Below are 144,179 nucleotides of genomic sequence, written 5' to 3'. Positions count from 1 at the left end.
AAGTATGGTGTGGTCCTGCGGACAAAGCTTCAAATAATATTTTCTTTGTATGTAAATCGTATTACTACGAATGTCTTGTAAAAGAATTGGGTATAACGGAGCACTCAGGTAATCCCACGTATACAAAGACATATCATTTGACAAGGATGAGATTTTAGCAAATCATAAGTCCTTCATGGCTTCAATAAACATTACATTGAAGACCAAATCGGAGGACTTATCTTGTTTGTATTGGATACCAAAACTTCATAAAATTCCGTACAAACAACGGTATATTGCTGGCTCATCTTCATGTTCTACTAAAGAATTGTCCATTAGATTGTCTAAGATTCTGTCCGCAGTGAAAGAGGGTCTTCAGAAATACTGTGAAACTGTTTACTCGCGTAGTGGTATTAACCATATGTGGATTCTTAAAAAATTCTAAAGAACTTCTAGACAATTTTAAATCTCGGTCTTTTTCTGAAATAAGTTCCATCAAAACTTTTGATTTTTCAACCCTGTATACCACCATTCCCCATGTAAAATTGAAAAATCGCTTAAAATAAATTATCCACAATGCCTTTCAACATAAAAATGGTAGCATACGCTATAAATTTATTACTTTGGGATTTCATAAGGCATATTTCGTTAATAGTGACAAACAAAAAGGTAAAATATGCTACACAGAAGAACAAGTGGTCAGTATGCTGGAGTTTCTTATCGACAACATATTTGTTGAGTTTGGAAGTAGACTTTTCCAACAAATTGTCGGCATTCCTATGGGAACAAACTGTGCGCCTCTTCTTGCCGACCTCTTCTTATTTTCATATGAATCGGAGTTCCTCCAGACACTTGTCAAACACAAGAGGATCAAAGAAGCCAGATTATTTAATTTCACTTTCAGATATATTGATGATGTTCTTTCCATAAACAATCCGAACTTTTCTGATTAGGTTCCATTCATATATCCCCCAGAACTAGAGATTAACAGACACCGCTTCCTCCGCCTCATTTTTAGACTTATATCTCGAATTTGACTTACACAGTCATCTCAGTACCAGAATCTATGACAAACGAGATGATTTTAATTTTGAAATTATAACTTTCCCCCACCTTAGTAGCAACATACCAACTTCACCTGCATATGGGATATATATTTCCCAACTTATTCGATATTCAAAAGCTTGCAGCTCCTACTCAGACTTTGTTAAACGTCATCAGTGTCTGAGTGGAAAGTTGATGAACCAGGGGTATGTCAAAGAACGTCTCGTCCTTTTTCTAAAAAAAGTTCATCGGAAGGTACCAAGACCTTGTTGATAAATATTCCGTATCAACTTCAAAAATAATACACGATGGTCTTGATGTATAGATTCTGCGTAGTGATGTTGTTTATCATCTTAAAAACATGTTTTACTGTTCTTTCATTTGTCTTTGTTCTATTATTAATATTACTTTTACTGTTGAATAGTTTTATGTGATATCCGTTTGACGTGGCTCGGTACTTAAACATCTCGTCAATGTGTGTGTATTGGCTTTCATTTTTTTGGTGGTTTGTTTTGTATATGCGACTCTTTGTATTTCTTTTGTTCTTATTACGTGACTCTGTACTTTAAAAGATCCCGTCAGTATTATTTTGGTCTAGTATATGTCATTATGATATAGTTCTTTTATGAATTACTATATACGTTGAACCACAAACGTCAAAATCATTCAATCGCGTAGTGGAATTAACTATTTTTGGATTCTCATAAATTCTACCTATAACTTTTGGACTAGTTTAAATCTCGGTCTATTTCTGTAATTTGTTTTTACATACTTTTGAATTTTTAACTCTGTATGCTTACATTGCCAATGTAAATTTTAAAACTGTTTGTATGCACATTGAACGACAAATGTATGTGACGTATACAAATTTTATGACGTCAGACACTCAAGTCAATCCATCTGGTCGTAGATAGATGTTTTTGTGTTCTGTTAAATTGTCCCTTTTAAAATTGTTATCGATGATGACTGATGTACCCATATTTTGACTATTTTATTAATTGTGACTGTTTATTTAACGCATCATGTAAATATAACGGAATTTGATGAGACTGTTATTAAAGAGAGAGGGTTGGCGCTATAGAACCAGGTTAAATGCACCATTTTCTACATTTGAAAATGCCTGTACCAAGTCAGGAATATGACAGTTCTTGTCTATTCGTTTTGATGCGTTTTGTTATTTGATTTTGCCATGTGATTATGGACTTGTCGTATTGATTTTCCTCTGAGTTCAGTATTTTTGTGATTTTATTTTTTTCTAATAGTTATCAAAGGTACCAGAATTGTAGTTTAATACGCCAGACCCGCGTTTTGTATTCATAAGATTCATCGGTGACACTCGATTCCAAAAAAGTTTTTAAAAAGACCAAATAAAGTACAAAGTTGAAGAGAAATGATGATCAAAATTACTAAATGATTTGTTAAATACAGCTAAGGTAATCTATTTATGAGGTAGAAAATCCTTAGAATTTAAAATATTTAAAAGTTTTGTAACAATTTATAAATATGACCGTATCCAACAGTTCTGTATATTTTCAACTTTCCAACCCTCATCGGTGAGTCACTGGACATTGTTATTCATTGCTTAGAATACAGTGACCAATACTATGGTTAAAACACGTTAGACATTAATTATAATTAGTCGATCTTCTAACACTTTTGATTTTGGACAGTTTGGTACTGGAACACTTAAACTGTTGTATATTTAGTCACAATGATTTTATATTGTATCAGAATATTTTGATGAAGTGCTATAAGTGAGATAATTACCAAAAATCATGTCAGCATTAGCTTCCCGCGAAAATAAATACTAGCTTGTGTACAGTATTAAGAAAGCTGTTTGTGAAAACCCTTAAAACCGTAAATCATATGTAAAAAAAACATGATTGATGAAGTAACACAAAAAATGATGCCAGTGTCAATAACATGAAATAGAATAAAATAGAACTGGTAACCTGCGTTTCTGATAATAGTAACTGAGTTATATTCGAAAATTCTTTAACAATATTAGTCGGATTAGGGCCATGATTATTCCAGCTTGCTTTTGCTGAATTATTTTGACTTGCCTTAGTTGAACATTCGTCTAATATGTATGCTATGACGATAACTATTCGTCTTAGTTATATTCCTTTCCATCTTATAATTGTTAGGATTTGTATTTGTATACAATCTTTAAATTTGTAATGGATAATATTCCATATGCCGCAGTGTTTTCCATTCGCCATTTAAGCCGGGTGTGCCGACCACCTTCTTTTCAAAGCCGACCACCTTTCCATTTCAGGAGGTGGTCGGCTTTTTTTTTCAAATTCCGGATTTTTTTTTCGGTTCCGCACCGTAAAATTTTAAATACTAATCGCGCCTTGAAGTTTGTTTTTCAATGACAAAAATGGCGGATCGTCAAATTTCAATGTTTTCTTTTATTAATCGGGAGAATGGAAAGGCAGATGACGATGGTTCTAAGGAAAATTCTAAGCCATATAATTCATCTAAAACGGATAGTTGAATTGAAATTGTTGAAATTAAAAAAAAAAAGTATCAAAACAACAGAAAAGGCCTACAGGCGATCGCGAAGATAAACAGGTTGGGAACAATCTCAAAATGGGGGATTCCCTAAAATTAGGGACTGTCCATCAGGCAATGGGTCATATAACTGTTTAAGAAAAGATAAAGAAAAACTTAGATTTATTATCTTAAAAGGGGGAAATCGTTTTATTTGATACAACTTTTCTAAAAGATTGTCCATAACACAGGCACTTGTTTCTATCCATTGGAAGACCCACTATCAACGTCTCTTTGAATGTACCCCTCTTGAAAGAGATAGTCATTACATTGAGAGGTTACCCCTCATCTGTTTCTCTTTAAATGTACCCCTCATAAAAGGGATAGTCATTACATTGAAAGATTACCCCTCATATGAGGGTCGGTGATAAATATGAACAGGACTTTAAAATGTATAATCGTCATAGAAGGATAATACTGTTCTGTGTGCCAAAAATACCGCACTAAAGCGAGGAACAGGACAGAAACTTGGTTGGATAGGCCATGCTTTAGCAGACTTCGTAGGAAGAGGGAGTCCTGCCAAAGCCATTATGATCTGCTATTCGAGATGCACAAAACTAATTTGTCAAATCCTTTAATGAAAGGCTATCAGTGATAGCAGAAGAATGGTTCAATTCCATTAAATGTGAATACAATTCTTATCCTTCTATTTGTGACGCCAACCCACAGTAAAAATCAACCCGGTTGAAAATATTAAAAAAAAATCAACCGGTTGCAAGTGTTTTTTTCCAAACACCCACCTTACCTTAGTGAAAAAAGGAGAACACTAATTTATAGTAAATATCATATCAATAATTTCTGTATTATATACGGTATTTATATAAAAAATTATTTTTAAATTAATGACAAAGAAAAAAATATCATGACTCCATATTATGGAGTCATGATATTTTTTTCTTTGTCATTAATTTAAAAATATTTTTTTATATAAATACCGTATATAATACAGAAATTATTGATATGATATTTAAATTGTACATTAAATCATAAATATACCACGATACCTAATACATTTATGTATAGGACGATATCTTATACATTTATGTATAGGACGTATATTGTCATGTATAATTATTTCTTGACAGTCCATGTGTCTAATGAACTTAATGAAAAACCCTGCTATTCCAGGGTACGCATTGGAATAATTTTACTTTCGTTTTGTTCGAATTTTATTATTGACTGTTAACTAAGAATAGCCATGCAAATTGCGAAACTTTTCATGTCTATTGATAACACAACATTCAAGATCAATAAGCATAGCAATTGTGTCGTCTATTGATATTATATAGACCAGTTGCAGTTTATGCACAATTCATATATGATATATATAAATGTGTGCACTGAGATGGAACATTACAATTCATGATTTGGAAGTAGGAATAAGGACCGACCGAATATGTATTGAAGGTGGGTGGCGTTAATGTATTCTGCAATATACCACTTCTCATGACATTGTTATACTGGGGTCTTTATCGATAATGCTGTTTTCATTTGTTCTTAAAGGGAAACCAGAGTACAAAACGGGTTTGGAGGTTAACGGTTATGCCTTGGCGTACATATAGTTTTTTTTTAAATGACTCACCACCCTGCATTACTAATATACGATTAAATGTAGAAAATTCACTTATTATCATTTTCAGTATATAAGTCTCCATGTACTATCTTGAATACTACGTTGAATACTACCTTAAACACTTGGAATGAACAAAATATTTGAATAAGTCCCAAAGCCACTTTGAAAACAGAGAAAAATTGTTGGAAAATTCCATCTGTTCTTCTCGATGTCCTGTCGGTATATATATTAGAGAAGAACATCCTTTTAAGTACCTTACTTTGTCTAAATAGATTTTAACTAAAATTAAACCCTTTTTTGTTTTGTTTTCAAGATGGAATAAACTAAATGTTTTTAAATAAAGTTAGAGCTACGAAGATATAATATATCACTTGTTGAAAAAAAAAATCATTTGGTATATTTCAGATTGTGCATCGCTTTTGAAATGACAGAACAGGGAGCTAACAAGCCTGATGAGACTATCGATTTCAGCTCGATTAAACCAATTACATTACCTATTGATAAAGAATACCACATATTTATAGCGTATAAGACTGGAGATCCAGACAGTGGAGTCGCGTTGCAGATAGTCGAACTGTTAGAGAGTAAAGGGTACAAATGTTGTCTCCACGAAGGAGATTTCCTAGCTGGAAATTCTTTACTGAGGACTATTGCCCAAACTATTAAACTTTCTATTAAGGTTGTATTCTTGTTGTCAGAAAGCTCTTCTGCATGTGAAATGTGGAAATATCAACTGGATGTGGCAGAAACATTTCATATTGAAACAAAAGGATATAAGCCAATCATCATCAAGCTTGATCAATGCTACTTATCCGATACGTTGACAAAATATTCATACCTTTCAGCAGATAAACCTATAGAAGAATGGATTGGGAGACTAGCAAAAGCAATTAATGATGAAACTGGTAAATAGTTTTATAAATAATTTGTCGATTGTGTAAAGTTTTCTTTTAAGCTTTTTTTATGTTGAATTTCGTATCATACGATACCTACAAGGTTCTAACATCTATCAAGTAAGCTGACATCTTTTATTTTGTAAAATGTCCAAAATGTATTCAATCATATATTCAAGTATTGAAGTCATATTCATCAAAACAGTGACAATCATTTGAATATGTTGAACTGTTCAGATATTGCTCAATTTCCAAAATTTTGACAGACTTCTGAATTATTTTAATTCCAAAAGAAAGATTTCAATTTAATTGAAATACTTTTTCCATACTTGAGAGAATATGCTAAGAGAAATTTACATTTTAGCATACATGTTAATTTAAAAGAATCAGACAAACCTACACAATAGAAAATAATAATACACTAGCAATGTGTAAAAATATCTAAACGATAACTTTGATGCAGAAACTTGCTGTATTATTTTAAATTTTATCAGGTTAAATCCATTCATTAATTACAGTGTATTCGATATATAACTTGAACTTATCATATGTTTTTATCAAACAATTTATCTTTATATTTCAGATTACCTTATTAGCAGCCGAAGGAACATTAAGTTCGTTGCAGTTCCATGCATCGATTACAATCGTGATAAAGACCACAGAATTGACACATGTCGATACCCACACATATGTGCACAGTACATAATCAATGATGACATATGTGATGGGAGTTGTGACAAAAATCACAACTTGATTGACGATCAGTCAAGGGAAATTCTCGTTGACCTTGGATTCATTACTGAAGGCAATTATGATTCTATTCTTGAAACATACAGGCAGAAATGTAAAGACAAGATGGCGGGTATGGCGAACGCTGTTGTAACTGGTTATTGCTGTTATTATAATTACAAGGGATGTTTGCTTGGTGATTTTCACTGTCCATTTACACACATATGTAAAGACTGGTTTCTTGGTACATGTTTGAAGCGGAAATGTACACGGTCTCATGATATTTTGAACAATCACACGCAACGTTTGCTTGAAATTTTTGACATTGATACTACACAAGACCCGGATGTCGTTTTAAACACATATCGTGCCAAGTATCCTCAAAAAACGTTTATACCGATTTCCACGTCTATATTTACAAACAGGGTTTTGACGGAAAACTGGCTGTCTGTGATTGTATGTGTTCTTATATCTGCTGGACTCATTGCAATTGTCGTTAAGAAAAGGTAAAATGTTTGTCCTCTACGAAATTGGCTTTCAAAGAGACACATTTTTATTATGCTTTTATGAACAATTATGTTATCAAAAATAAAACGTAATGAAAGGATTATTCGATTCAAAAATTGTTTAATCAGACAAAATAAGTACGAATTCTACAATGTATAACATGTTAGGGATAAAATATACAACAATTATATTTCAAAACAATAAACAGAACTGTAATTAGTGTGTCGGATATCCAAATTAAAACTATATTTGATTTATCATGTGTTCATGTCTTTAATTTACATAATCTGCGCCTTCTTTGGGTAATACTTTTGGCAGGTTTGATTTAGTAGAAGTATGGAGCAGGTTATCAGTTATTAGTTATTTTTTCATCCTATTCGATTTTATAGCTTGAATAAAGGTTCCTATTTCAATTTGTGAATGTGAATAAAGAATCTATTTTATGTACATTTCCACATGCAAAATCAGCATAAAAGTTCACTGTGGTATAGACATATGGTTAAAATACTGTTTTTATGTTTATAAACTTTTATTTCATTAAAACTAGAAAAACTAAACAGCTCGCGTTGGAAGAATTGATTATTAGAACTAAATTATCAAATTGATCCCGCCTTGAATTATCATGAAATATTTTCTATTAGGCGTAAAACAAACAGGGACCAACCGATGAATCATACAGTATAATTACTCAGAGCAAGTTTAATGATAGAAATAACTTATAATAAAAAAAAGAATAGTTAGATTATGGGAACACGCTGATACGTTCATGAAAAGAAAGTTTTCAAAAATTAAGAAATTAAAATCAAAGCTATACAATCTTTATTCATACAGCGTTGGTCACATCGCTATAATGGCAACATTTGTTATCCTAGCAATTCGGGTTGTAATTACAACAATTAGAACATATCCGTCATCATTCGTACATTTTCAGATGCACGACTCCAACTTTACCATATAAACTCTTGATTTAATAGTTTCCTTGTTAGCAACATCTCTATCAAGAGAAACATGATAGAAAACGCAAGATTCGGAATATCTTATTAACGATTTAAATGTTGCTGCATAGCAATGCGAAGTTCAAAACTGGATAGAAATTGTTTTAATAAAATCTGTTCTAAACTTAACATTATTGTTTAATTCTTAATGTAAGTCAATATAAGAAGCAGTTTTTCCGCATCTGTTGTTTCTTTTATTACAAATTCGATTCCAAACCTATAAATATTGATTTCGACATAACCTGTTGATAATTCTGATTTGGAATGCAATACTAATTGCCAAGCGAGGGGCAGCCTTTTATTCCAAAGAAAAGAGTACATCTACTCATGCAAATTATCATTTTTGCAAAGTTTCATTAAGTTTGGAGCATTTGGAAATTTTGGAATTTTTTTTTGCTATTTCCATGGTTACGGTGGCCATTTGGAAATCCCAACCTCAAAATGCAACTCTGCCCATGCCAGTTACCATTTCTGTAAAGTTTCATCAAGTTTGCAACATTTTATTTTTTTTGACCGTTTTGCCTTGTTTCCAAAGTCATATAATTCTACGAACAAGATATTTGCATCTACTTTGTACATATAATTTTTTACTTTTGTAAACGATAGAATGGTTAAATGTTTTATATTATTGTTAGATGAAAGAGAATTACATTGCATGTACTGTACATGCAATGTAATTCTCTTTCATATAACAATACTACTCCTACAGTAGGTTTTTTCACATCAACTCTGAAATAGATTGCTTAGATTGCAGATAATATTGGAATTATAAATTTCGAAGCAGGCAGCTAGCAGTCTGGTTTTATGGTGAAGTTTCCAATTAGGTTTAATTTTCTGCAAACATTGTTGATATTACACGGAATTTCCTCCAGCAATATTGTAACGGATAAATATGTCAATTACGCTGGTGTTGAAAAGCCATAACTAAAACATGTCGAGGGCATAACAGCATTAGTACTTAAAAAAACGACACAAAAAAACGTTGGAAGTTAACTTTGGAGAAGCCTATATTCAAAATCTAGAAACGAATGCTTTATTGCTTTGTGGCAGTTCGAATTCTATTTTTGCATTTTTTGCGGGAATTCTATGATAAGGCTTTTTTTAGGCGGAATATCGGAATGATTCCTTTCCTCTCCTTACCAATCCCTACCCCCAATTAAAAGTACTCGCTACTGTATGAGTAGTGCTTCAACAAGACCAATGTCAAAGACTTTTACTCAATCCCTGCATGGTAACATCAATCCAAGGTCATTCCAAAATCTGTAATTCATTATTGCACTGTCATTGCCATGATATAGAGGGGAAAATGTATTTTTGTCACTGAATATTTTTATAACTACAATCGTAATAACTAAAGCATGGTTGACTATTATTTAAAGTTTTTTGTACACTGTCGCACTCTGACAGAGATCAGAAATCTACTTATTCAATACAGTTGAAAGCTATTATACTGCAATCAGCTAGTTTACTGTACAGATAAAGCTATACGTATAAACGTTAGCTTTATACGTCAATGACCCCAACTGACCTATAAGCCCCGCCTCCTTATTGTATTTCATCAACATGAACGTCACGTCACGACCATGACAACGTAAAGTAATAATGGTCAAACTTTTTTCAATTTAAACTTTTATGTCTTCAAATTGGTTATTTATATATCATGTTTATCAAATGTTATTAATTAAGTTCATTTTCCCTTTCTAATTCCTTAATACGCCAATGTCTTACCACCTGGACTACGCTCATAGGGAAATACCCCAAAATGGTACCTTAAGAGGGAAATTCCAAACACTTTTTTTAACAATTTTTGTTACATGTTTTTTTCATTTTTCATTTTTTTTTCGATTTCAGTATAAAAACAATATACGTATAGTGTCTTGAAATATGAAATTTATTTGTATTCGGCACGAAACGGGAAAATGCTCGGTAGAACCTCGCATTATCCCGTTTCTAAGCCTCATACAAATAAATTTCATATTTCAAGACACTATACGTATATTGTCTAAGTATACAATCATCTACACACAGTTATATATACAAACAGATTGGCATAAAATGAGTGAGACGTAAGCTCAAAGTCGTTGTGGATTTATCGTAAAGAAGAGATAGTTTCATTTTCGGTTTCATTTTCGGTTTCATTTTCTGAAAATTTACACCATAATACATAGTGGTGGAATATCTATAAATAGATATACAAATCGGTTACAGATATGACTGTACTTGATTTATCTTTATAGATTTAGATAATGTTTATTCTAATTATTGACTGTGTGTATTATAAGGTATGTACTGTTTCAATTTTATATGTATATTCTAAACGCCTTTTGGTTTCTTAAGAAACAATAGTCAATGATTAAAACATCAAGCAGTGCACATATGTTGCTAATGTCATGTGATAAACTGTACACATTTCAACAATGCATCATTGGTGAGTATTTACATTTCGTGCTACATTCTTGTTACATATTCATATGACAATGTTTTATCAGTATCGATGATGTATATTCTGATGGAGGCTTCCTGATAACCGGAAGCTGACTGACCAAGTGTAATTTGGTGGCAAAATTGATATAATCAATGTATCCATAAATAGATATAATTAGATAAACGCCAAAGGTAAGGTTGTGATATCTTCTTTACTTTGTATTTGCAAAAGTTTTCATTAAACGTAAAATGAAAGTTAAAAGTCGTTAAACTTTTACAAATTTTGTTTGTGATGGAGAGTTGTCTCTTTGGCAATCATCCAGTCTTTTTATTTGTACAATGACAACAGATTTGCAAAAGTTTATTGTATGGAAACCTTTTGATGATGACGTTGAGCTCTATGGAAATGGGTGTGGCTTTTTGGAAATTTACATAACTTTTTAGAAATACAATGATAATCCATGTAAACATGCTAAGAAGTTTCAGGTAAATGAGGGATCTTCATTGAAAATTGTCAAGAGTTTAACTATCTTTATATGCATTGTAAATTGTATAAAAATTACATGAATGTCATAAATACTTTTAACATCGCTCGCCAGAGAAACGTTATCAATATTTCAATTTAATAGTCTTCTTTTACTCGAGTAAATTTTTGGATTTTAAAAAGGTCAACTACATGAGAACAGTGAATAGGTTTTATTCTTTACACAAAGAAACACAACAAGGAGTATGGGTAATGTAGCTTCTTGTTTAGGTTAATATAAAAAAAACTACTTTATGTTTCTGCAAACATGCTGATAGGGCAAACAGGTAGGCTAACATTTTTTTAAAAACTGTCACTAGTTTAGATATTTGGAAACAGTCTGATTTTAATGAGTCTAGTTCAAAACTGCCAAAACAATCGTTCTGATCAGCACCTAAGTTTTGGGTAGACAGGATTACCAGATACAGTTTGTTTGGGTCTCTTACAGGAGTGCGGTAAACTATATAGTTTATGAGTCGGGCTGTATATTATTTTCTTTGGAAATCATATTATATTTTGAAACGATCAACATATATCTATTTTAGTTATATATTAAAATTAAATAAGTGTCGACCATTATTATATGGTACACAATCTTTTCAACAGTACAGACGAAGATAATCGATTACAAAAATGTTATATATATACCGTTCACATGTTTGTCAAACTGTAAGAAGTCATGAACGTAGACCGAAATCATTTTAGAAGTTGCCTCATGTTCATGTGTCTCTTTTGAAAATTCGATGCTGCTGAAATATCCTAAGTAGTCTGTTTTAAATCAATGTCTCTATAACTTGATTCGGGAAAATAAGAACTTAACAAATATGTAATGTGTCGACACTTATGTTATTCATAATATAAATTTGAAAATGAGTTATTTTCTTTTTCAGTAGATTGTCAGAATGACTGAAGAAAATGAGAATGTGAACTATAGCGACAACTTTGATACACCAGAAGAAATAATTGATTTCTTCTCAATAGATCCGATTACTTTACCTATAGATAAAGAATTTCATATTTTTATATCGTACAAGACTGTTGAACCTGATCGTTCAATTGCACTGAAGATAGACAGAATGCTACGAAAACAAGGTTTCAAATGCTGCCTCCATGAGAGGGACTTCCTTCCTGGAGATTTGATTGTAAATAATATTGTCCAAAATATTGAACGATCGGTTAAAGTTGTGTTTCTGCTATCAGAAGAGTCCAGAGCTAGTGAATGGTGCCAGTTTGAGTTAAATGTCACAGAGACTATACACATCCAAGAAAGGGGATACAAACCAATCATTGTAAAGCTCGATGAGTGTGACCTTCCCGATACAATGAAAAGATATACGTACCTGCCGGCAGCTAGTCCTCCGGAAAAATGGATTGGTCGATTGTCAAAAGCAATTAATGATCAAACAGGTAAACTAATGTTAAATCTTGAATGACACATTTCAAACAAAATAAACAAAGACCAGACGCAATGACAAATTTTAACAAAAGTTACAAGACACATTCTTTCTTGTAGAAATGATTAAAAGAATATATTTGAACACAAATCAATGATATATTTGTTATTTGGTTAATATAAAACCACATTTACACATCTACATGATCTAGGACTGCGAACATATGGCAGTTGTTGTCGAATAGTTCGTTTCTATATATGTAGCATTGCCGGTTTTTTTTGTTGTTGTTGCACTTGATTGCTTCTATTGTCCTGATGTTTTCTTCTTATAGTTAATGACTTTCATTCGATTTTAATTTTTTACCCTGATTTGTTTTCTCTCAATCGAATTATGACTTTTGAGCAGCGTCAGCCTTAATTTTCCTACAGAACCCCCGGTCTTTTTATGATATTCGTATTTTTGTGTAGGGTTTTGTTTACTTTTTTTTCACTTGCTCCGATATTTTTTCCCATTGTCTTTTTTATTGGTTAATGTTTTAAAAGCCTTGAATCGTCTATTGTCTTAGTTATTCCCTAATTTCTAACTTTATTGCCATTTCTATGCATTAATACATAGCATGGTGCTACAACACAAATGCATGATCATTTATCTTTTTGTTTACGAAGTTTCAAATGTCTTCAAAACCGTTTGATATCCTTTGAAGAAATAGTTCTGTGATATCCATTCGTACATTCGTTGATTAATTAATGAATAAAAATATTTAGATATTTTTACTATACAATTTTGTCTCCTTCTTTTTTTCAGACCATCTAATTACAAATAGAAGGAGCATAAAGTTTGTTGCAGTACCATGCATTGATTATAATCGCAACAAGGAACACTCGATAGAAAAGTGTAGATATCCACATGTCTGCGTAAAATATATTGTAAGTGATGAGCCATGCGACGGAAGTTGCGGTAAGAACCACAATTTAGTTACAGATCAGTCACGTGAGATACTTGTTGATCTTGGGTTCGAAACTGATGGAAATCTTGATGCCCTTCTTAAGATGTATAGACAGAAGTGTAAAGAGAAACTTGCTGCGATGCCAAACAACACAGTTACTGGTCCGTGTTGTTACTATAATAAAAAAGGATGCTTGTTGGGTGACTTCCATTGCCCGTTTACACACATATGTAAGGATTGGTTCGTTGGCAAATGCGGAAATAAACAATGCAGATTTTCGCATGATATATTAAACGACCACACAAAAAGGTTGCTAGAAATATTTGAAATCGATACAGATCAAGAAGAAGACATTATTCTTGACTCATACCGTGCAAAGTATCCACATAAAAAGTTCATACAATTACCAACCCAAATATCAAAAACAACTTTCCTAAAAGACAACTGGTTACCACTTTTTGGAGGAGTTTTAACTGTTGTAGGAGTTACTGCATTTGTTGTTAAAAAGATATAATTGTAAATAGGTACTCTTCGAAAAATTATTCTTTTTACTCATCTTTTTCTATAATCTTTCATTTTCTAAATCAATATACCTTGTTGTTCTAGTAAGCTATTTATCTCGATAGATATAGTTAAGTCTAAGGCGAAAACTGGAACCCGGTAAACGTTATACATTAGTAGTATTATTATGTATTCGTTCAATGTTCAAGAATTCTTTTTTATTTATTTTAACTGTAATTGTTGGATAATCATAATATTTAAGCTCTGATTTCTTGTCTGTATCTTGTGTAGCTATTATAATGTCTATTTTGTTTCATCATTTGGATTTTAAAATGTTTTGACCTCGAATATCAATCGAGATACATTTATTGTACTAGGGTCGTTTTGACTTACAGTGTTGTTTTATTCATAACAATAATAACTGTTTCTTTACATCTGTTATTTGATCTTTACTTTATATAATCCAATGAATTGAACTTTGTAATGATTACGATAGCATTTAAGACTAAACGGCTATCTTTGTAAATATTTATCTTATATATGTTGTGAAATACGTTGACTAAAGAATCAAAAAGAACTAAAACAGATTTCATATTCCAGCTGGGAAATATTTCTAAACTTTTTAGAATTGTAACTTTCTTATGGTAGTTTTCCATTTGAATATGTTATGGAAAAATGTGTATCATCTTTTGTTATTTCTTGTTTTTAAACTTAAACTTAAACTAAAAAGCTACCACAAATTCATTAAAAGAGCTATCTGTATTGTTCTACAGTGTCAAATTATAATAATGAACCTTGAAATTTGATTTAAGTATATTGTATTGTGTGCAATAAGTAAAGTGACCAAAATACTAAACTCTTGGAAAATTCAAAACGGAAAGTTCCTAATCAACTTACAAAATCAAAAGCTCAAACATGTCAAACGAATGGACAACGAATGGATAACGACTGTCATATAACTTAGAACATGCATTGTCGTATATAGAAAATGGTTGATTAAACCTGGTTTCATATCTAGCTAAACATATAAATTGTTTGACGGCTTTATCATTTGATCCTTATAGACCCTTGTGCGCTTTTGTGCTAACCTCAATACAAGCCAACTGCTATAATAAAATCTGTGCTACATCTGCAGTAAAACAAAACTGTAATATAGGTATCATGTGATTATGAAGTGTTTCCTTCTAAATGGTGTTGTCTACTGGTGATCGGCAGAACCATTTTATAGGAAGTTTGATATTCAAAATAGAATGAATTGCGGTGACAATTCTCACAATACAAAGAAACCCGATGGAGCTGGCATTTCAAAGTTGTTCATATTACAATGCTCCAAATTATTGTATGCCTCGTCAGACAATGCTTTATATATTACCTATCTAGTTACCATCTTGAACAATTTCAACCACCCTTTCGGTATAGATTTCTTTTGGGAATTGTTAAAAATGTCGTGATTTTAAAGGTCCTGGGGATAAATAACACACTTGGAAATCCTACATATACACTAAGTTCGCTCACGAAGCAGGAGATCCTTGAAAACCACAAATCGGTTCTAATCTTTTTTGGGGTTAATCCAAAAAATGAAGACCAGGATCGTCCATCCTTAAATTGGATTCATAAGCTTCACAAAAATCCTTATAAGGAAAGGTGTACTGCAGGTCCTTTCAAGTGTTCCACTAAATCCCTTTCTAAAGTTCTTACTGCCATACTCACTGTAGTCAAAGAATGACTTCAGAAATATCCCGAAACGGCATATTCAAGAAGTGGTGTTAATCAGATTTGGATACTGAAAAATTGAAAAGAGTTGTTGGTCAATTTACAATCTCAATCATTATAACATTGTACCAACATTAAAACCTTTGATTTTTCAACTCTTTATACCACTATTCCACACACTAAACTTTAAGCTCGACTGAAAGAACTCGTCAGCTTATGTTTCTTTAACAAAAAGGGCACTAGACGTTTTAAATATTTAATTTTGGGCTCGAATTCAGCTTACTTTGTGAAAAATCATACAGAATCAAGCAAAAAATACACCAAAGAGGATATCACTGCCATGCTGGACTTTTTAATTGACAACATCATTGTTGAATTTAGAGGTTTGGTCTTCCAACAGACTATTGGAATCTAAATGGGTATTAATTGCGCTCCTCTACTTGCAGATTTGTTTTATATTCTTATGAAGCAGAATTTATCCAAGGGTTTGTATAGAAAAGAGAAAAGAAATTAGCCCAGTCTTTCAATTTAATTTCACCTTTATGTATATTGATGATGTACTGTCTCTTGATAATAAAAGATTCAGTGATCACTTACATTTAATATATCCAAGTGAACTTGAAATAAAAGATACTACCGACACAGATAAATCTGCTTCATATTTAGACCTTTTTCCGAAATTACTACTGATGGTAGGTTGAATACCAAAACATATGACAAACGCGATGATTTTAATTTTCCTATAGTGAACTTTTCATTTCTGTGTAGCAACATCCCAGCATATGGAGTGTATTCGTCTCAATTGATACGTTACTCTAGAGCTAGTTTAAAAAATGTTGATTTTGTTGAACGAGGATTACTCAGTCGCTATCGTGAGCTGATTGGTCATTATGACAAAAGTGTGTCAGAAAGCATATCTGATATTCTTCCTCAGTCATAAGAACCTTCCATCATTACCGAGCTGAACAAAGAAATAACACGACGGTGCCGTATACTGTGCAGGAAATGCTTACCATTCCGAAGCACCTGGTTTCACAACCGATTTTTAATGGAGTTCGCGATTGTGTTGTTTCTTAATTGTTATTGTTGGTTTTAATTGCCTTTGGTTTAGTGAGTCTTTGTTTACTACTTGGTTTGATTTTTATTATCTTGGCGAGAATGGAGTATGGATGTTACTTACTATTTCAATTCTGATTCATAGCAAGTAAAAAGAGATGGAAGAAATGGAATGAAAAGACATTGATGTCTATTGCAAGATGTCGTCCTGCCATGTTTTATACTACTGAACGATCCGTCTTAAATGCCTGCAGCTAATTTATGTATGAGGTCCTTTAAATTAATTAATCCAGCTGAAACGTCTTGTTTTGCTGTTGTGAAAACGGTATTATGCATCTGTTTAATCATCTTTCAATGAATGGAATTTCATTACGATATTTGATTGGCTTCAGCATAGTCACACTATTTAAAAAAAACACATAAATCTGCATAGGTTTTCAAAATACATTTAACAGCTTTTGATGTGCTGTTGATTAAGCCTATGGTTTCCATGCGGATCGACACCTTTTAAGCAATTTTGAGCGTTCCTGTAACTTTTCTTATATTGGATTGAAATTCCTCTGATAGTGTCCACTTAAAGATCGTTTGAGATGGTTTGGTCAGCTCGTAAATAAATTACCAAAATAGTTTAAATGCTTCACAAAGATTTGGAAATTATAACAATTTAGTATATTGGAAGGAATGTTTTACGACACATTAAGGAGAGGACATGAAGTGCAAATTAAGATTTATAAAAAAAAAAAGCAAGAACCCGATTGATGACAGTTAAACTTTACTGGCTGTATTGCTTTATTGCATCGAATACTTTAAAATAAATAAGCAATGACAGGTATTGATAAATATGTTTACAAGAAGATTTTGTATATATTTGCTGACATTTGCAACATTTTGTTGTTTATCATATCTAGTTTAAGGTCAATCGTAATGAAACGATAAAGATATGTGTATTAGGCAATAAAATCACAATGTTTCATCATTTATATTTGACTCTTATGTAAAGGAATAGATTACTGAAACATCCCAATTTTGGTTCATTTGTCGCTGTGTAAATAGTAGAAGTTAATTTCTTATTGGGTATTTATATTGTATTTGTGGGACTAAAATATTAAGCATTAGTGTACCTTGTAAGAGTACATAACTATAGGTCGGTAAGTAATATATGTTAGACCAAGTGATATGTAATGAGTCATTATTATAGAAAAGTTAAAAAAAAGGCAAATAAAATTATCCGCACGGTGAAGAAAAAAGTTAGCAACAACCTTTAACTTTACTTTCCGCTATATAAATGATAACCCCCTACTATATATAATTCAAAAGCTTGGTAATTATGTTGAACGCATTCTTACAAGACGATTGAACCAGATTTTCTGACTGCTCGGAAGATAGACAAAATGCTAAGGAACAAGGGTTTTAGATGCTGTCTTCTCGAAAGAGATTTCATACCTGGACATACAATAATGAATAATATTATTCAAAATATAAAGCGATCGGTTAAAGTTGTGTTCTTCCTATCAGAAAATTCAAAAGCTAGTAATTGGTGCCAGACTGAGCTTTACGTTACAGAGACATTAAATATAAAAGAAGGCCCGGGATACAAACCAATCATTTTAAAGTTAGATGAGTGTGACGTTCCCGATTCGATGAAAATCTACACGTACCTGTCTGCAGATAATCCTCTAGAGCAATGGATTGGTCGTCTATCGAATGCAATAAATGACCAAACAGGTAAAACATTTTTTTTTTACATTGAAAAATAAACAAATGTAAACTTCTAACAAAAAAAAACACGAAAGTCACAATTTGTAAAAGTAATTGTCATTGTGTTATTGTGCTATAGTATTTTTTGTATTCTTGTCTTTGGTTTTTGCTAAAGTGCATTATCTATATACATTTTTTCTCCTTTGTTGATATATTCGTTTGTTTTATATTGATTTTGATTAATTTATAACCCAATGATGGCTGATATACCCTAAATTTTTGACATGATGATCTATTATATAAGATGATCTAAGAAGATGTTGTATGAGTGCCAATTATACAACTCTCTTTCCAAGTCACAATTTGTAACTGTAAACCATTATAGGTCAAAGTGGATTTCAACACGGAGCCTTGGCTTACCGGCACAGAATAGCAATTTAAAGGGGTTCCACAAATCACTAGTGGAAAACCAACGGACTAATCTATATAAACAACGAGAAACGAGAAACACTTCAACAAACGGCAACCAAGTTGAATGAACATCACTTTCCTGACTTAGGACAGGTATAAACAAAAGCAGCTGGTTCAAACGTTTTAATAGGTCATGTCTATTTGTTTTGTTCCGACATTGTTGTCAATATGTAATTTTGTGCAACGTGCATACAAATGAGAGGTTCAGCTAGCTATAATTAAGTCCGCCACTTTTCTACACGAGAAAATGCCTGGCTGAAGTAAGGAATATGACAACTGTTATCTATTCGTTTGAAATGTTTGAAATTTTTATTTTTTCCTTTGATACCCTAGGGATTTTCTGTTTTGAATTTTCCTCGAGGTGCGGTATTTTTGTCATTTAACTTTTCACCTTTGAAAATTTCGTCTTGAACCTGGGAACCAATCGGCAATCTAAAAATTATATATACATGTTCAGTATCTTAATGTACTTTGTATATAGAGTATCTATGAATGGTATATTTTTTACTGCGGACCACCTGGTTTCAAATAGAAAGACCATTACTGTTGTCGCAACGCCATGTATTTATTACAATTGTGACGAGGAGCACTCGATATTACGGTGTCGATATCCACATGTCTGCGTCAAGTTTATTGTAAGTGAGGAATCGTGTGACGGGAGTTGCGGCAAGAACCACGATTTAGTTACGGAACAGTCACGACAAATATTTACAGATCTTGGGTTTATTACTGATGGAAACCAAAACGCCCTTTTAGATTTGTATAGGCAGAAATGTAAAGAGAAACTTGCTTCGATGCCAAATAACGTAATAACTGGTCCTTGCTGTTATTATAATTACAAGGGTTGTTCGCTTGGTGAATTTCATTGTCCTTATACGCATATATGCAAAGAGTGGTTTTACGGTAGCTGTAGAAATGAAAGGTGCAAATTTTCTCATCACATATTAAACGAGCACACACAAAATTTGCTCGAAGTATTTGGAATCGATACTAAACATAATTCTAAACATATCTCGTAAAAAACATCCATATAAAAAGTTTATACAAATACCGACACAAACAATGTCATCAATAAAGTTCCTAACGGACAATTGGCTACAGCTTGTTGGGGCAGTTTTGGCAGTTATTGGAGACACATTATTTGTTGTCAAGAAAACACTTATGTAACAAATACATGCTCTTCAACTTTACACTTGTTTGGCTTATATAAGTATTTTGATATGAGCGTCACTGATGAGTCCTATTTTATTATAGTTCTTTTTATTAGTTGCTGCTGTCTATGAGCGAGCTTTCAGACAATGCGATAGTTTTTTTTTATTAGTTGCTGCTGTCTATGAGCGAGCTTTAAGACAATGCGATAGTTCTTTTTATTAGTTGCTGCTGTCTATGAGCGAGCTTTCAGACAATGTGATAGTTCTTTTTATTTGTTGCTGTTGTCTATGGGCAAGCTTTCAGACAATGCGATAGTTCTTTTTCTAAGTTGTTGCTGTCTATGAGCAAGCTTTCAGAAAATGCGATAGTTCTTTTTATTAGTTGCTGTTGTGTATGAACGAGCTTTCAGACAATGCGATAGTTCTTTTTATTAGTTGCTGCTGTCTATGAGCAAGCTTTCAGAAAATGCGATAGTTCTTTTTATTAGTTGCTGCTGTCTATGAGCGAGCTCTCAGACAATGCGATAGTTCTTGTAATAAGTTGCTGCTGTCTATTAGTGAGCTTTCAGACAATGCGCTAGTTCTTTTTCTAAGTTGCTGCTGTCTATGTGCAAGCTTTCAGACAATGCGATAGTTCTTTTTCTAAGTTGCTGCTGTCTATGAGCAAGCTTTCAGAAAATGCGATAGTTTTTTTTCTATTGTTGCTGTCTATGAACGAGCTTTCAGACAATGCGATAGTTCTATTTATTAGTTGCTGTTGTGTATGAACGAGCTTTCAGACAATGCGATAGTTCTTTTTATTAGTTGCTGCTGTCTATGAGCGAGCTTTCAGAAAATGCGATAGTTCTTTTTATTAGTTGCTGCTGTCTATGAGCGAGCTTTCAGAAAATGCGTTAGTTCTTTTTATTAGTTGCTGCTGTCTATGAGCGAGCTTTCAGACAATGCGATAGTTCTTTTTCTAAGTTGCTGCTGTCTATGAACGAGCTTTCAGACAATGTGATAGTTCTTTTTCTAAGTTGCTGCTGTCTATGTGCAAGCTTTCAGACAATGTGATAGTTCTTTTTCTAAGTTGCTGCTGTCTATGAGCAAGCTTTCAGAAAATGCGATAGTTTTTTTTCTATTGTTGCTGTCTATGAACGAGCTTTCAGACAATGCGATAGTTTTATTTATTAGTTGCTGTTGTGTATGAACGAGCTTTCAGACAATGCGATAGTTCTTTTTATTAGTTGCTGCTGTCTATGAGCGAGCTTTCAGACAATGCGATAGTTCTTTTTATTAGTTGCTGCTGTCTATGAGCGAGCTTTCAGACAATGCGATAGTTCTTTTTATTAGTTGCTGCTGTATATGAGCGAGCTTTCAGACAATGCGATAGTTCTGGTTATTTGTTGCTGTTGTCTATGTGCAAGCTTTCAGACAATGCGATAGTTCTTTTTATTAGTTGCTGTTGTCTATGAGCGAGCTTTCAGACAATGCGATAGTTATTTTTATTAGTTGCTGCTGTCTATGAGCGAGCTTTCAGACAATGCGATAGTTCTTTTTCTAAGTTGCTGCTGTCTATGAACAAGCTTTCAGAAAATGCGATAGTTCTTTTTCTAAGTTGCTGCTGTCTATGAACGAGCTTTCAGACAATGCGATAGTTCTATTTATTAGTTGCTGTTGTCTATGAACGAGCTTTCAGACAATGCGATAGTTCTTTTTATTAGTTGCTGCTGTCTAGGAGCGAGCTTTCAGACAATGCGATAGTTATTTTTATTAGTTACTGTTGTCTATGAGCGAGCTTTCAGAAAATGCGATAGTTCTTTTTATTTGTTGCTGCTGTATATGAGCGAGCTTTCAGACAATGCGATAGTTCTGGTTATTTGTTGCTGTTGTCTATGTGCGAGCTTTCAGACAATGCGATAGTTCTTTTTATTAGTTGCTGTTGTCTATGAGCAAGCTTTCAGACAATGCGATAGTTCTGGTTATTTGTTGCTGTTGTCTATGTGCGAGCTTTCAAACAATGCGATAGTTCTTTTTATTAGTTGCTGCTGTCTATGAGCAAGCTTTCAGAAAATGCGATAGTTCTTTTTATTAGTTGCTGCTGTCTATGAGCGAGCTTTCAGAAAATGCGATAGTTCTTTTTATTAGTTGCTGCTGTCTATGAGCGAGCTTTCAGACAATGCGATAGTTCTTTTTCTAAGTTGCTGCTGTCTATGAACGAGCTTTCAGACAATGTGATAGTTCTTTTTCTAAGTTGCTGCTGTCTATGTGCAAGCTTTTAGACAATGCGATAGTTCTTTTTCTAAGTTGCTGCTGTCATGAGCAAGCTTTCAGAAAATGCGATAGTTTTTTTTCTATTGTTGCTGTCTATGAACGAGCTTTCAGACAATGCGATAGTTTTATTTATTAGTTGCTGTTGTGTATGAACGAGCTTTCAGACAATGCGATAGTTCTTTTTATTAGTTGCTGCTGTCTATGAGCGAGCTTTCAGACAATGCGATAGTTCTTTTTATTAGTTGCTGCTGTCTATGAGCGAGCTTTCAGACAATGCGATAGTTCTTTTTATTAGTTGCTGCTGTCTATGAGCGAGCTTTCAGACAATGCGATAGTTCTGGTTATTTGTTGCTGTTGTCTATGTGCAAGCTTTCAGACAATGCGATAGTTCTTTTTATTAGTTGCTGTTGTCTATGAGCGAGCTTTCAGACAATGCGATAGTTATTTTTATTAGTTGCTGCTGTCTATGAGCGAGCTTTCAGACAATGCGATAGTTCTTTTTCTAAGTTGCTGCTGTCTATGAACAAGCTTTCAGAAAATGCGATAGTTCTTTTTCTAAGTTGCTGCTGTCTATGAACGAGCTTTCAGACAATGCGATAGTTCTATTTATTAGTTGCTGTTGTCTATGAACGAGCTTTCAGACAATGCGATAGTTCTTTTTATTAGTTGCTGCTGTCTAGGAGCGAGCTTTCAGACAATGCGATAGTTATTTTTATTAGTTACTGTTGTCTATGAGCGAGCTTTCAGACAATGCGATAGTTCTTTTTATTTGTTGCTGCTGTATATGAGCGAGCTTTCAGACAATGCGATAGTTCTGGTTATTTGTTGCTGTTGTCTATGTGCGAGCTTTCAGACAATGCGATAGTTCTTTTTATTAGTTGCTGCTGTCTATGAGCGAGCTTTCAGACAATGCGATAGTTCTTTTTATTAGTTGCTGCTGTCTATGAGCGAGCTTTCAGACAATGCGATAGTTCTTTTTATTAGTTGCTGCTGTATATGAGCGAGCTTTCAGACAATGCGATAGTTCTGGTTATTTGTTGCTGTTGTCTATGTGCAAGCTTTCAGACAATGCGATAGTTCTTTTTATTAGTTGCTGTTGTCTATGAGCGAGCTTTCAAACAATGCGATAGTTATTTTTATTAGTTGCTGCTGTCTATGAGCGAGCTTTCAGACAATGCGATAGTTCTTTTTCTAAGTTGCTGCTGTCTATGAACAAGCTTTCAGAAAATGCGATAGTTCTTTTTCTAAGTTGCTGCTGTCTATGAACAAGCTTTCAGACAATGCGATAGTTCTATTTATTAGTTGCTGTTGTCTATGAACGAGCTTTCAGACAATGCGATAGTTCTTTTTATTAGTTGCTGCTGTCTAGGAGCGAGCTTTCAGACAATGCGATAGTTATTTTTATTAGTTACTGTTGTCTATGAGCGAGCTTTCAGACAATGCGATAGTTCTTTTTATTTGTTGCTGCTGTATATGAGCGAGCTTTCAGACAATGCGATAGTTCTGGTTATTTGTTGCTGTTGTCTATGTGCGAGCTTTCAGACAATGCGATAGTTCTTTTTATTAGTTGCTGCTGTCTATGAGCGAGCTTTCAGACAATGCGATAGTTCTTTTTATCAGTTGCTGCTGTCTATGAGCGAGCTTTCAGACAATGCGATAGTTCTTTTTATTAGTTGCTGCTGTATATGAGCGAGCTTTCAGACAATGCGATAGTTCTGGTTATTTGTTGCTGTTGTCTATGTGCAAGCTTTCAGACAATGCGATAGTTCTTTTTATTAGTTGCTACTGTCTATGAGCGAGCTCTCAGACAATGCGATAGTTCTTTTAATAAGTTGCTGCTGTCTATTAGTGAGCTTTCAGACAATGCGCTAGTTATTTTTCTAAGTTGCTGCTGTCTATGTGCAAGCTTTCAGACAATGCGATAGTTCTTTTTCTAAGTTGCTGCTGTCTATGAGCAAGCTTTCAGAAAATGCGATAGTTTTTTTTCTATTGTTGCTGTCTATGAACGAGCTTTCAGACAATGCGATAGTTCTATTTATTAGTTGCTGTTGTGTATGAACGAGCTTTCAGACAATGCGATAGTTCCTTTTATTAGTTGCTGCTGTCTATGAGCGAGCTTTCAGAAAATGCGATAGTTCTTTTTATTAGTTGCTGCTGTCTATGAGCGAGCTTTCAGAAAATGCGATAGTTCTTTTTATTAGTTGCTGCTGTCTATGAGCGAGCTTTCAGACAATGCGATAGTTCTTTTTCTAAGTTGCTGCTGTCTATGAACGAGCTTTCAGACAATGTGATAGTTCTTTTTCTAAGTTGCTGCTGTCTATGTGCAAGCTTTCAGACAATGCGATAGTTCTTTTTCTAAGTTGCTGCTGTCTATGAGCAAGCTTTCAGAAAATGCGATAGTTTTTTTTCTATTGTTGCTGTCTATGAACGAGCTTTCAGACAATGCGATAGTTTTATTTATTAGTTGCTGTTGTGTATGAACGAGCTTTCAGACAATGCGATAGTTCTTTTTATTAGTTGCTGCTGTCTATGAGCGAGCTTTCAGACAATGCGATAGTTCTTTTTATTAGTTGCTGCTGTCTATGAGCGAGCTTTCAGACAATGCGATAGTTCTTTTTATTAGTTGCTGCTGTATATGAGCGAGCTTTCAGACAATGCGATAGTTCTGGTTTTTTGTTGCTGTTGTCTATGTGCAAGCTTTCAGACAATGCGATAGTTCTTTTTATTAGTTGCTGTTGTCTATGAGCGAGCTTTCAGACAATGCAATAGTTATTTTTATTAGTTGCTGCTGTCTATGAGCGAGCTTTCAGACAATGCGATAGTTCTTTTTCTAAGTTGCTGCTGTCTATGAACAAGCTTTCAGAAAATGCGATAGTTCTTTTTCTAAGTTGCTGCTGTCTATGAACGAGCTTTCAGACAATGCGATAGTTCTATTTATTAGTTGCTGTTGTCTATGAACGAGCTTTCAGACAATGCGATAGTTCTTTTTATTAGTTGCTGCTGTCTAGGAGCGAGCTTTCAGACAATGCGATAGTTATTTTTATTAGTTACTGTTGTCTATGAGCGAGCTTTCAGACAATGTGATAGTTCTTTTTATTTGTTGCTGCTGTATATGAGCGAGCTTTCAGACAATGCGATAGTTCTGGTTATTTGTTGCTGTTGTCTATGTGCGAGCTTTCAGACAATGCGATAGTTCTTTTTATTAGTTGCTGTTGTCTATGAGCAAGCTTTCAGACAATGCGATAGTTCTGGTTATTTGTTGCTGTTGTCTATGTGCGAGCTTTCAAACAATGCGATAGTTCTTTTTATTAGTTGCTGCTGTCTATGAGCAAGCTTTCAGAAAATGCGATAGTTCTTTTTATTAGTTGCTGCTGTCTATGAGCGAGCTTTCAGAAAATGCGATAGTTCTTTTTATTAGTTGCTGCTGTCTATGAGCGAGCTTTCAGACAATGCGATAGTTCTTTTTCTAAGTTGCTGCTGTCTATGAACGAGCTTTCAGACAATGTGATAGTTCTTTTTCTAAGTTGCTGCTGTCTATGTGCAAGCTTTCAGACAATGCGATAGTTCTTTTTCTAAGTTGCTGCTGTCTATGAGCAAGCTTTCAGAAAATGCGATAGTTTTTTTTCTATTGTTGCTGTCTATGAACGAGCTTTCAGACAATGCGATAGTTTTATTTATTAGTTGCTGTTGTGTATGAACGAGCTTTCAGACAATGCGATAGTTCTTTTTATTAGTTGCTGCTGTCTATGAGCGAGCTTTCAGACAATGCGATAGTTCTTTTTATTAGTTGCTGCTGTCTATGAGCGAGCTTTCAGACAATGCGATAGTTCTTTTTATTAGTTGCTGCTGTATATGAGCGAGCTTTCAGACAATGCGATAGTTCTGGTTATTTGTTGCTGTTGTCTATGTGCAAGCTTTCAGACAATGCGATAGTTCTTTTTATTAGTTGCTGTTGTCTATGAGCGAGCTTTCAGACAATGCGATAGTTATTTTTATTAGTTGCTGCTGTCTATGAGCGAGCTTTCAGACAATGCGATAGTTCTTTTTCTAAGTTGCTGCTGTCTATGAACAAGCTTTCAGAAAATGCGATAGTTCTTTTTATTAGTTGCTGTTGTCTATGAACGAGCTTTCAGACAATGCGATAGTTCTTTTTATTAGTTGCTGCTGTCTAGGAGCGAGCTTTCAGACAATGCGATAGTTATTTTTATTAGTTACTGTTGTCTATGAGCGAGCTTTCAGACAATGCGATAGTTCTTTTTATTTGTTGCTGCTGTATATGAGCGAGCTTTCAGACAATGCGATAGTTCTGGTTATTTGTTGCTGTTGTCTATGTGCGAGCTTTCAGACAATGCGATAGTTCTTTTTATTAGTTGCTGTTGTCTATGAGCGAGCTTTCAGACAATGCGATAGTTATTTTTATTAGTTGCTGCTGTCTATGAGCGAGCTTTCAGACAATGCGATAGTTCTTTTTCTAAGTTGCTGCTGTCTATGAACAAGCTTTCAGAAAATGCGATAGTTCTTTTTATTAGTTGCTGTTGTCTATGAACGAGCTTTCAGACAATGCGATAGTTCTTTTTATTAGTTGCTGCTGTCTAGGAGCGAGCTTTCAGACAATGCGATAGTTATTTTTATTAGTTACTGTTGTCTATGAGCGAGCTTTCAGACAATGCGATAGTTCTTTTTATTTGTTGCTGCTGTATATGAGCGAGCTTTCAGACAATGCGATAGTTCTGGTTATTTGTTGCTGTTGTCTATGTGCGAGCTTTCAGACAATGCGATAGTTCTTTTTATTAGTTGCTGCTGTCTATGAGCGAGCTTTCAGACAATGCGATAGTTCTTTTTATTAGTTGCTGCTGTCTATGAGCGAGCTTTCAGACAATGCGATAGTTCTTTTTATTAGTTGCTGCTGTAAATGAGCGAGCTTTCAGACAATGCCATAGTTCTGGTTATTTGTTGCTGTTGTCTATGTGCAAGCTTTCAGACAATGCGATAGTTCTTTTTATTAGTTGCTGTTGTCTATGAGCGAGCTTTCAGACAATGCGATAGTTATTTTTATTAGTTGCTGCTGTCTATGAGCGAGCTTTCAGACAATGCGATAGTTCTTTTTCTAAGTTGCTGCTGTCTATGAACAAGCTTTCAGAAAATGCGATAGTTCTTTTTCTAAGTTGCTGCTGTCTATGAACGAGCTTTCAGACAATGCGATAGTTCTATTTATTAGTTGCTGTTGTCTATGAACGAGCTTTCAGACAATGCGATAGTTCTATTTATTAGTTGCTGTTGTCTATGAACGAGCTTTCAGACAATGCGATAGTTCTTTTTATTAGTTGCTGCTGTCTAGGAGCGAGCTTTCAGACAATGCGATAGTTATTTTTATTAGTTACTGTTGTCTATGAGCGAGCTTTCAGACAATGCGATAGTTCTTTTTATTTGTTGCTGCTGTATATGAGCGAGCTTTCAGACAATGCGATAGTTCTGGTTATTTGTTGCTGTTGTCTATGTGCGAGCTTTCAGACAATGCGATAGTTCTTTTTATTAGTTGCTGTTGTCTATGAGCAAGCTTTCAGACAATGCGATAGTTCTGGTTATTTGTTGCTGTTGTCTATGTGCGAGCTTTCAGACAATGCGATAGTTCCTTTATTAGTTGCTGTTGTCTATGAGCGAGCTTACAGTCAATTCGATAGTTCTTTTTATTAGTTGTTGTTAGTTTAAAATTTCGAGCATGCTTTCAGTAATTTCGAGTACTCTCAGATCAGAAATTTGAGTGTATTATTTTGTTGTTTTTTTGTTTCATTAGTTAGCATGCCGTTAGTTTCTTGTTTGGATTGTTTCATTTTTATCATGTCGGCCCCTTTTATAGCTTTCGTTCGGGTATGGGTTGGGTCATAGTTGAAGGTCGTTCGATACCCTACCTTTGTACTTTCTACGTGATTTGGTCATTGATGGAAAGTTGTCATTTGCAATCATATCACATCTTCATATATTTAAATACAGATTCTGCAAGTGAGGTTGGACAACTAGGATTAAAAGAATGAATTGTATTTTGACTGTCACTTGAATATACTGATATGTATGAAATGTGGGTGCATAAGTTTTGCCTGGCAACAAGTCGTCTACGGACTTCTCTGAGAGTTGTAAACGCAATGGGAGTATGACATTTTTTCCTTATATGAGGCAGTTATATTTTTAACTATTCTATTCCAACCAAAAGTTGCTGCGTACTGATACATCCCGCATAGCTAACTTTACTTATTTCAGCAAGGATTTAACTTGCAAAAGGGAGAAATTCATAGAACTTTATTTCTATATCCCAGTCAAACCTTATAGTTTGTTATTTTAAAAATCAGTAATTATAAAGCAAGTTTAGATATTAAAAGTGTGTGTATTTTTGAAGGCAAAATATTCTTATGTGTTGAACAACACCCATGGATTTGAAAAGAATCTTAATAACTACTGTATACTTGAGGTGAATTCCGACACGTCTGTGCTTTGTATAGAATATTATTATAAATGACTTGATGTGAAAAATTGAACGTATAAGATGTCAGCATGTTGATTTATATTTGTGTCTGGCATAAAATAAAAGCACTGGCTACGGTCACATGGAAATGTAACAATAATAAAAAAAAATGGTATTGTTACATTGGAGTCTTATTTCCTACATTGGAGTCTTATTTCCGGAATGCAGAGTTGGGTAAGGAACCGATTAATTACGTATGTAACAATAATTATTGAGGCTACGTTACATTGAGTTATTGTTACATGAAAACAGCAATGTACATAAGCTAGATTAATTAAACTTAAATCTTCTATAGTTTTATTGCTTAATTCTTTCATATGCACTAATTAATACTGGTAATAATGATAAACAATAAATATTTTTATTCAAAAAAACGGTGTGTAAATAGTTTTACGTATTAATGGTGTTGATGTTCTTAAAGATACTTACTACTCGAGCTTAGGAGTGCCCCAAAGACGAAAAATATAGTTCAATGGTTTCACTTTTTAAGTATTTAACTGCACACATACTCTTATTGCTGTCATTATACTTTTAACAATGGATGAAGAGATTCCTATAACCAATTTTGTTTAGGGTGAAAATTTTAAAACTTGGGATGCGTTTGAAACGAAACTGAAACAATACTAAGACACAAACTTCACACAGCTATACAAACGCAGTTTACAAAAAAATATATACATCAAAAGCAATGTTTGGTAACAGTGAACTTAAATACTGGGAACTTCTGTATACATGTATCCATGAAGGAGGAAAGTTCGTTCATTTTAAATGTGTAGGACTTAAACCACTTACTGGATGTAGAAACTGTTCAATATTGTAAATAAAAAAATAAAGAAATTGTATTTATAATTGAATGTATTGTAAATATAAAATAAATGTCTTTAAACTTTTATTATTTAATACATATAACTAGTGACATCGTACATTGCTGTTTTTCATGAAACAATAACGCAATGTAACCGTAGCCTCAATAGTTATTGTTACATTTCCATGTAACCGTAGCCAGTGCCTAAAATAAATCATCTAGTAGATGTTTTGGAACACATTATTGCATGTATTTTTCTCAATGCTAAGAAAAATTACTTTCCCGGCAGTATTTTGAAGATATGTCGGCTTATTTGAGGAGAAATTAATACCGTATTTTAATCTTCAAGATTAAGAGATAATAATAACAACGTATACTTTAAATAAGAGCATATATTTTTCGAAAACGAAAGAAATCACATTTCTTATACAGTATACGTAATTGGAGGGCGACGTTTCGAATGCCCGAGTGCATTTTTAAAACTTGCTTTACTGCATCTGAATATATTTGTTGTGTTTGTATACAACAAACAGTGTTTTTAATATTATCGTGCATTCTATATAGTTATAGACATTTTTCAAACATTTTAAGAATAAAAGGGGATAATTCAAATTCAGAAATAGAAAAAAAAACAATAAGGGGCCCCTGTGCTAGGTTATGGAATTTTGTAAGACCAGCAGGGCCGCGTTCAATATCGTAGCTGCTACTTAGTGCTACGTACATTTTGACTATTGAACGTATAGCTATAGACTAGCTGCCACATATATATTGATACATGTAGCTGCTATGTAGCTGCTACGATATTGAACTCAACCCTGATGCATATTTGCCCTCAGCATTGTGGCAACGTCATGGTATGTTACTTTTGGCAACAACCTTCTACCAACATGAAATCCACTGTTACGACGTAACGTCCAAGTAAGCAGCAACTAAAAACTAGGAAGAATGGCTTCTATTTTTCGTGGTAAGTTTGTACATAAAGCTATCCTACGACGATTTTGTTTTGCATATAGTGGTACCTGTGTTCGTCTTTCCGGTAAAGGGATATACTATATAGTTCTAATAGAGGTACCCTTGCATAGTATAATAAATAATCTGTTATTATAATAAATGCAACGAAAATACAAACTTAGAACTTCTTGACACTTTCTATCAGACTTCGTGACAATGAGACCCCGATGTATAAGGTGTTCTGTATCCTCTTTCCAGAGAAAGCAAAAAGACGCGAATATCAACTAATATATAATAAGTCACCGTGCGACCTTTGGAAATGGTAAAAACCGTACAACACGCTCTAAAAGACCATACAAAAATGTGAAACAATCAAATGAGATGGTTTGTGCTAAAACAATTTTACCATACAAAAACCAAAGATTTGAATTCCTGGTGTCTGGCATAGGTTAAAATTATGATATGTTGTTAAAAGCAACAACTACGGTTCGCTTTTAAATTAAAATTCTGTGCACACATCGTCTTGGACTAGATTTTAGATTAGCTTCAATATTATAAACCAAACTACGAAAAAGCAGCGATATTTAAATTTGTTGAACTATAAAAAGTGGTGTGACTGCTGATGAGACAACTCTCCACGATAGAACCCAATGACACAGAACTTCACAATGGTGACTTATAGTTGTGAAACTAAGCTGTTTCGGTGTTTGATGATAACGGAGTTTGATTATAAACCGAGAGTCGTCGTTCGTGTAATGTTCATTATCATCAAAGCCGTGTACGAATGATGTGAACCTTCCGTCTAACAATAATTGTTGTAATCTAATTTATAGTACTGGTTTAAAAATATTGATACATTTCAGTGTCACTGTAGCCAGTGCCTCAATAGCTATTTTTTACTGTGGTATTACATAGAGTTTAGGTTACCATGCATGTAATCTGAAATCATAAAAAAATGCTTAACCTTGATAATTTTTATATACTAGTACTAGTATAAAACTGTTCTTTGGTCTACTTTTTAAGATATTCTGATGGACGATATCGATGACCCTCCAGAGACAGACTGGCAGACAGGAAAGGCACTTCCGGAACGCTTGGTGTACTTGCTTACAAATGAGGTGTTGGTGGATGTCAAATTTATCGTAGGTTCCAACCATACAGAGGTTAACGCCCATAAAAACATTGTAGCAAGTGCGAGTCCTGTATTTTTTGCCATGTTTGCTGGTCCTTTGGCAGAACAGACAGAAGTTGCTGTTCCGGATATTGAGGCAGATATATTTAAACAAATGTTGAGGTACAGTTGTAGTAAAAGTAGGCTTGAAATAGAGTTGAAAAATCCATCCAATATATGATTGATGTATGAACGTATCCCAATTTGGCAGCAACACAACAGCTCACGCACAAAACACACATAAAATATATATTAAGACACGGTATTATCTTCAGTGATAAAAATCCATGCTTTTATTTTTTTATTTTTATATAGAAAGTATTTCTGTAGACTCATTATTAATAAAGTTAAGGTAGAACCTTTTTTACATTTTTTATTTAAAAGTCATTGTTCTAATGATGTTTATATCAAATTTTTACCACACAAATGGAACTCATTTGTTGTTATATTTCAGGCTAATTTATGCGGACACGTTTTCCCTGAACGAAGAAAATGTTTATGGACTTCTTTATTGTGCGGATAAATATCTCATCCAAAGCATGAAAACGGCATGTGTGAGGTTCCTTCATTCCCTGATAGATTTGAACCGTGTGTGGAATGTGCTACAAACAGCCATTGATTTCTCCCTCGATGATCTTAAATTAGAATGCCTGCAATACATTTCAAGAGACACAATTAGATGCTTAGGGTCGAGTCAGTTCCATAGCCTTGGCAAAGACTGCTTTTTAGAGGTAATACGGTACGAAAGACTATCATGTAAAGAAGAACTTGTATATGAAAGTAGTATAAATTGGGCTGCAAATCAGTGTCGAAAACAGAATATTTCGGAAAATGATGAAAATATAAGATCAGTTTTGGGAGACGTAATTTTTGCCATAAGATTTCCACTTATGGATGTAGAATACTTTGCTAGGAATATCACGGTCAAAAATATTCTAACAAAAGATGAAATACTATCAGTATTCCAGTCTATTCATACTAAATCAGAAGGCTTGTTTTCTTCCGAAAAGCGAAAACAAACCATGCGCCTTCTCCGAAATATTAGCCATGCTGATGGCTCTGTAGAAATTATCCAGCGATGTATGGACAATTCTGAACATCTTTTTGCAGCAGCGGATATATATTGTAAAACATCAGATATAAATCTCCATGGCGTTATTGTCTACGTTCCGCCATCGAGAACTATTCAGACAAAGGTCAGTTTAAGACTAAAGAGGTCAATAAAACAAGAGGACATCGATATAGATTCTCTGCATTATAGACCAAGGGGCTATCAGGATTACGGAGATAACTTAATGAATCAGCATGGTGGAGACGATCTATCGAATGTAGAAAACTTTACGATAGCCCAAGACCTTGATACACACAATGTCCCGTTTGATAGACATCATACACTCAAGAGAAATGTCTGGTATAGAATAGAAGCAACAATAATCTTTAAACCACAATGGGGAAACTTCTCCAATCGAAATAGAATTAAGAACAGTATGAATAGATTAAGTTCGGCATACACAACTTCAAGCGACACGTGTCAAGTGGAAAATGTGACGCATGGCAATACTAGTATAGTCTTCAGGCATATCATTGGCAGAGATCCGGGACAGCCATTGATTCATACTCTCATCTCTGGTCTAATGATCAGCGAGGTTTGATCTTAGGGGACATTGAGACTTGGTCAGCCTGAATTGTATAGTGACAATAATTCAGTTTTTAATAATAAATAATATCACTAATTGTATGGAATTTTAAATCTGAGTCCACCTTCTTCATTCACGTGTCTAACTAACGACTGGAAATATGCTAGGGTCGCACCGGCATATAAACAGGGGGCAAACATAAACTGGTCAACTATAGACCAATCTCATTAACTTGTATTCAAATTGCTGCAAGTTAATGGAGCACATAGTCACGTCACACATTTGTTACATCTTGAATCATATAACATCCTGTATGACATCCAACACGGCTTTCAGCACTCTCTTCTCTCCTTCAACCAAAAACTTCAATTCACCAACAGTCAGATCTTATAATAACGAACTTTGCAGAAGCCTTTGATAAAATTGCACATTGTCATTTACTTTACACATTAAATCATTTTGGCATCAACAGAAAAACATTAAACCGTTGAATCTCGGAATTTCTCTCGGGCCGTATTCAGACAGTTCTTCGGAGGCCGAAGATCATCTAGCACTATCCAGGGCTCTCGGTCATAAAACTTTACTCAGTACTCCGAGTACAAAATAAGTGCTCGAAACACAAAATCCAGTATTTTGATTGGTTGATTCTTGAGTCTGAGTACAAAAATCGTGCTCGAAAGTTTTATGACCGCGAGGCCAGGCCTCACGGTCATAAAAGTTTCGAGCATCATTTTTGTGTTCAGAGCACTGAGCAAAGTGTTATGCCTTCAAGGCCAGGTCATCTCTTGGGTTTCATAAGGCACTGTATTATGTCCAGTCCTAATATTGGTCTATATTTACGAACTTCCAGACTATCAAAGTAACTTACTCATAGCAAATTAAGATTATTTGCTGATCACAGTATGACATACGTGCCAGTTTAATCCAAGAATGACTGCCTCAAACTGCAAGCTAGTCCTGAGGCAGCTGCGAAATGGGAAGTAGACTGGCTAATGGCCTTCCACCCAGACAAGTTTAATGTTCTCTCTGTCACAACCAAACGTAAAGCTTTACAACATAACAGATAACTTCACTCTTCTCAATCATATTTTAGAAACTGTTGCATCTGCTATATGTACAGCACATTACAATCAAACCTAAAATGGAACCATATACATGTAGATAACAATATCTCAAAAGCCAATAAAACAAATTATCGGTCGTCCCACTGTCTATATCACTCTGTTCAGCTCTTTTAATATTATTCCGTATCATGTCTTTGTGACGTCTAATAAGTTGACCCGGCCTTAATAACTTTGACCCGGACATATCAGCGACGTCATAATGTTTGAACCGACGTCAATAACTTTGACCCGAACTTATCAAGTCCTCTTTTGTGTGCTGGTGAAACAAAGAAAACACTCCGTCTGAAACACGCAAATATAGCCCGATAAATTGATTATCAGATTATCTGCATACTGATATTATCAGATTATCACATGGCATTTTTCATATCGCATGTGTTATCAGCCCTAGATTCAATATCAGCACAAGCGCCGCATGGCTTGAGGGCTGATATTGACCGAGGGCTGATAATACATGCGATATGCAAAATGACATGTTATGATCTTTTTATCATATGCTTCAACCATGGAGAAAAATAACTGATTCGTATATTGATCCTTTTACGGGGTTCTGTAATAGAAGTTTAAATATTGAAAAGTTCACAAACGTCGGACCTCAAATTTAGTGCATTCGATATGAAATTTTTCTATCATTTGCCTCAACAGAGAAGAAACACATTTTAATATGGACGTATTGACAAAAACAAACAAAAATTAACAATACACATAATGAAGACTGTTTGGCAACTTTATAAAGTACCTTTCTAAATTATGTTTGAAACTTTTAAACAATGTACTTTTGTATTTATTGAATAATTTGTTTTGGTTGTTTTTTGTTTTTATTATTTCACAAAATATACTTTCCAGTATCCAAATGATTGTTTTGTACACTACTTTGAAATAGTTTTCACTGAAAACGTAGCATTGGTGTATTTTCCGGAATTTGCCGAGTATCACCGGAATGCCATGTGATAACGTTACGGAAAGGCATGTGATAACAATCGAAGCATGTGATAAACTTTTCATATCAGCCCGCTAAGGACCAAATCGAAAAATATGAAATTTACGGTATTTCAATGGTATTATCAGAGACATATACTATATGTCTCTGGTATTATACTGAGACTACTATAACACAATCTCTGTGTTAGTATTATCATACAGTAAAAATCATATGTTATTTAGTCGAAGTATATGATAATTATAGATTATCGTTGATTATCTCAACGAGATTGATTTTCTCGCTTGAGCTGGTACAGCGAAAGTGAGAAAAGCAATCGAGTTGAGATGACCAATGATAATCTGTTTATCGCTATTTTACCTATGACGACGTTGTCAATTTCAATGTCAATTTCGTTAGCAACGCCACGTGGCTCCTTAGTTTCTAGCAATAATTTTTCCATATCAAGCGAGAAGCATGATATGAAAATTATCACAAAAAAAGATCAAACGAAAAATGCACAAAATAGCGATAATGTAAAATATCAGCTGCTTGACATTATATGAAGGCTTTTTGATCTCGTTCGCTACGCTCACTCGACAAAAAGCTTCATATTATGTCTCGCAGCTGATATTTTACGATATCAACATGCAGATAACCTGATAATGGGTACCTCTCTGCTTTCTTAGAAAAAAAACATGAAATCATCAAATCAAAATATAAAGTACCAGGCATACCAAGCACTTGTCCGTCCCAAACTCGAGTTATCTTGCTCGCTTTGGGACCACAGTACTATAGAATCTATCTTGAAGATAGCGATGGTTCTTAAGATTGATTGATTGATTGTTGGTTGCTTAACGCTCAACCTGTTGCCTGCCACAGGTATCATAAGACTAGCAGTGTATCAAACATGCTCAATACAATCAACTGGCCACAATTAACACAACACAAACGCCTGGTTATAATGTACAAGATCACACACCATCTTGTAGCTATACCATCTAGCACAATTCTTATCCCAACATACTCAAGAACCAGAAAACATCATTCTCATATCTTCAGACACATCTGTACATCCAAAGATGCATACAAGTACTAAATAGTTATCAAAGGTAACAGGATTATAATTTAGTACGCCAGACGCGCGTTTCGTCTACATAAGACTCATCAGTGACGCTCATATCAAAATATTTATAAAGCCAAGCAAATACGAAGTTGAAGAGCATTGAGGATCCAAAATTCCAAAAAGTTGTGCCAAATAAAGCTTATGTAATCTATGTCTGGGATAAGAAAATACTTACCCTCAAATCAATTTGCAGTAAATAATCAGTACTGAACATTGAATGACCAAATACTAATAATACTAGGGTTCTTTATTTACAAATGGACCAAGAACGATGGGCTCCCTCCACCAATACAAAATGATCGACAGAAAACACCAAATAGTGCTTAAACTAGCATTTAATACCCATCACCAACTGATTAATCCAAGATTATCCTGAAGTCAAGAAAGTGTTTGCTTAATTTTGCAAGACTTAATTTTGGTATGTTGGTCAACATGATTAACATATAAGAGGGAGGTACATTCCAATTAAGACAATGCGTTTCCTACTATTTAAAAGTCATATCAGTTGTCAATCATTCTGGTATTGCATCAGGACTTATAAGTTATAAAAAGACAAGACAAAACAAAAGAGATAAATACTGAAATGAAGTGCTCTTATTACCAAATTGTGCCCCATTTTATTAACACATGAACTATTGACACTATATTGACAGTGTAATGATTTGGTGGTTAATCTACATGTAGCTACATTTTATTTGTTGTGAATTGGTGTCTAAAGAAAAAATGGAAAAATAGTTATATCCTTCCCACAAAACTAAATCCTCCACCATAAATTCATGCCCTTGTCCCAAGTCAGGAACCTCATCAGAGGTTATCCAATGTCATATGTTAATTTGATTCATTGATGTCTAAACTGTGATAATTTGTGTTCATTTATTGACAATAGTTAAATATTGAGGACAAGTCAGAACGTGTGTGTATTCTCCACTTGTATGCAACTGCCTATTGTTGAAGGCATTATGTTGCCATTTAGATGTCTTTTTACTTATATTTGTGTCCCTCTTATCATAACCTGCTCACACATACACATGTCTCAACTTTATGTACACCAAAACCAGCAAGTCAAGCTTTTTGACTCCTTCAAAAAAGTGACAATGAAAACTATATATGAGTAAAATATCCCAACCATATCACATCAACTTAGGATAGTTGGCATACCAGGTATGTGAATGTGAATATACATGTGTATGTATTTCTAGATTGTATGAACTCCTTTTGTGCCCTTCAAGAAAAGATTATATGTATGAAAGTCTTCCAAACCATTTGTGAAATGATGACATCGAAGTGCCATGTTTGCATTTTTCTAAGAAGAACCAACTTGCACTACTGGGTAATTAAGGATAATAAATAATGGTCTTCCATATGTCATGCCCTTCAAGATAATATAATATTCAAGAAAGTCTTCCAAACCATTTGAGAAATGATGACATCAAAGTGCCATGTTTGCATTTTTCTAAAAGACAACTTGCACTACTGGGTAATTAAGGATGATATGGTCTTCCATAGGTCATGCCCTTCAAGATAATATAATATTCAAGAAAGTCTTCCAAACCATTTATGAAATGATGACATCAAAGTGCCATGTTTGCATTTTGTTAGAAGACAACTTGCAATACTGGGTACTTAAGGATGGATAATATGGTCTTCCATTTGTCATGTATTTAAAATAAAACATTTGCTATATTTTGACATATTTTATTAAAATTGATCAACAGTACGAGAACATGTGTAGTTTTATATTGCTAATACTTCATTACTACAACTGCATAAACAAAATATAAACACAACCTTGTTTCCTCAAATGTAATGTGAATAATTAAATGATATAGTATGTTACATACTTAAAATTTGTGAAAATATGTTTTGATTTTTAAACATTTGACATAACACTGATTTCTATCAGGAAGTTGTCAGGTTTTTTATATATAATTACTCAAAATTTTACAAAACAAAATGAAATAAGTGTGCAAGAATGTAACAGACTTGTATTTCAAGTGGTTATTTCTTTTTTCATGTTCAGAATATAAATGACATTTCTTCTAGGATAGGACCAAGTAGAACCCAAGTTAAAAACAAATCAATCGTGTATTTTTTTAAGTTGACCTTTTCACAATTTTTTTTTTTTTTTTTATAAAACTAAAATAAAAATGTTTTTTGAACAGCCATTTAAGGACAATAAAGTCTTTATAGAAAATTTAAAGTTACAAACATCCATGCCATTTTAAAATTATTTTCCATTTGTATGCAGTCATAAGCACTCATTTCAAAATCAGCACTGCTATTAATTTTTTTTTCTTTGAAACATTTTTAAAATAACTTTATCATCAAACTCGAAAAAAATATGTATTTCAATAACTGTGAATTTTAAGGCTTTAACCATATATTCATTTGGAATGTGTGAATTCACCTTCACAAACATGAAACAAATCTAATGAGCAAAGTTTTACCCTGGATTTCGAAGGAACACTCTCACCAATATTTATTCATATTCCCTAAACTCATGTCAACCCTTTTTTTTCACTTCAAGTACCTTTTAACAGGAAATATATCAAGACAAATCATTTGCCATACTAAATATTTGCATTAATATGTAATATGTTTTGGAAATGTTTTTCCTGGTTTTAACTCTCATTTCACCTTAGAAATCACTGTTTAAATTAAGATAGCAACATTAAATACCAAGAGGTATTACCTGTTACAAATAAAGTCTCATTGCTATTTCCATTCAAATCAGGACTTAACTGCTAAAATTGTGTGATTCAATTCTTATTACTTTTTTTTTATTTTACATAAATCTAATGACTTATAACTGGACTAGGACCAAAATCTTTTAAAATTTTTAAGTATTCAAAATGGAAATATTCATTTTAGTGTTCACAAAAGGAAAATACTCATTAGAGTATTCACAACTAAAATTCTGTAATGTAAAATCAAATAAAACAACCTTAATGAAAATCAATACATACATATAAAAATTTCCTTCTTTCATGATAAAATAAAAATGTCAATAGACAAAAATGACTTGATACAAGTAAAAAAAAATGTTGTTTTTAAGTTCTCAGCAATATAATTGGTATCAAAATGTTTAATTTGTGATTTGCGTATTTCTGATATATATTTTTATATATATACAGCACTATTATATACAATGTACACTTTTTACAATATATACAAAATGGGAATGATTAATGAAAATAAAAACAATATTTGTTTTTCATGCCAGTTGCTTTGTACTCATTAAACAAATACAAAAATGTATAATAGAGAAAATGAAATTATATTGGAAAGGGGAAAAAAATTGTAAAAAAAAAAAATAATCTAACAAAATTTATTATGACAAAAGTTTTTATTTTTTAAACCAAAATAAATACAGAAGTGCGCGATGTAAAGAAAAATTTATTCATCTTGCAAATAATTCTTAGACTGCAGTTATTAAGACACCTCTATTAGATGGGTATTAAAATTAAACAGTTGGTGCTAAGAGTTACTCAAAATTAATATGCATTATAAAGCAAAGGTTGAAGCTTGCATAGAACGTGTCATTTGAAAGGCAATATTTAAGTCATTCAATTTTCATCTGCTGAAGAATCAACTAGTCCAAAGTTTGATAAAGATGAGCTAAACATACTGAAAATATCTATCTTTGCAGTGGTCAGCAAAGTATATCTTTGAAACACTTATTTTAAACTAGACCATTACTCTATATGCAAAACAAATATTTATAGTTTTAAAATACGAAATCATAATTTTTTCTTGTCTGATTTTTCAAAGTTGTGATAAGGGAGATAACTCATTCAAATACTAATGAGTAATTTTCTTTACTGCTTATTTTCTTTAAACTTAATTAAATTACTATTTAAATTGTTCTCAATTTTTCTGATTGTAAGTTAAGCATCATGTTCTCAAATATCTATGGAGTAAATGAACATAGTGTTGTGTGTACTTTACAGTTCAAGTCAGACCATAGCTCAACCACGAAGAAAATTTCAATCCTAGATCGACAGAAAACAGAATACAACCTTATCTCAGTATTAAGACGCCAGGATGATAGATGATACTTAAAATAATATTACAAATCTACTCAAGTCAAAACAACCTTTAAAAATAAAAGAATGCAGAAAACTGCCACAAAAATAGCACCTAAATTTGTAGACACATTACAAAAAATATTAAAATATCTACAAGCAGTTAAATTACTACAATATTGTAAAATATTTTAAACTGATATGTATTCCATTTTTAAGTTTTTTATATGATTTTTTACCATCAATATCAGCATTTAATGCCATTTAAAAACCATTGCCAAGTTTAAAATTCAGTAAATGTAATCACTGATGAAGGGGAGGTAAGTCTAAAAGTTTTTTAATCATTTTTTTTTTTTAACTTTTTGTTTAAAAAAAAACTGATATCTCAACTTCAATGTCTCAATATTAACTTATAAATTAATTAAAAACACAACAGACTTGCATGCTCTGCAAGCTTTCCATTAAGAAAAGAGGAAACTATATAAAATGTGAGAGAAAAAAATACATAAAAGCCATTTTCCACCAATAAAGAAAGATTTAAAATAAAAATATTTAAAAGCAAATATCACAAATAAATATTCTTTCTATGTACATTTTCAGGACCTATACATATATATTGTGACCTTGGTGCTCTATTTGAACATATTTCCCCTCACTACATAGGGGAGATGTCTGTAAAATACTGACAAAACAGTCACACATGTATCCAGTTTAACTGGCTGAAATATGAGTTTTATATCACATGATTCGTTACACGATTCATTATTTATACATAAGTGATGTGCTACAATTACTATGGAAACAATATTACTTCAAAAAGTTTCAAGTTCCTATTGGACTAGCAAATGTCAAAATGACACTTCAATTCATTATGGTCATATCTGCCAAAAAAATCATTGACAAAGGAATACAGTTTGACCACAATTCCTTATTTCTTTGAAGGACAATGTCGACTTTTCATCTTCCATTTTGTTGATTTACGACAAAATTTCTGTCAAGTCCATTTCTTGAATCCATAGTTTCCATCAATTTGCAACAGCATTTCATTTGATGGGTATACTCTACGCCTCTCTGAGAGGCATTCAACATTTACAATGCAGGACCAACTAGCACATACAATGGATGATCATACATTTATAACATATCACATTTAGTAAGAAAACATTTTTGACTACAACATTCGTTCACTGCTATACTAGGAATCCCTCGGAAACTTGAAAGTGAGGTCCATACAACTGGGCACGCAATGTTTGAATAGAATTCATTATTTTCTTTTGATGTCCTATTAAAGTCACACCTAATGTTTCCAAGTCTCGTGAAGTTATGGTTGACACTTGTTCCATTGTCCGATATCCGGCATTTAAGAAATTTTGTATATATCTGTCCATTTTGATAGAGATTAGCCATCCTTCCACATTATTGAATCGTGAAACCTCATTTACTGGGTTTAAGTCCATTAGTAAGTCAGCTCTGCAATCAAAATATCATATATCAGTTAAACATACATAACAGAGAAATTCTAAAATGAGGAAATATCTTTTGATTGAGTTAAGCCATTTTAATTGATATTCTATAGTGTCTGTCCATGTTGTAATGTATCACTATTATTTCAGGTTAAGGTGAAGATTGGCACCTGTTTAAACAGTTAAACTTGCTGCATTTTTTTGCACCTGTTCCAAGTCAGGAATCTGATGTTCAGTGGTTGTTGTTTGTTGAAGTGGTTCAGAAGTGTTTATTGTTTCTCCTTTTTTATATAGGAATGGTTTTACACTAGTCATTTTTTGGGTCGTTGATAGCTAACTGTTGCGTGTGGACCAAGCTTCTGTCTTGAAGGTCGTTCTTTGACTAATGATGGCTTACTTTACAAATCGATGTAGAGTTGTCTCATACTACATCTTTATTTATCTATAGATTTAAAGGAGTAGGTCCGGTAAGGACTCATTTTGGCCTCAAATTTCAGTTTCATCTGACGAAGGATTTGGACCACTTTTTAAACACTTAAGGGTCTATTTCAGATTCAATTAGTTTATGTGAAAGATTTTAACTGATTAAGTCATTAAAATCGATCAGATTGAGGCTCAAATATGAAAAATCTCTCAAATATGCCAAAAAACGTCACTTTTCAGATGGTTTTTGGCAAAAATGAAAGTGGCCGCATCCGTGTTCATCCACAACCTTTATATATGTTATGTATTATCATAAAATACAACTTACATTGCAATATTATGGATGAACACGAATGCGGCCACTTTCGTTTTACACGTAAACCGTCTAAAATTTAACTAAAATGATAGAATTTTGAAGATTTTAGTTATTTAGCATGACTTACTGGTGCTACAACCCGATATATGTGCATTGTATTACCAAAAACAGCCCATATTTATGTAGCAGAAGCATTGAACTGTCCAATAAAAAACTAAAAGTTTACATTTTAACAATTTTGTCAACTCTGTTATATTTTTGGGCCAAAAAGGGGCCTTACCGGACCTACTCCTTTATGAAATTCCACAGAGGTTTTTAATATTGTAAATGATAAACATGACTTTTGTCTATCATCCAATATTAAGGTAACTTAAAATATCATTTCTGCCTTATTTTTTATCACACAATTTGAAACTTATTTATTCAAATTTAAATTGGTTTAATTTTATTTCAAACATACCTTGGTTTTGCTATTTTCTTCAACAGTTCTGGTGCTCTAATGAATTTATCATGTGACCTAACCACTTGTTGCATCTTTGGTCTGTTTCCACGCTCTTTCTGCCAACAGTCTAACATCAGTTGGTGAATAGCCTCTGGACAATCCTGAAAAGGAAAATTTTCATAATTGATTACCTCCCTTACATCAGTTGGGATAAAGCAAATTTGTTGTTAAAACTCTTCTTCAAGCTATTTGTCTTGTATCAAATAGGATTCTAAAATATTTGTAATAATCTATACACTTGAGACCAACCATCTCCATTATAGATAGATCAAAATGTCAATGTCAAAACAAAAGTTTTTTTCTTTAAATTTGAATTAAATTTCATCTATGACTCTTCAAGTCAACCTTTGACCTAAATTACAACTTTAATAAACTTGTTTTCAATTGAGTAAATATGAACCCCCTTAGTACACGTATTAAGTATTGCTGTATATATAACATACCATTGGTGGTGGAAGCCTAAATCCTCTTTCTACAGCTTGTATGACATATTGGTTAGACCAGTTCCAGTAAGGTCTCTCTCCATATGATATAATCTCCCACATAACAACTCCGTAACTCCACACATCAGAGGCTGAAGTAAACTTTCTGAAAGCTATAGCCTCGGGCGCTGTCCATCGCACTGGAATTTTACCTCCCTAAAAATAAATGTTCAAATTGTATTTTTCATATAAGCTCTTATGGTGTTTTTCTCTTATTTTTTTTCAAACATATTTCTTATGAATCCATTTTTTTCTATAGTTTACTAGTCTAAGTATGAACATTTCAAATTCTTTTCTTGGAAGATATATCTTTAGTGAAAATATTACTTGAGTCAACAATAATTTCTTATTACAAATAACTAGAATTTTGGTTTTGAAATTCCTGAACATGAAAAAATGCAAAACTGGGAAAAATGTGAAAGTAACCCAACAAAAATAACAAAATTTGTAAGAGATTAAATAGTACATAATTTTGAAATGAAGATATCTCCCTCCCCCTGACAATCAAGACCATCTGCCCATGACCATCCTGGCCCTCTCCCTGACCACTCGGACCCTCTAATATACTTACTTTAGTGGTATAAGCACCATCTGTAGTGTCTAAATCTATCTCCCTTGAAAGACCAAAATCTGCTACTTTACACACCAAATTCTCATTAATCAAAATATTTCTTGCTGCTAAATCCTGCAATAGAAATATCATAGTGTCATAGGTCTTCGCCCTTTGTCCCCTACTTCTTAATCTGCTGTCTTAAATACCAATAGTCAGATCAACATAAGTTAGCATTAAAAAAAGTTACTACATGCACTTCTAAGAGATTGCACATTTTTTTAAAGTCAATAAAACAATTATTTATTTGTAGAGATCTGTTACAAATAAGTCTGGCATTGGGCCACACTTGAAAATATTTTGGTTTGTCCAAATTCTGAAGGTTGAAACAGTGGGTTAAGGTAGGTAGGCAGGTAAGCATTTTTTTTTCGACAAAGAAAAATTAAAGTGTCAAATATTTTTTTAGTCTCCATGTCTATCTGATTAATCAAAACTTTTTCACATTAGGACAATAATAGATTTTGAGTAGGCAGCTATTTTTGGGGTAGGTAGGATTAGGGCAAACAAACAATCTTTTTATGGCCTTACTAAAATTGTGACTTTTGTTAATTTTTCAACTTTACTACAGGTGTTTTAAGTTCCGTATCCATATTGATCTTGAAGTACAATTGTATAATAGTAAAACAAAGGATTTGATGTATCCATCTATGACACAAATCAGTACATGCATAGCAAAACAAAAACACTCACATAAAGCAAAAATAAGTGTTTTTAATGCTGTTTTTCATCTCAAAGTCACAGTGACTATATCCTATTCCTTTAAAGTAAGACTTACCCTATGTACATATCCCATCTCTGACAGATAACTCATACCAGATGCTATTCCTCTCATCATCCCAACTAACTGTATTACTGTGAATTTACCATCATTATTCTGAAAAAAAGAAAAGCACATATCTGAAATTTGAACTACAAGTAACATAAAAAATTCTAAATTATGTGCTATCTATATACAACAATTCAAGTTTTCTACAAACTTGACACAATCTTAAAACAATTTCACATGATATGATAAAATTCTAAGATATATTATGCATCTACATTATAATATATAAATTTGATTTATAAGCTGGGCAATAGTACTTGATATCACCTATTCATAATAGGGACAAGTCACATCATGTGACATTCATAAGGACATTGCTCAATGTTGAAGGTTGTGGTTGATTTCTCTGTTTTTGGTCTCTTGTGAAGAGTTGTCTCATCCGCAATCATACCACATCTTCTTTTTAATATATGACACAGTTCTTGGACAATGTCACACGAAAAAGACCTAATCTTAACCAATACCTCCTGATAATGTTTATGTATCTCAGGTCTAAATGAAAACCATCCCATCAGATTATCTGGTCTTATGTAAAGAAGATATAATACGAAGATGGATGTGTGATCAATTACGTTATTCTTTCTCTATCATAAATCACATGTTCCGTCTTATCCGTGTATGAACATTACCATTAATGAAGAGTTGTGTAATAGCAGCTTCATATGATAACTAATGTATTCCGTCCAAATCATTCTACTCAACACTAATCAAAATGGAGCATTTTATCCCCCATAATCACCAAGAATAGGGTTCTTTTTAATGGGGACGCCTGGCGAAATAATATAAAGTTTAAGAAAACTCATTTAGAATTTGATTTGTCCATTTATTTAATGGTAATTTCTTCCTCCATGACAATTGTTCCCCCATGGATGAGAAGACACAATAAAAAATTTAAAAGCTGTAGGATTTCAATTCATCATTTAAAATTAATCACATTTTACCATGATCTTGTCACAGAACGTTTGTCCTGACAATTACGCCACATTTAGTTTCAATAAATAGAATTTTTTATCATCAATTATATTTTCTTTTTGTCTCGAGATTGAACAATGTTTCTTTCTCTCACAGTAAAAGTACATCTTTGTCTAGATATTAAAATTGCACTTCATTGCACAATATTTTAAATAACACAGTAGTAAGAATATATCAGTTTTTCTACACTTGGACAGTTAGCAGTTTAAAATTTTTGCTAACTTGTACTTTCCATTAACAGAAATTGGCTAGACTATTTATTCCAAATCAAAAATATACTGACATAAATATAATCAGCTGATCAAGACTATACAAAAAAGTTACATTCTATACTACAAATAAAAAACTTCAAATAAAAGACTTATCTATGAAATCAGCCCCAAAAGCAATGTTGGTCTATTTTCTACACACCACTAATCAATATTAATAATTAAATTTAATCAAGAATAGAAAAACATTCATTATGATCAACTCAACTTTTATTCATATTTTTATTTATTAATTTGTGTCCACAGAAACATAAAACTGCCAAATCTGACAAATTATTGGTTGCCTCTAACAAAGGTTAATAATTAATTAAAAATCAGGCAAAATAAATGTTCTTAGTCATCAAGAAAAATGAGTTTTTGAGAACATTAAATAATTGAGCGTAAGATGTATAAGGGATAAGGGGAAAAGGGTCTAATTTAGAGCTTAATTACTCCAATCTTGAATGTCAAGATGTCAGAGAGAAATGATAATCCTCCATATTTTATGCAAGGTCAGCGAAATCAATTTCTAATTTTGATTTTAATTGATCAATATCTTCACGCAAAAATATTTATTGCCTGTAATTTTTCATGTACTCTCGACAAGATGCATGGCTGAATGTGTTTGACTGTTTTAACGACACTTTCTACAACTCTGGCCTATGATTTTAAAAACAAGCATTAGTTACTAAACATAGTTCATGATTTTTCAGCGTTTTAACTGTCAAAAGAAGATTTTTTTATGAAATACATTTATAAATCTCTTGCAATATCTGTTATCCAACCAATTTGGTTGCCTTCAAAAAATAAAATGGGCCATACTAAAAGAAGAGCATTAATTTTCCAGACACCATTGCCTAAATCATTTGACATTAATGTAAAACATAATAATTTAGACATGCCTAATAGGTCAACATCCCTAATGTTCCTCAAATTGAGAAACACAATTGTAATTTGTAAACAAAAATTTTGTATTGCCTCAGACAGTTTGGGAACCATGGGTTCATTCTTTGATGCAATACTCTAACCTTGTAATGTATGTCTGGTAAATTTTGTTTGCTAGACTTCGTATGCAGTGATTGGCAAAAACAAGAAATCAAATATTTTCGAAAATGCAAGGTTTCTTCAATCCAGGAAAATAGATGCCCATGAAAATAAATGAATCCTCAGGTAAATGCATTATAATTTGTGAATTTACAGTAAAATATATATCTATTCTCAATCCAAAATGTTAGTCCTATGTACATGTACTTACTCGTAAAAATGTATCAAGTGATCCATTTAACATATATTCTGTTACAATCATTATTGGATGGTCTGCAAAAACAAAATCTAAAATTCAGAATGAGTATGATGTTCACATTTCATAGACCAAATAAATTTACAACAATTAAAATGTAATTAATTCTGAAAAAAATATATGAAAATTTGAATAGACAAAGGAAAGATTTTAAAAACACTTTATTCTAATTAATTGGCATCTACCCAATCTGCCTTTAACGAATCTAAAGCACTATGAGTAATTTTATTGTTTGTACACCAAAATGAAAATAACTTTACATCATTGGTTTAATTTCTATTGTCTAGGATGTTTAAGCTAATTATAATGTTCTGGTGTATGTTTTTGAAAATATTACCCAGAATGCATTAGAGTTTGAAATGGCAAATCTAGGTTGATAGTGCAATTTCAAATTATGTAAAAAAATAAATGAATCGATTGATTGCTGCTTGCTTAACTTTGAATACTAGTCACTGTTCTGGTGTACGTTTTTGAAAATATTACCCAGAATGCATTAGAGTTTGAAATGGTGAAATTTCAAATTATGTAATATAATTAAATGAATTGATTGAATGTTGCTTGCTTAATTTTGCATACTAGCCACTACCAAGATTAACTAGCTAGATTACTAAGCCAAACGAACGAAAGTACTTTTAAATGCTTACTCTTTGTGACTACTCCTTCCAAGTAGATTACATTTGGATCATCGAACTGTCCCATGATACTGGCTTCTGTAAGAAACTCCATTCTGTCTTTATCAGTGGCACCTTGTTTTAATGTTTTGATGGCAACAGACATTTCCATTCTACGGGGAATTCTTAACTTTCCTTTACATACATCTCCAAATTCTCCTGAAAAACATATAGAAAAGTTCTCATCAAATTTCCATGTTAAGGTGGTACCCAACACCTTTACTAAAATTAATTTGGCTCATTTAATTTTCATAAAATTTTGGCAAAGTATTTACTTTGACCCTTTATCAAAAATATAAAAATTTCAAAAATTTTGAACCAACTGTTTTGTCAGAAAAATTACACTGGTTATATAGCAGTTTGACAAAAACTTATTTTGATCTTTGAAAAGCTTAATTTTCCCTTAACAACACAACATAATTAAAACGTTTAGCTGATTTTACAGAGTTATCTCCCTGTAATGTTAGGTTCCACCTTAAACTATCACACATTGTATGCTGCATTATAACCACAAAATTTTTCATGTTGCAGGTGGCACCTTCTAAGTATATTAAACTTTTCTTGTTACCATGTTGATATGCACATATCATGCCCAACTATAAATAAAAATTTACTTTCTATTTCTTGCACTCAATTACAGACTGGGAAAACATAATGCCTAGCTTCTGACAAAGACAGGGCACAAAACCTCAAAACAGGTAAAAATCTGGACATTTTCATAGTTAAAGCCTTGTTCTGAATATGCTTCACTGAAAACATTAAAAGAAAACAGCAAAATGGGAGTAAAATATATCTTTACCTCCACCGATGACTGACTCTATAACTATATGAGAACTATCTATCTCCTTGGTGAATTCTCTCACAGCTTGGTTAGGATCCTCGTATGTATGGGGGTCTACATAGGTTTTTACTGATCCTGGTGGCGTGAATAATGGCATCGTCACTAAAATGTACAAGTAGCTCATTAGTATTGTTGGGTCATTTTCAAAGTTAGGTAATTAAATTGTCAATCAGCAACGAACACTGAAAAGTATTAGTTTTTGCATTTCCATCTTGTATGACACGACTCTATAAACTTTTTCAACTATGTTTTTTTCTTTATTTTTTTTCGTAATTCAAAACACTTAGCAGACTAACAGACAAAATAAGATCATTCAGGCAATGATATAATTTTTTTGTATTCAGTACAAAATATTCAATGAAATTTAGCAAAAATCAATACATTTATCAGTCAATGAAATGTTTAAGACATTCACATACATTTTATTTCCAGAAAAACAGACTACATGAAGCAATGGCTAAAATTGCTATATTTTTTATATACATTTTTTGTTTAATACTAGTTGCAGTAAGAAATAAAAGTTGATATTGGAAAATAGGTATGAAGGCTTGAATTGATTATTTTGGTTAATGACTTTTACAAAGATTTTTTATCTTCTCCAAACTGGTACACAAATTGAGATGCCCTCAAAATGTCAATACCATGTATACAGTACAATGGCCACTGTCTAAGAAACTAGTTTACATTATAATGCAGCAACTTAACCAACACTAAGGGTACCAGTTTCAGCTGGTATTTCGATCTTCTATTTTACTAAAAAAAAGATCCGATGCTTCATGTAAGTCTTGTTTCGACCCTTATTCATAAAATAACCTTATAGACTATACAACGAATGCTACATATATGAATGATGCATTTTCCCTCTCAGTTTGACCCCTTTTTACTCTTAACATGAAAGTTTTTCTTGAACACTGCACATCAAGGCTCCCGTAACTAACAGAAAGTGTTCAGTTTTACCATCAAATGATTTTTTTAACTACAAAATTCCTTATTCAACCATGATTATTTCAACTACAAAGCCATATGATAAGTCAAGCAGCAGTCATGTGATTAATGGTTATTTTATAGCTTTGCTTGGTGATTTCTAAATAATTCCACTTTTTCTATTACCATAATGCTTTTTTTCACATTGTGTTTTAGCATTGGTATTTGACTTCATATCAAGATTTTTCAATCCGAATCAATACTCGTCAAGTTTTGTCTTTTGTTTTCAATGTTTTTGATTACTGTGACTTCAAAGAGAAGGAGAAATGTAAATAGCTCAACAGTGAAAATATATTACATGCAAAATAAATGGCGTAATGAAGTGAAAGAAAGATTAATACAATTCATCCTCCATATTAAACTTTAAACCTGGGGAAAATGGGATTTGATAGCTATAAAAAGTCATTCCATTGCAAATAAAATCATTTTTATGTCGTTAAATTTTGATTCCTCAGGCCATGTATAGAATTCTTAATCGTGATTTTACCATATTTTCGAAATGAATCGTCATTAACTAGTAATCTGACCTATAATAAAACAGAGGGATACAAACTAATTTAGTGGTAGAAAAGAGAATTGTCAAATTGGTATTCCCCAGGACTTACATTTTCCTAATAGATTTTAATTTTTAAAATCCTTCTGATCTTAAACACATTAAAATAAGACTGATGATGCTATTGCATGGGTCGAAAATAAACTAATGAAAAAACATTTTTAATAAATAAGTTATTAAATAAAGCATTAATCATGTTAATATGAATTAATTCGATTTTAGATATGAATATTACAAAGTGAAATTTTACATTCAAGTTATTTTTCTACTAATAAAAGTCACCAAATAAAATTGCTCGCAGAATTAAGTTTGTTTACAATACTCAGTAAGAAACTTTTGGCGTATACTAAAGAAACAATTACATCTTTTCTTAAATTCATTTAAGAATATCAAGGGACATTGCAATGATTACTTATTTGTCTTTAACTCTTATCTTTTCTTATTGACCTAAACAGTGGATAAATCTATAAAATACCACAAAACAAGCAACCTTAAAAAAACAAATGAAGATTTATTTCTTAACCATCAGCTTGAAATTATACTAATCTATAGCCACACTACCAATAGATGGAAAGGTTAGATATTTTATTGAAATGGACAAACTCAAAAATAGTCAATACTAATTTGTACCTGAAGAAAACATATCAAGATCGAGGTCATCAACATAGCAAATTTGTATAAATCCGACTATACAACATAATACTATGTAACATCATGATCATAAGAGGTTTATAGTAAGTATGATTTATCACTTGGCCTCTTTTACTGCTTTATTTGTATTTTTAATCTTTTTATCGTGGGAAGGGTTTTTGGGAAATATTTCTTTACTATTTTTACAATTAAAGACATGTATGAATCTAAATTTCAGTTTTATTTAACAGCAAATAGATATAAGAAGATGTGGTATGAGTGCCAATGAGACAACTCTCCATCAGAGTCACAATTTGTAAAAGTAAATCATTATAGGTCAAAGTATGGCTTTCAACACTGAGCCTTGGCTATCACCAAACAGCAAGCTAAAAAAGACCATCACTTTCATGTTTATTCTTTAGCAAACAATTTAATTTAAGGAACTTGATATACAGTTGCAAATTTAAAGTTATATCTTTAATGGGTGTGTTCGGTTTTCCCTCTATAAATGGCCTATACATGAACAGAATAATTTGTCAAACTGAAACTGATATGCAAAGCAAAGTCTACAGCACTACATTAGCTCAAATTCTTCAAAGTCCTTATAATTTTGCGCTTGCAGCTTCTATGATTATTTTACCACCATGCGATAATACATGCTGCAATGCATGGTGCCATCAAATTTATCTACACATATTTTAAAACAGCTAAAACCATTCATGTGTGAACAAATTTTCTTTAAGAGAGTTCATAAGCATTTGGATTTTATCATTTTTATGGTTTAAAAAAAAAGCAAGCTGTTGAAATTAAATTTGCTTAAAAGAAGCAGCTTTATAAAGATAAATTCATCCTAGATTTACCAGAGTAAAAAAATAACAGCGCAAAATTTCATCAGCTTACAACCTTTGAAAATAGTTGACAACTTGCCAAAACAGTATTTATACACATACATAATTTTGCTTTAAGAACTTTGACAAATTTGAGCAAACATACATAAAGTAAAGCAGCTATGGTCACTCAAACCTTGCATATATATCAGTCAAACAAATTTTGTGCAAACAAAAACAGCATCATCTAAGACTATATAATGTCTAAATACCAATCTAATGGAAATACAAATTCTCTATGTGCACACTTAGGTTACAAGGATCTGACAATGATCCGTTCTACTGAATGTTCTGAAATTTTTCTTGTTAACAAATGAGAGCTCTGCGATGAAATATTGGCGTACAAATATAACATAAAAATAGAAAGTAAAACAAAAATGTTGTCAGATCCTTGTAAGTGAAGGGTGGACACATGATTTGCATGTTATCCAGATTCCAATTAAATCTGTGCAAGTCTGGGAACATTTATTCTTTTCTCTTTAAAGAACACTAGAGAATAGGCCTACATCAGTACATGGAGACAAAAATGGGAGATTCACAACAGAGAACTAGAGAAAACTGGACTTCTACATACACTAACATTACAGACGACAGATTGTCTAAATATAGATTATTAGTAGTGTGATATATCATTGATTAACATGTGACATTAGTAGCCTATGATCTACCATACAGAATTACTTACAACCACCGTTCATGTGGGGCTCCAGTGGGGGGCAGTGAACAACTACAAAACAGAACCAGCAGTCGTGTTACTTGTGTTAACAGTGATCGCAAGCAAACATTTGATCATGAACTAATTCCTTTTATACATGTACCAATGGTATTTAGTATAGGCATCTTTTTATACAGTTAAAAATTAATTTCAGATAATTAGTACAGGAACTTCTGCCACCTATTAAGTTGAGATATTTAATGCATGAATTTCTGCGATCAAATAATTTCAGGTTAATATTGTATGAATTTCTGCAACCTAAAAAGCCCTAACATAAAACCTCCATCTTCAGTTTTGAAAAGTGCCTTAATTTTCCTTGTTTGATTGAAATGTTTTGGACATTTATTTACTCAACAGCATTTAGCACATTTTATATAATGTACAGCAATTTATTACTATTTGAGCATTGAAATCAGAGAAACCCCAGAAAACAAGAACCATTTCTTACAACCACCCATACACCATAAACATGCCTCAAACTCAACCTAAAATTCTCATTTTTAAACAGCATTCTGGCATTCAAGGCAAATTGCAATGAAATGAAAGGAGAGGGGGATAGGGAACAATTAGCAGGTCCTAATGTTATAAAATGCAAAATATATATATATGGTTTACGTAAGCATAAAGTTCTAAAGTAACAAGCAGCCATAAGCCAAACATAAGCAAAATTATAAAATTTCCACACAAAAAATGATTTGTATGCTTATAAAATCAATACATTGATACCACAACTCTAATAGATATGAATTGAATTTACTTTTATCAATTTCATGCAAAAAAAATCATCAGTAATGACAAAAATGAATGAATGAACGTAACACATCTAGTCATTATTGTGATGGATATTTTCCAATGTTTTTTTCTGATTATTTATTCTAAACCAAACTTTACACATAAAAAATACCAAAGAAAAATGCATCATTCATAAAAATCCCTTCCCATAACATGCTTTATAGTTGATATGTAAAATGTTAATTTGTTTGTGTGTTGTTGATAAGTATGGTGACATCATGAGAAATTAACATGATTTAATAACTTATATATGTATTATAGGCAATATTACAAGTGTATTTTAAAGTAATACAGCAAAGGTATCAGCATAAAAGAATTGAAAAGTGAAACTTCTTTTTACATGACAATTTCAAAATTTCAAATTGATCAGCTTTCAGTTAAAACATTTTCTACTAAGAGCCAACAGAGTCTGTCTTGAACAGCACACATGGATTTGGACTTTGTTATAGATCTTTACTGACTTCTTGACAAAGAAATTTCATTTTTTCGCATCTTTTATTGTACGTCTCGTATGATGTGTATGATGAAATGATAAACTTATTGAATTATCATCAGTGCAATAAGTGCCTACCCTCACCGTGTCCATAATGTAGAGTATCACAGTCGCCTCCCTTTGTCTCACTGCACTGTGGCCGATTTCTGAAATGATGAATATCAATTTTTATTTCATGTCATACAGAAAAATATTTTTTATCTATATGAGTTATCTTTCTTGGTTTATATCTTAAAATATTATTTTTTTATACTTTTAAGAAAGATTTAATTTAAAATACAAATCATTTAAATATCAGATTTACACTGTTCAGACAAAGTAAATAAAGTCTTGTTATTTTTTAATTTAAGGTTTCCAGTACCTTGAGCATAAGGTAAACCTTCTGACACTAAGTACATATCCTTCTATTGTTAAGTTCATGGCCAAGCATAAATATATCTACTTATATATAAATATTATTTTATATATTAAATTGAGAAATGTCCACTGCCCACGGTGTTGAGAAATGTTCTTATGTAGCCTCCAGCGTGACAATTTTGTGGTATTTTCATTGAACCAGTCTGAATAAACAGTGTCAAGAAATATGAATATATTTTTGTCCATCCATAAAAATGAAATTTGTAAATATTCTAAACAATACATCTGAATAAAATATGTCGCCACTTACAACAGACAGGAACAAAAATCATTAATAAATCCCAAAATATTAAAATATTTATTTGACTTTGGATAAAAATTTCTAAATAGTTATACCTTTTGAGTAAAATGATGATCATAATGGCTGCTATAGACATACACAGGAACACAGCTATGATAGACCCTACTATAATACCAACAGACGGCATAGGCTGTTCTAATTCTACTTTTTCTGAAATGGAAGAAAGAATTTAACTATAAACACATATCAACAAATTAAGAGAGTGTCATTCAGCACTGAAGCATGGAAAGTTTATTTTTTTTTAAGGAATGTAAAAAATCCCCCATAAGTACCATGATCCAAGATGGACTCTTAAGTTACAATGGCTTACATACAGTTTAATATTTTTCAATCACATCTCTGTGTGTTTCAATCATAAGAGACAATGTTCACTTGCTTGATTCACAGGCTTCATTGTTTGATTATAAGTTAGAACATTTTTGGCTTTAGATTTTTTTATAATTATACCCATAATGCATCGCATACATAATAATGACTCAATTTTAACTGATAAATAATGATAAATCAATATGCCAACTAAAATCAAGACTAGTGACAACTCATTTATGAAAGACTTTAATATATATCTTCCAGTATTTTCATTATATAAATGGAGGGGAATAGCAGACGAGAATGGGTAGTCTTGTATCACTAAATAGTGCTTGATATCAAAACGGAAATAAATTCTGATTCAATTTTATTTATCAATATATTAACAACGTTAACAACGTACACATACACATTAACTTTCATTCATTCATACATATATTTCTGTCTTTGAACTTTTTTTGATATTCTACCCTTGCAAAGTTTAAACCTTTCGAGATAATGATAAGATATGCCATGTGAAATTCAATGAAAGTTGCAATATGAATAAATCCCGTAATGGATTTCAATCTAATAAATCTAGTATAAGGCCTTTTTAAATTTCTTTTCATTATATTATTGTTGAAGAAAGAGTCAAGCATGAAAGATGAAAGTGAAATCAGAAATGACAAATATGACATTGTAGATTTAGATAACTTCACTATTTAATTTCAGTGGTATAATAAATTTATGTATTTGTACCAACTTCACTTCAAATTTTCTGAAATAAGTGTATCACGATTTCCCTGGGTAGTAGTTGTAGAGCCTGCAATTTAGAAAAGGGGGCCTAAAGACAATCCTTTATAAGGCACTTGTGTACAATTTATTTTAATACTTTTATTTTTCCTGCTATGAGTGATTTATTTCTTAGGAGAATTCTTGTAGCCTTAAGTCGCTTTTACATCTAATTTCTTGTGATGGAAGTTGGAAAAAGAGAATTAGGTAAATACCAGAAATTATGATGTTTTTAACAAATCCAACCAACAATTTGGTAACGAATAATGATCTCCCAATAAGTATGTTTTCAAAGTTTCTATACTCACTTAATTTACATGTGATGCCAAAAACAAAATAAAATACAAGTATAAAATCCTTAATATAATTAATAGAACTTGTTATCATACTAACACTTAATTAAGGAAATGTATGCTGCACTTAAGTACTTGTGAATTACATGAATGAAATATGCCAATATCACATACTCCCATTCAAGTCCCATTGTAATGTGCATGTTCTACAGCAGTCATCAAATATCTATCATTCCAATCTAAACTCTCAAGGGTCTTTCCTTCATAAATCAAAACACAAACGTACTTTACATAATAAGACTGATGTCTTTTTGAAAGGAAGTGAGATGTACTTTGAGTGTCTCATATCTAGCAACACTTAAACTTTGTAGTCTGGTGCAAGAAAAAGACGTCAACAACCTGTTGCTTTGATTAGAATAATCAGTAAATCTTGTGGATGTTGACTTATGTATATCATGTAATAATATCACTACTTCCCCAATTTAAACAGTTTGGCCAATTTCTACTCTTTTCAGTGCACCTCCTCAGCAAAATACATCAGGCCAATTTCTACTCTTTTCAGTGCACCTCCTCAGCAAAATACATCAGGCCAATTTCTACTCTTTTCAGTGCACCTCCTCAGCAAAATACATCAGGCCAATTTCTACTCTTTTCAGTGCACCTCCTTAGCAAAATACATCAGGCCAATTTCTACTCTTTTCAGTGCACCTCCTCATCAGCAAAATACATCATGTGATATATAAATGTAATAGGGGCAGACCTAGCTATGAGTTTCAAAAAAGTGGTTTTGGTGTGCTCACAGATAAAAAGGAGGAAGTTTAAAATTCTGAGATCAATTTCCCATCTATAATTATGAAATCTGCCATGGCGTTGTCAGTTTGTTTTAGATTTATGAGTTTGACTGTACCTTTGGTATCTTTCGTCCCTCTTTTACAGATGGTATGGCTTGTTATTGGTTTTGAAAGTAAATAATCCTCAACCTACCTAATTGGTTGTCTCCATCTTTGATCTGTAATGGATCACTATAGTCTCCCCAACCTTTATTGGTAGTCTTCCCTCGAATCTAAAAAAAACAACAAGAGTCATGTTTAATAATGATTCATATGTAAAGTATTGGAAAATATAATTACAAAGATATATGTGGTATAAATGTCAATTACCCATATACAGCAACCAGACACCACAATAACCCCAATACATCTAAAGGACATAAGACAGTCTTCAACAGTCAACAGCTTTTCAGACTGAGTTTAAACTTTATGCTCATCTTTGCTAAAGAATCATAGCTAAACAGACACTCAAAACATTTGAATTTTATTTCCACTTATGTATTGAAAGGCCATTTTATACATGTTCATGAATCATTCAGAATGACAAATTGAACTTAGATAGTAGATTTATTATTTCTTAATGACTGTATAAAAGAAAAAAAGTTTATTACAGAAATTCATTGACTCTGTAGCAAATCACTATGATCTCTACTTCCCACTGAATTTCTCATCTTTCCATCCAAATATCAAAGAAACTGCACCAAGTGTTGGTGATCTCTTGTGTACTATATAAAAACATTCAAACCAGACAATGTCATCATAGTCAGTTAAGGTTTAACAATCTGAGCAGGAACAGATATTCAGTCATCCATAATCAAATCAAAACCTTCTGTTTTGTCCTCTATTGAATTAACCTTTAGTGCAGTCTAACCAATAGAGAATAATAATAAAATAATAACTTAGCTATTCTCCTTGTGTTCAGACTGTCTCTTGACATGGTTCTTATCATACATACTAACTATTTCATAAAAGTCAAGACATTTATACATCTATAGTTAGTGTTCAATACATCAAAATGTGTTGTATTATCATCAAATGAATCAGAAAGCCTATGGACAATTTTCTGACTAGTTAGCATAACATCCCTTCCAGCAAGAAATAAATTCGAGAAACTGGATGCATATTGACCTCACACAGTTGACCAGTAGATGCTATTTGGACTTAATTGTCTTCTTGTTTCACTGATTGTGTACTTTGCAATCTCCTTGTGATGCTTTACTGATTGTGTGTGAGCTTAAGTTTCAATGAAGGAATTTTGTGATTTAGAAAATTCATTCTTTTTTTCAGAAAGACCTTCAACTAAGGTATACATGAAATATTTGCCACTGAACATTAAGCAATCAACAACAAATTAACCCTGAAAATGTTCATCAAACCTTCTTTAGAATAAAAAATCTGTATGAGTCAATAAAAGGAATGGGCTTACCCAAAAATTAGAGGAAATGTCTATGGATGCAGTATTATTTAAGAATTCAAACATGTTCTTATTCTTGTAATTATATAAATGCACCCATGTATTTGAATGGCAGCTTAGTTTTTGTACTGTAAACATTTTATGTAGATAAGCAATGTTACACAAATTTTCCTCCATGTCACAATTATTGCGCTGACAGCACGGATCGTGTTGCCAATAATCCAGCATTCTAACTTAAGACATTTATCATTGATTCTTTAATTCTGTTCGAAAAATAATTCAATAAAAGCATTTCTATTTTTAAGTAATTCATTTTTTCTAATCCTACTGATTTCCTTGCTACTCCTAATCATCGTAGATTAGATTCACTTTGTTTGATGTTGTTTCTCTCGTTCAACTTTAAAGTTGTCAATCTAAGACAATTTCCCTTGGAAATGAGAGACAAACACCAACAAAGTGAAATTCTCTAATTCAATTTGCAAATCCATTTTATTACGATGCCATACAGTTTTGCCTCGACGAATAACAACTTATGAAATGAAAAAGCCCATTGTATCATAAAATCTATATAACTAATAAGATTTTACAAGGCAATTTTACCATCGGTTTTTATTCAATAATCCCCGTACATAGTTTCCAGTAAGTAATTTTGGATTACAATCAGGCTTTTGTACACCATTCCGATAATTCTACAAATTTATCAGCAAGCGAATTATTGCTTTTTTAATTTTCAATTACCAAGTCGCCTGAGGTATCTATCAATAGTTTCCAAGTTATTCTTAGATAACATGGTGTTCCCAACTATTATACCGCTGAAGCCAAGCTATCCAATTGTCTCTGTTATATACTTGGTCAATAGAAGGAAATTCAATTTAAGACAAAACTGGTTGAGATAGATTGTCCGGTAGTTTTAGTTAATGTCGGACAAACAGGTCATATAATCTTAAACAGATTGGTTTTGATTAAATCTTGCCATCTCTACGTCTTACTATTATACAAAATGTATATATAAGGGATCAATGGCTTTTTTTTCTCTAGAGGAAGCTGAGATCATACAAATTTAGGTTTCTTACGTTGTTCACATTTATTAATGTTGATTTTGTTACAGCGAAGGTTAAATCTGTGTGGCTTTGAAACAGGAAAAGCAATTTGTCAAAGAATTTTTCCAGCAATATAAGTACACAAGTGGGAATCAATGATACAAATGATGTAATTTTATATATAGCATTTATGATGATTGAATATTGCTTTCTTAAAGTCCTGTGGCAAATATTTCAGGGATATTCAGGATGATTAAATATTATGAAATAATTTCCTAGCTATGACTGTCACTTTGAATATTTATCTAAGGAAAAAGTTTCAGTGATACTCCTTCTCATGATGGGTAATTTTCTATCGATTATGAAACAGAACAAATGATTTTTATTAAATGTCTTTTTAAAATAAAAAAAAAGTTGTTAAAATTCATACAACCTTTTGAAAATTAACTATTATATTTAAATTCATATGGAAATGGAAACCAATTACTTGCAGAGAAATACTTTTTATTAGTGCTAAAAGCCTCATGTCAATCCTGTTGTTCACTACCTATCCCTTTAGAGACAGTGAAAAATATAAAGTCAATTTTTAACACAGAATCCAGACTTGAATTGCTGCAATTCAATTACAAATGTAAACAAGAAACAATACACTGAAATGTTTGCAAATTATCATTGCTTTTTACTTTCAACTTTTTATAATGTTTGATTTGTAAAAAGTTTGTTAAGGGAGAAACAGTGGTGCAAGGTTAAAGATTTTAGAATGTATCTGATAATTACATCACTTATAGTTTTATAAAACAAAATTGCTCTATTTAGATTATTCCCTTTTTCCATCAATACTAAATTATACTACAAAGTGAAAGACAGATATTAATCCCTACTTGATTGCAGATTAGGACAATTTAACACTACTTTTTCTGGTACCCCACACTTATCAAATTAGGCATCAAAAGTTGAATTTCCCAAAAGACAAAAAATCTGCTTTCATTTTAAACTGCTATTCCTATCTTTAAAATCTCTATTTTTCTACTTGGCATGATATTGCAGAAATGCTTAATTACACTTTTGATGTTACAGCTAAGCATAGATAAATGTTCCAATCATTCTCGGAGGAATACATATTCTCTGGACGGACACCTATCGCTACTGAAGTGATACAATAAGAATATATGGTCATCTTCATGTTGAAGCAAGGCATAGATAAAATGTTCCGATCATTCCTCAAGGAATACGTATTCTCTGGACGGACACATATCACTACTGAAGTGATACAATAAGAATATATGGTCATCTTCATGTTGAAGCAAGGCATAGATAAAATGTTCCGATCATTCCTCAAGGAATACGTATTCTCTGGACGGACACCTATCACTACTGAAGTGATATGATTAGGATATGGTCATCTTCATGTTGAAGCAAGGCATAGATAAAATGTTCCGATCATTCCTCGAGGAATACGTATTCTCTGGACGGACACATATCACTACTGAAGTGATATGATTAGGATATGGTCATCTTCAATGTTAGAGCAACAGATAATCTAATTACACCAGAACCAGCTTATGCATGCTAATACACTTCTATGTGGGAGAGATCATTGGATTTTACACAATTGTGTATCTAATTAAGTGAGGAAAGAAGGAAAAAAGCTTCCCTTTTTTAATTTCAAAGATTTCTCGCTATATGACATTAGTTTCTAAGCGATGGTAAAACAGAGTGCATATCTCCCACGCTTTTGACAGATTTTACATAGAAAATTTATTTCTAAATTGTCAGCAGTTTCTGATTGTAAATATTTTATGAATTTGAAATTGTTGATATTTTTATTCTTGCACACTGGGGACATTATTGTCTCAATTAGAGGGCTATATTTATCTTTATTTCATAACCGTATTGATTTCAACTCATCAGACTTCTTCCACCAAAAATTAAAACCTTTTTCCCTTTTATGAAAATTTGCTGCACTACAAAATTGCTATTTTTATGTGTTTTGAATTCGTGCATCAAACAATCTTGGTTACTTGCGACAATTGCAATCTTTCATGAGAGTAAAATGTCTGCACTTTGTGGATATTTTAATAATTATATACTAACTTAATACAGCCTTTTAAAATATTTAATAAGCACAGGTTATAAATCGTAATTACTGACAAACAACAAAATGTTTTATAAAACTTGACACGATATAATGTAACTATCTTTGCTCTCTCTCTTTGTGACCAGCCAAGTGTATATAATCATAAAATAAAAATATTTCACTTTAAAAGGCAAAAAACTTTACATAATGCTATAACAATTATCGTAATCTGTTTGGGTAGAATAGATTTTATAGAAAGATGTGAAACTTAAGTCCCTGCTGCGCCTTTCTCTGCCAGACTGATCACATGTATAAAGTTCATTTAAATCCGACACCATGAATTAAGATTTGTTACGAGGACTTACAATGCTTCACCTTAAACATAAAGCTTTTACACAATGGTAATTTCGATAGTACATTATGTCACAAGCTAGGTTTAATTCTTATGCTTTGCTGTTAACTGCTTTTTTCATTTGATAAAAGTAGCTGAATAATTATAATCCAACATTAAAACATGATCAAATTGTGATTAATTCACATAAACCTGTGAAAACTGACTACAGCTTATATTTAAACAAGTCATTAATATTATTTTTCTTTTGCATCTTATGCAAAGAGATAATTTTTGAAAATTTAAAGATCAGACTAAAACATGGGTGGTCATACTATGGAGCTATTTCAATTTCTTTTTACAGTATTTTTAACCAAATAAAATTTGGTCACTCTCTAAGGTATAAATCTTACCATTCTATGTAAAACAGTACTTTTGAAAAACTAAGAAATTATTTATTTATCGAAACATAGAATTCGCTTTTGAGTATTAACTAGATCAAATACATAGTACATTTTTGTGTTTGAAATTTTAAATAACATCATTTTCCAGTAGAAAAATTTAAATGTTGTTGAGAACCCTAAAAAAGATCAAAATATTTACTTATGTTCACAAAAACAAACAACGATCAATCAGTCAAAATTTAGGAAAAGTAGGGCAAAAAATTAAACACTCTATTGACTTCCATTTAAATTGAAAATAAAATGATCTAAAAATTATGATCTGCCCTTGTTCACAAGACTAACACACTGATATACTGCAGGTGAAGGTGTGTTTTTACAGCTATTTTCTTAATGGTTGTAGAGTAAAACTTTGGTAGGCTTGCTTGCTCTGTTTGTATAAACATTAATTCAAGCTTTGTAATTAGCATTGACATCTTCAAATAATATATAAAGACATATTTTAACCTATATATCATACTTAAATTAGATTGGACATTATCCCAATTACAATTACACAATATTCAAACAAAGCAAGCAAACTAACCAAAGTATTGCTTTACATGTATTAGGAAATTAGCTGTAACACTAATGTCGTCTCAGCTAGTACAACTAGCAAAAGAACTGTTTTATACTTTTCTGTTATAGCACCCCATCCCCAACCCCTGTTCCATGTCCGTACCTATGAAGTTCTTTTTTTGTCATTAGCATTATAGTAATGCATAGCTAGATTAATTTCATGGGTTGTTTCTCACAAAACATATGTGATCACTTTTTACAGACAAACAATGAAATGTTTGAGCCATAAAATTGAAATACTAATTTCTTCTCAGTGTATCCTGAATACATTTTTACCGAACAATAAAATATAACCTAGTTTACTTAAGTATGAACTGATCCATAGGTTTATAACAAACCAATTAACCATACACTCATCAACAAATGTAAATTTAATACAAGATGTGTATTTAGCTATTCAACAATCGTTAAAATCTTTTAATTTTTAATGCAGTTCTCAAAAGATCAAAGGAAGAGACAAATTGCTTTAACCAAATTTCTCTAGCGTTGAGTCGGTGATATTTGTGTTACAGGACGTCTATTATTGCAGTGTTAAACCCATCTACTATTTTTTGTCAACTGTGTTTGTGAAACTTGATTCGAAATTCTCTATTTTATTACCAAATCAAGCAAATATTTGATTCACATGAAAGTGTCAAGTTATTGATTGGAAACATTCTAAGAACAAAAAGGACTCTGCTTGCCACATTCACTTGGCTTTTATTGTTATTTTATAGTTCAAACTGTTCACCATATCGCTTTTACTTATAATCGTTGCTGAAACAATTTACCGCAGAAAATCAATACAAAGTTTATTAGATAGAAAATTATATTTTGTGCTAGAAATTGCCATCCTGTGATTTGACTTATTTTTTTTATAAAACCGCTGTCACAACGCCCCATTTCATCAGCTGCTTGTTAGACAAAAAATAGAGCAAAAAATACAAGTCAACGACTTTGACAGGTGAAACTTGTACAAGAGCTCTAATAAGACGCTTAGAGCAAAATAGTATGTCTAATTTCTTGGAAACGGCTTTCCATCTTGATCAATAAGTGGTTTGCATGCCAAGTATCATTACAACAACCAAGAACATCCTAAGAATGATCTTGTCAAGGAATAATGTCCTCTATCAGGATAAAAAACAACAACCAAATCGTAAATCAATCAGGAATCAGTTAAAACTATACTGACTATTTAATCATTAGGTTTTAGATGTAAAAATAAAACAAGAGGATATCTATCTATGGCATATTCAAAGGTTGACTGTCTGTGTTGAAGATTTTTTTTTATAATTTTTTTTAATGTTATAGGAATAGAATCTGATTCTAAATCTGTAATATCGTTACTTTGAAAATCTATTTTTAGACCTTACTGAAGACAAATTAATCATGAAGTTGATAATATTATCAGATGAATTTTAAATTATTAAAATTTTATAGTAATAAAAGTCGGATCCTATTCTTAAATTATACTTTGACAAATCATGAGTTCAGATTATCTCACAAAAAAGCCCATAAAAAATAATCATTTCAAATATCTTTATAACAACATAATGCACATGAACCAAAATTCTTTCATCTTTAACCGATAATGCAAAATCTGAATTCCTTGGGATTTAATTTTTCCTGAGAGACATGCAAAAAGACTTGATGATTTGATATCAGATTCATAGAACTCGAATGAAAGTGAGTCACAAAGCAACAACCAATTGATATGAGACTTAAATTTCGTCCACAAAATGAAGTTTCGTTACACTTCAAGATCAGGTGACATGGGAAAAAAATCAGTTTTCCATTAGATATAAATTTACTTGATCGATGGTTTCGAGACAACATGTAATACGGCAAAAAATGGAACAAGTTAATTTGATTAAAAAGCGTGTCCAGTCTATTAGAAAACATTCCACCTAAGATGTGTCATGATCACCAATCATGACACCGAGTCGTCTTTCCTAAGTGCAAGTGACAATTTTTTAGCAATTAGTGGTTCCACTGGGGAAAGAAATACAATGACTACACTTTCATAAGAAGTAGCACTGAATGTCTCATTCATACAACTGGAAAACCTAATCGAAACTTGAATTCATTAACTTTTTACTAAAACCTAATCAAAACTTGAATTTATCAACTTTTCCTGTTGCTTAAGTTTCCACATTTATACTCTGAGTAATTTTGACTTAGACTTTAATTCGGTTTTCTTAGTTTCTTCAAATACATTTTCATCAAAAGTCAGAAATATGCTTTGCAATTAAATAAACCTTATAACTCCTGCTATGATACATGTGAATTAGAAAAACAAAATAGGTGTACAGTGAATCCTTCCTACAAATCAAACACTGTAATGACTGCAGAATTTGTTATGTTTAAACAGGTTTAAATTATATTGTTGCTCATGAACTTTGGAGCCAAAAGAAGTCAGAGAGGTTTCCACTATAGTCTGGTTCTGTCTTGACAGTTTTCACTGAAAGATATTTTCACACTTAAAATTGACAAATAACAAACCTGCACATTGTAGACTTTTGTAAGATCCAAGTTATGAAATGTGTAATTGGTGAATGTGGTCTCATTAGATAACACCAGATTGGGAAATCCTGATGGGTACCATTTGACTTCATACAATTCTACTTCCTCCTTCACATGTTGGGCCAGCTCCCATGTTATGACAACAGTTCCAGTAGAAAGTTTCTGTACTATTTTTAGATTGTCTATAACTGCTAGACTGTAGTCAGTTCTGGCTTTAATTGAATCACTTTGTGGCTTCTGTTTGCTTGTGACTGTAACTCCATTGTGTGCAAAGACAGTTATATTGTATTCTGTGCTCGATCTCAAACCTTGTAGTGTTACACTGTAAAATAAAAAGATGTCATCGTGTGTTCCTAAATAGAACTAAGAAGTTTATCCTTTTATTGCCCAATACTATCTCCTTTTCAAAATAGGCTGAGAATTGAGACTGCATACCCCCGGTTAGTTAGGAAAAGCTATCATATACAATTATTACTATGAAATCATATATCATACCATATCAAACCAGGAAAAAAAAAGCCCTTAAGAAAAGTTTATATAACAATCATTCCATATTATAAATCCATAAATAGCATTATCATTCATGTTTTCTTCAGCTATAAATTTACAGAACACACATGACTAAGAATAAAAATACCAATTTACTTTTGCTGAATGAAAACCATAAATTTTACAATTTTACTGTTAAAGTCAAGTTCATGAGTCCAAATAAACCCCTTGAAAATTCCTGGCTACGGGCCTGATTTGTACCTTTATAATTGATCTATGAGATGTGAACATTTGTCAACAACCTTTGCCTTTAATATTTAAGACTGATTTCTATTTGAAATTTGTGTATTTCTTTCATCTATATTTTAAACAATGTCTGTATCATTAAAAATCATATGCCAAACATTAGACATTAAGATCTCTATTTTTTGGTTAGAAATAATTCAATTTGTGAAAATTATCAATGTCCTAACTTTTTATTTTATTCAAATTTTCATTAAATTATGTCACCTTTCCGTCCTAGAATTGATTTTCTTTTTCAGCATATAACAAGCGATGATTTATATCCTGTCATGTGATGGCGTGGATTCTTTGGACGAACTCAGACTTGTGAAAAAAGTCTGAATCATAACCCACAATTCAATGACAATATTAACTGTGTTTTGCCTTCAACTAGTTAATTTATAAAGTGAAGACCTAATATTGTTGAATCTCACTCCAACGAAAGGTTTTCCCTGATAAACTCTTAGAGCTCATTGAGAAATTATGGTATTGGGAAAATATTCTCGATATAGATAATAGTTAGCTTGCTATTTAACCACATGAATTTTTAAGAAATTTTATAGAACTTTTAAGATTTCATATTAAGGGTTGTTGTTTTTAGTGGGTTTTTTTTAGTGCTTCCCAATCAAAACATATTATAAGACAATTAGCCTTGACATTTTTTGTTGGTTACACTTTGTAGAAACCACAGTAGTGTTGTATTTCTATATTTTTGTTTTAAAGTAAGTCGCTGAAGGAATATGCTGTGTTCTTTGGTGTAAATACAGCTAGCTTGTTATGGAGTATTAACACATTAATCAAACATTACAGGTATAAAGATGTGCATGATTTTCCTTTTGCTAAATCTACCACGAATTTGTTGGAATTTTCACAAAACTGAAATATCTGATATAAATAATTTATACAAACCTAGTTGAATTAAGTTCATGGCTTGGAACAAATTTAACATTATGATCACAGTTGTAACAGCTAACTTTGTAAAACAAGTCAGCTCTATCACCATCATAAACAGGCCTATTCCAAACCAGTGTCAACCGATTGTTGGTCTTTTCAGTCACTCTCAAGTTTGTAGGAGCTGAAGGTGGCTCTTTAAATATAAAATAAAATTTCATTAAAACACATTGTAAAAATACATTCGAATGAATATTAGATGTGGGATAAAAAACAATATTCATACACATTACATAAATAGTTATGAGTTGGACAGTCCTTCTTTATTGAATATAAAATAATGTGAGTTTTTCCTGTCATAATGACGACTCTCTATGTGTAGACCAACTCCCTGCACACCACACTAAAGCCAATATTTCGTGCTCCAAAAGGCATTAAACATCAACTTCTGGCATCAATACAGACTGGCCACCATATTTAAGCCAATAGTGCTCCATTTATATGGGGGCTTAACAATCAACTAATCAATTTATAACTTAATATTAAAGCTGTTTGAGATTATGGTTTTAGAGTGTACTGCCATGCATGTGCTCTTCTTCCTTTATTTTGTATGTGACTTTTTTTTCAAAATCTATTTTGTTTTTTTCAATGACAATACATCAACATTAATTATCTTTAAATTACATGTAAGTAAAATTTGGTAAAAGTTATAAGTAGCTTTCACACGAGACAATTTGGGATATTTTTTTATAGACACCTGACAAATTAAATAATTTAACTGCATTTAAAGTTTTAATTCACATCACCTACCACCTATATTTATTGCTTTATAATAGAGTCTTCCAATTTAATAATGTCAATTTAGAAAATTAGAAAAAAAATTATCCAAATCTTACAATAATGAAAAATTTGTGGAGCTACGATGACATACAACAATTAAGTTTTCAAATGTCAACAGATTTTCAAACAAACAAGCCTATTTCACTATTTACACCATTGAAATCTCTGTCACAGAAATCTTTGTAAAACACAAAATTATTGATTTTTGTCAAGATATAATATGAATTGAAAATTTAATAGTATTTAATCACCCTCCAGAATCATAGCGACATTTCCAAGTCAAGCAAGAAGCCGTGTTTTTTCAATTCTAATTCGCTGTACTTGAAAATGCGAACAAAAAAGCCATAAATTTTACAAAAGCAAATTTCTTTTTTAACAACATAATTATACATGATTCATCATAAAGAGTAATTTTTAATCATGTCTAAAGAAAGACTTTTTCTTTAAATTTAACAACAATACATAAAAGTAAATATAAACGAACGCGAGGACCAAACCACCTTTCACCTTATTCATACAATTAAACACTGAATATTTACGATTATACCTTGCAATTGAAATGGGATATCATAAAAAAAGCTCTGATTGTCAGAAAATTGAAAGTAGCAATTATATTGATTTGCTCTAATGGATGTATTCCCCCATCATAATGGAGGTTGATCTGGTTCCTTTTGACCTGGTCTCCTGTTTGTGACTTACTACAGGTGGTCAATGGATACATCACAACCTTATCAATGATCGGCCATCAAAATTACCTGTCTGGATGTCATTATATCAGGCTGATATTCAAATTAGACAATGAAAGTTTACCTGGTTTAAAGATGTGAACAAACCTATAAATGGCCTGTATTTCAGATTTTAAATTTTTGATTGTGAAACGAGAAAATACCTGGCATTTATCAGTTGACTATACATTTTTACCTGTTGAAGGACTTGTCAAAATATATATATTGATAAAAAGCATGAAAACAATTGGAGAATTTAATAAATCTTACGTTATTACGTTTTCACGATTAAGATCTCTTACAGGTCTTTGATGTGAATGAATTTATACTTTGAACAAGTTTGTGTCGCTGTCGAGTGTCAAAATTTTTAAATGAACACCTTAAAACATGCTTTTCTTTTTATTGTTGATATTTAAAATACATTTGTCAGATATTTTTAATCCAGATTTTTATCAATTTAATTTCAATTGTTCTATATTTGGACATTTCAGGCTAAAGAACAGCCGTTATTACACAATACGATTGAAGTTGCCTTTTCAACCAAGTAGAATGAAGGACAATTAAAAAGAACCACCCTTGTGGAATACTTTTGAAGTGGAGATATTTTATTTTATGGTTGACTTATAATTGCACTTATTAAGTTTAACAATCTAGCAAATAATTCCATTTTTTATAATAAAATGTTATAGGGTACAGTAAAGTTGTCAACTTCAAAAACTTATGCCAAAAAAACCAACATCCAAGATACCATACCTGAAACCAGGAGGGGGCACCGTTCTGTTCAAATTGTGACTATTAAAAACGAGTTCATGAGTCCAAATACCCCCCCCCCCCCCTAGAAATTCCTGGCTGCGGGCCTGGATACAATCATCTTATATGTCATATTTTCAAAAAATTAAAACCCTATTTGTTCAGTTTTTATCATACGTACGAGTGCATTGCATGTCTTTCTTGTCAGTAAGACTCCTGTAATATCCCGAGTCACATGTACACTGTACTGACTGTGGCACATTGGTGTAACTATGATCTGGACAACGATAACATTTCTGGTTCCCTGCTGACGACTTGTAGTAACCAACTTTACAGGCTGAAAAACACAAAAAGGTAACAGTTTTATATGATATGCATAAAATAGAATATTTTTCAACTTCAGCTTTTACTGTACCAGTATTGAAAATTACAGATCTTTAGAGATTAAACTTTTGATTTCTGGGTTTCTTATCACTGAGACTTTGACTTAGAAACCTTTTTTCATATTTGAGACAACTGTTTGAAGAATGGTTCAATGTAGATGAAAATGAATGATTGTTAGTTGCTTAATGTATCATGGTTATACAAATACGTGCATTTTCAGTCCCTTGGAGCATGAAATTCATGGAAAATGAGAGATGATTTGAAAATGCATAAAAACTTGTATTTTTCAGCAAATCATATTTTACCTGTGACAATACCCTAACTTCGTAACATTTTATCTTTTCAAGATCATATTGTCACATAACATGTTTTGAATTTGAAAAGCAAATATCTCTACTTCAGCCTGACAGTCATTTATATCTGATTGTCAAATAATACATCTTCTCGTTTAGACCATGGCTTAACGTAATCCTATTATTTCTCAAACTGATTCATTTCAAAATATGTTATATCCTTTGACAAACAAGTGAAAAGTAAAGAATATCTTGTCTGTCTTGGAAACATCATGATTTATAATGCTCACAAAATTTAATCTTCCCCGAATTTTTTTTTAAAAGGAAAAGACAATATCACAATAGAGAGAATATGGTATATGTGTTGTTTACAATGTATGCATTATTGGCAGTTTATATTTCAATAATTTCTAATTTTTCTTTCAAGTTTATCTATGCATATTGATGAAAAGTCATACTAGATTAACCTGTGTACTTATTCAAATATAAGGATCTGTAAATGACAGGTTTCGTACTTTGCATGTGACTAGACACAATTTTATGCACTAAGAATGCAACGGAAGTCAATGCTTCCCAGGTGCACCAATGTTGATTTGCACTTTGTTTTTCAGTGATTAAAAAAAAAATTGAAAATGGAAATTGGGAGTAAGTTAAAGAGACAACAATCCAACCAAATAGCAGTAAACAGTCTTTATTGTTACTGTATCTTTAGTTTGTGATTGGAGGAATATGCTTAAACGCAGAACAATTTCTTGTCAAAAAATTGTTGTGGACTTCACAATGTTGACCTGAACCTGTAAACAGCTTGCTTAAAGTATGGCTTTCCTACGAGAAATAAAAACCCACAAGATTTTAAGAAAACAGATATTAATTTCATTTTTTCATCCAACTCGAATCATTACTTTGAGGTGCAATGAGGTTCAACAAAATCTGAACAACAATAACCTGCCCTTGTCTACTGACGAAAAGAACATTTTACTTGTTAACCATACTTAACAATCATTAATTAAAAACATTCACCTAACTTCTCGTTTTTCAAAGTATGTGACATTATGGATGTGTTCATGCTGACACTTCTACATTTTACATATTATTTAGACATCATTTGTGTAATAAATAATAACAGTGTACAATGTGTATCACAATTCTACTGAAAATACAATTACTCATCCTTGTAAGTAATGTAATCTTAAATCTGACCACTCATTTGTAAACAGCTACCACAAATCTACATATTATGGCTTAAAAAAGCACAAAAATTGTCACACTGCCGTAACTAATTGTAGATCAGCTTTTAATTGTACAAAAAAATACCAAATTTATGCCTGCAGATGCAGCAATATATAATGCCATACATATTTGATTTACGTCTATGCACTCGTAATGGGAAATTGTACTCGTAATGGGAAATTGTACTCGATCATTAACTTTGTATAAAAGGGTAGGAAATCATTTGAAATAAACAAATATAAAAGGTAAATATTAATAGGAAATTTATGAATTTAACATCAATATTTAGTCATCAGTAAGGAATGAATGCAGAACTCGCACAAAATGACTTCTCGTTTATAACTAATTTATATATTTTGTGGCCAAACTTAATGGAACAGAATTAGTAAAGTATACTAAATTCATACATTATAAAGGCGAAGTTTTACAGCATGACCACTAATGATCAAGACATGTAATGAGTTGTTGATAAAATTGGAACCAACCTCTAACTCTCACACTCATGTAACAGGCAGGCAATTTCACTATAGAATTGACTACTCACTGGGCAGGCAAATTCTGATTATTTTTATGCCTGGGCAAGACTCAATAACTAGCAGGACAATAATCAAGATCATGTGTGGTCCTTTATCAACAAACTAGGCTTCGGTTATCATAGATAAAGACAGACATTTTTCAATTTGGTCTCATGACACCATGGACAACACCTAGGGCTTCAGGCATTATCAATTCAGATAATACACTCTTACATTATAAGGTCCATTGAGTGAGAGTGGGCCCAATCATGAACAAACTGGGATACTGTAGTCATTATCAATCAAAAACCAAGGTTTCCTTTTCAGTCATTTCTTATCAGACTTCAAAACTATTTTGAGGCTGTTGTTTGAAATCCATGAAGCAGGTTTTTTTCTCTGAAATTTCCTCTTACAAATCATAGTGTAGAACTATAACATATCTTAACTCAGTGATTTTAAGATACAAAGGTACTGTTCTTAGGAATAAATCTTTAGATCTTTCACCTAAAATTTTCTTGGTCCTTAATGAAACTTTAATGATCAGTATTTTTACAGAATGTTCATATCTTCCTCTTTTTAAACCAGAAAATCGACATAACTTTTCACATCAATACAAACCAGTGAGGTAGATAAAGATCAGTGGGATAATAAAGCAATATTATTACAATAATCCTATTTTTCTTCCCTCGTTTTTAGCCTCTCTTTGAAGTTAAGTCATAATCATCACCTCATTAACATCTGTTTCGCTCACCTGACTCAAACTTTATCCTCTTTCAGAAGTTTACTTTGAATTATTTAAAAATGTTGACAAAGTTAATTCATCTGCAGAATGTATCATAAAATAGGAACAATTTATGCAAATTTACATTTGAATTTTTCGCCTGACATGATAGATTCGGAACGATAAAAGAGAAATGATAAGGTAATAGAGTACACATACTTGATTTTGGCATTATTCATGCAGTACGATTTCATTATTATAACATTTTCCTCCGACTTTTCTATGAGTATATTGCGTCGGTATAGAACATGAAGGGGGTGGTTTAATCTCATTATTTGTAGAACACTACTGTATTGTATCCTTATATTCTGTTTGATGTTCACTTTCAAATTGATCCAAACCTTTTAACTGGGATAAAAATCAAAGGCCTTATGATGCAAAATTGTTGTAGTGACAATTAAGTTTGAGTTAGTTTTCTATCATCTCACAATTAAGTATTCTGTTTGAATCTTTAATTCATTAATGCATATTGCATGTTCACTGTCCGCCATCTCTACCGTCTCTCGGTTTTATGGTCCACGATCAAGGGACCAGGTGACATATCTAAGGAACACGTAGGAAATTTTCATGAGACATTTGAGAATTATAAAGTTAGATCTGTATACTAAGTCTGATTTTAAGACTTTGTTTTTCGTAAATAAAACATCCTTTTTCAAATTATCAGGAAATTTCAAGACTTTTCCAAAGTTAATAAAACATCAGTTTTCAAATAGTAATGTGATGTTTAAAACAAGGCATGCAAGAAAGGGCACACTTTTTCCATAAAACATGCAATATATGGGATAGATCTGTACTTGTTACAGAATATATCAACCAAGTTTCTATTAAAAACAGTTTTATCAGCCTTTTTTATTACTTTTTAGTCTTTAAACCGATCCATAAAAAGATACATTTTACTTCCTCTTTGGTTTGGTTTTATTTACGATCAAAATTCAATCATGATTTATTAAAAGATAAACGGATGCTAAAATTTTAATCGATTATTCTAGATTGGAAAAAAACATTTTAATGGTATCGAGTGCAGTTGTATATCTGTCTTATGATATCTCGCTGCTTTTAAAGCCAAAATTGTTTTTATAAATATTTGATAAAACTTGAGGAATTATATGTTTTATGGCTTGCTGTTGTTTTTAACATGAATCATGCTGCTAGTTTTCTTTCATGATTATCACATTTTGTCATTCTTAAAGCCCTTTCATAGCTTACTATTTTATGGGGCTTGATTGCAGTCTGCTAGGAGGGGACTGATTTTTTGTCCTTTTTTATGTTTAGTTGTTTATCATGGACTGAGGATTGTTGCCTTTATGATGAAAACATATTTTCATGTATGTAAAAATGCATAATACTTAGATCCTAGTTCTTAATTTTCATTAGTTTAAATGTGTTTTCAACTCATGATACTATATATCCTATATATCCATCTTAATTCATTTATACAAAGCCTTGCCTAAAGGGAACTTTTTGCTTATAATATAAGGCTGTTGCCAAAATGACAATTTTCATTGTTATTGAAGATTTCAGTGTTTTATACATATCACTTACATAACAACTGCAAGCTACTTGAAACACTTAACATTTTGACATAACAGATTACATGATCAAACGTATCTGCACAGGGAAATCCCCATCTTACATAAAAACTTGTATCTTCAGATTTAAAAGCGTGTAAATTGACAGAAAAATGGATGTCAATTTAACATGCTGCATTTCCTTACAGTGTTTGTCGGGCGAAATTAAATTAACATTTTTTTCCTCCTTATTGCAGATCATTGTTTGTTTTTTCAAAGTAAAATCTAATTTCTTAAGAAGAAAAAATCAAGACGTGAAGTTAAATTGTTTAAAATGACAAGAAAAGCGATGTTTCTTTAAAGCGGGAGAATGCCACATTATGTTTAATTCTACAGCAGAAATTCAAATCGATTTTAAACCAATTGACTGTTGGTTGATCTATGGTTTTATCATTTGGAAATTCAATTGTTTATTCGATTTACATCCGTAATGAAGCAAAGGTCAAATTTTCCTCCATTTGTTTCATTTATTTAGAGTTGTCTGCTGCAATGGATCAACTGAAGCAAAAAATATTGATGGATTCACTTTCTTAAATGGAATTATCTTCACAATACATTGATTTCAAGACAATAAATTTGAACTTTTTTTTTAGCAAACTAAAGAAAGGTTGGACTTTCAGATAATGACTGAAAAAATCAATCAATTCTAAAACATGTTATTCTATCAGAAAAAACTACTTCATAAAATTAATACCCTTTAAAAATAAAAGTAAAGTAGTCCTTCAATTTTTTTTAAATCATGTACTTTTCAGGGTAATATTTTGACAGAACACGACCCCAAGACATTGTTTACTCAGTTCATAGAGTATTAAGTATTAGCCTCATTTTCAAAACTTTCTCGAACAGATGAAGATGAAGGTCTTCAGGCCAAATATACTCATTATTTTTCTGGAGAAATCTTCATTTTATTCATAGACATGATTATTCCATCAGTAAATATAATAAGTTAATCTTTTTTATGACATAAAAGATGCATATTTCAATCCCCTTTTACAAGCTGGAGTGTCTATGCATTTGCATTTTTATTAAAAGATAGCATGTAGGCTCTTAAAAAATCTTTCCTTTCACACTTTCAATTTGTGAGATAAGACTAAGGTTGTGACCTTTTCCCGTACTATTCCTCATATCTGATGGCAAATAATGTTGTCCAAATTTGGTTGTTGAAAATATATAACTTTAGTACACTTAATCAGAAATGATCAATTTAATTCCTCCTCTATCAAATGGTATCAGAAAAAATCTATCATAAAGCATTTTTTATCGGCTCTTGATTCTATCCTCTTATGACGATATGGGAAAGCGCTAATTTAAATGTCACATGTATCTTCTACGGTGGTTTCAAAATCAGCAAAATTCACATCAATTGCCTTCAAAAATAGCATAAAATTCTACAAAATATTGGCAGAAAGTAAATAGGATTTATTTATGTCGTACGCTTGGCATTACGATTGCCTCTTTTAATTCTATTGGTAATACACCACCAAAGTTCTGTAGCATAAATCAAATAGAATTTCTTTGGAGCGAGATCAAAATCTGTTAAATTTTCCAGTTAACTAACTGTATATTACATCTAAATCGGAAAATATAATTATCTTTTTCCATCGTGTGATTTATCATTTACAAGAATCTGTAGGAAAATGCAGCTTGAGAAATCCATCAACTGCAATTGATTCAAGGGATGGAGAAAAAGACTCCAGCATAAAAACACAACAAAATAATAAATTGAATGTTGGTTATTCATTTTGCAAATGAAGTTCTTTAATTTGATATGTACAAATTGAGTTTGTTGTAAATTGAGAAAGGAATGACAACATGGTAAAGAAAGGTTGCATTGAAATTGCATACATGCAAATGTATCCTTGCTGTTAACTGTCATATTGAAAACCAAAACTGTCAGATTTACACGAATCACACCATGGGCTAATTCTTAACTAAATTCAGAGCAGATTCAAACCAGTTCATACATTTTATTCTAATTAAACTAAGCTATTTATAAAACTAAGATTTCTAGTAGCAATTTCTATTTAGAGGAACTAGGGGCATATCTGAAAATTTTTGGCCAAATTGGTTGAATTTGTGGTATCAGCAAGTTTGACAAAAAAAGGTTCTGACCCTTACAAGATTGCACTGATGAATACTTATAATACAGTGATAAAAAATTTGATAATGGTAAAAAAAAAAAACTTTTCTGGAGTTCAGCAGCAAGTTGAACTTGGTTGACTTATATTGAAAGAATTTGAACACATTGCCCTCCTGAACATGGTTGTAAAGGGGTATCACTTATACTCAAATTACATCATCAATGGAAAGCTATCTATATGTAAAGTTCTGTTAAAAGAGACTGTAATTAATTGGGCACCCAAAAATCCCCAGTAAAATCTCCAATTCCTTTGGGTAGAAGTAAACTGCACATGTCACTCACATAAACTTTTTTGTATTAAAAGAACCAAACATTGGAGAGCAAATAAAGTGTTTATTTCAAAGTACTTTGAGTATAAAGTTATTGTTTCAACATGTTATTTATGGCATCTTACAAGGATCAAGCTGACAAAATATCGCAAAAGATTTTATGTTAATTATGATTTTTCTGTTTTTATTACAAATTTATCATTTTTGTAAAAGAATAAGGTCTTTGATGAAGCATGAATGTTGAACCAAGTTACATCAAACTTGTACTCACACACCTTATTTTCAGAAATACTAGAACACACCCGCGAAATCGCGGGAATATACAGCTTGTGAACTGTTGTGGGATGATTTTTTGTAAAAGATATTTTGTATTGAGAATTACATAAAAGGTATCTCCCTTTTTCCAAAATCCGATGTTTGTTTCCTTTCTGTTAAATTCAATTATATTCGTGTTTCTGGCCTACGACCACAATTATTCTTCTCCTTTGCTACAATGCTTCTTTTGGTAAAAGTCAAATCAAATTGAAAATTTGCACCGTTTCAAACATGAAATAAATGTAACTGCTTATATATAGACCATTATTAGTCTACTATGCTTCTATGACAATCCATCAGTGCTTTTAGAGCCTTTTTTTTAAAATATGCCAATGGTAGGATTTGAATCATGTATAATAAATGACTAATACCGACTTAGGCTTATTTGAGGGATTGTCGATCGGAGGGGTCCTGATCCCGAAATTCCGGGATTAAAACCATGAAATCCCGAGATGCAGAATTTAAGAAATTCATATCCCGAAATCGAAAAATATATTCCCGGATCCCGTAAGGATCAATCCCCAAATCCCTAGCATAAAAACACCCGATCCCGATGCCCCGAAAAAGGTCCTGCCTCCCTCTAATCTCTACCTTACTTTCATTTTTGCCAAATCACTATTTTCCCTTTTAACAATAAATTATATATAGAAATCCCCTGACAGAATACAGTTAGTCTCTATATACTAAAGTAGTATAATCGTAGTTTACATGTAGATAAACGAGAAAAATATTTGTCCTCTCTAAGGGATATATTTCTTTTGATTTTTGCGATCTAAACACCATTATATGGAGAACGCTCTACGATTGGTTGTACTTGTGTCACATGTTTTACTTATTTTAATATAAAGGCAACTGGTATGACCCCTTCAATAGTAAACATTAAAAAAAAAGTAGACAGAATACAGAGATTCTCTATATATTAAAGAAGTATAATCGTAGTTTACATGTAGATAAACGCGAAAAATAATTGTCCTCTCTAAGGAGGTTAAATAGTTGTGGTTCTTGCGATCTAAACACCATGATATAGAGAACGCTCTGATTGGCTTATCTATTTTTCTCTTTTGTTATCTATCATACGATTGGTTGTATTTGTGCATGTTTCAAACAGGAAGTCTTATCTATGACAAAAAGTCAGTCTGATGACGGAATCATTTCCGGACTCCTTTTTTGTGGTTTTTCTCCCAAAATAACTCAATCTGAATAATCATAAGAATGGGTGACAAATGCGACTATGCATGTTACCTATAGGACACAGAGGCATGATGATTGATTTATTGTGGAAGGAAGAGAAGCGACACCCAAAATGAGGTCTTCTCGTTTAATAGTATAGAAAACCCTTGATTAATTACGATTCAATTTTTATATGTATTCATTTTGGACATTACATATGTTAATATTAAGAAATCATACTACTGTATCAATTGATTGGATCAATGACTGGTGACAAGTTAACATCTGTTTATATATTCATTATATGTACACTTAAATGTTGTCCTCTCTTTTCTGTTTTTTTTTTAGTGATTCAAGATTTGATTGTGGGGAAACATTCCTAAGATTCGTAGTCAGGCATAGTTTGATAAAAAATAAAATTGGCTGTAATTTTATCTTTAAATTAAGTATTTTTTTATTTTTATTTTTTTTTTGGGGGGGGGGGCAGGGAGGAGGACAGTTTTATTTTCCTCCCCATCTAAATCAGCCCCTGTCAACATTTATTCATTATCATATATCTTTTATCAATTCAGATCTTCAGAAATAAATTTTACAATCACCCAAAGCCTTTACCAAGCAGCCTTGTTCCCTAAAATATTTACGATTTCCATGTTAATGGCGTATTTTGTAAATTACTAAAGAGTTTAATCATGGGGATTACGTAATGATCTCTAACAACATTCCCATCAATAGTTAAAAGGACATTAGCACCCAAGCATGGAACGACAACAGTCTTTTAAATGCTTTTAGAAAATCATCCTAAAAAACAAGAAAACAACATCATAGTGGTATGGGAAGGCAGAACTATTTTTGCAGATGTTGGTATAATTTTATTTTCTAGATAAATATTTACATCCTTATCTTTTCTTTGACAAATTGTCTTTGTAGTTTTTCAATAATGAGAATCACACATTTGATAATGGGAAATGATTGTAATGCAGCATAACAGGGGTAAGCATTCCTACAGTGTATTGCTTCTTAAAGTCTTTAAATCCCTATAGCAAAATTACAGCTACACAAATAGAACTGTGAGACAATAACCCAAGATTACAAAAAATAGACATCTAGATAATATATAATGAATTATGACTGCCAATAAGATAACTATCCAACAGAGTCCAGACTAAGCAGATTTTAGCAACTTTAGGTAACTGTACAGTCTTCAACAATAAGCAAAACCAATACAGTAAGTCTTAGCTATAAGAGGGCCTGGCTAAACAAAATGTGAAAGAATTCAAAAGCAGGTCACAACACTGCCTCTATAATACATATAGCATATACCAAAATGTTGCAATTCAATATGGCCACCATATATTTTATTTACAAATCCTATGGATTAGTATGTTATAATTCAATATGGCGTATTTATTGCAGTTGTAATGGATGTTTGAGATATTAATTTTGTTCCCAACTAATATGGTAAAGGTAACACTTTTTTTAACATGTTGAAATTTTAAATCTGTTTTAGTTTCCTTACATGAACAGACTTATCCATTTTGTTTACATTTTTTATATACAGTAATCATTATCTTAACATCTAGTCATCAATTATTCATGTCTGTTTTTAACTTTAGGATTAATTATGGAGTCTTGGAAATGATGGCATGTAATAAAATATAATTTAGCTTTAAAAAATCAATGATTTTCCAGATCCATTATTTCCAGTGATAGATAAGTGAGAGCGAAAGTTTGATTATTTTCTCATTAATAAAAGCTCCCCCTTAATTTGTAATTCCTTCTTATCAGATTTTTAGTATTTTCACCAATAGAATCTTTCTTCTTTCTATAAGAACACTTATTTTTTACGATCCTGCTCTCTGATTTTACGACTACATTTGGCAAGAAATTTGATTATGTTCCAACTCTGACATGGAGCTGATCCAGTTATGGTCACCCTCGTGGCCAGAAAAATATGATTTATTATCGGAAATAGAGTTGTATTTACATTCCTGAATATGATGGAACACAGAACTGAAGGATAGGATGTTTTAACGACTAGCAGGCAAACCAATCTATGTAATGGAATTCTAGTGTATTCCATAAAGCTGAGGCAGAATTAGAATTTATTGTTTTGTCGGCTGTAATAAAATTTCTTATAATAGTATTTGTGATAGTTTAACCAGGTTTAGGAAAATCAAAGAGAAATATATGTCTGTACATTTGAAGTTCATGCAAGTTACGTAACTGTGATGAAGCTAAAATTTTAAGATGACAGTTTAGAAGGTTTGAGGTTTCTATTTAGGTTGCATGTTTCTGGCTGTCTAAACTGTTGGTTTTGGGAAGACCCAATGGCTGCTATTTTTGAGACAATTTTGGTGTGGGCTAATGTTTGAAATTTTTATGCCTTGCAGTTTTATTTACCAGACAAATAAGTTACTTAAAATATATTTATTTTTATTTTTTCAATGAAAAATTTGAACAATTTTATAATGTTAATGAATCTAAATCCACTAAATCCAAAAAGAATATATGTTTTGACTTCAGATCTATATCGTGTAAAGAGAGCTGTAACTATTTGGGCTTTTTTTCCCTATTGCAATATTTGTTAATTAAAAAATCTTTTTCTCACATTGAACCTGAACAACCAAGATTTCGTCAATGTCCACAAACTTGACTACAGATAGCAAACAACTTTGTAGATATGAAAACTCGAGTGTTAAACTTCAATATATATCTGTGAAACAAAAAACTTTAATCCACATTGAGGTACATTTAGTTTAAATATCTTACAAATATTGACATTTGGAACAAAATATCAAACCCAACAATCTATAAAATTCTCATACTTTTTATATGCAACCATGGTATTTTACAGGGCTGTCAAAGGGGGATATCTTTATGGTGCAGTAAAAATGCCATGCAATCATCTATTTGATAATTTGATAGTTAAGGAAATCTAAAATCTCATATTACTGCATTATTGCCAAATAATGACTATATCTATTAACATCAAATGACCTCAATATGATTAGATTAAAATCTAATAACCATTTGCTTATAAGAAAGTTAAAAAAAAAAATATTCAAATATATTTTTATTGCACCATCATGTTTTACATTAACTTATCTCTTAGCACCTGTTTTTCTGTAAATAGCTTTATTCACTTACGTCTTTGTATTGTCAATGATAAAAAAAAATATTTTCAAGTTATCTGGCTCTTTTTTGAAGAACACTTTTTTTGCATAATTGTTTTGATTTTGTCTATCATTGGTCCTCTATGGGAAATATGTTTATTTGTTTATATATTTTAGGTTGACAACTAGAATCATTTCCACTGTTTTAAGTAGAAGGATTCAAAGCTAAAGTCTAGTAGACAGCAATCTGCCAACACAACAATACATACCTAGACATTCTGTTCCATTGTTGCCTTCATATCCAGCTATACACTGACAGTTACCACTGTTATAATACCACTGTCCAGAACTACGGCACAGTAAGGTGGCTTTACTTTCCATCTGTGAGTTTGCAATGCAAACACCTTCTCTTTCTTCTAACGCCTGCGGACTACTTCCAGTAGGTGTCTCCAAAAAGAAGGCATAGTTCATAGTAATGTTTGGACATTTGATGTAATAAACTTTAATAGAAATTAAAGAAACACATGCACCAGTGTCTTGAAAAGCTAAATAAACCCCTCCTAGTCCTTTATTTAAGGCTATTTCTTGTTTGTCAAAATTTAACTTAATTTCTTCCCCTTGTTTGCCCTCGTACAAATAATCGGCAGCAATCACATCTACTTTCGTATAAGTTGTAGCATCCCATGATGGCATTAGTTCATTTGCAATGTCTGAATCTGCTTCGTAATAGTAAAGATGAAAAGTCTCTTTACAAGCTGTTAAAGAACTTGGGTCTGAATGTCTAGAACATTTCCTCATAGAGAATTCTATTTCTACACTAATACTATTGGCCTTGTCTCTGTCTATAAATGGTGTCCGTAACCAGTTGTCTACGCCATTACTGCTAACTGAACATGAGGCGTACACTCGTATGGGGGATCCATCTTTGGTGTAACTTCCCTCTCGCCACTGAAAAATAAAAATTGAAAGTTAGATTATATGATTCCATTATTACACTAATCATCAGGTCTGGTCCCCTCTTTATCAAGCTTTACAAAGTTTGGTACTTTTATACGTTAAAATATACTGGAAAATTTTGAGTCATAAATAGTGATATATATATGAGTCATAAATAGTGATATATATATACAAATGTATATATATAGTGTTTACTATAGAGTCCTTTTTTCTTAAAATAATGTAGTTGGTTTGTTTGCATGTAATTTATTTTTTAGTGTTTTTTTTTATTTTGTTGTATTGCTGTCTCATTGGTTTTCTTTTCAGTCAAATAAAATGGTAACCAAGGAATGATCAAAACAAGATAGAATGTCCTTTACCACATGCTTAGCTCAAAAACATTTTCCCTGGCGTCTCTAAAAAAAACTTTAATATCTCATCAGACATGAAACTATGGCGGCTGGATCATTAAAAAAAGATATCTTAATTTCAATTGGTACAGCAAATCTTGGAAATTAATTCACCGCCATCAGATTTATAGAGTTAAGCTTATTTATTAGCTTTCCCTCATTTACATATAGCCAATAAGTACATTCAAATCAATTGATACTTTGGATTGACGTTTTTTTTTGTATACTTTAAGAAACAATGTTCAGACAATGTACTCTTGTTCAATTTCGTAATGAAGTGGAAACATATGCAAATCTTATTAATTTCATTAATGAGCAAAACTTTTTAAAAATTTCTTAAGTAGTTTTCATTAGCTATGAATTACAATCACGTATTCAACTTTTGACTGAGATGTACAACAGAACACCACGGGAGAAAATTAGCAATGAACAAATACTAATACTTTCTACAAATAAACACATTTTTGTCAATTTACAAAATACACATTGCCATCTGCACTTTCTAAATGAATTATTATTTTGAATAAGGGAACCAGCAGCTTAAAATTCCAACAATAGAAAACCAAACCAGAGCAAACTCCTACAGGTAAACATCAATCAAATTTACCTGACAAAAATATCTATAGGGCACCTGCTCAGTCTCTCAGGTGTAAATCAGATACCTATCAGACACAATGTTGACATTACAGATTGAATCTCCTAGTGGACAAACATTGACCACTGGCTAATCAGCTGTAGATTTCACAGTGAGATGGACATGTAAACTGCCCATGGCAGCTGATGATACAGGCAGTACCATCAGACCATTAAGTAGATAATTACACAGAGTCCAGGTACTATAAGTATCACTCATCCCAATCAGATACTGGATAGAACAATATTAGAAAGTCACACTGCCATAGATCACTTCTAAGATATAGATAAGTGTAAACAAAATCATTTTCAGAAGTAGAAATATTGGCTACATCTTTGTGGCTAGTTTAAAACAAGTAAAAGAAGGTGGAGTGCTTTGAGATCAAACATGGAACTTCAGTAAGAGAACTGTCATTGTCCTAGTCAATTAAGATAAGAGTCAAACGCACCTTTTAACAAACCAGGAAGAAAATTATATCACCAACATAGTACGACAGCTGTAGAATTTTCTAAGTATTCAGTGTCTGACTGTTCCCTAAGCTGTAGAATTTTCTGATTTCATAAGTTTTCTGTGTCTGACTGATCACTTATCTTACAGGAAATATTCTTAAGGTACTTTTCAAATTTCCTTCAGTGAAAAAAAACTGTTTTCAGACATACTAAGCTTCCTAAATTAAGCTATCAAACCATAATTCAATTTTGAGTCTTCAATTATGGACAATAAAGAATACTGACATTTGAATAGAATGTTAGTAATTCTATTGGATGAAAACATTGCATGCCAACAGTACCATAAAACTAGCAATTTATATAGTTTTATCAATATTATCTAATCAAATTAATTTCAATACCTGCTGAAGGTACTTTTCTCCTCGGAGAGTAATAAATTTTTCATCCGTTTTTTCATATACCGATATATACTAATGAAATAAGCTAAATAAAACTCATCAGTGCACATCAAAGTTGGCAGCTCCTGCGTTTGCTGTGATATTATAATCTTATTCAATATACAGAACTGCAGCTATTGGAATCAATCTATTTTTTATTGAAATTAAATCAAGAAATTTATTTCTTATTTAAGAGAGCAGTGAAATAAAATTATTCATTTAAATAAGATTGAAAGGTCTAACAAAACAATCAAATTGAATTATCTCTTCTTTTTGATAAGACTTCAGACTGCAGGTTGCATGTTTCCAATTTGTGGTGCTTTTGAAATTCCATTGCACAATACAACAGGGACACAGTTTAATATGAAGCTAGCTAGAATAGAAATTGTTATATAACTGTTTATCCAACAGTCTCTTATCTTCAAAGTAAAGAAACTCCCACCTTTTCTTGCTATAAAAATGATTAACATATATCAATGTATTAAGAATATTATATATTATTTCTCAATCCAATTTATTGTTGATCCTTAATTGTTTGTCAATGTCAAATATCTACCCTTCATAGTAACCGTTTGTTTTGTTCACTATAATTTTAATTGTTATTAATATGATTATTTCAGAAGTTCTGAACTGTGTAGCTTTGTTTTCAATACTTGGGGTTTTTTTTCAAAGAAGAGTTCAAAGAATAGTATATGGTTATAGACAGTTTCTGCTTAAATTGTCATAGTTCATGCAGTCAAGAAAAAAAATATGTTATGATAATGCCAATGAGACAACTCTCCACCAGATCCCAAATGACATAGACGTTAACAATATATTTCACCGTATTTTGGCCTTCAAACAAAAAATACTGTTCAATATTTATACTGTTTGAGTGTATCACTTTCCTAGGTTTTCCATACACAAAAAAAACACAAAAGTAGGGTTATGTCCCTTTAATCTGCAAACATTTCAATGACAATGATTGCATGCTTTAAAGCATTTATAAGATGTCACAGTATAGCAAATCAAAGAAAGAGCCAAATATTACCTGTCTATACAAACAAAGCAGGATAAACCCTTGTCTTTATAAACAAGGAGAGATTGAGGCTTAAAAGACAGTTATATTAGATCCGATTACTGAGCAAATAAGTACAAGGTCAAATCCAAAAAGATATATACTCATTTAGGCTTTAAAATGTTTACCAATGCACTGGTATAATGTCAATCAAAAAATTGTGGTGTTTCTTTCAGCTTTTCATGTACTATTGAAAAAAAAACATCATATAATTCTTTAGCATTTTAAGCCGATTATGTTTTTTAGGTAACACTTGTGTTTAATTCAATGGTTATTCAAATCTATTTCTTGCATAAATTTTCTGAACTTGATATTTTTTCACAAAATTTATGACTGTTGAAAGGGTTATATACATGCAACTTTGGTAGAATTTTTGTGGTAAAATTACTCTTTTCCTTTATCAACCGTTCTAAATAATTACCCGCTATTCTAATGTTACATTTACAAAACAGGGATTGAACTTATCACCATGTTTCAATGTAACAAAGCAAAAAGAGTTGAGAAAAGTAAAAGCTTGAAATGTAAATCTGAAAAGTTTTGATTAGGGATTTAAATAAGTTCTTTTCATGTCTTTATTCAACAATCTCCTGCAAGGCATATTCAATTGACCAGCAATATCCAAAACCAGTGTCAAAATCTATACCTTCGCCAAAAGGTAAATAATGGGTTTTTACTTTCACTTTCCAATATAACTAGTATAATATTGATACAAGGATAAGTAAATGTGTATATAGATTTTAATGCTACGGTAATTACATGGGTCTGAATGAAAAGAAAATATTACCATTCTTGGTCAATAAAATTTTCTACTGTAAAGAAATGTTTGTATAGTGGCCCTAAATGTGTGTCTATCCGATATCATTGTTTTGAAACTGTTTGCTATAGAATTGCTAGGAGGAATGGTAAATAAAAGAATGATTTCCGATGTATTAGGCCGATTCTTTTAATATTAAAATGTAGTGATGAATGATATGGCTGAACACCATTTTTAGAAATATTTATATAAGACTGTGTTTTGGAGTAAGTGCCGAGCACTATGAGAATTTAAAGCACAAAAAGTCATCAAAATATCATGAACAAAAAATAAGTCTCTGGTCCCTTAAGAATACATTTTTAATAAAATTGAGAATGGAAATGGGGAATGTATCAAAGAGATAACAACCTGACCATAGAAAAAACAACAGCAGAAGGTCACCAACAGGTCTCTTAAGCATGCTTTTCTCAAATGTTATTGCCTAAGAGAAAAACAAATTATTTTCATACAATTATCAAAATACAGTGGAAATTTGACAGACACAAAGACATATAAATCGTAAACATTGTATATATGCTAAATCACAAACAACAGTTTTTGTGTGCGCCTTTTACTTTTTATAGGCAGTCTCATTAAACAGAAAGTATACGACATTGTGTAACAGCCCTAGAGAATAAAATAGCTCAGAAAATCAAACGAATCCTATCAAACATATTACAGTAACAAATTGGACAACCAGACCAACATTATTAATATAACCCTTGGGTTTTGAATGATATGTCAACTATAAATGAAAAAAAAATATTACTGATCCACTGGGTGATATAGGTGGCACATGTAATATCTATAGCTAATAGTACTCCCATACTCAAGGATTCAACCAGAGTCTCCTAATTTTCAATGGCAGTTACAGTAATTTAAGGTTCCCACATCTTGGCCAAAAGCTGAATATTTATTTTGGATACAATAACTATTTTAAATCTGCTTCTTATTTTATGATTATGTACTGGTGAGGCCAAACTGTGTGTAATTATATTTTTCACATTTTTCATGTCTGTTTTCTTAATCAATCCTGAATGATCTATACAAAGGGATCTTGTCATGATTTTTAAATTCCTGGAATATTCCACAGAAAAAAGGAGGAGGGGAATTCTTCCTTCACAGTATTTTGATGTTCTACCAGCAGAGTGCCCTCAGTCAAAAACTTCTATTGCTTTTACATCAGCATTTAAGTTGCATTGTTACTATTTAAAGACACTATGCTAAAATATCTACTCCATCTCACAACACTGCTTATATTGAAAAAGAAGACACTTAATTTTTACCCAGTGAATGGAAGTTGAAATTATCGATCTCTTAAATTTGAACACTCTCATTTGATTGATATTCAAAGAAATTTGATAAGTAATTTGTTAGAAAGCCTTGAACTGAAGATAAATCTCCAAAGATTGAATATTGTGAGCCCTAAGGAATTAAATCATCATTTACCTGATGGATATACCATATAAATGTGCCAGTGAACTTTGACAACCTATTTAATCTAACAATACTGCCATGGAAAACTTTTTAATAATCACCATGTCAGCATGTATGCCAAAGTAAACAAAATTAACCATTTTCCAATCTTTCACTTAGCTTTCATCTTCTAAAACCGGTTCATAATTCTCTCAATGTATTTTATTTGCCAATGCTAATATTCACTGAAGAAAACATATTGTTAAGAGCAAAGACCTAACCCCACTGTAAAATGTAACCTGAAATTATAGAGTGGTTGTCAACACCTCACAAATGAATTTCACTTAATTTGTCGCTTGATTAAACCTTCTTGTTTCCCCTATTTCTGGGTCTCTGGGATCAAACGAATCAATTCTTTCTGAGGATTAATTCATTAAAATGACTCAACTCAAATTTGCTGCTTGTCTTGTCGGAATTCATTCAGCTGTGCTTTGATAGCATTATTACAGAATTAAAATGGCCGATTCAGAGCTGCAATTTTTAGATAAATCATGAAAGATAAATTTTCATTATATCAAAATCAAATCTAAACAATAACAATATTTACAATTATATATCCACCTTTAATTATACACATCCATAAATATGTTTAGAAATTTAAAATCATTCATCCAAGACCTTCCCCTACCTCAATTTTATACAGGAAATAAACTGCATGATAATTTCATTTAACTAAAGTTCCAAAAAATTAAAATAATGCCCTTCAAAGTCAAATTTTTATACCAGAATAAGCTGATTTCAAAAGATACAAAAAGCCAGAAAAATACAGCTCTCACACAATTATTGAACCATACTATTTAGGTCATGCTTGTAAATTTCAAAATGAACACAATTTTTATAGAGTGAACATTCCTTCAGTTTTAATTTGGAATTTCAGCTATGTAGACATTTTGAAAGAGAACAATCTACTTTTATGTGGAATCATGTTTACAAGAAAAATCTAATTAGTATAAATATTTTGCTATTTGATATGCAAACAATATGCACTTTCCAATTTAATGATGCAACAACTGCAAGATTCTCAGGAATCAAGTTGCACAAGGTCATTGTAACAATAGACATGTCAGACTAGACCCATTTAACATGCATCGTAGAAAAAGCTTCTGTTTCAAATCTGTTTATCATATTTCCGTTTTAAAAGAAAATATTTCAAATTGTGCAAATCAATTAGTGATAAGGGTATATAATAAAAGTTTATCTGATAGGTTTTATAAGCCACAGAACTTTCATCTGACAAGATATGTTATAATGGATATATATCACTTTCTGCCTGTGCTTTTGATAATTATCTATGTGAGGTCACAATCTAGGTCATCAATGTCTGTGGAAAAACACTTTGGAATTCACTTTTCTGACTGACTGAAACATATTTTATTTAAAGTTCATCGATATATTCAATGTTATTCATGTAAAGTTCACTTGTATTTTAATTTGGCCATGATTAACTTAAGAGTAAGGTCTGAAACAAAGGAAATTTGTCTTTCAGTCCTGTTGTTTTTCCCCCTTTGTCTTGACAAAATTTTGTGTTGATGGTCTATCTTTTGAGTTTTTTAGACTATAAAAAAGACAATTTAGAGATTGACATATTGTAAGGAGACACTGTTAATGCTGAAGATGTACGTTGTTTCTAGATGTTTTTTGTGTTTAGGTGATTGGGTTGCTGTCTCATTGTCATATAACTTGCATCTACTTTTATTCATATTGTAGAAAACAGACTGAACAACACAGAAAGCTATGGAAACCTGGAAAGTACAATATAAAATAGCCTAAGGAGAAACCAGACAGCTGCCGTATTTGTAACCCTTGAAGAATCTTATTGAAAAATACAATCAAAATTACCAAATACAGAAAGAAAAGCTCCTTAACACTGATAAAAAGTTTTTAATTTGGTTCCGACTGAACAAGACAGATGATTCTCTGTCTCATCCAACACAATAATCTAGAAAATTAAAACTCAGCCTGATTCATTAGATTTAACTTGGGGAGGTCTTTATATGGTGGAATGTTTAATAGCTAATCTGACAAAGTAATTAATATTAGAGGCGAAATTATGTAACAAAAAAGCTGTAAATGTTTCAACATAATTCTCTAAACAATCGGTTATTATATTGATAATTATACCCCGCCCGTAATGTCATGGCTTCAAATTGTTGTTTTAATGTCAATTTAAATGAGTTAAAGTCACACTGATTTCCCAGCCTCCATTAATGATACTTTACTATTAACTTTTTTTTCTGAAATTTCCATTAATTTGAACTTAAAGACAAAATTCTATTTTAAATTAATTTAGAAGGTTGTTTACTGTTTAAGCCATACTTTATGCTTCTATAGGACACAGGAAGTTGATGGTAATTGTTTTAATGTAATATCTTCACAATTTATGTCCAGTTTTAATGTGAAGGGAACTTGTCCTATATATACCTGAACTTTTCCATTAATTCATGTAATACTCATTATTTTTCTTGACAGACTACATAAAATGTGAAATTCTGTTAATAAAAATAAGGAGAGTTCTTTTATACATGAGCAACATTCATTTATTTCATATACCATTGCTAACAGTGGGCACATTTTCTAGGAAATTGGTCTGGCAACAAAAGTTGTTTTAAACAGTGTACTTTGTAGAAGTAGATAATTGACAATTAGTTTTATCCTCAAGCTGCATTTCTGATGGAAGACTGTTTAAGCCAACCAAAAGGTGACTTCTGCTTCACGATTTCTACCATCTTCTTTTCTACTTACAAAGGGAACCTTATTGTACATACAGTCTTCACGCTTACTACAAGTCTTACATCCAAGGCTTGTAAAATTCGTCTCAACAAGCCAACAGAATCCAATTCATATTTTGGAAAAGTTGATCTTTGGGCTTGCCGACTCAAAAATAAATCATGAAAGCTGCACCCAACTCCTAAAAGAATAGTTAAAGTAGTGCAATGACCCCTCTAAAACAGTGACTTCTCGGGTTTTTGTTCAACAAAACATCTTAGGACATTTCTATGTTGACCCCTCTTTAACTAACAAACTTTTATTGTACTGTGGTGAAAAAAATCCCACCAGGAGCGTAATATATCATAGACAAGTACCAAGTCTCCTAAATTACCTCTAATTCAGATAAGTTTGTGAAGGAAAAGGAATTTAACTTTTATAATTTTCATCATGTCAAGTTGTTCAGTCAGATAAAGATCAATCAATCATTAATACAAAACATCTTTTTATTATACACAAAAATCTTAATGGAGTCCGTCCTTAAATCTTTCTACAGTGTACGAAATTCCATTGGAGTTACACAACTCCTGTGCCGAGTCAAGATAAATGTCCTTGTTATTACATGTACATGTAGTTCAATCTTCTTTTGATATATCTTAATACCAACAGCTAAGTTCATAAATCTAACACTAATGCAAACTTCAAATGAACAAAAAGTCCATCTTATCGTACTTTTAAGCAAGCTTTATACCACAAGTTCCGTCCTTACAAGCAAAATAGTACAAGTCAAATAATCGGGTATCGGAATTTGTTGAAAATGATGACACACGCTGCTGTAATCATTCGTCATCACAGTAGATATGTTTGTTGAATGCATATAAATTTTTATCGGACAGATATGAACCCAAAATTGTCAAAAAATAAACAAACATGGTTGATAATGGAACTTCCACCGTCACTTTACCCGTGACCTGTCATGACCCCGCAAGGTGTCCTGACGCCTACTTATTCACAAATTAATCATCAACCACACTGGACATCAGACATAATTTGTTCAAATTTAAGATATATTATCAGTATGATTGACATGACAAATATTTGTATTGAAGCTCAGTAATGTGAACTTGGAGTTATCCGAAATATTATCTCTTCCCTATCTAACATATAATCCTTCCATATTTTAAACAATGCTTAAATTTAAAGTACATGTATTCCATAGATCTGATAGTCACCTATATTTTGAAAATGCTGCAAATAAAATATCAATATTTTAGAAGTTCAAATATACCATGGGGAAATAAATTGCAGCCAATATGTAATTTTTTTTTTTAATTAAATACAATTGTGTTTGAAAAATCACATAAGCCCATACACTGTTCATTATGTTCAACTATAAAATCATATATAGGTTTTAAAATTCCCAAGTGAGGTACATAATACCAATCATAAATGCAGAATCAATCATAAATAAAATATATAAAAATTAATGAAATAAATGCTACAGCATTTGAATGACTTTGAAAACTGTATAATTAACCAATATATATGAAAACAGCAAATTAAAAAAAAAATGCAATCAAGCCGAACTTGTGCAAATGAATAATCTTTGTTCAACAACTTAGCTTAAATGAATGTGAATAGTATTATCTCAGGATGATAATACATTTAGATAAACAAAAATTCCTCAACAAATCTATCACAGACCACCTATTCTGTGTAAACTGCAATTAGTACAATTTATCATAGGCATCACAGACAGCCAAAATTATCATTAAAGATAGAAAAGTATTTTATATCATAAAGTCTACACTCGAACAGACAGTCACTTATAATATCAGTGTGTGCACTTGGGTTAGATAACTATATTGAGGACAATAAATGTCAACCCCAGACCAACAAAACACCTACCATGTTTAAAACATATAATTACAACCACTTAACTCATTATTTTGAGTCAATTTGTGTCAATATCTTTTAGGTTATGTATGATGGCTGTTCTGATAACATGTGATGCTGATAGCTGTTACATCAGTGGGGGTTTGTTTTATGGAATGTCTGGGGTGATCTCTCATTCACTCAGTGACATGATGTCACATTCTTTTCCAAATCTTAAATTTTCTGTTCAAATCTACTTTCATACTCCTACACTGTCAGGATATTGGAGGCCATTTGCAGAGACCAATTTAGAGGGTTTTTGAAGGGTTCCCATTTTTATGGGGAATACACTTGGTTGATTTATATGGGGAATCACTGTGGACCCCACTTCAGCAGTCAGTGGGCTCCCTATTGGCCCCTTATAAAAATTTCTGGATACAAGACTGACTTGAACAGAATGAAAAGGATAATGTATTAAAAAATTTCCTGAATCCGCTACAAGGTCAGAAGAATCTTAGCCTGGATGTTTTACATTGTCACTGCCAATTCTTTTATGGCATAAAATTGAGAATAGAAATGGAGATAATGTGTCAATGAGACAACAACCCTAAGTAAGAGTAAGAAACCAGCGGCCACAAATTGGTCAAAATACATGAAGAATAGACTATATTTGAGTTAACTTCATTGGACTTTCATCTGTCTTCCATTCAGAACAAATTAAGTTATAAGGTGCCACCTACTGTTTTAAAGCCACGAAATCAACATTTTAACCTAAAATTAACTAGCTAATTTATCGCAACTTTCAAGTTCTCACATCCCTTCTCCTACATTTGTCATTTTTAAACCAAGAACTATGATTTATGTTATCTATATATTATACAAAATCTGCATTTATCATCATCTATACTGGTCCCCTGCTGAAGAAGTCATTTGTCAAAGTCAGGATAATGGTTCCCAGGGGACATAACTCAAATAAAGACATTCTATGATGAATTGTCAAGTTCAGATCAATTAAAGAGAATCAAATATGAATGTTAAAAACCACCAATTTTTCTGTACACATGAAAAATGTAGAATTTTGTCTTGAAGTCTCTGGAGAAGATGCATGTGTCTGCAGAAGCTTTAGATGACAAATTAAAAAGAGTTATGTTACAAAAAAAGTGTTATGTGATTGACAATTTTCTATTTTTTTGTTAAAACCTCAGGGACAGAGGGAAGAACACTAATTTTTAACTGATTACAGGATACTGACTGACTAACAATACAAGGATCTTTTTTTTAATCAGAAGTCAGACATTAGGCAAAAAGACATGGACTACATCAAGGCTTCCAAAACGGTCATATATTTCGGACATGACCGGAACTTTTATAAAAAGACCGGCTGCTCTCAGCCTCAAACGGTCTAATAGAATTATTTTTTTCAAGACATTTTTCATAAAACGGTCATTTCAATTTTGAACAACTTTCGATCATTAAAAATGTCCGTTTGGGTTTTGGACATGTCACTACATTACTATTACCGTAAAGCTAAAGCATTAGTTTTCACAGAGATAAAATTTCACAATTTCACAGACTAAACCTGTGAAGGAAGTTTCATTTTCATGTTTTACTTGTCTTATGTTATGATCTATATCAGAATAGAATATATGTTGATATTTTTCTGGTGTTTATCACATAAATTTTTAATTTGCGAAAAAATTGAGCCTTTCCAGTATATTTGAGTTTTTTTTTAATGTAAAGTATTTTCAAATAATTCTCCTAATGATTTTTGTATGTGTCATCATGTCCCTGTGAATTGGCTGTTCAATAATCCATATTTCCCCTGAGGTTACCGATTATCTTTCTGAGGACACATAATTACTACTTTAACTAGCAGTAATGATATCTTCTGCCAGTGTGAAAAGACACTTCCTCCATGTCATCTAAATCATATTACAGAACAAACCAGGATGTAAAATCAAATTGTGTCTCCAATACACACGATGACCTCATTCTCTATGGTCATAAGTTCCTCCAGGGGCCATAACTCTGTAATTTACTACAATGGTTTAGGAACCTTGCAGAGGTCATTAGACATATGGTCAGAAGTTTCCATCAATATCTATGGAGAAAATGGACATTAAAGCTGAACATAAAAGCTTATAAATTGATTATTATATCACTCAAGGCATGTTTTATGGACAAATGCTCCACCATAACATGCAACCTCTCCCATTATGGTCATTATAGGTTATAAAATAAAAACAAACTGTCAATATAAACAGTATGCATCAAGTTCATCTCAGTCAACAACAGAACTAAACATTTGTAAAAGAAGACTGAGCTAGCTAACATTTTTCTTTTACTTTAACACATATCAATTCAAAATTATTTTATTTTCATTTGCCCAAAATTCTCTGCGAAATCCTGATATTATTCTCATATTTGGTTATCTGTAGACATTTTGCTTTTTGCAGAAAATTTCCATTCGACTTGAATTTCCACCATTAATTGACAAAAAAGTTTAATTTTAAACTCAATTTGCATTAGTTCTTCCTAAACAGGTGACTTGGTTTTTAATCAACAATTAAAATGAAATATTGGGTTATAATTACTTTAAGTATGACAAACTGATGTTATATGACAAATGTGATTAACGAGGTTGTAATTATCCTTACAAATAGAGGGGATTCCACACCATAAGTTTATGTCATTATGATGTAATTAGCGGTACTGACAAAAATAAAATAAGATTAAGTGTCGGCACGAAGAAATTAGGGAGATAGATGAGCACAATGAATGCTGGGAAAATCGGCAACAGATAGAAAATTAACAGTGTGCTGATGAAAATAAACCTGAAATGACTTGCTTTTATAAGCAGGACTTAAATTTCTGGGAAGAGGGGAAGGGGGGCAGGATTTTTTTCGGGACCCCAGGTTCGGGCGTTTTTAAACTCTGTGTTGACCCTTTCTGGATCTTACTTTTTGTTAAATTCGAACCTCTGGATTTCATGTTTTTAAGCCCATGATTTCAGGATCAGAACCCCTATGGCCCTCACCTCCTTGAACACTAAGCTTTTTTCCCCAATAATAATTAAGAAAAATATAAATGTTAAAATGTACCTGTTCTAATATGTTTTAAACTTTAGTGAAGAATTACAACAGAAATATCACATCTATATTTTCTAAACTATTTTACTGACAAAAACTGTTGCCATGTCTTTCAGACTAGGACCTCTGTTTACTGAATCTCATGGTAATTTTAAATACTTTGACAATTTTCTTATAAATTATAATCTATATGGACCAAAATGATTTAAAGCAAATTTGTTTAAATACAAACATGTATTTGTACTGAATCAATAAAATAACTTTTTTATCAAATATAACTAAAATGAATATAAAAACCAGTCAATTGCTTTTAGCACAATTTCTTGTTCAAACATTTGTTAGCTGTTAAAAATCACAGTTATAATGCAGAATATGTTTGATTACCGAGAAGGCTCTTCAATGGAACTGAGAGATAGGCATAACATTGAACTGACAATTACTGCAACGCGATGTGCATCAATATGTACACACTGGAAATTATGTCAAGTTTTTTTTTTCTTCAAATCTTTTCTACAGATGAACAATTTGTTCTTTTCATTATGACATAACTGTTTGCTCTGTGTAATTTCAATTTCTAAAGATTTATTAGAAGTGTATGTGATGTACTTTACAGTGTTCGACACTGAGGGCCCCATGCAATCATAATGCATTATTATTAGTTTGACAAAGAATTAAGATGGCGGATTCACTGGAGAGAAAGATTTAGGATAAATTTATATATGGAAATTAATACACCCAGGATTTAATAACACTGTTAATTTCATCTTTTAGCACTTACAAATAACCATGAAATCTTTCCCAAAAACTTTTGTAATGAGACTGCGTTTTTAAAATAGTCCTTATCAGGTAAAATAAGCTCCTGAGTGAAGACCAACAGTAGTAGTATACTTAAAAGAGCACAGAATTCAAAAGGGCTAAGAACAGAACAGCCAAAATCAACGTTATTTCATCACTAATTCGCAACTTAATTTTATCTTTGATTATATATTGATGTCCTCATAATTCTACTGACAATTCAGTGTACTACACCATGAGCCAGTATATAACTTCTAGTTTAAACTGTTGTACACCAACTTGTAGATATTTATACTTTTCTAATGTTGGAAAAACTTGGACATATACTCATGAGATAATCTTATATTGTAGCCTCAATGCCCCCTTCTTTTTTCCTTCTAAAACAATCACATGTATTTTTATTGCACCTTTTTAGGTTTTTTTTGCGCTCTAAATCAATGAAACTTTGCCATGAAAAAGTATGTTATCATACAAACTACATGTAGATGTGATGTATTTGTAGGCAGCTGTTTAATCGTCATCTGTACCAATTAATATTCTAAATTAAAAACACTGTATCTCTCTCTGACTGCTAGTACAGATAAGAAATTGAAAACCACTATTAAATGACAATAAATATATTTCCAATTGAAATGCACAATAAAGTCCCAAACAATATCAGCCGCAGTTGATCTGCAAATCTAGCAATGCAAATATGTTACTGAATACAAGAGAATAATTTTCTTGTCAAATGTACTGATACAAACGTAGATAATGTTTAATTTACTTGCGTGTCCTGCCAAATTTTCCATATATGGATGATAAGGGTTTTGTTTGACAGTTTTCCCAAAAAGGTTATGAAAACAACAGAATAAAGAAGCTCTTAGCTCAACAACGATTTTAATTGTCTTGGAAACAAAGGAATTACACAATTAGTAAGAGCTTTATCCCAATGGACCAATTATGTAATTGGATAAATAGGTAAAAATCATTTAATTTAATGCAAAAACATTTATTCAAATCAGAATATCACAGCTGGTGTTTTGTAGTCAATACCATATTCACAATAATGTAGCTAGTGTTATTCAAAGAAATTTAGAACTCAGAGACAAATCGGAAGTACAACTTCCCAAAATCTGAAGTGACCAGATTAAGTCTCTCTAGACTGTAACATAATGCTGAATACAGCAAGCTTCTAAACCAAACAATTGGATAAGTAGTAGATATCTTTTAGATATCATAATATACCTATGAACTTAGTCCCTATATTTAAGGGAATCTTGAGCAAGGTTTTTAAGGAACTGTTATAGTTGATAAGTCAGTTGATCATGATGGCAATTCAAGGATCATCAAAATAGAAAGCTATTTAGTCAGATACCTTCTCCTAAGGAAAATACCTACTCTGTCAAATATCTAAATACATTTATGCCCTGCAGTTTATTGTGCTTTAAAATCGCAAATAAACATCATATACATGATATATGTTCAGTTTGATATTTAACTATAATTTAAGAGTTACAGAATTATTTCAGATACATAATGTTTAACTACTTTTCTGGCGACTACTACCAACTGTGAGATTTGAAAAAGCATCATATGTCAATTTATAACTTTTTGAATTAACGCCGCAGATTTAACCACCGATTTAACCACCGAGACTTTTAATTCAGAACAAGAAAACACAGAACTAACATAATCACATATACAAGCGTTAAATTCTAGACAATTATATATATATTTACACTTATGAAAACATCCCCTACTAAGCTTCTGATTGGATTTTTAAATTTGAAAATATAATCTATCAAGATCCTGTGTATATGCATCTCTTTCCTACAGTGTTATCGTCACTTTACAACCCAAATTTTAATGAATTCTTCCAATAAAGCAATTTAAAGGTGCAAATTGTCCTATAAAGAACCCTGAATACCCATTTACAATGCTATTTTTAATACTGCACCAGTAGTATGTCATTGTTATGAGGGAGAAAAAACGTTTAGTTACATTTATTACTTTTATGTGGTGATTTCAATGGCCACTTGTATGAATTGTAAATTATTTTTTAAGGTTCAAGGAAGATTGCATTAAATCAAACTGTCAGATGCCAGTTTAGATGCATATATTCTATACATTATCGTATAACTGTTTTTTGCTACACTTTGTATTTTAATAAATGTAAGGGTTTTTACGGTGACCTTATAAGACTAAAAAAAAAAATTTGAATTTATATATTTTATAATTATATATTTCTTCACACACCAAATATAATGCTGCTTATAACATATTACATCTGGCAACTAGTAAAAAAAATTAAAATTCTTAAAATTTATTCATCTGTGACGCTCCCTTATTAATATCCATTCTTAACAACCAATTCCATATTTTTTTTAACTTTCGCATATAAAAACCCATTGATTTTTCTGGTTCATTTTTTAAAATAAAATGCAAAAGCTTTTCTGAAGTCTTTCCAACTCTTTCACTTATGGAAAATAATTTCTCATTTGACATAACCACTTAGAGCACATTTATTCTATAAGGGAAACAAGATCAGAAAATGTCTACCAGTTAGGAACTCTTCAATTTGAAGGAGGAAATATTTGCATGTCCAATTGAAGCTTCATGTTTATCAATTTATGTCAAATTCTCTTTGAAATGCATTTTAGTTGCAACAATTTGTTATCGAGACATCTTTTAATTTGAAACTTGAATTTATATCAAGTGAATTAAAGTGCAAAGCATTCCAATGTTGATATTTTACACAGCATACTTAAGTTCTCTTAATCTGTCAATATCTTCAAGTTTCATTTTTCCCAGGAGATATCTTAAAATCTTTAATGTTTCAAAAAAAAAAAATTCTTGCATAGATTTTATTTAATTTCATACATGCAGTGGAAACCCCTCAAGATAAGTTTGTGACAAAATGACATGCAGAGATCTTGACTGAAATCTCAGTGAAATAGGGATATGGTTTTTCACATTACTCATAATCATGAAGGCTATTTTTAATAGTTTTTATATATATTTTAGAAGCCTGAAAAGTGATCCGAAACCAAACCAGCAGAACTTAGGCCATAATAAGTAATAGGTGTGTTTGCCCAAACGCTACCTACCCAGAAAAAAGCTGCCTACACAAATTCTTTTATTGTCCTGATTTGATGAAGGTTTTTTTAATCAAATAGGCATGGCACTCACACCACATCTTCCTATATCTATGAAGACCAATATACATCTGATACTTAAATTTCTTTTTTTGAAAAAAAAAATGCCTACCTACCTATCCACTGTCTCAACCTTTGGGTAGGGTTTGGGCAAACCAAAATATTTTTAAGTGTGGCCTTATTGATTACTGAAAATATTTTATTGGGAGAATTTTACCAACATGAGATTTAGAAGTTGTTCACTACAGGTTCAGCAAGTCTTTCTATTAATTTTCTTTTTTTGGGGTAAAATTTTAAGCTTGTGCTCATTTTCAGTGTCATTCACATGATATTTTTTTTTTATATTCAATGCATTTTTTCTCAAAAAATTAACATGAGAAAATATCCATTGTTTAGGCAGTAAACAACATAGAATAAATAACTTTAAAAACAGAAAAAGTTCAGAATCTATTTACTAGTAACCTTCTGCTTAAGAATTAGAACTTTCACTAAGAAGCTTCTTGTTACTATGGAAGCACTGACTTCCTTAGTTACCATAATAATGAAGTCTATGTACTCCCTGAGGGAGAGAAACATTTTTTCTGTCTAATCAAGCCTGCAAAGGACACATGACCCTGTCAACAAAGATCGCTGTCTTAATTAGGTTTCCATATTTTTTTATTCCCAAACCATAGTTTTCAGTAGTGAAGTGTGCTTCTTTCAGAAATTATTTTTCTATTTGATTAAAATTTTCATCATCTTTATCTGAAAATTTGTAGTTAACAGGACTGCAGTCTGTCAGGGATCAGTCTAACGGCAATGTTGTGTCAGGCATGTGACAAAACCGTCAATGGAACAAATCCATACTTTTCAACAGATAAACTCGTGTTGACAAAAACTCCTGTGGGAAATATTAGTCATCATCAGAGAAAAATATAGAAATATTGTGTTGTATTGTCCTCGTTGTTATGTAATGTATGTGACAAGACAAGAGAGCAAAAGAAGAGATTAAACCTAATGTTCCTTCCTGTTCATCACAATGTTCTATTGTCAAGTTAAACACATCAAGTGTAATTACAGTGGGAGTGAAATCTAACAGCAAAAGACACAAGGTTGCTAACCCATGAGCACTCAGATATCCAAAACAACAAAAAGCTAGGAACCATAATTTGATTGACAGATTTAACAACTTTAATATAAGAGTCTAAGAAGGCTTAACTTGATACATTAAGTTGGGTTCCTACACTGTTTTTGTCCAACTTCACACAAATTTTCTAAATTTTCCAAGAACAACGTAAATATTAATTGGACACTGAAACCTGTAACTGCGTTGTATACCATAAACCTCATTGATACCTAGGAAAGGAAACCCATCAGCTTATGTCTGCTATTAAAGAAGAATACAACATTTCAATGAGGCCTGAACTCATCACTTTTCTCGTTTTCTGACCTCCATGAATAAAAGCTTACCCCATAATTTGACTGATCTGTTGGTCCATTTCTCTGTGTTGTCCATCCTAATCTAGAAGTTTTTGTAGAATCCAATAATACCACTGAAAAACACAAATAAACAATTAATTTCATAAATATCTTATTTATACTTATTCTATATCTTACTGACAAATTTCCCATCTTTGTTTGTTTCTTTTTAGGCATATGAAAGTGGAGTTTTCTATATGTGTTAATTAGTATCTATAAGCTTTTATTTTCATATAAGTTTTTATCCATATTTGGAAAGTGAAAAGCCTGCTGAAAAAGAAGCCACAATACTGTAAACCAACTAATTTTCGCGAGCAATTTATTTTTCGCGAGAAGAAAAATAACGCGAATATAAATCGTCGTGAATATGTCAATCTTTGATCTTTCCTTAATAAACTTCTTCAAGTAAATCAGATAATCGCGAAAATTAAAAAGCCGCGAAGTGGTCAAGAAAGGGTAAAACGCGAAATAAAGTATCTGTGAAAATAAGTTGGTTTACAGTAGTCTCTACATGATGCATTGATTGCAGCTTATACAAGGCCATATCCAATTTAACCACTTTTTCTAGTGGTAAACCAAATTTCAAACCTTTTATACAGTTTTGACTTTTACAACTTAATTTATTCTCATCTTGAATATGTATGAAACACTTTCCTTATGGATCGTTGGTAAAAACCGATCAATCAATTGTATAAATTACAAATATATGCAGGTTTAAAACCATGTTTAATTTTACATAGTTTATTTTCAAAGTTAGGTTCAGACAATAGCAGATTTTCTCAGAGTATAATTTCAAGATTTTATCTGATAACATTTTATCTTAAAATTAAGACTACTGATGTAGATTTTTTATCACCTAATTATCAACACACCATAGACTTGAGGCTTCACATTATCATACAATAAAAAATATCCTTACTTCCTTTCTGGCTCATAAAAACTCCCAATTAATTGTAGGGTCACTGACATGGGTGTTTTGTTGTATTTTATACTTGTGTTAATATTTTACATGTCCTGTCTAAAAGCAAACCTTTTATAAAAAATATCTTGTCTGGGTTAAGTAATCTTTTTTGTTTTCAATGACATGGGTGGCATAGGTCAATGCCTCTGATCTTTATACAATACAGCGGCTGTTTTAGCAAATGCTGCTATAATATTCTTTCATTGCAGCTGATATGTATCAACTTGTTTTGAAAACATAACTGGTCCTTAACATATAAAACCCCCAATTTTTTGGAAACAAAATAATGTGTAAAATGCATATAAAGGGGGAGTAATTCACCAGATCTAGGTTTTATTTTCATTTGACTTATTTCAATTAGGGATGATTTCTTATCATACAATTATATCAAATAAAACCAAAGTTTAGAGTACCTAATGCTCTAATGTTAAGCATCTATTTTATGTACTTGAAATGTGCGAAATGTTCTTAAATCATTAGATAGGAAAATATCAAAAGAAAATCAGCTAATATTCTACGTGACAAAAAATACTATAAAAGGGTGATGTCATTTTATATTTTTTAATTCCATTACAAAATGGCAAGAATGAATCCAAGAGGTCAATCACAAATATTTACGTTAAAAGGTCTACACCATTTAATAATGAAATTGTTTCCAAGAAATAGCGGAGAAAAAGATGGAATACAAACAATTTCCACGACAACCTGTCTTTGATGTCAAGTCCCAGCGGTAGTCATTACTTGTAGATGGAAAAAAATCTAATTGTTGGAAAAATGTTCAGCTAAGATTTACCAATAAAGCACTTTTGTAATATTTGCTAAGTGAAGTTTGTCACTATTACAGCTAATAACAAACACTTCTGCCGGGCAACACTATATACAACAAATTTGCTAGTGGAATTAAATCCAATTTATTTGGGGTTTTCCGAGACAATGTTCAATTTCTTCCCAGGCAGGAAATTATCACTTTAATTTTATCGGAAATGATCATGTTTATACTGGAATGATATTTCCGTGGATTTGACAGTTCAATTTATCCTTTGTTTGACCAGATAAGTAACTTTATAAGAGAAATACACCAGAGAGAGATAATACAAATGTCAGACGAAGTTACCAACATTGATGAACAATTGTCACAAATTATTGGATATTCACAGATCCCCATAAAATAATTTGAAATTTGTTTAATATTAATCAACATGGTATAATGGTATAGAGTATGAATATAATAAGAAATATAAACCCTTCTTGATTCTATTGAAAAAGCAGTAAATCATATAAAACAAGCTTCCCAAGGATGCAGACTAGTAGTATCGTATAATTTAAGCTGTCAATGGATGCAGACTTTTCAGGAACATTGTATGCAATATATGGCAAAAATAAAATGCAGCATGTTTTAAATTACCATAGAAATTCATCAGATTTTGTACTTTATGTATGTTGCCTGGTCCAAAACATTCATCCATTCTCTTTTCTATTGACTTAATTTTTTTCTCTTTGTCATTTCTTTTTTTTTTAATATTGAAAATTCTGTATTTTACTGATGGATTAAATCAATTCAATTTCCACTTTTGCAGGTTTCAACATTTGTATCTGTGATTAAATTTCAATAGTATTTCAAAATTCAAATATAGCTAAACTATAATGTAAGCAGCTGGAATTCTTGCCACCCCAAAGAATGTTACCTTTCACAGGATTAATCCACGGAATGGTAACTGAAATGTAAAGTGGGGACCAATGTAACTACCAGAGAAACTGGGAACCAGTTCCTGATTCAGCTTGCTTAACTTGATTAGTAATGGTTGATTAGGACATCATGATGTAAGATTATGATTTATCAAATGAACAAATGTTTGATGGTTTTATTTGGATTTCTAGCTTCTAATAGATATAACATATACTTGAGATTCTTTTATTATTTTTTTATGTTACTTTATTTTTTATGAGATAACATGAAAACTTCTTTTTATAATTTTTTTTATTTGGCAGAATTGATAAGAAAAAGTCAAAAAGGAGCAACTAAAGCACAAAAAAAACATAATCCTAAAAATAAATTTATTCTAAAAAATAGAAAATATGTAAACCTCTGCAAAAAAAAACCACTTTCCATTCATTGGTTTTACTTCTACAAATCACAGTGGGAGAGAAAACAATCAGTTCTGAAGTTTTCCCACTAAAAACTCTTCAAATAATGATTATAAAATGACTGTATTGTACTTATCCCACTGTCAGAAGAGCATCATAAATTTTCTATATGTTTCTATAATAAAATACCTCCCTTAAACAATAAAATACTTGTATTTTGCCATCATCGTTAGATCGTAAATTTCAATCTTGTCAATTTGTTCTGTCACTGACATATAAATCTCCTCTGCTTCACACTCTACCCCCATAAAATGATAAAATGGAGTATACTTAGCACTATTTTGAGGTATATAAAAAATACTGATGCAATAAAAGAATGTCACAAAAAGGTGTTAAATATTGTTTAATGATCAGTTGTGAAGGGGAGAATGAAGAGATTTTTATACCTTGTTATAAAACATCATCTGTAATCACCCAGCATTATGTAATATGTAATGTTTACTTTAACTCCGATGCATTAAGATACAACCTTTAAATGATGAAAATGGCAAAGGGTTATTTCTATAAAAATCACGATTTTATTAAGCAATTTGCTCACGTATTCCTAAATGAGAATTTTGAAACCATTTAAATTCCAGTTGTACATGTTCATGGTTTAAAAAATTACAAGTTGGTGGAATACAAAAAGCTCAATTTGGAAAAGAAAATCTATCGAAAAATGTCTAGAAGTCCGTACATAGAATTACAAATTTTCCTTGATCATTATTTACGAAGACTTAGAGATGTTCAAGTTATTTATCTTCTGATTTTAGGTCTTCTGATCTGAGAAACATACAAATGCATAAAAAATATTCTACGATTATTGGAAATGGCTTGAAAATTTTACCCTAAATTCATCATGGCTCCTACAGCAATCTATCAACAGATATAATTCCTCAAAATTAAACTTAAAGTCACTGAAATATCTCTAAAACTGATCATACATTCTTAAAATTGTGAAAAGAGAAAACACACAGAACCATCACATTTTCTTATTCTGAAACTCATATATTTATATTACTTCTTTAACATTATTGTTAAATCTACAAAATGTAGTTTTAAGTCAAAATACAAACGGTTTAACCATGAATATCTGACCTTGATAAAAAGTCTACATGATCATTCATCTTAGGTATTAAATGTCACAAAATTTTCAAATAGAAATCTAATAAGTCTTTTTTTCTCAAATCATATGCATGGTTGGTTTTAATTTAAGCTTGAGTGAAGCGTTTCACTAAATTTTCTGTCTGACAATCCAAGACATTTACAATTTTGTTTTGGATCATAAGGAATTTCCTGGGGTTCTACACAAATTTTGAACAGATCAATTTTCTAGAGCCTGCTGATTTCTTGAATTAAGTGAATGAATTAAATAATTTTTGAATTTTTAAGAAATCAATAGCGTTGAAATGAAATATTACAGGTGACATGTGGAGGAATATGTTATCTATTTTGAAAACTGAGTCACAAAGTAATGGGCCGAGTCTCTTATGATAGCCTTAACTCCTAGATCTTCTCTTTCTCTTTTAAAAATAAAAACTTTAAAGTTATTTTCTACATTAAATTGAAATCAAGATGAACCACCATTACAACATTGATGTCACAACCAAAATGGCTGCTGTTTCTATAAATAGAACATAATTCAAACACACAAATCATTTACTGACCATTGATAAAATGTTTCTCTCCCTCTATAAACACAATTCATTCATCGATAAAACTTAAGTTTTAAGGTATTTTGTTTGTACAAAATAAACAAATGAACGCTCATGTCAGATGATCACTCCCAAGACTATTAAAAAATCCAGAAGGAAAAAAAACATAATTGTATTTCCAATATAGTTTATTGTATGGTTGTATAACTTCATATTGTCTTTCTAAATGTTCATGTCCCAATAATGTGATCAACAGCTCCCTGTAGGAGTACCATCAAAGTATTCTTGTTCAATGATGCTTGTAATTTTAAGAGAATTGGCAAACAATAATTATTTGAAAATCATCTTCTGCACACTATTTACATAGAAAGCATCATTTAACAGACTGTTTTAATGATGTTATGTTGGATTTTCTACAGAACATTGAATGCTGTTGTCTTGTTTCAGAGCAATTTGTGTAGAATACATCAGGCCATTACAATATAATTTAAGAATGTGGATTTGAGAATGATATGTCAGGATAGGCTGAATCGTCAGGTTAATGTCAAGGACAGTCCAGTACTCAGGTCAAAACTAAAGTGTCAAGGATACAGTCCAGAATTGGTGCAAGCTTTATGATATCGGATATGTTCCTTACGTAGTAACTACAATCCCTTTCCCTTTCATGAATGTGACCTACCAAATTAAACTATTTACCGGATTTGTAATCACATAAGCAACACGATGGGTGCGTACCCTTCCGGAGCACCTGAGATCAACCCTAGTTTTTTGGTGGGGTTCGTGTTGTTTATTCTTTAGTTTTCTTTATTGTGTCATGTGTACTATTTATTGTTTGTCTGTTTGTATTTTTCATTTTTAGCCATGGCATTGACAGTTTGATTTAGATTTATGAGTTGACTGTCCCTTTGGTATCTTTCGTCCCTCTTTTAAGATGTTTAAGTCTAGGACTCAGGCCAGAACTCAGGTCAAAGCTTAATTAGGAGGTTAATGTCTCTTATACTGTCTAGTAAATAAATTGGTCCAAGCTAAATAAGGTTAATGGTTATTATATAAGTGTTGCCTTCCCTTAACAAATGTCTCTTAAAAAATAATATAAATGCTTCCACTTCTTGCTTAATTCATTCTGATTACTTTATTTCCTTGTCCAAGACGTAAATTTGCAAAAAAAAAAAAGAATTCCCGTCTTTTTCTCACATCAAAATGAGAGAAATCGATAGGAGACAAGATTTATCTGCCATCAATAGTGTCCAGTACAATGTCCAACATCTCTTTTAACACAGTAAATTCTTAATCCAGACAATTATTTTGTTCTAAAATACGATCTCGGTGGAAAAGCTTTTAAGGCTGACCATCACTAGAGTGCTGGCTTTGACAACTCAATCTCCTGTTATAATACTATGTTCCTGCCCAACTAAATCAGAGTCATGTGATTAATGAACGCTAATCCATACTTGATTATATTTCCGATCGTAGTAATCTATTATTTATGTACCAATGCTTGAAACCCTTCATTATATTATGGACAGAGTATTCAATCTTAGGATACGACAAACAGTAAATGATGTCCTATTGTGACTTACTTTTTTACTTGCCGAGTGGTGTTCGCCATTATCCTCCAAGGGAAAACACTATATTATTTTGTAAACAAGAAGATTTATCATATCAATCTATCTAATTAGTTTGTGATCAAAAAACCAAAAGCAAATTTCCTTTACATTTTCCCCCCTCAGTACTTTTTAATATATTGATCAACATTGAAAACAAAAATAGTTGATTAATCCTGTTTTTCTCAGATAAATATTTAGCCTGAAAAACAATCTTTTACTTATTCCCCATCCTTAAATAGAAATGATTTATCAGAATGCCTTTTTGCACAAACATGCTTGCAATGAAAGGCCAGCATTTTGTTAAAAACAGTCACTTAAATTTTTGACCTCAACTTGAAATCTTGAATAATGAGCACAAAAATGTCAATAAAACACAAAATCAGAATTTGAGAGTTCCAGAGTTATATCTATAAGTACACTTGATACTGTATTGAGTTTACAACTTTATAGAGCCAAAATATTTTTGAAAGAAAATCGATTCAATTTGCAAGTACAAAATGCGTTTAATTTGAATTCTAGAAATGACTGATGAGAAACCTATCCAAACATCAAGCCTAAGTAATTTGTTAAATTCTAGAATTTAATTATTTGGTTGAAATTGTCACTGGTTATAAATGGGAAAAAAGAGACATGACAAAAATCAATAATTAAGCTTTTGACTTCCTGACACTAGCTACAAACTGCATCTACCAAGACAGAAGGCGAACCATGAAATCAGCCTTGAATGTTAAAAATTTTACCTCAGAACAATGTCAGATATCTTGACCAAAGACAAATCAAGTACTCAGAGGCCACCATACTAGAATACTTCTTTAGTTTGAATATTAAAGACAAGACATCCAGTCATTCAAAGATAATATTTCTCCCGTTACTTCAAGTCAGTTTCATATTGTTTGGAATGACACATTTTTTAAATATTTTTTTATAAACTGCACTGCACTCACTCAGAGGATGACTTATTTATAATATTGTATGACTTCTACACATTCAATCAAAATATTTTCATTTTATCTTGACTAAAATATACAATATCTTCAATGATAATTTCTACTTCAATTTCTGTATATTGGCAAAACAGCTATTGATTTCAAAGATTTCTCACTAAAGGTGAATATAAACATGCAATTGAAATTCAATGAGAAAACGGGTCAGTAAACGATATTCTAGACAAGAAAAAATATTTCCCATTAGGATAAAATATCGTCTTGTACAGTTCTATGGAAAAAATCCATATCAATAAAATGAAAAGCGAGAAAATCTGTCTCCGTTTTAGTTCAAAAATGGAATAACAATTGAACACGCCGCAAAATATATGTTTGTTAAAGTTTACTTTATTTCAATATTAAAATTTCATTGAAATTTTGAACTCAGAAAAATATTAAGTCAACAAAAGTATTGAAGCCCTGTCGTAGAAGGCGGAACACGTCTTTATAATTCTAAATTTTAGCCATTACTTAAATTCAATGAAACAATCCTTTCAATTTTTTCTTAAGCAGTTTGTAAATAAAAGGAAGGGATTATCTCCACCTTTCGACCCTTGTCAAACACAAATGTTCCCCAAGTAAGATAAATTCTCTCTTTTCGACTTGAACCAGTACCAATGACGAACATGTTTGTTTGGTTTATAATAGAAGTATTTGGCGAGGGTAGAAACCGGGGTACAGGGGTATTGTCACAGGTATGTCTAACGACCACAGGTGATCAGCGTTGCTTCTTGCGTTATCAGTACACAGACTGATTAAGTCAATGTTTGAATATTGATATCTGTTTAATTAAATGTTGCATGACCCGTTGGGCAGGTAGAATTTTCATTAAAATGTAATGTGGTTGATGGATTAGTGAAAGATTATAATACAACAAGAAAAACAATAATGATATCATTGCTTTCACAATACCATAAAAGTACATTTGACAAAACAAAGATAATGGGCAAAACATGGGCATTTTAAGAGCAACATGACATACAGAAAATTGAGATACAGTTTTTTAGTTTTAAAATAGGCTCCAACGACCTACATTGGACATAGTTAGACTCTTAGAAGACACCACTGAATTTGCCATGGCTATACTTTCTACTTAAACTGCACATATATTGGGTTAATTGAACATGTACACAAGATAAATCTTCTCAATTTAAACAGAAATAGAATGTACTTAAAAACGATGTGTCTCAGCTACAAATTATCAAAATTATTCACATCTTCCACAATATAAACCAAAATACAGATTTAGAGGAACAACACCATCATTTCGTTTTTATAATTAATGATTGACCATCCATCATGTGTAGCCTCAGGTTAGAGATGACACCACTTCTCATGACATAGTACTTCCTACCTGTACCAATACACAATTTACTTTTAACAAACAGCTGGTTAAATAACCTGGCATATTGACAACATGGACACTGGATTGTTATTGGACAAAAATCAAACTGTTGTATTTTCCCGGACATTTTTAAAGGATTGGAAATAACTGAAAGGATGGGAACTCAAATTGAAAGGATTTTATTTTCCATTCCATTCATTCTGTGATATACTTCATTAAAATGGTTATACAGAAGTCTAAGCACAGTATGACATAATATCACATTCCAGGAAAACCCAGAAGTTTTAAATGTCAATCAGCCACAAAATCCAAGCATTAAATGCATGTACTTTGGATTATCTATAAAAAGGATTATTCCATCAAGAATGCAACGATTAATGTCTAATATCAGGATGAGGAAAATAAACATAAATCTCAGAAAATATTTAAATGCCTTACTTTGAGCAATAGGGGATTTCATATTTTTGAAGGAAACAGATTTTTAAAATGCTCATTTTTTATCTAATCCTCTAGAGGAAAACACTGAACTCTTTACAAAATCTTACAGCAAAAATAAGTGCAATGCAATGCATCATGGCCCTGTGCATACTAGTGCATATTGGTGTGAATATCAATCGTTTAGGTCCAATATGATTTATGTGAGCACAAACTTTTATAAGAATGAAACGTAGAAATCCTGGAGTTTTCACTTCATTTCACTTTTTTTTCCTTATACCACAAAATACATTAGTAAACCTTTGTATTGACAAGAGAAAACATCCCACAACCTGACAATCTCATACTGTTTTAATAAGATCTCTTATTGAAAACAAGAAAAAAACACCCAACAATATTATTTTCCATTCCATTCATTCTGTGATATACTTCATTAAAATGGTTATACAGAAGTCTAACACAGTATGACATAATATCACATTCCAGGAAAACCCAGAAGTTTTAAATGTCAATCAGCCACAAAATCCAAGCATTAAATGTATGTACTTTGGATTATCTATAAAAAGGATTATTCCATCAAGAATGCAACCGATTAATGTCTAATATCAGGATGAGGAAAATAAACATAAATCTCAGGAAAATACATGTATGCCCCACAAAGAAGCATTAACATCATGAGCATCATGTATCTAAATAAATTCTCATCACAGATAACTAAGTGCATCAGATACCGATTTAAATGCTTTTACTGCAGTAAAATGGCTATAAAATCTCATTAATTTTCATAACTTGACAATAAACAATACTATTAGTAGAGTGATATAACTCCTATGCTACAAGTGTTCTAATTCTTTTAAGATGCTATCATCTAAAATGTGGGATCATTTTGCACCACATGTAAAATACGAAAGATAAATTTCGAGTTAAAGCAAATTGGCTTTATCAAGCAAATTGGCTTTATCGTTAAAAGTTCAACTTGATAAAATAACAAGATCCAAGAGCTGCATATAACACTGAATAAAGAGACATGATGAAATAGGAGCTAAAACAGTGTAATATGGTCGGTGGTAATCACTTGATGTTCAAAAAGGTATCACAAAACAGATTTGAGGCAAGGAGGTACATTTTAAATGATATATAAACTTACAGAATGAGAAAATGTTCCAATTTAAGATTTAGCTTTCAGTGTTACAAACTAGTTCATCTGTCCTTGAAGCATTAGAGCATGCAGAAATAAAAGACCTCTGTGATATCAAAAACTGAAGATACAAAAACTGACATCTTTCAAAGAATTTGGTTGATACAGCATTATAATATAGTATGGGACAAATACAAAGGTTGCTCATTTTACCAACTTTTACATGCTCATTCAAATGTTGAAACACTGTACATTACAAAAAATACTTAAAATAAGTTTTCAGCACCCGATAGGTACAATAATTCATTTTGTGTCTAAAACATTTATTTCCACTACAACCACATCAACCTAAACCCTGCAAATTTAAAGATTACAACACTGCAATGCTCTGCAGGACTTCATAACACTCAAAGACATAATGAATAGGTTTTTAACAGTTAGTCAATATGAAAATCCTCTTCCAATGTCACTGAAATGTCATTCAAAATATCACAATCCTTGTCAAGGATTTCCACTAAGGGAACTACAAAGCGGTAATTGATCTCGAATTATAATTTTCATCCTGAAACAGTATAAAAGTGCACTGTTATCAAGTGATGGTTTGCCATGTAAGCACTTAAGCTAAATACTATTGCATGCTAGAATGTGAAGATAAAAGAAGCTGACAACACTCTGGTTGTCAAGTCGCCATTTCAAAATATAAAACATTTTGTTTTTCTAGAATATTGCTGCTTTGAAGTTGAAATATATAAATAAACATTTAAAGACCTTGCAATTAGTTATAGACTTACAAATGTTTGGAAGAATGAGAAATAAGCAGCTAGAGGAAGCGAAATGGACAAATAACCATTGATATGGTCTTTCGTCAAGGACAACAACCTTGTATGACCTTGAAGGAGATTGTAGAGCTTATTTCAAAATTTGTCTTTGGTAATTCTAAGTCCATCCACATAATTACGAACTAAGAATGCAAAGCTCTGTAAAAATTAAGCTGGAGGCATCTTCACAAAGTACAAATATAGAACATGTCAATCAGCCGTGATCGACTCCCCTACGTACTTCTCTGGACTGGAAAATTATATTAGTTGCAGTTTGTAGCTGTATTAAAATAGTTAATATGCTTGAGAGGTTCCGAATTAATTGATCAACTTTCCAAATTGTGCAACTTCAAACAGGAAGTCATTGAAGCATGACGCCATTGAGTAATGCGCTCAAAAAAGTGAGGAGAGGATCGATGCAAATTCTACAAATTCTTTGATCTGTGGTAGAAAAAAATTTACTCCATAAATCTATATTCAAGAGGGATCAACTTTATGCATAGTAGATGAACTGAATTAAACATATATAGTTTACCAAACTTAATTACCGCCAATATCAAAGAAAGGCGAATAAGGTTATTGTTGTTTTAAACCCAATATTAAGGGAACCTACAAGCTAGATCAAACGCATCAAATTAGATAATCATTCTCTTGTAATTATTATATTGGATAGTGTTACAACTTCTAGGTCTAATAAACTGTCGATATTGAATTTCTCTTTTCAACTAAAATTGCTATTTTAATTAACAATATTCCCTATAACAGGAATAACCAGAACAAATTTAGGTGTCTTTGAAGGATGCACGTTAGTTATGTGGCATTATGGCATTATGTAAGACTATATAGGCATAACATTAGCAGAAACCTTTAACATATTAATATTGCGTAATACTGTTGAAAACTCTAGAGAACATACAAAAACAAACAAAATCATTATCAAAGAATCTGACATGGGTCATAGCCATTAAACTGATGAGGGTCAATAACTTACATACATAAATTAATTACCACCCTTAATGAAAGATAAACCTCCATATCAATTAATAAGTGGAATGTTGAGGTGTCCTGGGTATAGTCAGGTGTCAACAATCAAGTTAATGACTATAACATGTGTGTCAACACCGGGGTGAGAAGTGTTGACACATTCAATCACATAGGAGACAAAAATAATATTTTTATATTTATTGTTTTAATGCTTTCAAGTGCATTCTGAAATTCTGGATTTGAAAAAGGCAAAGATCAGTTTTGAGTCACAGTAGAAAATATTATTTCGTCAAATATGAAATTCAGTCTGACGCATGTAGGTGTCACCAAGTAATCACACATAAATGTACTTTTAAAGATATGCAAACATTCTTGAACTGTGTCACATTAAATAAAAACAATGAGTCTTTTTCATCATTAGTGATTTTAGACGGAAGAAAAAAATCGCTCCTTCGCCAACCAATCAAACATAGGATAAAATGAAAACAAACAACCACCATCACCATGGATCATAATTCCCTCGCTCAAATATGTCCAAATCACCTCTAATGTCCGAGGAATTTAATTGATCTGACAAATCGTAAAGTTATCCTAGGGACGACCAAACAATTGTGGTCAGCAACGAACAGGTACACAATAATGTATCTTCCACACGATAGATCAATGTCTTCACACCTCATTTACACCTGAAATCTTCACCTGGGCAGACAAAGGTGAAAACGTACCTGTGCCGCAGGCTGATTCTAACATCATCGATACCTGTAATGGGCCGACACAATTCCCTGGCCATATGTCACTTCCTACTGTTTGACGGATTGAGCTTTGTTGTATTTATTTTAGTTCGTTTGAAGTTTTTATGCAATTCTTCATTACAAATTTTACTCAATCAAAATTAACATTAAATTTGTTCCCAAACTTTTTTTTACTTTCTTTGTACCATGAAACAATATATTTATGATGACATCATTTTCAGAAAGTGCAATTTATTTTCAAGTTTGCAATGCTGCACTTAACATTTATTGTTGTCTAGTTTAATAAAACTCAATTAAAGCTGAATATTTTAAGAATGTAAATAATTGTATAATGACCTTTAAAAATATTTTGAAATAGGGAGTAAATGAGATATTAAATAATTATCTGTAACAAATATTTGCCTAGCTTCCCCATTATATGAAGTGTGGACAGAATTATAATGGACACTGGTCAATTGTAATTTGACAGGTAGCCCCAGACATTTATGAGACCATTAATTACCATCTAAATTCACATCACATTTTATAGTTATAAACTAATAATAAAGTTAGTCTTATCAATTGTAATCCCATTATTATTGGACAATAAAACTCTAATAGTGTAAATACTTGACCACTACATATAATGGTCCATTGGTATAATTTTATGGCTGTTATCAAACCATGGTTGACAACTGTAATTTACAACACTAATCTCTGTAACACCTCACAGGAAACTTGAATTTAGACCCCCCCCCCCTTTAATTTTTGAAAATATTCAGAACAGCTTAAATTTAAATGATGAAAAATGCAAGAATTGTCAATTTAACTCTTAGTAGTATATATATTGCTGAAGTATTTATGTGTTTTAATGAAACTAAAATATTGATAAGTATTGACAATTGGAGCTTGATATAATATTTTTTTTAATTTCCATATATATATATATAAATTAATGATTTTCATAATTACTAGGTATTTTATAGTTTGGTAGGGCGAACAAAATTAAGCCTATTGATATTAAACACGATGTTTACATATAAAGAAAAATAGACATAAAAAAAAGATGTGGTATGATTGCCAAAGAGACCAATTCATCCAAGAAAAAAAAGTAAGAATTGTGAAATTATGGAATTGAGTTGGATCTGGCCCATAAACCTTATCGTTATTACCCAATATAAACCTTATCATTATTACCCAATATAAACATGTACATGTACATGCATCAACAATTACTAGATTTAAAAATGTCAAGGAATCAAGAACAGATGCTCTTATAGTTTTACAATAGCTAACTAGTAACAGGGGACCATTACACTTGTAGCTGTATGATCCTGGGACTATTACAGAAATTATTTTATGATGCTTATTTGCGAGATACATGTTTTATTAATTAGACAACTAAATCTTCAAAGCATTTTTATTTTACTACCTATTATCTTATTTATTTTCAAGATGTTAACTGCTTATCAATTTATTCTTACTGTTTTAAGCTCATTAATTTCTTCCATACAAAGTGTTTTTCCATGGTGAAAGTTGTAAACAAAATTTCATAGCTTGAATTTCAGGATGATACATGTACCATGATGAGTTTTCAAACTCAAACCCAAGACTTTTCAATTTATGTCAAACAATTTCTTATGTAAGAAACATACGTGTTTGTTGTTATTTTCTACTTATCGTAAAAAATATTCATAAATTCTTCTGTTTAAATTGTTATAGTGTAATAGAAATTTGATAAAACTTTAAAAGCTCATAAATTGATCAAATAAAAAGTTTAATATTTTAACTTTTTCCTTGCTTCTTAATTGCCATATGAAAAGACTGCAATTTACTGGATCAGGCCCATTCGAGATAAAAATTGAACACAGCCACGCACCCTTAATGCATGTTTACCAAGTCAACAAGTGAAACAGTTCAATAGAAAAGGGCTTTGAAATTTAAATTATCGGCTTGAATTTCAATAGCAGCCTTTCAATGTCCAACCATTCAATTAAACTGACAACAATGTCCAAATGTCCAGCCTAATGGCCACTCAGGTTACTTGACCGCTACAGGTAAAATATAGCTATGAAAAAGATTTTAAAACATAATTGTCCTTAGGTCTTATAAATCTTTATCTTCTATCAAGCCTTCTTAAGAAAAGTTTTACTGAATGAACGGAGATAAAAAGATAGGATTGAAAAGTGTATTGAATTTGGGTAGAAGGAGATTTTAGATTAAGCTGTGTATTTGATCCTGCAAATTTATATCAAATGAATGTATGTTGTCTAAATGAAAGTCTGGTCAACTTTCATCTCAGAAATGAATATTTTGGTTGGAAAAGAATTTTATCAATGCATTTAATTGAATGCATTTTGTAAATAACAAAGCAAATGATATTAATCTTCAGGATTTTACTTCGATTTTAACCAACAATAAGTTGGTAAAGTAAAACTTTTTCACTTACATTTACAAATGTAACTTATGATTTGTTTAAACAAAAATCAGCAGGATTTATACATTTTCTTTATCATTTTTTTTAATATTTTGTAAAGCTCTAGACTTGATCCTTATTTCACTGAAATACTTATGACTAGTAAGTACATGTACATGTAGCTGGGAAAATCTGTCTCTTCTTGGTCTTATTTTCAAAACATTTTACAAAAGAGTTACACAGTTAAACCACAAAAATGAGAAAATAATTAGTCTGAACCCCAACCGAAACTAAAGTATCAGTTGTGTTGACAGAAAAATAGAATAATTCGTCACAAAACTGACCACAATTGAATTTTTACAATGACCAGTCCCATAGAGAAAATTATCTGTTAATGTATCTGTGGTCCAATACAACATGGTGACCTCTATTGACAAAGGTCAAATATATATCCAGTCTGAATGACAAAGAAGTTGAGCCAACTGTTGACCATCTATCTACTTATCATATGATGTAGTAAAGTTTCATTAAAGCAAGTATATCAGGCCTATAAATTATATGCATACTTTAAAGGAAAGAAGTGAGAATGGAGAAAAGCATGTAGAAATAAAGTTTGACCACCAAACAATATTTCCAATTTCCAATTCAGTAAAATAAGAATTACTGTTATAATTACATGTACTTTCTACATAATTTGAATTTTTGAATTATTATGAGAACAAATGCAATGACGCTATCCAACTGTTTTAGAAAACCTTTTAAAAGAAGCTATATACATTGTAGTGTACATGGCAAAATATTGGCAAATACACACAAAATTTTGATTGGTTCACTGACAAAGGTGAAATAAAATACCTGTCAAAATGTGATTAAATATGAAAAGAAATATTGGTTGAAAACTGATATATAATTTCGATAAACCCAAACTAACAAAATCAACTAAAGCATGTACAAGCCAAAAATTGCCATCTTACCATCCTTTACTTAAAATAGAAAAATTGAATTCTAAACAGGACACAAATTTAAGAATACAGACTTGCATGCAAGTTTTTCTTTCTACACATATTAACTTTCATATTTTCTAGCTATGATGTAATAAATTCAGATGTCAGTACAGTTTTAGTTTCATTTTATTTAAAAGCAGACATGATGATTGAAATCAAGCTTCACTTTTTTTTTCTAAGTTTTAAAACATGACAGATTGGTTCAAAAAGTTAAAACCCTGTTTTACAAAATTATCAAGTTTTCTTTTACATTTCATTGATCACAGTAATAGCAACAATAAAGTCATCTTCTTTAAACAAAATATCAAAAGTGATCATATTAATTTATGTCTTAGTTATTTGGTACAGGCCTGAACCTCATTGTATTGATCAAGTTAAGCGAAATTAATGTGGCTGAAAAAACGAAGTTGTTTGCGACCATAATTGTTTGGTCCACTGGAAGAAATAATTGTGGCAATTAAAATGTATTGTACTCGTGAGATTGCACACAGTGCGAAACGATGTAATTACATCTTTAAATTGAAATGGTCTTGTTCAAATGTAAATGATACATACACAATCTTACAGTATTCCAACACAATAATTTACATTTTCAAAGGAAATTTGTTCGTTTTTTTGTCTTCACTTTAGATGGAGTTTAAAAACAAAAAAGTCATTTCAAATTCACCCTTTTTTGCAAATAAAAATTCCTCATTTTCCCTTTTTTGGTAACTAGATTACTAAGGGTACAAAAGAAGTAAGCTATTTTTTCTTTATTTTTTCATCAAGGACTAAACCCTTCGTGTTTTCAAAAAAATATTTTTACTATTAAGTGTCCACTTCAAGAAGTTAAGATTAATTTCTTTGTTCATCATTATCAAAATAATTGACCAATCTTCAATTTGCATATTTCTATATATGTTTATTTGAATTAGATTAAACATGTACATGTTTATTCTATAATTGTTTTTTCTTACCAATTACACATACTGGACAAAATAGCCAAAACAGATAACAATGAAATGTCATCAGATTATTGTATGATGAAAAAGAATTTGACACAATTGTGAATCATCCTTTAAGCCATAAATCTGATATAATTGGTAATTTATTTGAATTTATCCCTTAGAGCACTGATTAGTTCTGATAAAGTTCTGATAAATTTCTAATTTATTTTACAATACAAAACTGTCTGCCAGGGGAAATATTTTTTTTAATTTTCATTTCAGTAAAATTACAGTATCACTAAAATTCAAAAGGTTTACATTTCTAACCCAAAAAAATAATATAAAATAATATTTTTAATTAAAATGAAATTTGTTAAGGGTGTCTCTTCTTTTGAAGTTTTAATCCAGGTTTAATTTATCCAAAACTACTTTGATATTTATAAAAGAACAAAAAGAATACATTACAAAGATTTAAAAAATACATGAAATGAAGAAATATAAATTGATATATCTGATGTCATAATAAATCATGAGAGACTGCTTATTTTGTTCGCATGGGTGATTTAAAAAAAAACCTGAGTAAAATACACATTCTTTACCAGTTTCTGAAATACAAAATCAATGATGTCAACTGTTTCTCAAGCAAAACAAAGGCTTAAAAAATCAATGGAGACAACAACAAGCTAATATCATTCACAAAATAAGAAAATAAGTGATTAGAAACAACAAAATAGTGAATAAATATTAAATTTTGCTTGTGTAATGTAAGAATTATTGACACATTGTCACTGAAAAATGTGTGTACTGTTATCGTCTGTTTATAATGTGTGCCGTGTTTACAAAAAGGCTGTCCATGTCCAGCAATACACTTACCTTTTTCACAAGAAATATAAGATGATATAAACCACAAATAATACACAAGGCCTCGAAATATAAATCCTACGAAGCGACATGGCTTCGCCATGTTTTGGCCAGTGTTTCACTTTTCAGTCTGCAAAAATAGCATTAACGCATGCGCAAGTAGTTCTAAGGTAAAAACTTTCCCGTTATCGGACAGGTGAAAATAGTTTACTTTTAATTTTTCACAAAATAATAAATCAAAATTACCACTTTTGTTACACATGTATTAGAACATTAACTTTATATTTGATTTGTATACGCGTTGTTTTCGTTTTATCTGTAAAAACACTTCCACTGGGATCAAACGGGTTCCGCTGTATACTAATAATCCTTTAATCTTGACACAATATGTTAATTGATTAGTGCAATTTACGTTAATTAATCCACAAAACTTCAAAATTTGTGATTTTGAACTGTTGCAATGCAGTATAGCATTTCCTTCCGAATAATGAATTGATTGCTTCAGATCAACAGCGTATTTGATTTAACTCCGCCCACGAAAAATGTATTGGCGAATTATATTTTTCCTATTTTGACTTATTCATACGTGAACAATAAAAGTTTACAAGCTTATTTATTTTACAAAGGTTTGTTTGAATTTCCATAGTTTATTTAATAAAACGTTAAAATGTATACATTCATGTTAACATTTTCAATATATTTTTCCGCAGTTCTAATAGTTATTTTTTTCTCACATTTTATGAATGTCGCAGTGTAAAAGTATATATGTATATTCGAGACTACCAAAAAAAAACCAAGTTTAATGATTGAAATATCATTTTAAACATTGCCCTATGCGGCACCGTTGCATGCAATTAAAGATGTTAACGCGGGAAAGCTCCCGTTTGTTAACGCGAACGTCGTAGAGAACACCGTATTGATAAAAGAAAACAACAACATATTAAATAACTTTTTAGATTGAGGAACACTCAATGGTGCTTATTTCAAATATTAAACAGCAAATTCAATAAGAAAATACATACAAAGTAGCTGAGCTGTCTGTTAAATTCCCCTACATACCTTACTTTAGTATATCAAGGTTAGGGCTATATTATACTATCATATTGGTATAATAGTCCCAAATGTTGTATGTTGATATTTTTCTCCAGAAACAAGTGCCTGCGCAACGGTACTTATATAATATGGTAACATACGAAGATGATGTTATAAAATTGTGTTGACAATTATTTTTCTATTAATTGTTGACTGATATTTTGACTATTTGTTCGGACGTAAAAATTGTCAAGACGATTTTATACCATCATCTTCGTATCTTAGTAGTTACCATCTTGTACCATTGCGAAAATCTTAAAACTTTTATATTTTCCATAACTGCGCAAATTTGGCATTTCTATGGGATCCCGGGACATTCCATAAACCAATTTATTCTCGCGTTTAGTCCTTTTTTGCCAACTCCACGGCAATTTTCAAAAGCAGATAAGGACATTTTCGCGACTTTAAATATTCGAGTTATTTTTCTACTTTCGAAAGTTTGTTTGTTTTTTAGAATTAGATTTGATTGTTGGCCTTTTTATATATAAATATAGACTTCTATCAATCTACCCATGTCAGAGTAAATCTGATTCTAATACTACTGAAGAGTACTTACTCCCCGGTACCGGAGCTGGAGCTTGTACTTTTCACTTATATTATAATTGTCCCAAAAGTGAGGGTACTAGATTGCTCCCTTGTCCCCAGCTCTTATATCAGTAATATACGGATATACTGCTGAATTGTTTAGTCATGTCATAGACACATGATTCAATTGGATTATATATCTCTGTCCATTCTGATGGTTTTTTGTCAAGAATTTTTAAGCCAGTAAGTCTTATGACAATACATTTCTGTTTTGATTTAATGGTGAAACAATTTTAATTTTACACAGCCAAAATCTGCCTTTATTTTATTACTAAAAAGAATATGCATTTATTATTCTTTAAATATGCATTGTTTATGTTTTGTGATTACATGCGTATAATATAATCTTTTATGAATCTTTTCAGTGGGGCTTAGTTTAACCCAAAGATAGCATTGCAAAAAAACCGCCAAGCGACGAAAAGACACACAGCAAACAACAATCTACAAAACTCTACGTAGAAGACGAAAGACGGAACCAAACCAAAAAAATAATTAAAAGGGACATCGACGAAAAGACAAAAAGCAATCTTTAAAACTCTATTCATATTGAAATTTCCAATTTGCAAAATAGAAAATATAACACAGAAAACAAAAGACGGGAACAAAGCTATGACCAAAAAACGACAATTAGACAGAAAACAATCTACAAAACTCTACGATAGAGACAAAAACGGAAACAAAACTCTACGATAGAGACAAAAACGGAAACAATCTACAAAACTCTACGATAGAGACAAAAACGGAAACAAAACTCTACGATAGAGACAAAAACGGAAACAATCTACAAAACTCTACGATAGAGACAAAAACGGAAACAATCTACAAAACTCTACGATAGAGACAAAAACGGAAACAATCTACAAAACTCTACGATAGAGACAAAAACGGAAACAAAACTCTACGATAGAGACAAAAACGGAAACAAAACTCTACGATAGAGACAAAAACGGAAACAAAACTATGATAACAAAAAAACAAAAGCGACAGCGACGAAAAGACAAAAAGCAATCTTCAAAACTCTACATATTGAAATTTCCAATTTGCAAAATAGAAAATATAACACATAGAAAACAAAAGACGGAAACAAAACTATGATAACAAAAAACAAAAAAGCGACGAAAAGACAAAAAACAATCTTTAAAAACTCTACATAGAAGACAAACGACAGAGTAACACGAACCCTACCGAAACGAAATGGTGGATGATCTCAAGTGCTCCGTAAGGGAAAGACTACTGAGCAGATTCTGCTCCAGGACAGGGGTAATTTTCTTAAAAGAATGGACGAATACTAGTAACACAGTGTCACTGTCCTCAAATATCAGTCGTAAATGTTGCTTGTTGATCTTCAGATCGATTGTAAGTATATTGTTTCTAATTTTGATTTTTATTGAACTGTCGAGAATATCAGAATATTTAAAAAAAAAAACACATAGTAAAGTGTTGATCTGTTCCAATGGATATTCATGAAGCCGCCTTCTGCATCTTTACTTCTATTTGGCGTGTAGCAAGGTTTACAGAAAGGTCATCCGGGCGTTAAACAAGATTACCTTTTTATTGGTGAAGCGGATATTGGCAATGGCCGTGGACATATGAATTGCTGCATTCAATATTTTCTATAACACCAATATTGATAAAAACATCTAATGTGGTATTTTATTAAGTATTTTATAGTTAAGGAGGACATTCTTCTGCAAATGTCTCAGAAATCCATGGAAACACTTTCTATAGTTTCTATTGTTCATACTTTACTTTTATAGTATGGATTAATATAGATTTCATACAGTATAGTGAACAAAGGGTTCCATTATTGGACACAAAATTAAGACGCCTTTAGATGCTATTTGTCACTTGCCTATGACCCAAACATGTACAATTACATGCACTTCTCAACAATTGAATTATTTATACCATTATATAAAAAAAAATACATAGAAGAGGAACGAAAGATACCAAAGGGACAGTCAAACTCATAAATCTAAAATAAACTGACAACGCCATGGCTTAAAATGAAAAAGACAAACAGACAAACAATAGTACACATGACACAACATAGAAAAGTAAACGGAATAAACAACACGAACCCACCAAAAACTAGGGGTGATCTTAGGTGCTCCGGAAGATGTCATTCTGCCTTAAGTGTAAGATGACAAACACTTTTCAACAATTGAATTATATTTCGGACACTAAATGTTTTTGGATATACTGCATTGTCATGCTTTACCATCGAATATAAGACAAATTTGCTTCTAAAACCATAATATCTTGGTGAAAATTGGACTAACGATGTCATTGTTCACGATATCTTAATTATACGAACAGCATGGGCGTATCATGCTTATATAAACCTTATATGAGTACATATAGTATTAAAAGTTTATGATGAATCAACATGCATGCATATGTGTACATGCAACTGAGGTTCCATGCAGGTCATGATGTACAGTTTACGGCAAAAGGAAACATTTTTATTTCCCGTTGTTACGTTTCCATTTTTTGGACAGAGTCGAACTTTTATAGTCCCGTCTTGCGATGGTTATTTATCCAATTGCGTTCGCTATGATTGTGTTACTGTCCACTCATGTGAACATAATCTATGTATCACTGGTAAAATATCAAGTTAGATTTTTTTTACTAAAAACTACTCAAAACCTTTACTTAATTCCGAGTTTAATTAATAAGAGAATTTGGTTGAAGTAAGACTGAACATTAAAAAAAAAACCACTTATTATTATAAACAGGAGTGGTGTTGTTGTAAGATCCCGTAAATTCAGATACGACCCATGTAAGCTTGTGGATAATACATACACACAACCACTGTTTATCTTTAATGTTAAATATGGAAATTTGAGGAAGGAATTGTTTTTTCTGCCCTCGTCGGGTTTTGAACTCATGATATAAATAAGCTTTATTTAGAGTCGGCATGGTATATAAAACATAGACAAACATAAGCTCTAATGAGCTTTTAACCGCCATAATATGTGATATGTGATATCGAGACAACACATGCACTGTGCCCAGCGCTCTAGACCACTCATTCAGGAGTAAATCTCTAAAAAGTGACCATAAATTGTAATACTATTGACGCAGCTTGTTTTGTGCTATGCAAGTGTGTCCAGGCATGTTGGCCTATAGTCTTAGATTGCAGTGAACTCTAAAGTAATTTAGGATTAGGTGACCTACATACATCTTTCGTTGATTTAAGTTTCGTTTTATTTTTTCCCCATTTTAACTTTTCTTCCTATCATCTCAAAGGGTTACTGGATATTACATAATAAGTTAGAAACCTGTTTACATAACATGATAAACTTGCTAGACAATAGTTGTGCATATATACATAGTAATGAACGAACAAATTACTCCTGGGAATACTAAGATAAATGATACCGCATTTTTATTATATTGACGCGGATTCATTTCAAGTGCAGCAATAGTGCATCACATAGACAAACAGATTAATACACATACAGAACGAACCCGTGGGTATGCAAAACGCCATTTTAATCCATAGATAAACATTTTAACCCATGCATACAAAGCACTTTTTTAATCGAAAAGCAATAAGTGTAAAAGTGCAAATATCTTGGTGTTTTTAAAACAGCCAGATGGACAAGACAGACAGACATACGGTATTTAAATCGTTAATTTTCACATGGAAGAATAGAATGTTTGTTTTACGGTTCTTTAAATCTGTGAACAAAACATTAATACCCACTTAGGGTTTATGACGCTTTTCTGTTATTACAATTCCTTGTTATAATCCACGATGAATTACAACTTGGACTTATGCAGGGTCACAGAGTAATGAAGTGTAAACTGACCATTGGCCGACTTGCTGACCATTGGTCATAAGAAAGTAAGGTCGGTGATACTTGACCTTTAATTTGAGAAAATTCAGTTAAATGTTAATCAGCAAACATCAAACCATACTGAAAACGCTAATCGGTTAAAATGAGAATACTTCGCAAAAGAAAATGCTTAAAGCCTTATTTCGATTTTGACATTGTATGGAATATATAGAAAATCAAATGTTGTGAACCATCACTACACATTTGTTTTAGTTTCGTTTTTATATATTTGAAACTATGAATTTCAGTATTTATGTAATATTGTTTTTAAAATTAAATCCCTGGCTTTAACATTAACGGAAAAATATAAACCGCGATGACTTAACATAACTGGTCTTAAAAGTGCTTAATGCCATTACTAACACCTTACCCAATTATCGCAAAAAACCTACTATTCATCTGTTTGCGGTCATTTTACGAGTATGTTAATTGATTCTACAAACTCACTTCATTTTAACGTATTTTTAGCTTATTAGCAGTCGCCTGTTACAGATTTCTATATCACCTGGTGTGGGATTTCACGGACAATTTAACCAATTTTTCAACATGTCATTGGTGAATGACCAATGGTCATTTAAAATCGATCAGTGGGCATCTGTTGCTAACTGGTCATCTTTGATAGAAACATCTTAAAACCTTCTAAACAAAAATTCAGACAGCAAAACGGATCACCCTTATGACCTGTCTGGTCACGGATTATAACGACCATTTTATAGTATTGGCGCGCGCGTATATTTCTTCGCCCTCATCGTTCCTTTGTCAACATCGACTTTTCTCTTAATTTCCCTTTTAATAAACTTTAATATATTCTGAATGTTAGCAGGCCACTTAAGTTGTATGCAAATGAAAGTAATTTAGACTCTGTTCCTGCTGTTTTGGGAGCTCATCATTCATTCATGTTATATATTTTTTTGTAAATATTCCAGACGCATCGATCATTTCTAAATACAAATCTTAAAGAAATGAACATTAAAAATTGTTACAAATTAATCATAATTTTATACAATTCTAGACAATTGCAAAAAAAAAAAAATTTGACATTGTATTCTTAACATTAAATATAAACATGATGAAGAGAACAAAAATATGTTTTCCATTTTTAGACGGCGAAAGACTAGTCTGTTGATTATCAATAATTCGTGGCATTAGAAACGCTAATTCTGGATATATAATTGACATTCAAAATAATCAATACCAGCAGCTCCCGAAATGTTAAGATGTCAAATTTGCAGCTAGTTGAAGAATGACACATACCAAAAAAAAAAACAAAAAAAACACGAGGAGCTTAGCAATTGAACGTTAACTTTCAAAACTGAACATTTCCTTAGTTTTAACCTATAAGCGATCATAAAAGGCTACACAGATCTTGCAACTGAGGGTTGTTACTTGTATGATGGTCTAGATGCTCTTTTCCGAATAGAAATACGTATTATTGCCCAATACTACAGAAACTGAGCAAAAGAAAACAATAAAGAAAACAGGCCACAGAACAAAACATATAGATAATAGGAGCTGATGAAATATAAAGAAGTAAGAACGGGCCTGAATTGGCCAAAATTTAAAGAATAGAGAAAAATGACATGAAAAATTGAAAGAATATACAGAAACTAATGACCCCAAGTATCCAAAACCCAAGTAACCCAAGTATCCAAAATCCAAGTATTACCCAGGTATCAAGAACCCAAGTATCCAGAACCCATGCAGTATCCAGAACCCAAGTAACCCAAGTATCCAGAACCCAAGTAGTATCCAGAACCCAAGTATTCAGAACCCAAGTGTTCAGAACCCAAGTATTCAGAACCCAAGTATTCAGAACCCAAGTATTAAGAACCCAAGTATCCAAATGGAAGTATGATGTGTATGAAACCAGTCAATGCTAATACCGAATCACTGACTATATAAGTATCAGTTGGAGTTGAGTCAAACCAAGGAGTTTATATCATATAACATCCATATTCAGACAAAAACAAAACTCACTATAATATTAATCCTTGATGAAACATATAAGGAAAAGTCGCTGCCTTATTCCAAATTTGACTAAACTTGTCTCTTTTGAGTTATATAGTGTTCTGCTCATGTCTATTGGTAGGAACTATAGTCTTTTGATATTCTCGCAATACAAAAAAGTTTGGCATATTAATGTAGACCACAGGTATTGTATAAATAATTAAAATTGTAGAAGAATATTCGATAAGAAAGCATTGTTTTTATATTTTCCCTTTCAGTAATTCTTTGATTTATCAAGCGTATCCATATATTCGGATGTATAGAATTAAGAATTATAAGTATTGAGTAGAAACCATGGTTATAACCAGTTATAAATACATGTACTTGCAATCTCTTCGTTTTTAATCAGAAGCAAAAATTCAGTAACACATTTAAAAGAGGTTTGCATTTATAGAGTTTGAAAAGTGTGTTAACATACATGAAAGGGACACATAATTATTTCTCATCAAAATTTCATTGTTCTTTAATTGAAAGTAATTTCTTTGCAACGTGACTCCAGAGGGAATTATAACAATCTGGAGATAAACGATACCAAAGAGAGAATTTGATGGGGCATCAATTATTTGTCAGAAGTATAGATCATATCTTTCCCTATATATATCTATATAAAGATTACGTAATGTGACATGAAGTTTCTAATTACATTTTCTACTATGCATGCGATAATTTGCAGTTGCGCCAATTTGAAATTCATTTGCGCGAAAATCAAACATCTCTTTTGCACCATTGTAGTTATACAGGTTAACATTCAGTATAGATAATAGTAAAATCTTTTAATTCATAATTTATCACTAAATATTATGTACATATTCTTTTCGCAAGCATTACATGATACCACATATAGATACAACAAATTCAATGCATGATTCCCATATTAGAGGGGCCTGATGGGTTATTTTCGTTCTTCGTAATCGGTGATCCGTGATAATGTAAATTTATTTTCTGTGAATCGTCAAAAAAGGGCCGCGACCAGCTTGTCTGTTAAAACAGCCGTTGGGTGTCAGAGTAATCTCGGACTACTGTTTTTGTTGATAAATCATTTTATACTAAATTTAGTCCTGATATCTATGATGAGTTTATTTACAATCACTGGGTTGATGCCACTGCTGGTGGAGATTTATTTCCCCGAGGGTATCACAAGCCCAGAAGTCAGCACTTTTTGTGCTGACATGAATTGTCATTGATATTTTTATATTTATAAATTGACTGTTTACAAATTTTTGATTTTTTTTAAATACTAAGGCTTTTCTACCTCAGGCATAGATTACCTTAGCTGTATTTGGCAAAACGTTTAGGAATTTTGGTCCTCAATGCTCTTCAACTTCGTACTTTATTTGGCCTTTTTAACTTTTTTGGATTCGAGCGTCACTGATGAGTCTTTTGTAGACGAAACGCGCGTCTGGCGTATACTAAATTTAGTCCTGATATATATGATGAGTTTATTAATTGTAACTGAACATCTTGTTGGCATAGATGGTCTGGTCGTGGAAGTGTTATATTGATGTACATGTATATATCAATAGAATACTTCCATGCACGTACACACACGTACAGTGCTATACCAGTAGTATGCAAAATTAAACACCATTTTAAGTTTTTTTCCTAATTATATTTTCCTTACATGTTGCCTCATGTTTCATTTTGATATCACTCTTTTATGTGAACACTTCCAGGTATCCATTCTTTGCCGTTGTATCAAGTTGGCTTCGATCCGAGTGTTCTGTGTTTCATTCAGGAAAGCTCATATAGTGAAATTCAAAAACCAACATACGTGTTAATACACGGGAGATTACCAAGGTACAAAATGATATTTTGTTACCAAAAATGACATCGCATATTTTCTTTTAGAATTGTCACAAAATGTGAACACATGTAAATTAAAAGAAACCAAGTTAAATCTGTGTGAAAGAAAAGCTGGATTGCAAAAAGCTCGTATTTCTGAAGCGAAATATTGCGTAACCTACATGTGCAAAACACATCAGAATTATCAATTTCCATGCTGTCTACACCATTGTAACGCTCTGGTATGCCATATCAACAATCAAACATAGCTAAAATAGAAACGGTAATGTTTTTTTTTTGTTTTGAATCTGGGTTAATATAAATAAAATACGATATAGGAAATACGCAAAAAGAAACAGTAAACAAAAAAAATAACAACACCAGAAAATGCATCTTTTGTTACCGTTTACAAGAATAACCTTTGTTGTAGATCTTCGCCTTTTAACAGATTGCCGAGCAGATTGCAACAATTAAAACGCATGTCATATACAAATAGCTTCAAAATAAGACAGATGTGGTGACATATTCAAAATATGTCTGTTTAACAAATTGTTCCATGTACCTTTGGTGCATTCACATTCCTTAGGTAACGTTTATTGCCGATTTGACGGTATTATCTGATGAAGCGCCACTTTACGGCGTTTTATCACATTCAAGATCAGACAACTCGATGTAATCTCTGTCATCAGTAAAGCTTTACTGTCTTTACTAAGGAGAGTACGATTACATGATGGATAGTACTTAATACTTTCCTGATTGGTGTATAAATGGGATTAGTAAACTTTTATTTGAGACTTTCTCCAAATACCAAAAGAAATCCCGATGTTTTCCTTAAATAACTGCGGGGAATTAAATTTCAGACAAGCTGCTGAATACAAAGTCGATCTTTATTGACAAAAGTCTTTGAACAGCTGGCTAAGAGTGATTAATGATAAATGATGTTTTGGATAAAAACTCTGTCTGTAACAAATCCCTTCGAAAAAGAATAACATGTGTAAAAACAACCGGACACGGCTACTTAGAAAGGGAAGTTAATACTTTTCAAATCTTTTTAAATACTTTGCTATGTTACTTAATCTGCAACATTGTGTGTCGTGCACGTCCAGTTTCAACATCAACAAATTATATTTCACAAATAAAAAATGTTTATGAATAAATACATGAAATGAAAAAAAACTTGGTTGAACAATGTTTGATTGAGAGAAAAAGCTTGGCCTGGCCATCGTCTGACTAAGCGAAGAGAAAAACAATGGAAAATGAATACGATGATGTCCGTCCATCATATAAGTCCGTTCTATTGACGTTATTAAATGCAAACAAAATGAACAGACTTCTCAGACAAACGCAATTTTGAGATTTTAGTAGGTTTATGTCAGTGTTCGTATGTTGTGCTGTAACACCATGCACCGTCCAAGATTCAGAGAGTTGAAGGCCCTCAATCATTTTTAACCCCGTCACATTCTGTATGTGCCTGTCTCAAACTCATAAATCTTTTCTAACAAATTGACAACGCCATGGCTAAAAATGAAAAAGACAAACAATAGTACACATGACACAACATAGAAAACTAAAGAATAAAGAATATAAATCAGGCCGTTAGTTTTATATATAGAATTGTTTTATGTTTTCCATTTCATTGCTTTTATAGACGACCATACGGTATATTATATTTCTCAATGTTGAAGGCTATAATTGCTTGACATCACTTTATTTGAACTTTGTTGATGGTCTCATTGGCAACGATACTATATCACCTTATTTTTTATATTATATCAAATATTTTTTAATAAAGGCGTTTAGTTGCAATTCTATGTGATGTTAACTGTGAAAGGAGATAGAACTCTAAATAATTAGTCAATTTCTTGGGTTTTTTTTTCTGTCGTGGTATTATCAGTTTCTCTTTGACTTTTGCCGTTTGAGATCAAGGAAACACTCACTCCATGTTGATTTTCTTGTTTATAAACGTATGGTCACACAAATATACGAACATAAATTTCATCATCAGTATACGAACAAAAAAGCTAAAATAAACCTGTGGAGAGTAGTCTCATTGGCAATCATACCTCACCTTCTTATTTGTATATTGTGTATCCTATATATACAGCTGTTGAATAGAAACTAGTGAATCGAGTATAGAACGAGGCATAGTTCTAAAGGTCGTAGATTAAATCCATTTTAAAAACAAGTATATGGTGTTTGTGTTTTATTATTTAACTGTTATTTCAACCACATTAACACTTCTACTATAAAGTACAACTAGACATGCTATAAAATCAATCGGGCGAAATTCAATACAAAAGTTGGTATTTTGACACGATTTATTGAAAATATTTATCTGGGTTTTTATTCGACGTTGTCTCGTTTTCTGTCAAGTCAGACATACGAAAAGTGTAATTTAACAACAAATAATGGACAGTTACCGGAAAGTCAACAGTTTTCAGCGAAAACAAATGTGCCGTCTGGTCAAATGGTTGCCATTAAACAGTTTGAAAATAGTTTCTTTAAAAGAAAATTCCGATAATTGAATACGATTTTATCTTTGATCAGGATTAAAAGCGATATCACGTTCCCTTGATCGAGACTTTGTTCATCTAATATAAACAAACTGTTTTATGATTAATTGTAAAATGATATCATTTTTGATATTTTATCGGAATACCTTATTGATACAAGATTTTCCGGGACAATCTATTTAACGTGTGATTGATTGGCAGCTATAAGGTGGAATCTTTTCGAGTCTATCGACACACAGGCTTGACGAATCCAGTCGTAATCCTTATACAGTAGTGGGAGCCCACATCACAGGCGCGTGTCTCAGATCCCCCAAAATACCTTTATATAAAGTAATATAGAATTTTTTCTAAGACAAGTGCCTGTGGCCCAGAGCCAAGAGAAAACCTCCAAGCAACCCAACTATACTATAAATTTGAAAATTTATTCAGCGGTCCAACGAGAGAAATACAATAGTTCAGTTATAACATTTTATCATTTAAACAAAAGTTATTTCAAAATATGCTCTGACAATATTGATTCAAATAACCATTTGCAAAGACATCTTATCCGAATAAGACTGTATCTATATCTATGTTAGTAAAACGAAACAAAAATTAAAAATTAAAAACCACCGTCATTGTTCGATAGCTTTTTTTAATTTGCTCATTGCACATTTTCAAATGATACATGTATCTCTATGATTTCTATAAAAATACCTTCGTTTAAAACTAATAAAACAGGAACTTATTCACTTGTTTTTTTAATTTTAATATTGGAACTGGGAACAAAACTCATGGTGCTGTGATTTTTGTTCCGGAACTTATTTCACACTTGTTTAAAAAATAGTTACGGAAAAAATTGTATAGTGCTGGAACATATTGTCTATGACATAAGTTCCGGTGGAATATATTTCCTATGAAATTTGTTCCGGTCGAACAAATGTCACGCCAAGGACTTAAAATAGATATGTCCCTGGTCACGCCGAACAATTTTTTTGTTACATATAAATGAATGCCATCTTTTGAAGCTTTACTTCCGGAATCGTTTAGGTAATTCTATAAGACAAAACTGTGTTGTTTTAACTATTTAAACAATCATTGCATGTTTATTTCAACTTCTGTCTGTATTCTAACTGATTTTCCACCGACTTAAAAAAAAAAGACAGCTTAAAAAACCTGACCTAAATCATTTTAATTGCATGAACTCTTGTTACTGGTGACAGAGCAGTCAATCACGTTACCACACGGTTTTCAACTCTGAAGTAGTTTCTGACTTAAGGGGTTTGAAATCTTTCTAAGCGTGCATTTGGATAGAATTTTAATTTAAACCTTAATAGATTTCATGTTAACTGTTCATTATCTATTGATTTCGATTTCATTTTATAATTGACAAGGTCTAGTCTATATAAAAAGCCTGTCATTAAACCATGATCATCAATTTACTCTAGTATATCTACTATGTATTGATCCTATGCTGAAAATGACATTATTGCGATATCAAAACGACATAACACGGACCTAAGGAACTATGAAGACATCACTTCAATTAATATGTCTAACATTAAGTGTTTTGATTTCAAAGACTTACAGCAAACGTAAAAGGCGCCACCCACTTAAGATAGCCTAGATTTTTCTATTAAAGAGTTCCATTTTTTGCTGCGTAGACAATTTTGTTTTTATTTTCTGTGTTCACATTTCATTACCTCGACAGTGCTATAGTTGTAGACATATGACTTGTATGGGTATTGTAATCAAATGGTATCTGAACACGACGATGAATCGTACGTGTTTCTCTGATACTATTTTTTTGTGGTTTTGTTGCATTAAATCTTTTTAGAAGTACAACAACTGATACAAAAATAAAATAGGGATAAGTCTTAAGAGAGTAAACGCACTTTAATTGCTGTAGCTTACTCCCCGTTACTATTTGGCTATTGTCCGTTTTGCGATTTGTAATTTATTCTTTCAGTGATGTGCATGTCTGTCCGTCTTAAGGAATATCGCCAAGGCATGCAGGATTAATGTTTTATTTATGCTTTTTTATCCAAAACTTGGTAATAATTTTTAACGTACGGTCTTTCTGTTGTTTTGATGGTGTTGTATATCAAATAACTATTCATTTTAGACGATTCCCCTTGATTTATGTATTAAAGACCGTTTGACAAATTCCTATACTTTATTGTTTCAAATAAACTGACGTTAAATAACAGCTTTAAATTTTATTCAGGACTTTAAAAAATATATAATACCATATATAAATTTAGGTATCTCCCTTTGTTTAATTTTTTGTTTGATTTTTTGTTTGATTTCAAAGCTTTCACAGGAAATCACAGACTCCTCATGTACCCGGGAGGTGTAGCTGATTTTTCTGTTCGTTTGGTCCCCCGCTTTATATGTCACAGATCGTCTTATATCTTATGCACTTTACTCAGAGAGATATTCAACTTTTTTCTGTTTTTCTGAGCATGCTAAAGAAACATTAGGAACAAATCATTTCATGAATTATTCCGTTTTCTTGAAAGCACGGATGGAAATCAGAATAACGACCAACCCAATGATAAATATACATTTGTAAGTTAATTTCACTTGTTAGAAATATCGCATGACAGTTTACGAGTTTTGCAATTTTCTGGTAGTCGTAAAAAGTCAACTCCATAACGACATAAGTCAAAGTTTTTGCAATATACCAGACAATAATTTGTAAAAGTGATGGGTAAAATGGTCTGCGATGGCCATTTCCTCGATATGAAATTATATAAAAATGATTTATAATGTTAAATGGTTCGGAGAAAATTAAACTGAGAGAATTTCGTCCAATAAAACAATGATCAAGCGCAATCTCTCTCCAGAATCCATATCATACCGATTTGGTCTTTGGTCCTGTCACAAATATTTCATGTCTTTATTTGACAGCCTGATTTAACTTCTGCGAGGAAACATTATAAAGCCAGCACGATCACAAATCTTTAATACTGTTCTAAAGTCGATGGCGTAATGTAGAATATGTCTGGACAAATGTTTTTCTTAATGACGGAACTGTCATTTTTGGTCATTTTTTAAACTGTTTGGTTATTAGTTTTATCCTGCAAGTGCAATCTCCGTAAATGGGATGTCACGAAAGATAGTATATCATTTAATAAAAGGTTATTTTTCTTTTATCTTGCAGATTAAAAGCCCAATATTTGATTAACCGAGCTTTCTTATGAAAACAAGAAATGTTTTTGCAAGTGCTCGATTTCTAATGAATATAAAAAAGATTGTTGCATGTATTTGATTAATCTTATGAATCATATTCCTGCCAGAAATATGTAACAGAAACTTGTAGCATTAAACCTTCTGTATAAGTTACGTTTGGTACCAATTCTTGGTTGACATGTCGGGCCGGCTAGAATTAAATGTGGCTTTTGTGATGTTTTAATACGGTTAAATACACTGTTACATGCAAATCTAAAGTTAATTAAAAACATTATATAATTGTAAATTTATAATTGGATTTAATATCATTTTACTTTCTTCTCATATACTTTAAGTTGAAAAATTATGAAATTATCAAGAAACAAAGTTTCCAACTCTCAAAAGTTAACTTGACCCTAGATGAATTTTGATCAGTATTCTTCTTAGCAGGTCCCTTTTGGTATGCATTTACGAAAGGATACGCACACGTTCATTATCACTGAACTAGTATATATTTGTTTAGGGGCCAGCTGAAGGACGCCTCCGGGTGCGGGAATTTCTCGCTACATTGAAGACCTGTTGGTGACCTTCTGCTGTTGTTTTTTTATTTGGTCGGGTTGTTGTCTCTTTGACACATTCCCCATTTCCATTCTCAATTTTATTGGTATCGGTATCGGACTCGACCCGGAACTTCTTAATTATTGGCAATATTAATTACGTGGAAAACAAAAGGGCCTGGAGTGGTGTAATTTTTAATCTACACCTTTGTACTATATTAGTTATATATAAAGTTGAATTCTTTGATTCGTCGTTATTACGTGATGACGGCTGACAAATTGGACCTCGTAATTTTAGTATTATAGATATTATATGGATACTTTTTAATTGTCTTGAAATTATATAATTTCACACAGGTTTCATTATAAAAATGCAAAATGATATATCAGAAATAAATTTATTTGACCAATGACATATAATTTAAGAAAATTCTATTGATCTGTAATGACTTCGGTTTGGACCAAACCTTCTGATTCAGCTGTAATCGACAGAACAATTACCTACAATGGATAGAACATGAACGCTAAAGCTTATGATGACTATTTTGGTTGCAAAAGTACTCCTACTTATATGCTAACATGTATTAAGTTTCACAATATCTATTTATAGAAAGTATGGCAATGAATAAGCAACTTTTAACTTTTTCCTGGTGATTGATTACGAACATGTAGAACTCTGACCATTACTATCTATAAAGTGTAAGAAACATAACTGAAGTACAAGGTACGCTGACCGTTAACACGTATAATCACTTCAATGCTGATAATAAATTACAAACGTGAATGACTCTGACTTCTGCCGTTATATCTTGGAATCTGATAGAAATAAAAGAGCAAAATCTTCTGACCACATCATTTACATTAATTAAATGGACAGGCGGAACGGCATACCAATATAAATGTCGGATTTGACATGGTGTGTCTGCATGCTCTGCAGCCAAACATGTGATTAGTAACATTTGGGCTAATTAATCATGCCCATTTTACTTCAGGTTTTATTGGAAAATACATATCACGGAAGGAGTTCTTTATGGGAGAAAGAAAGTGGCGAAAGTAGCCGATGAAAAGTACTGATTATTGGTCCGAGAAAGTATGATTAATGTCCGGATTAAGTCGTTAATTCATGCCTTCTTGACGGGTTGGTGCTGTTACTGATTTTATAGATAATGTTTTAATTATTTAAACAGCCAATGGTAAAATAACTCTAGTATTTTGTCTGTTAATGTCATAAAAAGTCACTTCACACGTGATGTAATATTCGTTTCTCGTGCGATGTATTTTAATACTGTGGATTCATTATTATCGTTCGAAACCAATTTTCGTGGATTTCGTCGGTACAGTTGCTGAATCTTGTTCAACGAATGACAAATTTTATATTGGCTTGTATGAAGACTTCGACAAAATACGAAATTGGATATCCACGAACATGTAAATATTCATTCATCAACGAAATTTGGTACCCACGAAAATAAATGAATCCACAGTACGATAATATAATTGCAAAAACCTTTCTGCCTTAAAGAATAAAATAAAAAACATAACACTTATATGTAGGTAATCTTAAACCCAAAGAAAATAAAACATATTTATTGACAAAACCTCATCATCCTGAACCCACTATTTATATAAACTCAAAATGAACCGTGCATACAATGAATGGCTCTTTTCTCACGACAACATGACAAAGGATCCTCATAGTATATCTTAATACAGTGAACTGATATATTGTTATTACTCTAGACATGTTTTCTATTTTGATCAGTTTCGCTTAATAATGCTTTAAAATTGAGTACTGAATCTATCCACATGACTGACTGTCCTGTTTTGGAAGGCTTTGCCTTAGATGTATGATTTTTTTGTTAGTTGTAAGTGGCTTTGAACTAGCTGTAAGTAACTGCGAGTACTCTCAGATATGTACTTAGCCTGTTTTTTTGTTGTTCGGATATATAAGTACCCGGCCACGTCCACTCTTTTGTTCTAGATGTATGTTCTGCATGAAAGACCGGAAATTGGTTAATATATCAACAAGCACCATTTGTTCTGTAAATTATAATATGACTATAGTATACGAAATGGTTAAATAAGGTCTTTTAGGTCAAGTGATTACATCACATGTACTATATATATGACGTGATATGAGAATGTTTTTTTTTCTTTTACAAATTGTGACTTGCATGAATGGAGAGTTGTCTCATTGGCACTATACCACAGCTTCTTATATCTATATATTCTCCATACAAGGAGATCGAGATCGTTCTAGTTCTGAAGAACAGACTTGTATAAAATTCATGAATCCAACAAAACAAAAGAAAGGTGATTTTGATGATCAACAGAAGAAATCAATGTCATAATTTCAAATTTTCTCTTTCTCTCTAGCTAACATGGAAGTATCATATTGACAATGTAATCTCATATACCTATACATATACTCTTATCAACCCCTGGGTGAAATTCATCGTGAGCTTCGGACAATCAGACGAAGAACATATTAAATAAAATCATTATTGATCTTCAAACAACCATACAATTTTGCAACAATGTTATTTTTAAATTAATAAAACTTCCTAAGGCTTATTCAAATAGTTTCTAGATGAATTGGTACCATTTGATACTATACAACGAGTTAATAGGTATATATGAAACATGTATTCATGTATTAATCATATGTTATTATTTTATAAAACGCTTGTGATTTCATGCTTATTTCATTTAGTACAAACAAACATGAACCATGAAAAGCAGGCTAATTCGAGGACACATGAAAGTTTCTTTACGGATACCAGAATTATTTTATCCAATAAGCAAACATTACTTGCATATAAATGTTATCCCTTTATTTTAGAGTTATTTACACATCTATTAAATAATTGCTAAATATATTTACACTGCATCACGATACTGAAAACCGCGGAAGCGCATTCCAAAGTTAGTACTTTTGTGACTTTTACAAGTTAGTCCTAGTGAATGCAGTTGAAAATATGCACAGTGGATATAGATCGTTGACCTAATTCACTATATCATTCACTTTTAAACAGCAAGTACATCAGAACGCATGCAGTCTATAGAAAACCCCGGGATACAACAAAATAAATAAAATTGCTGATCTTTTATTTAGGTACCATGCAGAAAGAGAGTTGTTAACAAATCAAAAAATCAAAAAAAAAAATCAAAACAATACAATTACAAGTAATAAAAGGCCAGACTTGAAATCCTTATTACACTGTGGAGACAGCCTGGTATCAGTCAGGATCAAACCATTTGTTCCACTCAAGTCTCGCATGATATGTTACTTCGATTTTCCTGAGACTGATAGAACTGGGTATATATTAAAAAGGCCGCAATCCATAAGAATGAAAAAAGTGTAATCATTGGGTTTATCACTCTTAATCAGTTAGCAGACATAACTGTGAGTCTTGCAGGCATTTAAAAATATATTTCGTCTAGGCCGGTCAGGAAAGGCGAAAACTCATCATTTTCCAAATGTCAATAACAAGATTTTGTTTTTTATGTCTTACTTATTTGTTCCAATGGCTAATCTTTTATTTTGAGACAAAAGGACATTCATTCTTCCAAGTGGTTTATTGTGGATTAAATCTTATCGCGGTGTAATATTATTGCCTCAGATCTCTTTTTAAATTAGATTTTACCAATAAATTCAATTAGATGCTTCAATTATTTACATAATAAGTGCTGGAATACAATTAGGGAATAATTTCTTTTTTATTCTAAAAATGGCACGAGACAATCTTATAGGTCAAGCATGCACATTCCATATGCTAGTCTAGGAAAAAGGAAAATAACAAAAATTTCAAACTCCAATGAAAATTCAAAACGGGAAGTTCCTAATCAAATGGCAAGTTAAAAGCTCAAACACATCAAACAAATGGAAAACAACTGTTATAGTCATAACTTGGTACATGCAGGCATTTTTATAGGTAGAAAATGGTGGATTAAACAGTGTTTAAGCTAGATAAACTTAATCTATTTAAACATTATTGAAAGTGAGGTTTTTTTTTAAATGGATTCCAGTGAATGCTAGTATACTTTGTGTCTTTTGTTAATCTTTTGTAAGTAATCGGGTTGTGCTTCAGACTGATCTGATGAACCTGGTTTTATTTCTCCTCTGCACTTCTTGACTTCTCAAGCAAACGGTAGTTAGAATATCGGCACGATCTTTTGTTTTTCCTCATAAAGTGTAATGCCAGTCAAAAATGATTTCAGCACAACGAACGATGATAAATATCGCAACAATACATCAAATCCAACAATACGAATGTCAGGAATGCCAGAGAAATAAGGAGGATTCGATTACTACCCAACACCTGCCCTGTCAATATTTGTTTTTCCTTTCTTCCACTGAAAGTAGTGCTAACTGCATGTTAAACATGACCACCCATGCACTTTGGTGCAGCATATTAAAACAACAACATAAAAGTATCTTGGTAACATGTTAAATGCTAGTTTTTGAAATAATATATGAAAAGAAAGTTTTGCAAGTTCTTGCTCTGTGTTAGAAATGGTAGGTCTTCTTTTTTACTGCATTCTTGCAGTGTAATTTGAGATTATTTTTCTATAACGACCGAAGATGTATAACAGTAAATTTGATGAATGAAAATATCTAACACTAAGGCAAATTAAAAAAAATACAAGATGGTATTTATAACGGTATAATTTTAATATAGGATTAACCTCAGTCAACCTGTCATAGTCTAAACCAAATCAATAGCATTGACTAAGAATTCAATTTGTTTTGCATTGTTTTTGGGTGGACGTCTGCTTTAGCTTGACAGGCGACAAGAACGGTCTGTCAAAAAAATGTGTTTCCTTGACGTTTGTCGTCTGCTTCGGGAAACCATGTGACCTATAGGTGGGAAATGACAAATATCGGAAGATATGCAGTTCGTATAAGGATGTAATGTGTTGTGATAATCAAACAATTTTTTTCTACACGTCTGCTTCTATTTTACAAATGCATGTCATGCATGTATAGTTAATAAATGAAAATGGGCCAGAAAGAAACGACATAAATACCATAAGCCATTTTCTATACTAGATTTTCTTGAATTTCCTTCATCGAGAAGGTTTTGATATAAAATACACAGGCACTTGGCTCAGGAAAAATATGCCATAATAAAGCACCGAAAATACTATTCTTTTAATACCCCATTTGCTCCGAACGTTTCTTTAGTTGCATATTCCTGGATTTCAAATATTTTAGTAGAACGAATTCCCGCTGAAGGTAATTCATGAAAGGCGTTAATTTGTAATGTATTTTATTTACCACAGGTCATCAAAAGTCAGAACAATAGAGTATTATAAACAAACAACTCAACAGATCTGTCTTATAAGCGGGAGGTCGACCTAGCCATTAAATCAGGTATTGAACCAGGTCAGCAAAATGGTAGTTGTTATCAGATAGTTTGTTTCTACGAATGTTTGCGTTTATTTTTGTTGTGCTTCAAATTTGTGTTCATCTTATAGTTTAATCTTATTTATTTAGAGTGGATTGGGAAACAAGTTTTGCAACTTATATCAATCCCTTTCCACTTTGCGGGTGCGAGTGCTGCCTTGTAGCGGCATGAGCCTACTCTTTTTCGAAATCTACAAGGGTGTCTTTAACGTGCAAGAGATATGTCTCTCTCTTAACACGGGTCAGCCACGGGTCAGCCATTTATCGTCCACTTCCGACGGACTATCATCGTTTCCTTAAGACCATATTCGCAAAAGGTGTCAAGGGAAAGCCGCAAATTCAATTCCTGAAATTTTCACCCCAAATGGGAATCGAACCAGAAACCTTTGTGCTAGTAGTCCGATGCACTAACCACTACATCACGGCTCTCACGGTTCATCTTATAGTTGATGTGTTTCCCTTGTTTTTTGTTTGTAACCCGGATTAGTTTTCTCTCAATCTATTTATGAGTTTTGAACACCGGTATTCTACTGTTGCCTTTATTTATGATCAGCATACACATATTTTGGTCTTATTTACACGACTTACTTATGTTCTTTACCAAAGCCTATCTGCATATTCATAATGATAATTATATAAGCCTGTTAACTAAACAAGTATGATGTTGGCTGTTCTGATTTTCATCAAAGACATTTTATTTTGCCAAAAATGATTGCAGTAACTTTGAATCGAGTCAGTCTCTATAATATTAAATACAAAAGATTAAGACATTTTAAATTCTTGTTGATTCTATTCAGTAACCATCTCTTACCATATTTATGAAGTTACAACTTGGAGAATAATGGGCCAAGTAATAAAGAATACAGAGAAAATTGAACCTTATAATTAAGAAATGAGATTAACGGGTGCTAAAATATGAAGAACAGATCGAGTTCAAAAGGAAATAATTTAATATTGGATGTAACGCGTCTTCTGATTGGCTGACGTTATTTTGATATCAGCTCATACACATAATTCAGTCATGTGACCGTGACGTCATCAACGTTTTTTCATGGTTTTTACGGTTTAAAATGGAATTTAGAATTAAATGATAAGAAATGACTGTAATATTTTTTCTGTCTATTCGAAATAACATAAAAAAAATATGGAGCACACTGTTAAATGACTCGCAACGCGCGTCATTTAGTGAGCACCAATTTTTTTATGTTATTTCTTCATAGACAGAAAAAATATTGCAGTCATTCCTTAAATAGTATATACAAAAAAGGAATAGAGAGTAATAGAACTGTATAGACACCTCATTCAGACCCTTTAGAATCATATTTATTTATTTGCTGTTTACAGTGATCTTCTTCCATCTTTGTGATCTATGTCAGAAAATATTAGTAATAACAGAAATCCCTACTTATCTGAGCATCTCTCATTGGTTTTTGTTGGAAGCTTTAATAATGTATCTATAGAGATATATTGCATGTCATTTGGTACAAAGTGAGAAAGCTTTTTTTCTTGATTAACTCAATTCAGAAATACAAACTTTGATTATTGTAGTGAGAAAATATGAGTATTTTTCACTATCTAAACCTAATGCATTGGATGTAGAATTTATGGATATAGAAGGCATGGGGTTCATATTGATGGAAATTTGTGTTAAATATGTACGACAGTTTTGGCATTAAATCATGATACTTTCCACCATCTAGCTAATGAAAACAGTATCTTGATTGGTTCTAATATTCCAAAACGTGTTGACTCACTGATATGAAATTGCAGGATCATTTAAATAACCGTAAATTTTTTGTTCCGATGAGTGAAACGGGATTTGGAAACGCATAAAATCATCAGTCCGATGCATATATTTATTACATCATGACAACCCACAGTAACCACGTGATTATGACATGGCACGCGCTGTCGTCAATTTAGTTCCATATGGAAATAAGCAATTAAAACGTTCATCAGACTAACACGTTATACGACCCTTTCAACATTTATGTTTGGTTTCAACGATTTCCTTCGTTTATCATTGTCTTTTTTCTTGTGAAAGGTCTTTCCCATAATGCCTTCTTATTCGTAAATCATCCTACAGAAATTGGCACAATGATGAACAATCTTCTATCTTGTAACACATGTATGTTTATCACGTCAACATAATTCTTGCTACAGTACATTTCCAGGGTTTTCTCTATTTAATATAGCGCTAAAATAACTCAATGTAATTAACTTAGATATATTCAATGCGCCAAGTCTGATTCAGAAAATTGTGATTATGGTAACATCACGTAAAACTTTTACTGCAATATTTTGTCAAATAGATTCAAAATCGCGCATTGAGCTTATCGTTCATGATAGTCAGCTTAGGAAGTACATGTTGTAACTCCTTTTGTTGAAAAACAAATAATTTTTGATGTTAACCTGTTATATCTCAATTAATTAAATGGTGTGGTGTTGTTTAAAATTCTTTGTGATTTTTTTTTTATCTTTTCTCATTTACGTACGTTGTTGTGCTGCCTTGTTTGGCAACGTTGTATGCATTTTTGGTACGTAGTTTTGCCTATCTGAGAAACCCATTTGTTTACTTTACAAATCCTTGGTGAAACAGAGAAGAAAAAGATTTAGAAGATATACCTAAGGCTTTAAATGGAGACTAGTTGTCAAATTCATGCTCACCGATTTGACTCAAATTCTCATATTTGACTATGTAACACATTAACCAAATTATAAATAGTCTGAAATAAACACTTTACAGGGTATGGGCTTGATAAAATGTAGCTTTGTTTTGTATGTATTTTAGTCTTGACGCCATCTAATTAACTTTTGCGTTGAACTCCAAAGAATTCCAATGGTCATATAAGCGATATGAACATAAATACAGATACAAATAGAAAGCAGACTCGTGCAATTGGATTTTTCTTGGTCTCTGTACTTTCATACTATAGATTAAAAATATATCTTAATCTTCAGTTGACACTTGCAAGTGAATAATACATTATCAATGTTTATAAGCTTTATTTAACAAAATTGCCCATACTGACTGCTAAAGGGAATTAAGACTCCACTGTTTCACTTTCATTAATGATTGGACCAACAAAATTATACTTCCGATCTCGTAGCTAATGCCCTTTTAAACAACGATTATATTTTAACATCGTATTGTATATTTTGTTCCATCATTTCGTTTGCTAAACAAAAACATGTTTATTTCCATCAAATCAGTCATGCACGACTTCGAATCCTTAACTTTGCATTGCCTGTCATGTTTTTGGCTGCTTGTAGAGGAAATCTGATCCATGTTATCATTTTTCAAATAGTTTGAAGGACAGCCCTTATCATCAGTTCGATAATGAAATACTTTTTTGCTGGCAAGGAATGTTTTCACGTCTAACATAATCCAATGCGTCGATCATGAAGTGAATTACTGCATTCTGCAAAGTCATATACCTGTCACCTTGTATTACCCAATACACAAGTCATCTTATGATGCTTCTGCATATCCAATTAGAGAAACATCGTTGTCCGCAATGTTTGTCATCTCGTCTTGATTGAGATCTCGTCATTTCGTGAGAATGTTGACACATTTGCATGTGTAAATTGTTTTTTTTCTAATTCTTCTGATAAATAGTACAAACATTATGTACCCATGAATGCATATATCTGAAGGTGTGTGTTTTTCTTTACAACATTTTGTCATTCCACTGAAGCCCGTGACAAATTGTTAAATAAAACCAAGATTGACCCCTAAGATTTGTTCCGTTGTTGTCGTTCTTTCTGTTCTTTTGTTTATTTTGATAGAAGGTCTGTTTTATAGCCTCTAAAAACAAAATAGTTTTTTATGCTACAACAATTAATAGCATTGCTTAGATATAAAACTTGCTTGTCATCGAAGACTGTATAAATATCTTTTTCTTGTCGTTATGTGTTTTTTTTTTTAGCCCACCACCTTTTTTGAATATATAACGTCATTCGTTTTGACGTCCGAACATTGGTTTTGCATAATTTTCTGTTTTAGATTTTACACAGGAACATTGGTCAATTATTCCCCTTTAATGATAACACAGGTGGCAGTGCTGTAGATCAGGTCCAACACACAGCATCTCTTATCTATATCCTATTGAGAATTACATTGTGTATATTTGTATACAAATTATAATAAGAAGATTTTATTAATAAATGTCTTTTATCTGGATGTGTCTTGTAGAGGTGGACATATGTTTTTAATGGATGGGGATTTAAAATAAAAAATGGACAATTGCAACAAAAAGAAAAAATATGAAAAGCACATAGAATTGATAGTCCTATATTATATGTATAATTTATGAGGAGGATATTTTCTTCTACTTTATTTGTGTTTTTTTTTTAACTTATTTTGCTATTTATAATTTTTCATTTTTATTATCAATGTGCATTATATTTTTTTAATGAAAATATCAGCAGAAAAAGGATAAATAACACAACTGTTATGCTTAAATGCATCTATTATAGGACTAATAGAATGGACAGCTAGCAAAAACAGCTTAGTTTGCTGTGATCTTTATTTTTAGCAGAGTCAT

At 31.8% G+C, this 144,179-nt stretch overlaps 4 protein-coding genes across 10 annotated transcripts; 3 read left to right on the top strand and 1 right to left on the bottom strand.

Moving 5' to 3' along the window:
* The first annotated feature begins 4,693 nt into the window (after nucleotides 1–4,693).
* LOC134692844 (uncharacterized) lies at nucleotides 4,694–7,315 on the top strand. Its single transcript, XM_063553445.1, has 3 exons — nucleotides 4,694–4,986; nucleotides 5,558–6,057; nucleotides 6,629–7,315. Exons 2-3 carry the CDS (start codon nucleotides 5,577–5,579, stop codon nucleotides 7,282–7,284), a joined length of 1,137 nt encoding a protein of 378 aa, XP_063409515.1. The 5' UTR covers nucleotides 4,694–4,986; nucleotides 5,558–5,576; the 3' UTR covers nucleotides 7,285–7,315.
* Nucleotides 7,316–10,452: 3,137 nt separating this feature from the next.
* On the top strand, nucleotides 10,453–14,114 carry LOC134693350 (uncharacterized). 2 transcript variants are annotated; one of them, XM_063554118.1, is made up of 3 exons: nucleotides 10,453–10,558; nucleotides 12,114–12,630; nucleotides 13,422–14,114. In XM_063554118.1, the coding sequence occupies exons 2-3, from the start codon at nucleotides 12,126–12,128 to the stop codon at nucleotides 14,075–14,077; spliced, it is 1,161 nt and encodes a 386-aa protein (XP_063410188.1). In that variant the 5' UTR covers nucleotides 10,453–10,558; nucleotides 12,114–12,125; the 3' UTR covers nucleotides 14,078–14,114. The 2 variants fall into 2 exon arrangements, with proteins under 2 accessions (XP_063410188.1, XP_063410187.1); XM_063554117.1 differs by lacking the exon at nucleotides 10,453–10,558 and adding an exon at nucleotides 10,783–10,892.
* Nucleotides 14,115–30,572: 16,458 nt separating this feature from the next.
* On the top strand, nucleotides 30,573–33,583 carry LOC134693349 (BTB/POZ domain-containing protein 6-like). Its single transcript, XM_063554116.1, has 3 exons — nucleotides 30,573–30,692; nucleotides 31,703–31,973; nucleotides 32,305–33,583. The coding sequence occupies exons 1-3, from the start codon at nucleotides 30,674–30,676 to the stop codon at nucleotides 33,500–33,502; spliced, it is 1,488 nt and encodes a 495-aa protein (XP_063410186.1). The 5' UTR covers nucleotides 30,573–30,673; the 3' UTR covers nucleotides 33,503–33,583.
* Nucleotides 33,584–40,407: 6,824 nt separating this feature from the next.
* On the bottom strand, nucleotides 40,408–119,184 carry LOC134693348 (ephrin type-B receptor 1-B-like). 6 transcript variants are annotated; one of them, XM_063554110.1, is made up of 18 exons: nucleotides 118,701–119,184; nucleotides 100,692–100,774; nucleotides 81,718–82,396; nucleotides 69,852–70,007; nucleotides 67,374–67,551; nucleotides 65,673–66,015; nucleotides 57,465–57,543; nucleotides 55,143–55,257; nucleotides 54,468–54,535; nucleotides 53,075–53,116; nucleotides 49,294–49,437; nucleotides 48,468–48,653; nucleotides 47,779–47,855; nucleotides 45,253–45,351; nucleotides 44,439–44,552; nucleotides 43,829–44,023; nucleotides 43,344–43,486; nucleotides 40,408–42,151 (listed from the first exon to the last, which is right to left on the bottom strand). In XM_063554110.1, exons 1-18 carry the CDS (start codon nucleotides 118,789–118,791, stop codon nucleotides 41,872–41,874), a joined length of 3,072 nt encoding a protein of 1,023 aa, XP_063410180.1. In that variant the 5' UTR covers nucleotides 118,792–119,184; the 3' UTR covers nucleotides 40,408–41,871. The 6 variants fall into 6 exon arrangements, with proteins under 6 accessions (XP_063410180.1, XP_063410182.1, XP_063410181.1 ...); XM_063554112.1 differs by having other exon boundaries at nucleotides 47,779–47,840; XM_063554111.1 differs by having other exon boundaries at nucleotides 54,474–54,535.
* Between the last annotated feature and the right edge of the window lie 24,995 nt (nucleotides 119,185–144,179).

This window comes from Mytilus trossulus, chromosome 12 (assembly GCF_036588685.1).
Source record: "Mytilus trossulus isolate FHL-02 chromosome 12, PNRI_Mtr1.1.1.hap1, whole genome shotgun sequence".
Lineage (NCBI taxonomy): Eukaryota > Metazoa > Mollusca > Bivalvia > Mytilida > Mytilidae > Mytilus > Mytilus trossulus.
This window is presented reverse-complemented; position numbering and strand designations above follow the sequence as displayed.

What these genes read in the sequence shown, in the direction of transcription:
- LOC134692844 (XM_063553445.1), top strand. Translation starts at nt 5,577, where the DNA reads ATGACAGAACAGGGAGCTAACAAGCCTGATGAGACTATCGATTTCAGC. An exon ending in AGCAATTAATGATGAAACTG is followed by an intron (nt 6,058 to 6,628) that starts GTAAATAGTTTT and finishes TTTATATTTCAG; the next exon opens with ATTACCTTATTAGCAGCCGA.
- LOC134693350 (XM_063554118.1), top strand. Translation starts at nt 12,126, where the DNA reads ATGACTGAAGAAAATGAGAATGTGAACTATAGCGACAACTTTGATACA. An exon ending in AGCAATTAATGATCAAACAG is followed by an intron (nt 12,631 to 13,421) that starts GTAAACTAATGT and finishes TCTTTTTTTCAG; the next exon opens with ACCATCTAATTACAAATAGA.
- LOC134693349 (XM_063554116.1), top strand. An exon ending in ATATTTAAACAAATGTTGAG is followed by an intron (nt 31,974 to 32,304) that starts GTACAGTTGTAG and finishes GTTATATTTCAG; the next exon opens with GCTAATTTATGCGGACACGT.
- LOC134693348 (XM_063554110.1), bottom strand. Translation starts at nt 118,791, where the DNA reads ATGGCGAAGCCATGTCGCTTCGTAGGATTTATATTTCGAGGCCTTGTG. An exon ending in CAGATCAGTCAAATTATGGG is followed by an intron (nt 82,397 to 100,691) that starts GTAAGCTTTTAT and finishes TTTATTTTTCAG; the next exon opens with TGGCGAGAGGGAAGTTACAC. An exon ending in ACATTATGGACACGGTGAGG is followed by an intron (nt 53,117 to 54,467) that starts GTAGGCACTTAT and finishes TCTGTTTTGTAG; the next exon opens with TTGTTCACTGCCCCCCACTG.